This window comes from Scophthalmus maximus, chromosome 5 (assembly GCF_022379125.1).
Source record: "Scophthalmus maximus strain ysfricsl-2021 chromosome 5, ASM2237912v1, whole genome shotgun sequence".
NCBI classification, from domain to species: domain Eukaryota; kingdom Metazoa; phylum Chordata; class Actinopteri; order Pleuronectiformes; family Scophthalmidae; genus Scophthalmus; species Scophthalmus maximus.
The window spans coordinates 7,511,164-7,650,279 of NC_061519.1; the positions used below are offsets into that span (position 1 = coordinate 7,511,164).

Here is a 139,116-nt window from a genome sequence, read left to right on the forward strand (position 1 = left end):
GATTCCTCCCAGGTGGGAGGGAGATTCTCAGCAACATGCTGCTCAAGAATTCAGGATTACACTTGGTACACTTGGTCATTGTTTATTCTTTCCCACAAAATCTATTCTTTTCAACCTGGATTCCAGCAGTGGCAGTATGCAAATATTGTCATTGAAAAACCTGAAGACTGACACAGTTAGAGACTACGTGGATCAGATTTTAAATAGAAAGCAGTGGTGTTTTTGCAAATTACAAAGAAGCCATTTGGGTTTTACAAGTTGTCTTAGTAATGACCCACAAAGGTAAACTCTGTTTGCAAGTTCAGTGTCCAATCTGCAAACAGATTGAACCTATGGTGCTTTAAGTTAACACCTCCTATCTTCCCTCTGCTCTCCATATGTGGTGCCCAGGGGACAGTAGAGCAAGGAGCAAAGCTGAGGAATGTGGGACTGAAAATTATTGAAATACCAGCAGTGTGTTTTTTGGATTCTTCTGGGAATCGGCAATGCCTGTTGTTTCATCTTTTTATGGTTAAAATCAGAGAGCTGCAGTTAACATTTTGGGTCCATTTATATAATTATTTGGCATTGAGCAACTGTGTGGGAACATTGCAGCAATGTGTGTCATTTGGGGGAAACCTCCTGGTAGCAATTAGAAACCATCTGACTTCCCGGGGGGGGGACACACACTCAGAGAAACACACACATGCAGCACACACAGAGACAGTGTGACGCCTTATGTTTGTATCACTCACTGTACTTTAATAATATACAGCCTCTTTGTATATACAATATTCTTATATGTACATTCTGTGAGAACATAATGCAGCTGGGATCATGTTTATGCGAGGCAACATAGACACTGACAGCGAACAAACTGTTCGCTGCCATGGCCATTAATCCAATATCTGATTGTAGAAAATAATACATTTCCAGATTGGAAAATTGCTGCTACCCCTCCTCCTCGGTCTGTACTTCAGGGAATATGATTGTTACTGTGAGTGACGAGTGATGATTCATTTAAACTAACATATTCTTCTCTCTATATCCACCTATAAAAGGTACTACCTCTGTGTTGCTCTTTGCAAACATAGATCAAAGAAACCAAAGGCAAGTAAGGAGTACAAAAAGTCCACAATACAGTAATGCAGCACAAAAGCTGAATCATATTGAATGTCTAAATTATATTAAATTTCTTGTCTACTGTAGGTCTTACATGTCATACAAACACCTGCGGACTAGAACTTAAATGAATGAAACTTTATCAGAAAATGTCAGATTTTTACTTTATTTCAACAGGACATGTTTACAAAAATGTAAAAGGAACAGGTGCAGAGCAGCAGGGTTATATAAAATGATCTTGGCGGAAAAGAAAACAGTTAATGCTGTGATAAGCTTACTTGTCTTTATTTGGCTCATACTGTAACAAATGGCGCAAATGACGGTAAGGTAGAACTGGTTTATATTCATGACTGTATTTTGTGATTGAAAGAAGTTCTGGTGTTTGAGGGGAATATTAGCTTTTGCTTCAGCTCAAGTGTCTAATGTTTTGTTAGTGTTTGAGCATTTTGCCAACAAAATTTGTCATCTTTGGACAGTGCACTTCTGTTTCAGCCTGTGTTAACTGTTTTGAATAGTAAGTCAGAATTTGTATAAATGTGGTATGGAGACTATATTTATAAAAGCCTTTTGATGTGTTCACAGAAAGAAAGCTGAAATCCACTTAACTGGCGGAGGGCCACCTCCTGCAACATTGTCACTGTCAGCTTAGCTAGAATTATGAAAGACCGTAGTGTCAATAGGCTCTGACATTATCGGTGCTGCTAACAGTATTGAAGAAATTCATTCATTTGCCTATGATGAATTTTTGCTATTCCAAATCCTGTGCAGGGGCCATTGCCAGCTCTCACTGCGCGACACACGGAGCACAGACAGAGACACCCACCTGCTCCTTGTGACGCTGGCAGAGAGTGAACGTGTAGCTGTACTTGAAAAAAAATAAATGAATGGAGAAAACCCTTGTTTCCACAAGTGTAACAAATGTTTTGCAAGTAAATGCAGTAACACAAGCGATCTGTGAAATACAGTGTCAGTCCATCAAGAGGTTGTCTGTCTCTTCTGGGGTAAGTTTGGCCTGTGGTAAAGTCAGTCACTATCCCTTGGGTGGGGGCTGTATAAGTCCTGGTCTGGGGATGCCTGGTGTAGGCACCTCAACAGGTTTAGGTGTGTCTGGAACTGTGTCCCTTCCAAACACTCGCATCCGGGATCTTCTGGAAATGGAGGCATTTCCTGGTAGGGCTCCAGAGTTGGATCCATGGGGAATGACTGAGGTGAGTCATTACAAGAATCAGATGTTGGCCGTTATCACTAATAAGCTGCTTTGGTAAACAAAAACAGCTGTAGATAGAACTCAGCTCGTCAATGGTTCTCTCTGAGGAGGTGCTCTTCATGATGGCAACCTCAGGTCATTTGCTATGAGCGTCGACCACTACTAAAAACATGTAATTCTCCAGCGGTTCAGCAAAGTCAATATGTTCTTCAGGCCAGTCCCAGGTGTAATAGGGCCAGCTGTGGAAGGTTTCTCAATTATTGGCATTCAGAACATGACTTTGCTTTCTCCTCTATAGTTGCGTTCAGGCCTGGCCACCAGAAATAGCTGCTTGTGATTTCTTTCATTCGCACCACAACACAGTTTTCATGAAGCACTTTGTCTCTTAGTGGCAATGGAATGATAACACAATAGCCCCACAATAAGCATCCAGACTGGACTGAAAGCTCATCAGGTAAGGCCTCAAACTCTGTCATTTCTCCTCTCCTTCCACAGGTGACGATGTCCTTAACCTCAGACAGGACTGGATCAGCGTGTGTTTTTCTTCACATGAGTCGAAGTCACTGGAGCAGCAGGCACTTCCTTGAAGTAGAAGATCTCAGCTTGTGTTGGCTCAGCGTGTGTGACAGGCAAAGGGAGCCTGGAGAGCCCATCTAAACTCCTGTGCCAGTCTGCTTTTCTATACTTTATGTCATACTGGTGAGCAGACAATAACATAGCACATCTCCGCATGCGATTGGCTGCCATTGACGTAATGGCAGTATGGGGACCAAAGATAGAGGTGAGTGGTGGTTGGTCATTCAGTAGTGTAAATTTCCTGCCATAAAGATACGGATGGAATTTCTCCAATTATTATAGACAGTGCTTCATGCTCAATCTGTGTGTACCTGCTTTCTACCTGGCTCAAGGTCCCCGAAGCGAAGGCAATTGGTCTCTCTTCCCCAGATGGTAAGATGTGTGACACTACTGCACCCACACCATACGGCGAGGTGTCACAGGCCAAATGAAGTGTTGAAATGTGAGGGTCTCCAATTCAGAGAGGGCTAACTTGACTTCTCTGAAAGCTGCCTCACATTTGTCTGTCCACTTCCATATCTTGCTTTTGTTTAAAAGCTCATGCAGTGGCTTCAGCTTATTGGCTTAGTTAAGGACGAACTTTGCATAGTATGTCAGAAGACCAAGGAATGATCTCAGTTGATTCTTCAGGGACAGTGAATCCACAATAGCCTTCACCTTTGACGGTGCCTTATGGAGTCCGGTAATGTCAATTACATTGCCCAGGTACTCAACAGAAGATCTGAAACTCACATTTATCCTTCCTTACTCTCAGACCATAATCCTCAAGTATTTGTAGTGTTGCATCCAGGTTTCTTAAGTGGGACTGCTCATCTGGACCTGTGACAGCACACAGTTGATTACAAGAGCAAAGAGTTCTTCATAGATCTAGCCTCCTAAATTGCTGTCAAAGTTCATCAGATTGATGGATTTAAACATTTTCTTCTGGGGGAGCATGCCCCCAGACCCCCCTTCAGGGTCCAAGGTCTACCACCCATAGTCTTTCAAGATCCTATGAGAAACACTGAGGTATACAAGGGAAACATGAATCATATGCCCATTCCAAATCTGTTGCTAACCAATTATGGGATAATTTGCACAGGAACAGTTTGCCAGAAGATTTTCAGTCAGGATTTAGAAAACATCATAGTCCAGAAACAGCACTGCTGAAGGTCTTAGACAGTGGACATGTTTCTAATCTTAGTGCTACATTTGACAAGATTGATCACAAGATTTTATTACAGAGACTAGAACACATTAGAACACAGTGCGGCTGTGGCTCAGGAGGTAGAGTCGTTCATCACTTAACCCTAAATTGCCTCTAATGGCTCTTCCGACAGTGTATGAATGTGACAGAAAAATGCGTGGTAATAGCAGCGCTGTATGAATGTGTGTGAATTGGTGAATGTGACTTTCCTGTTAAGAGCTTTGATTGGTCTATATGACTAGAAATGCGCTACATATAAATACAGTCCATTTACAATGGGATTAAAGGAACAGCGTTAGAATGGTTTAGGTCTTACTTATCGGATAGTTTTAATTTTGTCAATGTTAACAACAAATTTTTCATTCATACAAAAGTAAGCATGGAGTTCCACAAGGTTCTGTGCTGGGACCGATAGTTTTCACTTTATATATGCTTACTTTAGGCAATATTATGAGAAAGCACCACATACTTTTCCATTGTTATGCAGATGATACTCAGCTGTTGTTATCGATAAAGCCAGATGAAATAGATCAGGTTGACAAACTTTAGAATTGTCTTAACGACATAAAGGCCTTGATGATGTGTAATTTTATACATCTAATTTCAAACAATACAGAGGTCATTGTACTTGGCTCCAAACACCTCAGAGAAAAATAATCTGAGCATATAGTTACCTTACATGGCATAAGGAACCTTGGAGTTAGTTTTGACCAGGACATGTCCTTTGAATCAAACATAAAATGAGTCTTTGGATAGCCTTTTTTCATCTTCACAATATTTAGAACATTAGAACATCCTATCTCAAAAGGAATGCTGAAAAACTAGTCTATGCATTTGTTATGTTGTGATTTGGCGCTATACGAATAAAATTGAATTGAATTGTATTACTTTTAGACTGGACTTATTGAGCATAGTGTTAGTTCAGGTAGGCCATCAAGTCAAGCGCAGCCACTGTGCAGCACATCAACAGACAATAGAAATCTTTTGGGAAAGCTCATATTGCGCGCTCTATTTAAGCTGTTTAACCTGCCCACTTTTCTTGCTTTGCTGCACACCACTTCGCGAGCTATCCAACAAGAGGACTATCAACCTGTTTCTGTCCGCATTTCAATTTACCCTACTGCTCACCGTCCATGATGAGAATCTTTGGTAGATCGACTACAATATGGATTATCAGCACGTGACCTGAAGCATAGAAATCCATTGACAGAGAGAGAGTCGTTCAATCTGACGCAGCTCCCCAAACTTATTAACACTATTGCCCAGGAAGTTGCCTAGAGGGGGACACACCGGCGCAGTCACAGCTGGGCACTGCTCCAATCTGCCCACTCCATCATCGTCCAGAACAGCTCACGTCTGCACACCAGTAGCAGCTCCACAGGCTTTGTCCAGCATCCAGTTGCTTAGGAGTTCGCTTTGGCAGCGACAGGTCTAGCGTCTTCAGCCTCTGCCTTGCGGGCCGAGGCCGACACCGTTTACCGATCGATGACATCACTCAAACAGCTGCAAGGGCACCTCAGCTGTGACTGCTACTTTCTCCTGCTGTGCAATCCCTCCAAATATGAGATACCAAATCCTCGCAGCTACTGTAGACATGGGCATCCAAAGTCAGTGTGCCGGAGTCAAACATGCCTTTTGAGAAGTAAAACAGAAATAATCTATCGCTGTCAAACTTTTTCCCTGACCTTAAAGTTTTTCACGTGTGCGCGTAGAAGGGCAGGGAGGTTTGCTGATAAGATAATCAAGTCAATCAAGTCAGTCTTTTGCTGAGTTCACGCTAGCCGATTTTAAGCCCAATTCTTTTTTTCTCCCAGACAAATTCTGTAGCTCGACGCAAATCAAAGGAAAACGGCATGAAATTGGGACTGGCAAATTGGCACTTGATCGATATGTGTGAAATACTAACAACAGAATCAAAATGACTCGCCAAGTCTTCTCCGACGTCTGCCAGATGTCTAGTAGGCTAAATATCTTGACTTGTCAGTGAGCCCAAATACTGTAGTGTGAGCTCTGTAATGACTGGCAGTGAGCATCGACCGGTAATCTGGGGGAGGAACTGTTCCATCAAAACACAACATTCTTCACCCATATTTTGTTGCGTCAACGTTTTCCTCTCCGTCCACACAACACAAAAACCCTCAGCTTAAACTACTACCTGTTTTCTGACCTTTCAACATTGAACTATTTTGCAATATATTGCAGAAATGAATGTGAATGTGACAAACAATTTTGTTTTGCACGTATCGTGCAATTTCTTCGTTGTTGTTGAGGATTTCTCCTTGTGAAAGAGGATTGCATTAAGTTCAGCTTGCCTGCAGTCCAATCTGAATCTGTCAGTTCATATGTGAAAAGGTCTTGCAGCCTCCTCTGATATGTTATGATTCTGCTGGGAATCTTTCACCTCGTTCTGTTTCTGTACACTCGCAAAAAATATTACAGTCAGTGCTACTGCAGTTCATTTTAATCGCATTGTCACATGGTTTAGCATCAGTACATTATAGATTGTGTTGCCAGTATCTAGTTAAAGGGGAGATGTTCTGACTCATTTTACCAGGCTATTTTCAATCCTACAATCAATGCTATTTAAAAGCTTTGCAAAAGTATCCCCCTCTAACATGGATAATTTACCTGTCTGTATCTGCATAAAACATCCAAAGTTTTGAGATAGGGACGTTTCTCCCCATATCGTATCAACCCTCTCCTGAGTAGTTCTTCCCACTAGCTTCTTGGGTTTTTCAAAAAATTATGAACTTACTTCTGCAAAAAGAATTAATGAAGTCTTGACAGCTTGTTGTAAACAATTGCAAAAAACTGGTGGTTGGTGGTGTCTCATTCATGTTTTAGTCACAGTTCTATCATTACTAATCGACAGGTCTCTGCTGCTGTTTCTTGGTAATACTCATTTCTGAAAATAAATAAACAAACAACAGGACATCTGCCCTTTTGACAGTTGGCCCTTTAACCAAAACCATCTACAGCTCATCCATTCAAGCGAGGCGTTGGCCTGACAGGTACTGGGAGGCCAAGAGGGCTGCGGCGTCTGCTGTCACAGAAGCAGAAACTCGGAAGTGGGAGAGTTTGGGGAGGCCATGGAGAAGGACTTCCGGCTGGCTTCAAAAAGGTTCTGGCAAACCATTCGACACAGTAAAAAGAACACTTTGTGGAGCTCCTGAACCCGTCCTACACTTCCTCTACGGAGGAGGAAGAGTCTGAGGACTTGGGAGAAGCCTCACCAATATCCCTGGCAGAGGTCACTGAAGTATTTAGGAAGCTCCCCAGTGCCAAAGCGCCAGGTGTGGATGAGATTCGCCCAGAGATACTGAAGGCTCTGCATTACTGCATGGCTCATGAGTCAGGTAGGACGATTTTATACCGTGGACGATCATATGAGCACATGATCTGCTTTATAGAGGAATCGTACAGATTACGGGGAAGTTGCTCTTGTTACAGAAAACTGTGCATGCATTGCAACTAGGGCGAGTAGTTGCAATGCTCTCCACGAAGGAAATGATCATCCGTTCGGAAACACAGTGAGCAGTAAATTGTTAGTTACATTGATTAAACGAAGCTTCGAGACAAAATTATTTGATTTTTAGTAATCAAATTATTCCAGTTACTCGAAGAATCATTTCAGCACTAATTGCAACAAACAGATATTAATTTTCTATTATATATTATCATATTCGGCGCTGCTAACTGTATTGAAGAAATGAACGCATCCATCTATTATGAATCTTCCCCAATCCTGAGCACTCCTGTGTGTGTGTGTGTGTGTGTGTGTGTCTCGGAGCTTGCCCGCTGCATGGGGCGTGTCCAGTTCTCACTGCTTGACCCAACACGCAGCATGGAGAGACACAAAGACAGACCGGCAGCTCTGTGTGGCATTAGCAGAGTGAACTAGTTGAAAGAGACAACGCTCATTGCCACAAGTGTAACAAATATTTTGCAAGTAAAGTCAGCAACATGAGCCTTCTGTTGAAGCATTTAGACAAAGTGAAAGTACCCTCTACTTATGCTGGTCCAAGCCTAGACTGGAATCTATTATTTTTAAAATACATGTTATTTTTATTTGTCTTTTTCTGACATAAGAAACTCACTTGTTTTTTTTTTGGTTTTTTTGCTCACTTGTGTTTTTTTGGGGATACCTTAGGTGGTGAGAAAAATCGATTGTGATTCTATTCGATGTATCCACTATGTACGAAACATTTCGCCTGATGTGTCACATATTCGATATTCCACACACGGACGCTGGCGTCAACATACTAGATAGCTTTACCATGATACTGGTCATCTGTGTCATCATCCTTGATAGCTTCAACATGATACTGGTCACAGCAAGGACACATCGGCGCCAGCATGATTATGTTTAGCACCAATGAGATATTGTTCACATTGCTTACAATCAGGACACATTCTACTACAACATAATCCCCCGCTTTTGAGGGTCTTCTAATCCTCAAAACACTGGATTATTAATCATCATTTCAAATACAAATACCTAAACGATCATGCATTAATCTTTTAAAAACATGTAAATACCTGAAAAATCATTCTGATATTACTTTAACGATGCTGATCAACAATGAGACAGTGTCAATGTTTTCAACCTTATCAAGATCCATGCAGATTTGAAACATATGAGGACGAAAAAACCTATAAACTGCATTTACAGGGAAAATGTCCTCATGGCCCCCTCCTGTGTAGAGCGCCCACCATCTTGGCATGAAGATGCAAATATAGTCACAAAATATAATTAAAACATGAACACTATGAAAATCAAGATATATGAAATTGTAATTACTACCCAAAACGCATATAATAATTATGTATGATCAATCAGCCTACACACAGAATATGAAAACAAATTGCTTAAACTCAAAACTAACTAAAAACATGTCTACTTTAAAAAACTAACTTATTTGTAACATGGATAGACAGATTGCTTTACATTGTAACGTGATTCATGGTGATTATTAGAACGAGTCCTCCGCTCCGACATGCTCCCCCCATTGAAACAGCCTCATGTTTCAGGTTGTTGTTCTGTTTAAACAACTTCCACCTCGTCTTTTTATTGTTCTGTTCAAACAATTTCCTCCTCTTCCAGACAACAAGAAATAGAGTCTTGAGTCTTGTCCATCTGCTCAGCTGCCATTACGTTCATCACATGGGCCAGTTGAATGTTGGGCATAATGCTCATCTGTCTGTCCATGGTCCTCTGATTTCCTCCTCAGTTGGTACAATGCAAAATGCAATTAGAAAAATTATAATTAGGACAGCCAATGCACTGAACAGTATCTTCATACACAGTCCTCCCCATTTTCCCAATTTTCTTTTCTAACCAATCCCATGTCCACTGGTCCTTGCCAGCATTCTCCTTAAGCTCCTGTCTCAGCCCCCTCATCTTAGCCATAGCTACAGAAAATGCTCCATAGTATGCAGTGTTATTGGGACTGTCATTCAACAATCATTCAACCGGTGAAAATTAGGAATGGTCATTTTATCGCAACTCTGGACTAATGGTTCTGGGTTTTCATACCACACTGGCGTTTCACTGACCTGTGGGCTCATATTTGAATGTGGTGCAATACAGTCATCAACAGATGTAAAATTGAATCTGTTTCATTCTTTAATCTCTGTCATGAGGAATGGTTACATGTAATCTAATGAACTTCAACAGTAATGTTGGATCTTCATAATGATAGTTTCAAAGTCGTATTGTAACTGTTTATAGTTTAGAAGGTTCATCTAAATTCTTGTATTCCAATTTCCTCCCACTGCTGACTGTGTGTGTACGTGTGTTTGTGTGCATGTGTGTGTGTGTGTTTTGTCAGCCTCCGTATCTTGGTCCAATTCCCAAGGTTGGGGAGCATTTGCCTCTGCAAGTGTTTTGTTATCTGGCATTTAAAGGAATGCAAACCGTCTGCTATTGAAGCATTCATAAATTCGAAATTTACAACTTAATCGTCATCATTATTCTGTAAGGGTATTGTCTATCATTGTTTTCAGGCTTGATAAGAATTGACAGTAATGAAACTTATTTACTGTATTATCGCTTTTCTTTACTTTAATAATTTTTTCCCATAAACTTCATCATTCTTTTACTTATTTGAAATCCTAGAGACTGTGCTTTACTGAGTTAAAAAAAGTGATCTTTCTCTCAGAGAGCATATGTAATGCCAAAACCATTGCTTCTAATTAAAAGCTTTTTTAACATTAACACTAGGCACTTTATCTTTATCTTTCACATCTCATTTGAAACTGCAATGTCACGTTTCTCAGTCTCACGCCTACATTTAATCATTCTTCAGGTTGCGCTTCTTATCTATGAGTGTGTTTCTACTTTGGGACCTGATGTGTTACCTATTGCACATGCAGGGATGATTTTATCAACCTTAGCTGTTGTTTGCATAGGTCTTTTCTGAGTTGGAAACATGAATGGCTGTTGTAGATTTAATCACAGTGTCTGTATTCAATATGGTGCAGTACTAATATTATCTTCACTTAACTTGGATCAGGGGATAATTGACATAACTGGAGCTACAATTGCTTTGCTCACTTCCTGATTGTTTTGTACTTTGTCAGGGATGGCCAACAGGACTTTATACTCTGCATAGTTCTCTTTTTACGTCTATTAGCATGAAACTGACTAGTAAAAGGGAAGGCCTGTTTGAGCTTAACAGGCAACACTGACATGGCCCTGGGCTAACATGGATTGGACTGTGTGTGTGTGTGCATCGTACTCATCTGAATTTGGGCTCCAGGCTCCTTTTGAGAAGGACAATGTCCGGACACTCCCTTTCAGATCATTCGGTGTCTCCACAGGCCCCACCATTCACAGTCTCTCCTGCCCCACACTTAATCCTCCATAATAAATAGTGCTGCTGCTTCATAAGGTATCCACTTTTAACCCTAACAAGCTTCCCTAATAAATTCTCTGTGGTGGGACTCAACAAATCTGGACACCTAGGTTTTACTCTACGCTATATCTGTTAGGATCTTAACGAAAAGAACAAAATAAAAAATAAAAAAACAGTTCCCGGGGCTTCCCGACCGTCGCAGGTCTCACCAAAGCTTTTGTCTGTGCCTACTTGCCCTATGTTAGACAACTGGAGACGTTTCCTCCAATGGACACAGCTGCACTGCCGGGTATTGACCTGCGCTGGACTCAGCTTTGGCTGTTCTCAATCTCAACTCTCACAGAGAGGCATTAACTACAGACGTGGACAAAATTGTTGGTACCCTTCCATTAAAGAAAGAAAAACCCACAGTGGTCACTGAACTAACTTGAAACTGATAAAAGTAATAATAAATCAAAATTTACTGAAAATTAACTAATGAAAATCAGAGATTGCTTTTGGAATGTGGTTCAACAGAATCGTTTGAAAAAACAAACTAATGAAACTGCCCTGGACAAAAATGATGGTACCTCTAGAAAAGATTGAAAATAATTTGACCATAGGGACATGTTAAACTAAGGTGTGTCCTGTAATTAGCATCACAGGTGTCTTCAGACATGTAATCAGTCAGTCTGTCTATTTAAAGGGTGACAAGTAGTCACTGTGCTGTTTGGTATCATGGTGTGTACCACACTGAACATGGACCACAGAAAGCTAAGGAGAGAGTTGTCTCAGGACATTAGAAAGAAAATTATAGACAAGCACGTTAAAGGTAAAGGCTATAGACCATCTCCAAGCAGCTTGATGTTCCTGTGACTACAGTTGCACATATTATTCAGAAGTTTAAGGTCCAAGGGACTGTGGCCAACCTCCCTGGACGCGGCCGCAAGAGTAAAATTGATGACAAATTGAAGAGACGGATAATACGAATGGTAACCAAAGAGCCCAGAACACCTTCCAAAGAGATTAGAGGTGAACTCCAACGTCAAGGTACATCAGTGTCAGATTGCTGTTTGAGCCAAAGGGGACTTAATGGAAGCAAAATCATAAAAAATTTTGCCAAAATGCATATTGACAAGCCACAAAGCTTCTGGGAGAATGTCCTTTGGACAGATGAGACAAAACTGGAGCTTTTTGGCAAGTCACATCAGCTCTATGTTCACAGATGCAAAAATGAAGCATACAAAGAAAAGAACACTGTACCTACTGTGAAACATGGAGGGGGCTCAGTTATGTTCTGGGGCTGCTTTGCTGCATCTGGCACAGGTTGTCTTGAATCTGTCCAGGGTATAATGAAATCTCAAGACTATCAAGGCATTCTGGAGCGAAATGTGCTGCCCAGTGTCAGAAAGCTTGGTCTCAGTCGCAGGTCATAGGTCCTCCAACAGGATAATGACCCAAAACACACAGCTAAAAACACTCAAGAATGGCTTAGAACAAACTATTGGACTATTCTGAAGTGGCCTTCTATGAGCCCTGATCTGAATCCTATTGAACATCTGTGGAAGGAGCTGAAACATGCAGTCTGGGGAAGGCACCCTTCAAACCTGAGACAGATGGAGCAGTTTGCTGACGAGGAGTTGGCCAAAATACCTGTCGACAGGTGCAGAAGTCTCATTGAGAGTTACAGAAATCGCTTGATTGCAGTGATTGCCTCAAAAGGTTGTGCAACAAAATATTAAGTTAAGGGTACCATCATTTTTGTCCAGGCCAGTTTCATTATTTTTTTTTTAAATGACTCAAAAGCAATGTCTGATTTTCATTAGTTAATTTTCAGTAAATTTTTATTTATTATTACTTTTGTCAATTTCAAGTTATTTCAGTGACCATTGTGGGTGTTTGCTTTCTTTAACAGAAGGGTACCAACAATTGTGTCCACGTCCGTATATCAGTGTCTGTAACACACACTTATTATTTATTTCAAACTCCTTTAAGTAACTTAGTTTATACTTCTTAATTTAATTGTCACGGGCCAATTCAGACATGGTTTAACTTTTAAAGCCATTTTTTTCGAAGGTAATTTATGATTCTGTCAAACACAGACTAGGCAAGGCAATTAAAGAATAAAACTTTAAATTTGCTAATACCCGTCTGGTTGTATTGGAATCCTGTTCAAGTGAAGCCAGTTGAAATGGAATAATTGATGGAGTTGATGCGGATTCAGGAAGACGGAAACCGTAGATGTCTTTAGCAGAAGTATTTATTATAACAGCTCAATATTGAGGAGAATTCTGGTCCACAGTCTATGGAGTCCCATGCCTATCTCCGGTATCTGTAGGTCTATTTAACTTAACTGTCAGAGTAATGTCATCATCTCAAAAACAGAAAAGCCATCTCCATAGTAACACTCTTTATTCACCACTGTGTCTTGCACAAATCCTGCGGCTATGACGCGCCGAGACAGCTTTCAGTTACCCACCAACTGCATTGGCATGCCATGGATTAGATGGCCTTGCTTGGTACGTGAGATAACTCATCTTGCAGTTTCTCAAGAGAGGACAGAAATTCCTCAACATGTTCAGGCCAATTATGAATCACAGTCATAGTGGTAACAGGAAGTTATAGGCTGTGTATTCTCTATAAGGTTACTCAGATCTTAAATTTAGTCAGATAACTCTTAAGACCTAGATCATGGAATATTGTGAAGCTCCTGAGTTTTTCCTCATTTGGTGCTGCCTCTTTTTTGTATATACACAGTGGACAAATGACAATTTCAACAGATAGGGGTAGAATAGTCCTAAGATCTTGATGACTCTTCGTTGGTGCCATAGCAACATATTATTTGCAATGAAACAGGAAGCTGTTTTTGAGGGGGCTGGCATGCTTGAAAGCTCTCCAAATTTGGCACACACTTCAGAAGGCCTAAAATGTTTCAACTGATGGGTTTCTTTGGCCTACAAATTTCAAGAGTAGCTCTAGTGGTATGTTTCTCCTACATTTATAACATTTGGTAGGCAGATATATCAATATATTTTATACAGTGCATGTGAGCAGTGGTTAATTATTCACTCTATCTTTGTCTCACACAAACAGATCAGCCACAGACTTGCAATGTACAAAATCTCTCTCTCTCTCTCTCTCTCTCTGTGCATGCCTGTATATGTGTGTTTGTATGAGAGAGAGAGAAAAATAACAAACATGAGATGACATGACTGCATCAGATAAACATGACCTCATTCAAGCCTGAACCCGCTAAACTTTAGATTGTAGTTTGGCAGGACATTCTGGGGTTTGCCAACAAATTTGGCTAAAATTGGCCAATAGGGGCCAATAAACACAATACTTGTATTTGTGGATTGATAACTCTGTGGTTTGGTGGGATTTGTCGAGGTGGATGCATTGCTTGTAACCGTGGTACAAAAGGATCTGCTTTAACAGTTAGTGTTTTCTTTTCCTGTTGTCCATGCTCAAAATATGACTTCATTCCATCAGATGCTTTAGACGAGTGAACATGAATGCCGGATCCCTTTGATGCTCCGAGTACCCTCATTTTGGCCATAGTAGCAAAAATGTTTGCTTCCAGCTCCAGCTGTCCTTTTTTCCTCTTCGGCTGCTCTTCCAAGGCATGTTTATCCTTAAGCAGTTTTTGTCGTACAATCAGAGCAGCCACTTCAGCTTCAGCCTTTATACATGCGGATGTAGTACTTGAAACTCTGGAGTTTGAACCACCAGAACGTTTGCTTCTCCTGCTTCCAACTTTTGAAACACTGTAATTTGGTTGTATTACATCCTGTATGTCAGTGTCACCTTCATGTGTGACTCAGAGGATGTTATAATTTTAAGCATACGTTTGGGATTTTTTCTTTAATTCAACAGTAGTTTCTTCAGGTGAAATGAGAGGTCTGAATTTGCAGCAATTGGCAAATCAGAAGTCACATGTTCAATTTGCTGAAAGGGCCTTCCTTCCTAACATCTTCAATAAAGTCTTAGTTGCATTTGGTTATTCATTTAAAGCAGACTTTTTCATTCAAAGTCCAGTGGCGCTGCTCGGCTGGCGACCCAGACTCGTGGTGCTTTTATTACTTTTGTATGGACTTCTTGTGTTTTATGTTACGTTATGTGCTGTGCTGCGTGATTGCAACAATTGTGTGCGGGTTCTCTCTCATATGAGCGGACAGTACTGAGCGGTCAGGGAAGCGCAGAGGGGGCGGAGTCTGTCTGTTTGTAAATAACAGCTGGTGTAGAAGCTACACTGTGAGGGAGACTGTATGCGCAGCACATGAGGGACTCCTATGTCTGTCTCTGAGACCCTTTTATTTGCCGATAGAGTTTTGGAATATTATAATCGGTGTGGTGTATGTTCCCCCCAGCTGAAAAATGCGGCAAGAGCTGCGACCCGAATAGGAGACTGTGTTCACTAGCAATTACAACGTTCACCCGGAGGCCCTATTTTAATGCTGGGTGATTTTACTCATTCATATACTGCCAAACCAAAGCCCCCTATGTCAAATTCGGACCATAATACTGTCCAGCTAATTCCAAGCTACAAGACTGTTTTTAAATGGGGTAAGCCACATACCAGGATGGTGTCTGTATGGGATAGAGACAGTAAAGAGACTCTTAAAGGATCCTTCCTCTGCACAGACTGGGATATATTTCACAACCAGGACATTGATGTGGCCACTGACACAATAACAGAATACATACGATTTTGTGTAGATAGTCTGGTTACCAAAAAGGACAATACTGTGTACCCCAACAACAAGCCCTACATAACTAAGAATGTTAAGGACTGTTTCAACAGAAAAATATAGATATTTCAAAAACTGACAGAGCAGGTGTGAAAGTATTTCAAAAGGAACTCAATCAGCTACTGAGGGATGCCAGGAAGCATCACAAGGATATTATAGAGCAGAACTTCATGTCTCTGGTCTCCATAGCTATGGGACTCCATCAAGGCGATCACTAATGTGAACACAACTAAGAAGCGCCTCATCACTGATGATGATCTGGGAAAAGCTAATGAACTGAATTAGTTTTTCCATAGGTTTGAAGCACAGGACTTGTGATGTAAGCAACAACATACTGGAAACCATTTCAACTGACTCATGCTGTGGGGTCATAGTTGACGCACTCAGGATTCAGTCCACTTTCAAACAGGTGTGTCCCAAAATATCCACTGGCCCAGATGTTATTTCTGCATTGCTCTTGAATGCTTGTGCAGAAGAGCTCACCCCAGCTTGGTGCACCATTTTCCAACAGCCGGTGGATACACATACTGTCCCTGCCCTCAAGAAACAAATATTATTGTTCCAAATGCTAAGAAACCGTGTCCGACTGTTGACAATGATTTTAGACCTGTGGCCCTGACTTTGATTGTTATAAAAATATTTTGAAAAATATATGGTGTCAGTGCTGAAAGTTTTAGTTGTTTGGTAGGTTATAAATGTCACTGTACATATATGCACTCATCATTTTAAATACTGTCTGTGGGACCCCTATTCTCAAGCTCTAGATAGCTTATCAGGGTGTCCCATTTCACATATCTCCAATATGTCCTTTGTTTTTGTATTTGTAATTGTATTTTAAAACAATTTTTTTTTTTTAAACTGAGCTGAATTAGATGAAATGTTCCAACGTTCCAATGTGTTTGCTGTTTCCATTGTATGTTTTTGGTGCTCTAAGGCATCAGTCAGTGATACAAATTTATGTTTTGGGACCTTGTAAGATCTTAGTTCATCTTAGTTTTCTGATACCAAGATGGCCTTATTTGGAGGAGCAATGAGCTGGGCTGATTGAGAGTTTTAGGCAGTTCAGCTTAGACATAACTTTCTTGACCAGGTGACTACATCGTTTTCTATATGCAGGTTGAACCACAGACTGTTGTGAGCAGTGGTTTTCAATTGCAACAAAATAAGATAATAATTTAATGTTCTTCAGGCAACATTCATTTTTATTTTGAGACTATACGTAACCATACACCAATCAGCATTTAGCATTTATTCAGCTATTATTGTCTTGATATTGACAGTGCGGGCTTTTTTTTTTCTTTTGGGGATGAGGATATTTTTTGTTTGTATATAGTATAAATAATCTCATGTTCACAGTTCATATGTTTTATTTGACATTTTAAATATGCAGAGGCAGGGGAAATTACATTCAAATACCACAGATCTTTACACTGCAATATATTGTTATTTTTTGGTTTATGAAAAAGATTGCAGCTATCAAAACTTATGCAAAAACAAACCTGTGTAGATACTGTAAATAGAGTTTAGTTCTTTTTACATTATAACGGGCTCAAAGCTATTATCCAAGGGTTTCCAGACACCCAAGAACACCTGTATTTCACACACTGATTCTAAACAAATTTAACAATGATCCTGCTGGACATTGCAGTTTTAGCTATTGATTGATTGATTGAATTGCATTTCCCCCAGGGATTTTAAGAACATAGCTATGTAAAAAAGCAGAGATATTCAGAGCTTCTTTTTCTTCTAAAAGAAAAGAGTCAGAGCCAGCCACAGCTACTTCCAGCAGCAATGAAAATGCCCAGTAAAGCCTAGGTACACCATTAGTGATGAAGAGCAGTCAGCTTCCCCTGCACAGCATTGTAGGTGATGTTCAGATAGAAGAACATACATTTATTTATCATGTACTCGCACTTTAGAGTTGTTGTCACTCCAGTTATACAAGTACGACAGTCGGAAATACTGTTATGGAAAAATATTAACATGAAAATAGTTTTAAAGACCAAGTACAGAACAATAACACACACACACACACATTATATCATAAATGTATGAGGTTGATCACCATCCTCCTGTCTACTTATGTGTCATTAACCTATTTTTTCTGTGTATTCAGATACTTCAATTTCAGCGGACCAGCACACCAAGAAGAGGAGGAGATAGTGAGAGATGAGTGTGATCTAGGAGTGTCTGGAGCTCCACCTGTTCATCATGGTATTTCAAGTTCTGTTACTTCCAGATGAGTCTTCCATGAACACTTAGCTGAAGTTGTTGTGTTCTCTCATATTTGATTGAATTTAAAAAAGATGGTCCACTTTTGCTCAAACAGTATAATATTAATTTGATAACAACGAGCAGAACCCACACTTAAGTAGACCAATCTTTTATATAGATCTCAATACAAAACCATAAAAAAGGATAAAGGAAAACATGAAACGCCTATGTTTTTGTGAGCAAACTATGAATGTGATGGTGATTATTTCCATTACTTAGGTACTTCACATGTCAATAGGTGATGCTGACACAGATGAGTGATCTACAGCGAGTGGTATAAACAGTATTCATCGTTTGACTATTCCCAAAGCCAATACTCCTGCCTACTTTTTTGCATGTCAACATTTTTGTCTGCCATTGCATTTCAATTGTATTGTAATTCAAAGAGATGTATTTTTTTATAATCATTTTATGATTATACAGTATACCTCATGTCCCATCCCTTTCGTGGAAATCAGTTCAGTAGGCAATTTTTTGGCATAATCCCCATGATAAATAAACAAAAACAAAACAACAAAACTGACAGGGGCCTTCTCTGCAGTGGTAACAAGGGCTTAAGGGATGCTGATGAAGCAAATAACCTAAACGTTTTATGTGATAGCTGTCTCTCCTCCAGCGATCAAAGAGGAAAGATTTGCCCTGCAATAATAATTGGGAAGCTGTGGCCGGGCAGCTGTCAACGACAAGACACGCACTGGCCCTTTAACAAATGGACCGCTCCATTCATATACATAGGGGAGAATTGACTGGCTACTAATCAGATGAACTCACATTTCATTAAAAATACTAAGAGTTGCGGGGATATACTGAAGGAGACCACACATATAGTCTGCCTGTGACAATGTCAATGAACAGAACTGCTGTCAAATGAAGTCAGAGAGCACTCAGCCGTGCTCTGCACTCCCGTTCAGGTTCGTCTGTGTCGGTGCAAAGTCTTAGCTGCTGGCAGCTGCGTCAAGGCAGACAGCGTAAGGACCACAAGGATCCGGAAAAAAGGACTTTCACAATAAAAGCAAAAGCAGGCGTCAACTATAAGTGGATAAGCATATCAAACTGCTCAATGTTATTATTCATTTTAAACATGTGCACTTCTAAACTAAAATTTATAAATCACTGCAGCTTTTTGCAGATTCTTCCATAACGGTCTATTTGGACTGCATTCATTGAAATTACACAATGCAACATTGTGTAGGTGCTTGACTTGAAACAGCGAAGAACTGGGGACACAATCCTATGTCCCCCTTTTGTTTGACATAGGATCGAACACTGTCAGGCGCTCTTTCTCTCATATGGAGCCAAATCTCTACAAACACCCGTACATACTTGGTCATCGTGAAAGAAGTCGCGGGCAACACTCGGCGCTTATTGTGGTAGGAAGGACCGGAACATGCAGCCTCGGTGCCTTGCGGAGGGACAGTGCTGCTGCTGCCAGTGGCTGGGAACAGGATGCTGTCAGGCCGAATAGACGCACCGACCTAACGGGGTGAAACCGCAGCAGCATCCTTTGTTTTCTGGAGCTGGAGATCCAGGTAAGGACGGCTAGCTAGCTCTGCTGTGATGCGTAACTGGCCGCCCGCTTAACTTTAGACGACCCCGACGCTGACGTGACGCCGGCGCCTGTGTTTTTTTTTTCTTCTTTTTTTCTTTTCTTCTTCTTCTTAATTTGCTTTCATGTGCGAAAATGTGGCCATTGTTCGGATTAGTGTGAGACGGGCAGCAGCCCGGACCTAGTGACTCCCCACGGCGTTCGCCCGCTGAGCGGACGGGTGATGCTGGCGGGGGCTGTGTGCTCGGCGGTTATGTAAGCATTGCGGCGAGCTTCGGCACGGCTCCCCGGCTCAGGAACACCACATTCCGGGCCGCGGTGCACCGACGGCTGTGTTGTGGCGGTGGGGGGGTGGGGGGGGGGGTTGGCATTGCATTGCGCCACGAGCGGCGCGCGCGCGCACGCACGCACAGACGCACGCACGCACAGACGCACGCGCGCACGCAGGCGGGCAGGTGTAGTTAGCGTCGGCCCGAACAGCTCGGGTCCCGCCTGACACCGCGAGCAACAGCTGCTGTGCTGGGGGGGGGGGCCGGCCCTCCAGCGTCGGCCCCTGGCCCGGTGCACGTCCTGCTGTGATCCCCCAGGTCCCAGTTCTCCGGCCGTGTTTGGTTGGGACTGAGGCTGGATGCGGTCCTGGGTGGCTTTGTCTTGTCACATCTAGGTTTCAATACCAACACCATTTCTTGTATTGATCCAGCCGTTTATCAAGTTCCCTCATACGTTGGTACTTGGGGCATAGGCACCCCAAACCCCCACTGTGGTACTTACCTGGGTTTTTTGTAATGTTTTTGATAAACCATATAACTATAGCATTAACTCTGAAAAATGTAAACATCTATTGGTGGCTAATGAGTTTTTTTACCCTAACCCTTAATTTACATACATGCTTTTGTAGTCTTATCGACGACGTAAAGCACTTCACAATGCAAGTCACATTAACCCATCAACTCACAGATTTATACAGTGCTTCTATACAGTACATACATTTTTTTCAAGCCTACTTCTGCCACGTATTACCACGCCAACTAGCGCCGGTGCAGATTAGCAGCACTGAGGTTACATTTATTTAAAATCATATTTTCTGTGCCTCTGAAGAGCTTCCGACATGGTTGGATATGTTAATGTTTGCTGACTTTGCTACTGCCTCTACTGGTGCATCCTCCTCTGGCTCATACTGGCAAAAGAGAGAGAGAGAGATTTCCGTTATCAAATATACACAATGACTAAGAAAACAGTGGGGGCTACAGGTACAGCACTAAGGCAGGCAAGCACACACACAGACAAATGCACACAGGCACAGACGCACACAGGCTCGCAAGCACACACACACACACCTTACGACATTTAAGTTCTGTCCGCCCTGGCGAGAGAGAAACCCACCAGCTCGATCAGTGAGTTTGGAATGTCCCTATGGAGCCAAGTCTATGTAAACACCACCATGCTCGATTCCTGGTCCTCAAAGCGTAGACTTGCGCAAAAGTAACCATGGTGCTCCTAACATACAACTATGTCAGACACACCAGTGAAGGTAAATTAAGAACAAATATAAAAAGAGGCAGAAAAGCAGCAGCACATGAGTCTAGGTCGCAAGCAATGTTTGTTTGATGAGTGGACGGAATAACTTATACGTTGGAGCTTATCGATTTAGCCCAGGGGTCAGTTTAATACCGGGTTTCGGTGCCCATTCCTAACTCTGCCCGATTAATTTTTCCCACCAACATTCAGCAAAGGAGAACACTGATTGGCTCTGACTCTAGTATTCTTTTTCTCTGGGGAAAAAACATAACTCTTTTTAATGTTCTAAAACTTCTAGTCGCACTTCACAGATATTTGGTTGCAACCCAAATGGTTGCACTCTACAGTTTCTACTGTACAGTCTTTCATAATTTAGCCCCAGGGCCCGTTTAATACCAGGTTTTCGGTTCCCCCCTACTAGATAAGACAGAGCCCAATCTCCTCTCGTAATGAATAAATAAATAATACAAATAATAATTCAGCAGTGACGGTCAAAATCCGGTAGGCCGCTGCTGAATGCATGAAGGAGGAAACACTGTAGCACCATATAACACCATAACAAAGCAACATTAACATTGAACAGGGAAGGTTTTAGCTAACTAAAGTAAGTAACAAAAGAAAACTTCCTGTAATGCAGGTTTGAATGAACAGAACCGAAAGCCGGGCATACACTGTACGATTTAAGGCTTCGTCAGTGGGGAGCGATCAGCGATTAATTGCTCCCGACCGGCCGTCGGACGGGGTGTCGGGTCAGCCGACTTCAGCCTCTCGCACAGTTGAAGAAGAGCCACGAGTCGATTCCTCAAACTGTGGGCCTTTTTCCTGACTGCGCCTGCGTGAAGTAGCAAACATGGTCAATTTGGCTTTTGGGATAAGAAATAAATGGTATAATAAATTTAATAAATAGTCAGTGTGCGTATCAATAGTATGGAGGGTCCCTCCGCTGCTGAACGGTTATTGTTTGTAATAAAATCAATTATGTTAATTGGACATACGAATAGTGCGTGCGTGACTCCTTATACACCAGCTCCTCTTTTTTTTGCCTCTTTTTTGAGGTTTTGGCCCACAGATATCGCACATTTCTGTCTTGTCAGCGTTCTTCTTCTATGGTAAACACAAACTTTTCTGCCTCAGAGGAGCTTTCCGCAGGAGCTGACAGGCATTTCACACGCAGTGTGAGCATTCAAGTCGTGGCTGACGGTTCAACCGTGCAGTGTGAGCACATCAATTCTGAGCTTTGGCTTCATATCGCAGACGATTTACTCAGACAGTTTGAGTTTGAAGTCCAGTTCTGTCAGAGATTTCTTCCTGTTTTTTCTCTCCAAGTGCTTTGCTCATTGTGGAATTTGATGGGTTTTCCCTGTAATATTGTAATATTGCCCTCACTATGTAAAGTGCCTTGAGACAATGTATGTTGTGATATGGCGCTATACAAATAAAATTGAATTGAATTGAATTTAATTAGCTGGGATTGGCTCCAGCCCCCCGTGACCCTTAAATGGATAAAGCGGTAGACGATGGATGGATGGATGGATGGATGGATGGAAGAAAACTTGTTTTCTGAACATCTACAGTGAGGGTACTGATGCTACAGAGAACATCAGCTCTTCTAAAGCTACACTTAGTCTTGGATGTCTCCAGGAGACAGAAATGGATGTTTCACCGGGTCTGGAAAAATGTAACTAATGCAGAACTGGCTGAAGCCTGTATTCTCTGGAATCACCAGCAGACGGGGGACTCACTGGTTGCAAAAAGAAGTCTGTTTCTATAGAAGTCTATGAGAAAATTACTCTACTTATCACATGATTTATAACGTAAGATTTTTTCTGAGGAGTTTATGGTCTCAATCAATAGTTTCAAGTCTTCTCAAAGACAGCATGATGTTTATTTTGTAAATGGTGGTCTTATTTAGAGTTAAATAGATGATAAAGCACTGTAAACGCTGGAGCATGGATACAGCGTGATTGACAGATGATCCGTCCAATCGTTGCATGGATGCAGGTGTAGGTGGGCACGCAGTAGACAAGATTCAGTCAGACCCACCCCCAATTTTATATCTTTTTGCAAAAAAAACAACAAGGCCCTGGTCAGAATGCGAAAGTCGATGCTTCAAAACTGCAGGTCACAAACCAACGGGTGAGGCCTCGTGGGTTACATGGTTACGTGGTTCAATTCAATTCAATTATATTTGTATAGCGCCAAATCACAACATAAATTGTCTCAAGGCATTTTACATAGTAAGGTCACTATTACAATATTACAGGGAAAACCCAACAAATCCCACAATCAGCAAGCACTTGGCGACTGTGGAGAGAAAAAACTCCCTTTAAACAGGAAGAAATCTTTGGCAGAACCAGACTCAGTTGTGTGTGGTCATCTGTCTCGACCGGTTGGGGTGAGGAGAAAAATGGGGAAGAGAGGAGAGGAGGGCAGAAAGAGGGGGAGAGGAGAGAGAGAGAGGACAGGGGTACACCCTGGACAGGTCGCCAGCCTATCACAGGGCCACATACAGATGGACAACCATTCACTCTCACATTCACACCTACAGTCAATTTAGAGTCTCCAATGAACCTAACCCCATTCTGCATGTCTTTGGACTGTGGGAGGAAGCCGGAGAACCCAGGCATACACGGGGAGAACATGCAAACTCCACACAGAAAGGCCCTGGTTGAACCCAGAACCTTCTTGATGTGAGGCGAAGGTGCTAACCACTACACCACCGTGCAGCCTTACAATTATGTTGTTGTTGTTATTATTAGTATTAATGAAATAATAATGACGGATTTGGGTCCTGCAGCTCTGGGGTTAGAGATACACTAGGAGAGAAAGAAAACACAGACAGGGTTAGTGACATGTAATGTAAACATATCGGGGGGGAGAGTTGCATAACAGTTGCTTTAATCTCTATCAGACTGATGCTTATAATTAAGGAAAACTGACACTTATAAATGCAATGATGTTATTAATATTAATAATAATAATAATACTTATAATAATAATGATGGGTTTGGATCATGCAGCTCTGGGGTCAGAGATACACTAGGAGAGAGACAAAACTGAGTTAGTGACATGTAATGTAAATACATGGGGGCAGAGAGAGAGAGGGATAGGGAGAGAGATGCTCATGATATAAGTTCCCCAAGCAGTCTATGCCTATATCAGCATAATAAAGAAATGATTTGGTACACATGATAGATGGAGGTCTTGCACATATGTTTAATGTGGGTGTCAAATGTAAGATGAGGACCCGCAGATCTCCAGCTGTCACCGCCTGAAACTCTTTCTACCACGTTTCTACTACACACAAAAAAGTGCAACAAATGAAAAAGTGCAATAAATACACAGTTATTATGACACTTTATGATCATCATAGGTAAGGCTCTTCTCCATTAGTAAGCCTGAAAGTCTGCTGTCAAATCACAGAGAAAGAGACGCACACAATGGAATTTGAATCCGCAGAAATTAACATTTTAAATTTAAAAGTAATCCACTGAGGACTGTAGGTCCCAAACTACAAACAACTGGCCAGAGATCTATGGAGAGTTAATATGGCAGAGAGTTGAGGAGATAAGTAGTAGGTTTTAAGGCAGCACCAGCTTAGACAATAATTAGGCTGTGTCCAAAATCGACTCGACCACATGCTGTGCTTCTTTGATAAGGCCATTTGGTGTAGGACAAAGATGCCAAGTTAAATACATGCCGCTGTCTAGGGGAGTAGGAGCACAACAGAATTAAAAGAAAACTGGTCCCTTCCTGGTCCCCAAACCACAACCAGAACACTGGAATTATCAACAGTGAACATTTTATTTACAGGTGAACAAACTATTGACAAACGTTCAGGGTGAACCCAGGCCAAAACAACAACCAAAATACTCTGTCTTTTACACAAAAGGAAACTTACTAGATGAAACAAACCAAATAAGACTAAAACTAAAAAACATTGACTACCATTAAGTGGTGCCCTTGAGCAAAGCACTGACACCATAACTGCTCAAATGGAGCAGCCTAATGAACACAGAATGGTTGAGTGTGCAGCTCCAAGTGGGATGTTCGTTACTTTATCCCACATGAGTAAGCACAATGAAATTAACAGTTTTGTGTATTTGTGTGTCCTTGACATTCTTGCTGGGGTTGTTAGGTGTATGATGTCACAGTATAACTTTAACCCCATTGCCTTTTTTCTCTCTTTTTTTCTGCTGATTTCAGATTGCGTGGCGAGCAGAAAAGAGAGTTCAAGCGGTGGTGAGGTGGGGCTTTCATTTCCCACCATCCTCCTGCTTTTCCTTGGGCCCTGTCACACCGCTGCCCTCAATACTCTTTTACTTCCTTTCCATTCTGTCACTGCACTCATTTGCTCTCTATCTATCGATCTCTCTGTCCATGTTTCTTAATGAATAATTCCAGACCTAAGAACCACAGACCATTAGAGACCTCTGAGTAAAGACCAGTGAAGTCAGAGCTGCTAAACAGTCCTACTCAAGCAATGAAGTAGAATATTTGACTGCAGTACCTAAGCAGCCCTCTGGCCTAGAGTCTGGCTCAGTCACAGGGTTTCACAGGCCATGAGGAGGGTCAGGGGCTTCATCTCATTCTAGACCTTCTCATCTCCACCTTGAGTCTTCATGTTTTGGGGGTCTTCTGGTTGCCCTGCCCTCTGTCGACCCCCCCGCACCTGCTGCCACCACGGCCGGCCACCCCAGTCGCCTCGTTGCAATGCCGACAGAGACACTGGCTTCAGACCTGCCAGATAGCAAGGCTGCCGGCCCCGCGGCGGCCTTCGGTTCTGCTGTACCCCTCCGCATCTTAAACAAGGGCCCCGACTACTTCAGGAGACAGGTACTGTTACATTACTCTGACATCTGTTGCGTGCGTGTGAGAGAGTGAGAGTGGTATGTGTCAGTATTACAACCTTTATACCTACACTGTACAACGACACACTGTGTACTCATTTAGGGATTAAAGTGAACTGAGATTTCTTTCCCTGATATTTGGGACCATCCCTTCTACGTTCTGGCCATAGACTGTATATAAAGATGGACGACAACGTCACCCCCTGGTGGCTGGCTGAAGTATAGGTCATAAACCCTCCCTCTTTGATGTTAGCAGATGGGACATGGACCAAACTAACACATTAAATACATTTTCTCAAAGATGTTTTCTGTCATTTCAGGTTATTCTTATCACACTGGTGTATGTTCAAGATATCATGTTTCTTTTAAGTTTGGTTTTAATTAGTTACACCGGAGGGCGCCCGGCACCAGAGCAACTTTTCATCCCATAAATCTTTAGATGACACACCAAATATGAAGTTGCTGACATGAAATCTATAGGAGGAGTTTGTTAAAGTATGACGTGTGAAATGGCCAAAAATGCCTAAAGTGGAGGTGCCCTTCAGTGGACACCGGGGGCACTGCACCTCCAGTGCTCTGGCCCTAATAACACATTGAATCTTGTATACACAGACATTAAAAATGCAAAAGTAGCCCCTCTACCCCACATTGGCAGCTCTGATCATCTAACTGTCATACTTATGCCTGCATATAGACCCAGAGTGAGACTGGAGACAACAGCACTGAAAGACATCAGAGTGTGGCCACAGGAGGCTGTCCCAGCCCTACAGGGCTGCTTTGAATGCACACAATGGCATTTTCAAGGATGCTGCTTCAACTGGGGACTATATGGACCTACAGAAGTACACAGAGGCGGCGATGGGATTCATCACTAAATTAATTGATGATGTGACTGTGGGTTAAACTGTGAGAATGCGTGCAACCAACAAGCCATGGCTGACAGGAGAGGTCCATTCACTGCTGAGGACCTGTGATGCTGCCTTCAGATATGGTGACACTGCAAGATATAGCGTGGTGAGGAACAACCTGAACAGATGGATCAGAGAGGCAAATCTGGCATGTCACTTCACTGACAACAAAGACACACAGCGCCTTTGAATTCCAGACAGTGACAGGCTGTTAGCCTACTGCAAGACCAGACTGTAATGATACCTCCCTTAAAGGTAACCTCAACACCCTTTACTCTCGGTTTCAGGTCACAACAGGAGGGCACAAAGGATCACACCATCACCAGGTGATGTCTGCCGACAGCTTCTGTCTTCTCTAGAATAAACCATCAAAATACTGCTGGACCAGACAAAATACCAGGCCGTGCTCTGAAAGACTGCGCAGGGCAACTGAAGGATGTCTTCACAGACATTTTTAACATCTCCCTCAGCCAAGCTGTAGTGAACACCTGCTTAAGAGCACCACCATAGTTCCTGTCCCCAAAAAACAAAACCCTGTATGTATGAATGACTATCGCCCTGTTGCCCTCACTCTAATAGCCATGGAATGCTTCCGAGTGGCTTGGTATGGAATATATCAAATCAAGCCTCCCTGCCAGCTTGGACCCCCTACAATTTGCATACAGGACAAACCGGTCTACAGAGGACGCTATATCCACCCTGCTCCACCTCACTCTGACTCATCTGGAAGATAAGAACACCTATGCCAGGATCTTGCTTAAAACGACTTCAGCTCGTCATTCAATACAATCTTCCCACAGCAGCTGGTGAATGTGGACACTGACACCTGCAATTAGATCCTGGACTTCCTCACACAGAGACTGCAGATTGTCAGAATTGGCGGCAATACATCAAACAGTGAATTGCTTACTACTACTACTACAGTAGTAGGCCTCATCAGCAACGAGGATGAGTCCGCCTACAGGTGTGAGGTGGAGCAGCTGACAACCTGGTGCAAATTTCACAACGTCACTCAACACAGAAAAAAACAAACTGATAATGATTATTGACTTCAGGAGGGCCAAATCAAACCACCACCCTCTGCTGATCACCTGTGGTTCTGTTGGTGAGAGAGTAAAATGCACCAAGTTTCTGGGGTTTCATCTGGCTGATGACATGACCTCCAGGGATAACACCACAGCTGTCGTTAAGAAGGCCCAACATCGCCCAACAGACTGAATGGGGCGGACCTCCCCACTTGAGCCATGACAGTCTTCTACCATGGCATCCTCACATACTGCGTCACATCCTGTTTTGGGAAAAGCAGATGAGAGACAGAGACTGGTCAGAATGGTGAGAACAGCAGAGAAGATCATTCACCTTGGTTTGTTTACACCTGCAAGTCGAGGGGGCGGTGTTGCAATACTCCAACAATGACAAGTGGAGAGTGTCTCTTGTCACTGTCCCTGCCTCTAACTCATTTGAAACAATAATCTTACAAATCAGTGGACCAGTCCCTACTATTTAAGCCACTATCTATCGCCCACCCAAGTCCAACAAATAATTTTTTTAATGATTTTTCTTCCTTTTTAACATCCATCTGCTCCATGTCCCCTAATGTATAATACTGTGTGATTTTCATATTCACATGGACAATACCAGCAGCAAGGGACTTTTCTTCAGCCCTAGACAGTTTTGAGTTACAGCAATATATTGACTTTCCCACACACAACAAAGGACACATCCTGGACCTCATCTGTTCTGGTTTAACCCCTTTTATCTGTACTCCATCTGATTTGCCCATCTCTGACCATAAGCTAATTTGCCATGTCAATTTGCCACCATCCAAAACAAATCCGCCTTGCTCCATCTCATTTCGAAACATCAAGAACATTGATATACCTGCTCTCTCTGTTGGAATTAGCAATTTCCCCATAAACAAATTAGCCAACACTGCTGATCTGGTTTCACATTACAATGATGGACTTCACAAACTTCTAGACACTCTTGCTCCTCTGAAAACCCAGACTCTTTCTTTTACTCACTCTGCCCCCTGGTATTCACCTGCTCTGTCAGTAAAAATAAAAGGACGTCGCCTGGAACGTCTCTACAAAAAAAACGGACTTACTGTACAGACAGGTAGAGTCGTTCGTCCACCAACCCACCAAGGCTGGCAGTTCGATCCGGACTTCTGTCAGTCCGTATGCCGTTGTGTCCTTAACCCTAAATTGCCGCTGACGGCTCTTCCGAAAGTGTATTAATGTGTATGAATACAATATTAAATTTCACTGCTATGCGGATGACACCCAGCTCTACCTGTCCACCAAACCCACTTCCAAGCTCCCCCCGTCTTCCCTGTCAGACTGCTTAGATGAAGTTAAAACCTGTTCTGCTCACAACTTCCTCAAACTTAACATTAACAAAACTGAAATACTACTTGTTGGCTCTAAATCCACCCAATCTAAATGTCCCAATTTCTCATTCACCATCGACAATTCCATAGTCCCTCCTTCCCCTCAGGTGAAGAGTCTGGGTGTCATCCTCGATAGCAGACTTATTTTTGAAAAACACATGAATAATCTCACCCAGTCTGCTTACTTTCACCTACGCACTATCCACCGTCTTTGTCCATCACTCACACCCTACAGCACTGCGACTCTCATCCACGCCCTCGTCACCTACCATATTGATTATTATAACTCCCTCTTCTCTGGTTTACCCCACATGTCCATCCATAAACTCCAATTGGTCCAGAACTCAGCTGCCCACACTACCACCAGAACCCCATCCACAGAACATATCACTCCTATCCTCAAACATCTAGACTGGCTCCCTGTCCAATACCGCATAGATTTTAAGATTCTTCTCCTCACTTTCAAAGCCCTCCATAATCTTGCTCCTCCATACAGCCTTAAACTCCATCCCGAACTGTCAGATCCTCTTCTTGCTTCCTGCTCTCCTATCCTTCGGCCCGCCTGTCCATGATGGGGCTCAGAGCCTTCAGTCATTCTACCCCTCGCCTCTGGAGCTCTCGCCCACTATCCATCTGTACCATAGAGTCTCTCCCTACCTTTAAAACCTCCCTCAAAACTCACCTATTCCTACCTATTTTCTATTATATTTTAAAATGTTTTAGTTTTTAACTATATTTGCCTGTTTTAAACTGTATTTTTGCTTGTTTTAACTGTAAGGTGCCCATAAATAAAATGTATAATTATTATTATTATTATCCTGAGGTGCATCCGCAGAGGAGACGGCATTATTAATGATCCTTCTCATCCCTCTCACAGTCTCCTCTCTCATGCCGTCAGGGAGAAGATACAGGAGCATCTGTGGGACATCATGTCTAAAAAACACTATCAATTGGTGATGAGACTCATACATAGTCATATGTCCAAACATTTAGTGAAAGTAGGGAAATTTAGTTTTCGACAGCCTAGCTCTCAGTTCGTTTCCCCTCCACCTCAAGTATATATTTAGCTAGCAGGAGTCCCACACAGAGTACATTTTTTTTTAATAAAATATATATATATTAATTCGAAACTCCTCACACAAATCCATCAACATAGTATTATCCATTTAAAACTTTTTTAAACTTAACTTGGGCAAGACACTGAACTTAAATTGTCCGACCAAAAATTTTCCTTGGTGCACCTAATATTAGGGATGGGGAACCGAAACCCTGTATTAAACGAGCCACAGGGTTAAATTATGAAAGACTGTCCTATTGATAAGCTCCGACGTTATCGGTGCTGCTAATGGTGTAAAGTGTTGCATTTGTTAACATATATTATGTTATATCTGTTTCTCAGGTGGAACCAAACCCAAAGCGCCTCAGTGCTGTTGAGAGACTAGAAGCTGACAAAGCCAAGTACGTCAAGAGCCAGGAAGTCATCAACGCAAAGCAGGAGCCAATCAAACCACCTGTGCTGGCCAAGCCTCCTGTCTGCCACCCCCTGCTCTCCAAGAGAGGCCCTTGTAGTGGAGGAGGAAATGGAGGCGGGATACCTTTCAAAGCATCCAATAACAATGCAAAGTCAGACACATGTGCAACAAGTAGTGGCAGCAGCAAAAGGGAGAATTTAAACCTGGAGATCCTAAAAAATCTGCTAAATTCGTCGTCCTCTTCAGGAGCTGGACCTGAAGGACTAGGAGCAGGAGCTAAGAGTGCTGTGCTGATGAGGTCATCAGGGGAAATGGCCAGGAGCTGGACACCATCAGGGTAAACTCATATGCTATGCCCACATATTGTGTATATTTCTTGGTTAAGATTCAAGCAATGATCATTAGCTGCTGTTTAAATGTGCAAACACATCAAGTAGGCCTGTCGTGATAATCACATTATCGACTTATCGTATGATACATGAAAATGAACTCGATCATTTCTATTGACCTCAATAATCGGCATTGTGGTGGTGGCAGGTAGGAACGCGGTTCAATCCTCTCCTCTGCTTTGTGTCTCAGGCGCAGCTCACAAACTGTGTCAACACTGTCAGATAACATTTTGCAAAAATACTGCCACTGCTGCTTCAGAATTGTATTAAATGTCGCAATTACATGACTCAACGAAGGCTTTTATTTTGACACTACAAGACTCAATGACAGCGCACTGTAGAATGTTTGGGCGACACGCCCTTGAGGAGAGACAGGGAGAGAGACAGTGAGGAGTAGGGTTAGGGTCTTTACCGGGTACCCGTGAGATGAAGTTGAATTTCGGTTCTGCTTATCTGTTATCTGTAAAAACATGACTCCCTGACAGGAGCTGACTGTCTGCGTCACACATCAACGTACGGGCGCCTGTGTTTTGAAATGAGCTAGGGCTTAGCATGCCTGCTACGGCCGACCAACGGAGTGTAGCTCCAAGTCTGGTCGCACTTCGACTCTTGACAAACAGCACAAAAGTGATGCGGAGCAATGCACAGTCTTTGATGTTCTGTGGGAGTATGACTGTGTCAGTCTGATCACCAGCACAAGCACCTGAAGTAAATCTCTTTAACATGCAGTACTTTAGTTCACATTTCGTGACACAAATCGTGTAGAAGAGAGCAGTGATTCACACACTCAATGACCGATAGGCCTTTAATAAAAACACACATGATTCAGTTGCAAAAAATGACAATAATATTGTTTTTCGCAATAATTCTGGCCTAATATACCGTCTGTCAAAAACAGGCCTAACATCAAGTGCAAATGTGAAACCTTAAACTAGATATGATCATATTGGATTTACCCAGGAAAACTGGGATTTATCTGCTCCCAACTCTCCTTGCTCTCTTTGTATTTTTCCAACCAGAAATACGTCTCGGATTAGGGCGACAACTAGACAAGCCTAACTCCGTGACATATTTCCAGATGGAAAAGTATATAAAAACTGAAGAGAATTCTGACTGGGGGGGGCAGATAAACACTCGAGGTTGAGGCAATAAATTTGCCTTAATGGCCAAGGTTGCGAGCATTTGAATTTTTGTGTTTGTTTGTTTTTATATTTCCCTGGCTAGTTGTTGGATTGTTACTTGGATAGTACACATTTTAACTAATTTGAGAATACTTGGGTTAATGACAGGTATATTTTTCACCTTATTGATGAACATGAAAATTAGATGGGAATTAAACCTGCAAAAGCTGAGTGTGAGCTGTCCTTTCTCATAATAACCACCAACCTATTGAGTAAAACTGGATGGGTCTTAATAATTTCTAGTTGGTGTTGGTGTATATTGCAGTCAGTTAGTTAATTCTAGATTAAAATACATTGTTATGGTTACAATGCTCTCACAGAAGGTTCCAGAGTACTTCACCTCAAATGTGCTCAGGTTAGAATGTTAAAGTACAGTGTGATTGCAAGCCATTGGGAAGGGAGGACAATGCGGTACAAGGCAAGCGGGCAAAACGCCCTAATCTTGAAGTAGCGTCAGTAATAATTTAGAAGGTATATGTACAGTATATGTCAAATTTATAAAGTTGAAACTCTGAGGTATATATCTTGGTTCTATGAAATCTGGGCAACCCTAAATGTATTACATAGGACTCAATACAGCTGAAACAATGTGTAAAACGTCAGTGAAAGTATCAAAGTATCAGAGCAACAATCTAACAGAGGTGTGAGGGTGGTGGCAGAGGTTGTGGGGTAACCCTGTGCATTTTTGGAAAATGTGAAGGGCATGTCCAAGCTTAAAGGTTGATAAGATACTCTCTATGCAAGTGTGAGGAAGTATAGTATTCTTCTCTGTCTAGAGTCTACAAATCAGCCCTAATTTTTACTACATTACCTCCCTTTATCATTACTATTATATTGCTTATATATTTCTGTTTTCTATTCCTAGGATGCCGTTAACATACCGATCTACAATGACACTTAATGAGCAACCACCAGACTCAGGTCCCAGTCCAAGCACTTCACATTCCCTCCGCTCCTTCTCCCATTCATTGAAGGTCCCCCCGATCAACGGTGGGGGACGTCACGGTCCACAGCAGGGAGGAAACCTCAACCTCAGCAGACGAGTCCTGGGTGAGAGAGGAGGTGAGGGAGTAGTTGTTGATCACTCTCGCTCTCCACTCCCACCCTTGCTTACCTCCCACTCCTCCTCTGACCTCTTACGACTGTGCAATGGCAAGCCACTCCGTACCGCTCGATCCAGCAGCTCCTCAGCTCCACCCCTCCCTCCGAAACCTAACCCTGCTTCCCTCCCTCCTCCAGCACTTTCCTTGTCGCTGCCTCCCCCTCGACCAACTCCATCCCCGTCACCCTTTGACAACACCACCCCTCAGTCGCTACCTTGTGATTTTGGAGACCCTTCCAACACTTCAATTGATCCCAACCTGGAGCTAGAGCTTGGCTCGTCTGTGGCTCGGCGCTCCTCGCTACACAGATCTAAATCAGACCTGTCAGACCGGTACGCCCGGGCGGGAGCTGATGTGGAACGTTTTTTTAACTACTGTGGCCTCGACCCCGAGGAGCTGGAGGGAGTTGGTCCAGAGAATTTTGCACGAGCCAACTCAGACATTGTCAGTCTGAACTTTCGATCAGCTTCTATGATCTCCTCCGAATGTGACCGGTCACGGCGATCTTCTAACAATGAGTTGTCAGACGGGGACGAGGGTGAGGACGAGGAGGAGGAAGAGGCCGGCGAGCGTGTTCCATATGGCATCTCGGCAGTGGAACGAAATGCAAGAGTCATTAAGTGGCTGTACAGTATCAAACAGGCAAGAGACACACAAAAAGTGTCACATGTTTAGGACAATCACCATAGACATGTTTCAGCATGGATCGATGGACAAGGTTTACAGACTTTGATCCATGGGTTGACCTGAAAATCTATGAAAATGAATAGATTGATGAATGAATGTTGGAAGAAAAAGTCTGGTAGGTCTAACCACACAAGTAGAGAAAATAGACAAAATATTGTTTAAAAATCATTGAAGAGATGAGGAAAAGGACTTTAATCTTCGTCGAGAATAAGACTAAGAACATGTAGAGCTGTTTCCCCAGTAAGAGAAATGGTCGTCCATTCAAGGTTTTTGAAGTGGGAATATGAATAGGGGCGTCATCTACCTAAATACATACATACATTTAGGAAGAATTCAGACTCCTTCACTTTCAATTGGACCTCTTTTCTATTGTTTTGTCAGTTCAGTTTTTAATGGCTAAAATGTCCTCTTTTTTTCAATGACGTGTCTGTTTTTTGGCCCCCTCATTTCTGACCAGTCTCCTGGTCCCTGTCAGCCACATGACCAACTGTTGTAAGTGTTCAGATGGTTCCAAATTTCTTCCTTCTTACAATTATTGAGGCCACTGTGCTCCAAGGAACACTCAAAGCTTTAGAAAGGGCTTTATATACTTGTCCTGATCTATTATCAGTGAAATGTAGACACTCCTGTACTTTGCAGAAAGCAAAGGGGTCTGAATACTTTTTTAAGGACCTATCCACTTCCCACTGTAAGCTGTCTTGTAGACATAATAACTCGGACTGGGAACCCACATTAAATGTGACATTTTAGCAGTGTTTAAGTGCTGTGAAAAATTCTGGCTGTTCTATACACACATACACCTAACCTTGATCAGTCATTACAGAAATTGTTAAAATGTATAAATAGCTGGAGATTTGTTTTATTTTTATTTTTTACAGATGTCTGTAGAGAGTAGATTTCACTGTACTACATTTGGTGCACCAGAAAAAGACTTTTGTGGTCCCGGGGTGAAACACATTGCATATGTGAAAAAAATTATGATGAAATGTATTATGGGTACCGGAACCCGGTATTAAACGGGCCCCGTCCGGTGCTAAATTATGAGAGACCATAGTATTGATAAGCTCCGACATTATCAGTACTGCTAACAGTATAAAAGAAATTAATGCATTCGTCGATGATGAATTTTCGCTATTGCTAATCCTGAGGAGAGAGGTGTGTGTCTGTTGGAGCCTGTCCTGTGCAGGGGGCGGGGCAAGCTCTGTCCAGAAAACGGTCCAAAGTCCGGTTATACTTCAAATCAATGGAGACAAAGCATGTTTCAACAAATGTTTTGCTAGTAAAGGCGGTAACACGAGCAATCTGTCAAAACACTTCAGGCAGAGAAATGTACAGTTTTCCTCAGCCTAGCTCACAGTCCATCTCCGTTTTCCTTCTACCTAAGTTCTGTTAAGCTAGCAGGAGCCCACACTGAGTTGATTAACTTGTGCAAACATAGGTTAATGGCATTAACCATTCATCGTATAGAGTTACATTTGTCATGTAGAATATATATATATGTGTATATATATATGTATATATATATATAAATTAATCAATTCGAAATTGAAATGAATGGTTAGATTAAGTTTATGAACACAAATCCATCCACATAATACAATCTATTCAAACATTTTCAACTTTTTTGTTATAGTTGCAGCTACATTGAACCATCCCACACATCCCTCTATTTCTGCTGGTCCAAGTCAAAGACAAGCCCGAAGCCCCTTCACAGTTGCAGCTAGTGGGAGGATGAATGAGGAGAGGGTAAACGAGCGCCACCTCGCTGTGACCCGGTATAATGATGAAAGGCCTACAACCCTTTACAACAGTAGAGTCCAAGGACTTTAGGTAACAGTCTGTCTCTATTGAGTTGTGTTACTTTTTTCCTTTGATGGGCTTTATGTTAGTCCCATCACTCAACACAGAACATCATGTACTTTATTTGTTCAAAGTAGTCCTGTTCAGTGTTCAAGGATATACTGTGTACAGTACGAGAGAAATAAAACATTTATCCATTCCATTATATTCTCATTTTATAAAATTTTTGAAGTCGCTTTTGTCCAAAGCTACTTAAAATAAGTGCATTCAACCATTAAGATATTATCGAAAAGTGCAACAATCAAGAGAGTACATTTATCAAATACGAAAAAAACAGCTTCAAGTGCCCTCCCTTTAAATTTTTTTTTATAAAAACGTAACCAACAAAAGTACCGTTAAAGTACCTCCCTGTAAACTAGATATAATAATTACTAAATGAAGGCCTTGAGTGATGAATGAATGTGTGGTGACTCAGTGGTTTGGACAGATAGACATGTACAGCATTAAGGTCATTGTGCTGATAGGCCATCAACCTAATCATGTTAACCAACATAACATCATACTGGAGAGTTTTATTGTCCTGTGATGGGATATGGTTATCCAGAGGCTGTTTTACACTAACCATATATTTATAATTCATTCACATTTAACCATATGACCAGGTAAAAGGGTATAATGATCAACGATGAGCCTCTAACCAAACTTTTGTGTGGTTTGTCTGTGGGGAAAAACTTGAATCACAGAATTATGCCATAGTTGATGTGTGATTTTTAAAGAAACTATAACAATAGTTTCTTCACCTATAAAGACAGATGTTGCTGACACGTTTGGTCAGCAGGAAATAGTTAACTTTTTATCTGTGAGATTGCCAAGCTGCTAAATGAAAATTATGGCTGCTGAGTGGTCACATTCTGCTGCTTTTATTTATGAAAGACAGTTTCCTAGAGGCAGAATAATCTCCCCATAATATAGATTTTTGATCAATAGAGAGCAGACTTAGACTTAGATGCTCTTCAAAAAAGGACTTTTGTTGTCTACATAAATTATGTAGATGATGGTATCATATCATTTCCAGACAATGATAAGTTTTCAAGTGGAGTTACATCTTTGTCATGGTCTAGTTGTGGTAATCAATAGTTGAGAACTCACAGAAATGAATTACTTTAGCCCTGATCATGTTATCGTCTCACTAATCCATGTCCTACAAAGTCGGACAGTCTCGCTCAGTGAAGTTCATTTGTGGGACCATGTCACTATGATGGTGGTGCAGGATGACATCTGCCCAAACGGCCCAATCCATGGATCACTGGTCAGTCCATATGGCTTTATGGTTACTCCTCCTAGTTCAATTGTAATAAGTCATTGATAAGTAATTTGGTGCAAACCAAATTAGTCAAACTACACGTGTTTAAGTGGCCTTAACAGTCAAACATTTACACATAACATATGCCATTACCTTACTTGTTATTCAGTGAAGCACCACATAATCATTGTGTGCATGGATTTTTACAAGCATAACTGCCAGCAACAGAGAAAATAATTGTGTAGGACACCAAAATTCTCCTTTCAAAACAATGTCAGTATAAGTCTGTGATTATGTAGACCACCAGGCACTATACACATACACTGAAATTAATATTTATAAAGCTGTCCTAACTGTACAGGTCATATTACAGAACATAATGGAAGATTGTGAGAAGCAAGAAGGTTCTGGGTTTGCAGATTATCTCCAGGTACTCTGGCTTCCTCCCACAGTCCAAAAACATGCAGATTGGGGCTAGGTAAACTTGACTCTAAATTGATCGTAGTTGTGAATGTTAGAGTGAATGGTTGTTTGTCTCTGTATGTTGGCCCTGTGATGTCAGCTGGGATCGGCTCTAGTCCCCCCGCGACCCTTAATGGATAAAGCTGAATGGATAATGGATTGCTTCCTACAAACACATACACAGAAGGAAATCCAGCAGAGCAGAGCTTCGGCATTATGCCATCATGAACAACTAGTTCATGTCCATGTCCTCAGCTCTGCTTTTCTCTCTATCTGTATCTGGAGTCCTCAAAGCCAGCCACAGGAAGAAACTTGCTTAAAAAAGCCCCTGTGTGTTCCCTGATAATGAAGGGGTTGTTACCAAGTTCAACTCCACCCTCACCTTTGTCATGTTTGTTTGTCTACCCCTCGACCTCCCTTCACCTCACCTCAAACAACAGAAACAACTCTGCTGGGTTTACCTCACTTCTCTCCTCAATATGGGAACTCAGACAAAACACTACAATGGTGATATTGGTGGTATGGAGGCATCAACATGTGATCTTTTAATTTTTGAGAGGTATATGGTTTGGAATACACATGGTGACAACATAGTGTGTAGGAGAAAGCAGGCTAAGATGTGCCAAATCTTATTAATAATAATAATGATAGTAATATTACTAATAATAATAATAATACATTTAGCACTTTTCATTGCTAAAAGCAATCTCAAAGTGCTAATTTAGATATAGTGGTAATGGGCAACAGCATTGAAATCCTATTTGTTTATTGAAAGTCATAATGCTGGGCCACATTTGACCCACTGGTTAGTGGATGACCAACTCTACCTCCTGAGCCACAGCCGCCCTATATAAAAGCGCAATATAAATACATTCCATTTTCCATTTATGCACCTCTGGCCCGCTGTCGTTGCTTTAGCAACACCAAGATCTGACCGAGCAACTGCTAAGCAACATCAAGGATTTTGTTATGAAAACTGAAAAATTTAAATCATTTTGATAATTTAATTATGGTTTCGAAAAATTATTATTTTCATTGACTTTTCGCAAATATTTATATAACAAAAAACCCAAGCTAGCATTTGACAAAATTAGCTCCAAGTTTAGCTGGTGCCCAGTGAAACATGCAGGCAACAGCTCGAAAATGGAAACGTTTCTCGTAAACAACCACAAAGTCGACAAAGCGACACCCCATCATCCCGGACTTGGTGCCAATCGTACACACACACATGTCCACATTTTGCTTTCTCCGCGAGCCCGCCTCTGTCCCCCGGGGTGACCACGGCCCGGGAGGCCACAGCCTCTTAGACCGCTGAACATCTCTGCAAATGGGAGCGTGCAATATGGCACCCATGTTTAAAAACATATTCTCATCAAATACTCCGGAAATTAAAGAGTCAAAACTACCCTCCTGTGCATGTTTTTAATCCATGCTCAGAAGCATTGACATATCTTGAATAGACAAGGATAATGACCTGCCACCAGAGTTGTAGGAAATCAGCATTAGTTTTTCTGTGGTACCTGATTAGTTTTCCTTTTCGTCTATGTGTTCATGCTGTAAGAAAATGTATATAAATCAATGTGTTGGATTTCAGTTTTTCTCTGTCTTAAGGTTCATGGTTAAATATTTTGGAAAAAGTCTGTTGTTTTGCTCTGCCTTCAGTGAAGACATGTCTGACCAAACTGATCGGCATGATTGTTTCGGAAACTCAGTGTTGACCGTGTTTTACAACATGGAAACTGTTACATTTTGCTGTGCTGAAAACAAAAATCAACAAAAAATAAATATTCATGTTCAGTTTATTTTGCATTATTTCAATAAATGTCTTTGTTTGCCATCTTTTGCAACCTATTTGTTTTTCGTGTATGTAGCGAACAACTCTGGCTTCAGCCATGGCTATTAAAGAATCATGACATCTGGATATGGGACTTGCAAACATTCCTCACCTCTGCTTGCCTCACCATCAAACCACATTGGATACAGGAAAGCAAAAGCAAAGAATGTGTTTCTCTAAACACACAGGCTTTCAACATGATACAAGTATATATGGCCAACCACTCTCTTCGAAGGGGGGATAGACCAAATGAAGATCTCTCTGCGATGGCCCTGAAGTGCAAATCACAACGCCCAAGAGTAAACACAACACCGAAAGACTAAACACTGCGCGAAAGTCGGGTAAAGTTGGAAAGATATTGACAGATTCGGACTTTCCGGTTAAATAACTTGTAAACGAAACGTTCTAAAAACACAAGCGTAGCCTCTTCCCAATCAGAATAGTGTACACAATGAGCTACAGTAATATTGTCATCCAAGTGACTTGAATTGCGTGCTGGAGGAATAACGAGATGGGTGTGAGGCGAGTGCCCAGGGACCGTCTGCAGAGTGCAACGCCAAAGAAGAGCTCCACAAAGAAATTAATAGGTTCACTGCTCTTAACTGTAGTGTTACCAAAATCACACCAGACAAAGATGAACTTCCCATGGTCACACTGCACCTCTTATTTTGGACAAAAAATGCTGCAGCCTAATCTTGGTGACTCTGCACTGTAAAGTAGCAAAGTTATTAAAAATTATTTTAAATAGAAATTCAACAAAATTATCTAAAAGCATTTGTGCAAAATAAGAGCTGTAGTGTGACCATGGGAAGTTCATCTTTGTGTGAGGTGATTTTGGTGACCCTGCACTGTACAGTAGTGAGGTTATTAAAAATGATTTCAAATAGAAATTCACCAAAATTTGGTAACTACAGTTAAGAGCAGTGAACCTAGTGATTTTTTTGTGGAGCTCGTCTTTGGCGTTGCACTTTGCAGACGGTCCCTGGGCACGCGCCTCACTCATCTCTAGGGGTCCAATAAAGTGCAGTGTGAGTGGTTGTCTCTAACTGGACATGATACGTTGAGTATTGACTTCAATAAACACCTGATCAGCGCTGTGAGTAAGTATGTCATGTAGTGTTGGACTTGCACTAGTCTGGTCCGGGTCTTGACTCGGTCTCCCACTGCCTTGGTCTTGGTCTTTACTTGGTCTCGACCTCTCAAAGTCTTGGTCTTGTCTTGGTCTTGGTACACTCCGGTCTTGGAATTGGCTTGGTCTTGGTTTAGGTGGTCTTGACTACCCGGGACCAACCCCCTTACTTTCCGTAACAGCGTGACTTCTCTTTTAACTTGACGCGCCACTGTTATGTGAAGACAGACCGGCACCGGCACAGCACATTCACTACTGCAGTCAATTCCGCTTCTCCCCCCTGTCGCTCGTTGTTTTGTGGTGCATGTGTAACGGTGGTCCAGCCAGTCCAGTGCTGTGCTGTGCAGTGTGTGTAGACCTCACTCGTTCTGCTAGAGATTTCTTCCTGTTAAAAGGGATTTTTTTGTGCTTGCTCATTTTGGAAACTGTTGGGTTTTCTCTGTAATATTGTGAGGTCTTGACTTTAAAGTGCCTTGAGAGATAACATGAAGACCCTATGCAGTGTTCATTATAACGAGAGAATGATAAAATAGTTAAATATACTAAAATACGTCAACATCTCAATACCTGAGTGTATCAGAGAGGAACAAAGAGTAGAGAGAGGGGTTAATGGCTAGGGAGAAGCATAGACTCAGATAAGAACACATTCACATGCGCACACACATAAGAGAAGTAACAAACTGACGAAACAAAAACAGAGAAGAACAAACCTCAGTCTGCTTATACATCAAGGGATAGAGCAATTGTGTAATTTAAGTTATTGTTTTATTGTTTCCAAAGTTTTAACACGATTTTCCAGCGCTGAGATATTGTCCATGTTGCCTCTGACAGATATGTTAATAATATTGAGGCACACCTGAATATGATCCAATTTTGAATCAAAATCAGAGAGCATATCAGATTTCAGTTGCTGTATGGCTTCCCAGATAGCCTGGTTGGAGACTGATGCATTGTTCATGGCGGCGAACAGGAAGTTTATTAATGATACGTGATAAAGCACAAGGCTACTTTCTGTTGTGAGGATTATGTCCACAAGTACTGATTTAACAGTAAGCGTAAAAATTGAAAGTGAGTCTTAGGGGCCAAACAAAACTAGATCATAATGTATACTGACGCTTTGACAAACGCTCACTCCACTGCCACTGCTGCCACCTTTTTAATCTTTTACATGGTAAATGGACTATATTTATATAGCGCTTTTGTAGTCTTAATGACCACTCAAAGCACTTTACAGTACAAGTCACATTAACCCATCCACACAGACATTCATACAGCCCTGCTATACTGTACGTCGCTTTATACAGTATATTTATATGCTTATATACTCTGGTGTGCAACGCCATTCCAGCAGTTTATATGGTATGACTAGGAAAAATACCCACCAATGAATACAAGTTTAGATTTATGCCATGCTAGAGGAAGGAATCATATATTTTACATAGGAAACGTTAGTAATAACACAGTACAAAAATAGTACAGTATAAGAAAAAACCCTCACCAAAGTAGTGACCACAATTTTTTCCTAAAGTAACATAATGAAAGTGCAATGTGATGCATTTCTGAGTGTCTATTACCGGTTTGTAATTATAGATGCATTAACATTTTAAATTTTAAAGCTGGAGGTGGTAAAGGGGATCAAAGTAATTACTGTATATACTTGCTGCTTTTCTGCCAAGTCAACATGTTTAATAAGCATCCGAGTCAGTTGATCACATAGATCACTCTAATTGGCTGTTCAGATTTGGTGAATCAGAGCATGAGAAGAAAAATGAAAGTACGAAAGAAAGGAAAAGAGGAGAATCAAGACCATTTAAAGAGATTGGCTCGCAGCCAGTTCATTGCCATCTCTTAATCTCGGTTGACATGGCTGTTTGGAACAAGGATGTGGAGGATCAAATGATCAACATGATCCAAGAGAGGCAGCCCCTGTACGACATTACAGAGAAACAACGATTTCTGGTTTACCTTTCTGAATGACGTATACAAACTACCGCCCCCTGCTTGTATGGAGAGTCTGTCTGGGTGGACCGACTCTCTGCTCCTACTCATGGAGTGTTATTCTGTGCCGTATTGAGCAATCAGTTACAACCAAGGGGGTTTCATATAAGATGTTGGAGAACGGTTTGCCAGGCGAACAGGTAGTGGATGTGTTTGCTGGCAGTGTTGCTCGGAAATAATCTAAATAAACCTTGAAGCTTTAGAAAATGTAAAAGAGGCATAAATTAATTTGAACAAAAATTTTGAGAACTTAATTAATAACAATTTCAGAGAAAACATGGTTTTCCAATTGAACTTGATATTTTCAAAGCGAAGTCATGACGGGTGTGAGGCGTGTGCCCAGGTACCGTAACCAGGGACCGTAAAATGAAGATATTGAGGAGATTGATAAAAAGTTGAAGTCAACATTACTAGAAGCTGCTCTCAGACACTTAACCCTAAATTGCCTCTGACGGCTCTTCCGACAGGGTGAATGAATGTGACAGAAAAATGTGCGGTAAATAGCAGCGCTGTATGTGTGAATGGGTGAATGAGACTTTCCTGTAAAGCGCTTGTGGTCTATATGACCAGAGAAGCGCTATATACTGTAAATACAGTCCATTGAATGACAAGATCAGTCCATCCTGCAATTCTTGACAAAAGGGAGGATACTTTCATTACAATGGATGCTCCATTTACCTTGGAAGACATGGAAAGAGCGATAATCAAGTCTGGGCATACATCTCCACTATACATCTAATTTATTTATTTATTCCTTCAATAGGTACATTTTAATGTTTTTATTTTAATTTTGTTTTGTTTGTTTTGTTTCTTGTTTGGGTAGACAACTCTGGCTCACACTCCAATATAGTAGGTTGCGGTAATACACCGTAACGCTGGTTGCCACCCGCCAAAAAAAAAGGTAAAAGAAGAAGAGGAACAGAGCTGTCGCTACCCTCGCTCTCTCTCAAGGGCTCCGGATTGGTTGCTCGAAATCCAGTCGACGCGAGTCTGTCGTCTCACTGACCAATGAAATCACCGGAAAAGTGTCGGCGGCGCTTACGCGATCTCACAACCCGGAAGAGAAACGGAGCTATTGGCCTGACGAGTGGTCGGGCGGAGTAAACAAGCACGACCGCGGCATCCTCTCGGGGCTCTGTGTCGCACCCGCCGGGCCTGGAGTGAAACGGCACGGTGACATGTCAGCAGACTCCGGAGACAACCGGAAGGCGAAGCTCGTCAAAAGTGACTCCCTCTCATCCACACCAGTAGAGGCAGTTAGAGGCGGGCTGAGCGACGAACGATCGTGACAGCGCTCGAAAAGTCCGCAAATGTCCCTTTCCTAACCATTGTTCCTTCACCCCGATGGAAAACGCCGCGGGGCGAAGGACAACCCGCAAGGAGGTAAGAAAAAGAAGCACCGTGCGAGGAAAATCCCACTGCACTTTAACGAGGCCGTTTTCAGCTGCATCCACTGTGTTGCATCACCGCCCCCCTCCTCAACCTCAACTCAGATCTGTGTCAAGTCCAGGAATCTTCTTGTTCATTGTCTCCCCATTGTCCTCTACCGTCCTATTTGTCCTGATTGTGCATGATATGAGGGTAAGTCCTACAGTCTCTACAGGCAATGATCACACAGTCCTATGGGATGTTTTCGCCATAATGAATAGTGCCCTGTTAAATTTGCTATGCTCAATTCTCAGTCTGCTTATTATCACTTGCTCTTTCCTTTCACTTCCCCAACTTCTTTACATATTAACTCTGTTCTGTGTTGAATGTAAATCCTTTTGTTGCCACATCCCTGTTTTGTTGCCACACTTGATTTACACTGTTTATTTACTTTCTGATCTTGATAATTTAATATTAGATTCCAACAACTTTTCAAACTACTACCTTTGCCAATTTGTATGCTGTCTCATTCCCCAAGATACCGACATGTGCTGGTACCTATAGGAACGTGATATTCCTCTCTTCACCTCACCATTCTTGTAAATGCAAGCAATATTCCATACAGCAAATCCTGATGGTTTCTGGCTGTGTCTGTATCAGTGCTTGTAAGGGCCGACACAGAATCGCTACATAACATAACCCTCCTGCAGCTCCTCTGCTCAACCCACTGTAATGCCATCCCCATGGCAAACAGCTCAACAGCATAGACATGGATGGCAGTGGCTCAGGAGATACAGAGGTTGTCCACTAACCGGAAGGCCGGTAGTTCGATCCCCACCTCCCCAGTCAGCATGCCAAAGTTAACCAAAGTTAATCAAAAGTCACAGCCCAAAATCGGCTGAGTAGGAGTAAGCAAGTTATTATCATACATTTTCAAATAACATTCCCTCCATTTTTTCTTGTGGAAAAACATAGCTCTTTTTTTTTCCCACTGAAAATTTTAAATCCCCATTTTCTTCTTCACTTTTTGACTTCACAATTTTTTTTTGCATTTTCTTGACAAAAAAAATCAACATTTCTTCCCTTTTCCCACTAAGCCCCATCATCAGCAAAGAGCGAACACCCCACATACTTTGGAATATTTACTGCTGATTTGTTTTACCCTTGTAAAACCATTGTCCCCCTGCAGAGATGAGCTGGTGTATGCTGGAGGAGACCTTCCACAGCTGCTGTCAGCTCCTCCTGCAGCAGTCAGAGCAGCTGAAAGACGGCTGGAGCTGGGAGTCAGTCCAGGTGAGGATGTCTGTGCTGTCATTTTTATTAGCGCGGACAGACCCGGTGTGCCTACTGCAGACCACAATGTGGTTAATGGGAGTGTCTGATCTGGGTATAGGATTCACAGGAGGGCTTCTTGAGGAAGACTGCTCTCAGGTCACTCGTCATTAATTCCAGCCCAGTGTGGGACCAAGTCGGATCCATCTCGGACTCAAGGTCACACACTTCCTGTCACTCCTGGCTTAATCAACCGCAACAGGAAAAAGAACAGGTGAACAACTTTCATTTTAAAAGTAACATTTGAAAATATTGGATAAAGGATCTGCATACACCTTCTCCTTTTTCATAATCAAAGCATTTCATTTACTAGATGAAAAATCTTTTCAGTTTTCCAGTTGGAATCAGTAACAGACATAGTCAACTCCCCTGTCTCTTCCCCAGTCTTTACCTGTTGCCTCAAATGATGCTGACAGCATTACAGTTGACATAGTTGATGATGATGATGAAGATGATGGGGTCTGTATGGTGTCTGAAGACAGCAGCCAGGTGCTGAAGTACGAGTATCACATCCTGTACTCCTGCAGTTACAGTACGCCTGTGCTCTACTTCAGAGCCTTCACTCTGGGTGAGTTACATGTGAGACAGTTTGCCAAGTAGCTGTGTGTGTGTGTGTGTGTGTGTGTGTGTGTGTGTGTGTGTGTGTGTGTGTGTGTGTGTGTGTGTGTGTGTGTGTGTGTGTGTGTGTGTGTGTGTGTGTGTGTGTGTGTGTGTGTGTGTGTGTGTGTGTGTGTGTGTGTGTGTGTGTGTGTGTGTGAGTGAGACTCACTGACTGTTTGATATATTGACAATCTACTGTACAGATGTTATTGTTTGTTGATAGTGATGGGGGTAGTTAGTGATAGTATAGATAGTGATTGTGAGGTAAGGTCTTTTGGGAGTGGTTAAGATATGTTTAACTCTGACTGCACCCCAGATTTTAGATCGGCCCCACACAGACAACCTTGTCTGTATGATACCTTTTAATTTATTACATCTATTACATCAATGAATTTTCTGCATCGCTTATTCTGTAAAATAAAAGTTTTCATATTGGAAAACAAAACACATGCTGATACCAGTATGTCTGTGAAAGGCTTATAACAGCCAATATTATCAGCCAACCAATACATCTGTTGGGCTGCAGTTATAAGGGCAGTCTTGAAACCAGCTTTGTTGTACAAAGGTTGCACCAAATGTTTACATTATACACAGTATCTGCATTGAGCAATCAAACTGGTAGATGGGTGGAAACCTGCCATTAGAGATAGGAGCAAGACTCAATAATCTGATAAAATAAAGGAGAAGTGAGGATGAAAGAACACACTCATAATGAAAGGTTAGGGGAAGGGGAAGTAAGCGATTCTAAAGCAATCCACGTTTTGTAAAAGTCTGTGAAAATTTCCTCACAGTCCAACGGTGTGCGGCGAAAAAAATCAGGACCAGGCTCTGTAAACCAAAAAATGGTGTCGACCCCACCACACAAAACGGCAAGTGCAGTTTGTACACATCACTCGTTGAACCTTAAGAGAAGTGCTAGCGCGTGGCGTTGCAACTCCAGGGTTTTGGCCTAGTGGTTAGCGTGTCAGTCTCCCATACCCGGGTTCGCGAATGATTTTCAGATCTGACAATCTGAGTTCTGACATCTTAATTATGTAATTTGGAATACCTCCTTGAAAATACTTGTGTAGCTCTGGACATTAAAAAAAACAATAGTATCAATAGTTGGAATTGTTCTCGAAGTTTGTGCAGTATTTGGAAGGGAAACCTTCACATCACATTTTCCATTTCACTCAGACAAATGTTCTCATGTATTTTTTTCTGAGGCATTGTTGCAGGAGCAGAGTATGTCTGCGTGATGTCAGTATTATATGAGGACACTGTGATATGTTACTGCTGCACTTTCCTTACATGTTACTTTGTCAGAGGGGAGGAGCCTGTCATTAGAGGAGGTGTGGAGCTCCATTCATCCAAACTTCAGACTTCGACTTCAGGACAGTCCTCTCCATACAATCAGTCAACAGGTAAAACCTGGGACGATGCAGCCATCAGTGTTGTTAATGTTATGTGCCTCCTTGAAGCTCCACTGACACCTGTTCTGTGTGTCAGGAGCATCCCCTGCTGGGTCAGCCTTTCTTCATGCTCCACCCCTGCAGAACTGAGGAGTTCATGAGGCCTGTAATGCAGGCAGCTCAGGACCAACACAGGTAGGATCACTTTTAGATTCACTAACTCTAAACTAGCTGGAGTCCATTGTTACACATTATCATGTTCAGTTTGATCCTCCTGCTTTTCTTTAGTGTGACACTGTACATCTCTGACAGGTTGCATTTAACTTAAAGCATTTGCATGAGATTTAAGCTATTGACGTTTTAACATCAAGGTTTGTCCAGCTTGAGTATCAGCATGCTGATATGATATGCTGGGTATTGTTTGGTACCTGTTATGTTCATAGTACTCACTTTTTGTGTGTGTCTGTGTGCATTTGTGGACAGGCCAGTGAACTACGTATTGACATGGCTCAGTGTGGTGGCTCCTCTGGTGGGTCTGGATGTCCCCCTGAAGTACTTCATCCAGCTCCACCCTGAAGTCTTAATCAGAAACACAGAGCCAAACTGATGCTGACGGCACTCTGCCCCTGTCTCTCGTCGTGGAGTCTTTGCATGGATTCTTGATTATCAACCAGGCAAGCATGGCAACTGCCCTGGTGCCCCAGACATTCAGGGGTCCGAAGATCCTAAGTTGTCAGAGTGGCAATAACTTTGTTTCAATTTCCAATTTCCTTCTGCATTTTACCTGATATTAGACTGTTTAAGAAGGTCCCTGTGTCATACTGCGTATGTGGTGCATATTCTGTGGTGCATCTGATACATTGCAATATCCTTAGGAAATAATCTGTTCATAATGGTATACAAATTGCTACTTTTAATAAAAATTCCTTCATGTACCAAGTTCACCATTTATGTTAATTTCACAGTTAATTGTTCTGTTATTGTTTTTATGCAAAGATAGATTTTTTTAAAGAAGCTACTTTTCCCTCATTTTTTGTAACAGTATGTGGGTGGGGGTCAGTGTCCATACAACACATAGGTTGTACGGATATTAATGGTGAGGATCATCAATTATATCCGTACAAACAATGTGTTAACTGCAAAAAGTGACCTGCAGTCATTGAGGCGCAGCGACAGAACCGGCTGTGGACTGAAGACCTGCAGGACACCCCCTCGCTGCTGCACTGTTCACCTGATTAAACACAGTTCGGTGCAGAACCCACGGCACTTTCTTGAGCCCTGAACAACACACATGCCAGTTGTCAGGCTGATAACATGAACAGCTGCTGCCCTTAAATATAACAAAAATAAATATGTCTGAAAATTAACTTCAATTCTTTGAAGAACTCAAAACGTATAATAGTGGAAATTGAATTAAAATCATAATACAGACATTATTATGGTCTTACAAAATAATGGGAATACTCATCTGATACATTGCAACATCCTCAGGAAATAATCTGTTTATAATATAAATATTGCTACTTTTAATAAAAATTCCTGTATGTTCCAAGTTCACCATTTATGTCCATTTTACAGTTAATTGTTCTGTTATTGTTTTTATGCAAAGAGATTTTTTTTTAAAGAAGCTACTTTTCCCTCTTTTTTTGTTACAGCACAACAACACATAGGTTGTAAGGATATGAATGCTGAGGATCATCATTCATATCCATACAAACAATGTGTTATGATTAAATTCTTTACTGCAGCAGAAAAATGTTTACAAGAGCCTAAAGTTCTTAAAGATCTAGCCTCCTAAATTGCTATCAAAGCTCACCAGATTGATGGATTTAACTGACGTCCACCTCTCAAGACTCTATAGGAAACACTGCATGCATTATCAAATTCAGTTGGTTAACAGCATAACGGCTATATTATTAGTAGTACTAGTTAACATTTGTTTACTTAGGTATTTCCACAATGGTGGAATAAGTAGAAACCCTACGAGCTTGCGGGTAAAACTTGAGTTTATGTCAGCACGTTGCGGCAGGAGATCCTGAATGAAAGAAAGGCTTCTTTTTTTTTTTAAAAGACATGAAATGTACCCAATGAGCAACAAAATATCTCAAAAGTAGACCTTGAGGATTACTGATCCAGGTCTGGGAGATCCCTCAGGACACCATCGGCTGTCTCAGTAACTGCATGGTCTCTGTATGGTCTTCTGAGACAAAGAAGCCGAACAAAGACAGGAGTGCCAAGACTCTTTGACTCCAGCAGTGACCCGAATCTCCCACCTAGGGGCGTGATTTGGACACAGCCCAACTCTCATCCCTCATTGGTAGAGACCCGCACGGCACCGCAAAGGGTCCCGTGATGTCACAAACACTATAAATAGTACAGATGCCAACCGCTCATCGCTCTCCAGGTACAAGACTCGCCCTGATCAGGCCATTTCTCTCTCCTACGAAGGAGGCAACCACTTCTAAAAAAAAAAATGTGTCCACCCCGACGATTACTCTAGAAACCTCTACAAGTAACCGTGCGCGCAGCCGAACCAGGCCTCGAGATTTCCGACTTCGCTGCACGAACTGAAATCCGCTTTTTTTTCTTCTTTCTCTCTGAATGTGTGGGAAACACAGCGCCGGTACCAAAACAGAATCGCTGCGACGGAACACCGGCAACTGATCCCTGCAGAAGGAAAGACCTGAACCCCCAGGCTTTCTACCGAGTCGACTGCCATCCAATCCGAACCAGGAGGACCGCGCGTTGTGTCCGACCACGTCGGTGTGTTGCCCTGCCATCATGTCTGAGCCCAGCACGCTGTTGTCGGTTTTAAAGATCGAAGACGCGCCGGCTCATCAGCTGAGCCGCACGTCCCTGTGTGACACAGACCAGGCGCTGGATCTCAGCCGTCATCGCAAGAGCCTTACTGCTGCTTTGATTGTCTTCCCTTTGCTTTCTTAAAAAACGCACATTTTGGTCCTCTCCCTGGATCAGGTGGAAAAGGTGAACAGAGTCGGCCCCGTCCACTCCGCTCTGCTACTGGCAAACAGCCTGCTACTCCCTCACTGCAAGGGGTGGGCTGCCACCGCTCATCTAAATTCCGTCTGCTTTCTGTCCTGGTTCCTCAATTGTGGAACCAGCTCCTCATCGACAGCAGGACAGCAGAAACCCTTCAATCCTTCCGTCACAGACTGAAAACTCCCCTGTTCAGACCTTACTCCCTGAATTTATTATTATTTTATTAATTACATATCTAAAATGAGCAGAGTGGGAGTGGAGACATGCTTCTTTTTGGATTCTTGCTGTGTGTTTCCTGTTCTGAGAGTGGAGATTGCACTGGAAGTGTACTTACAGTGGAGGCCTGCAGGCAGACTGTCTTGGCTCACATGGGCTCACGCTGACATTTTCTGAAAATGTCACCAGGGCTGTGACAGGAAAAGTTGCCAAGAAAGGTCAGGAGCAGCATGACCCAGCTGAGAGGATATTCCTGCATCAGCAGATTTCTCTCTACAGGATGCTGGCAGATGATGGAAAACGTCCTTCAAATGACTGAACAACACAGATGGGCCAGATTCCATCTCAGCATCCTCCATCCTGCCATATCTCCCCAGCTCATTTCTCTCATCTGCCCTCTCTGTCCACTATGCACTTTGCTCATCTGTCAGAGTAACTAAAGAATAAAAATAATTATCATTTATGTCAGGCAATTTCATTTTTATTTGTGCAGTGCCAAATCATAACATTCATTATCTCAAGGCACTTTACATTGCGAAGTTGAGACCAGCAGAGAAACCCAACAGTTCCCACAATGAGCAAGCATTTACCTCCATATTAAGACAGCGTCTTCAAGCAGCAAACAGTTTTGCAGTTGAGGAAGGACTTTTATTCTCAATGGGAGTAGTGATCGAGTATTCAATGTGTTATAATTTACACTTAGAAACAGGGTCATCGTTCATCATTCATCATTTTCCTAGTGGTGTTTCATGAACAACAATACAACACAGCAAAAATATGTTACATACGTATATATAGGCATGGAATATATAACAATAACATTTAATTAACCGGATACCTGCTATAGTACAACACAATTGACGTGCCTTGTATTTTGAACCTGCATGACATGTCAGTGAGGAAACAAAGCTTTGTTTCCATCGGTCACGTGACAGCGTAATTTCAAGCGAGGGTCCGGAGCACTGCTTCGAAGCACCAGTGCTTCATAAACTCGAGGACGTGCGTCGACACTGGGTATCGAGGGACCCACCCCTAATTATAGGGGCTATGAATAAGGTGGATAGAGGTCTCAAAGTATTGTTCCAGTATAGCACTCTCTTAGTACTGATACACTACAGTGGTCTGTCAGTACCTTGACCCTAAAGCAAGTCTGCATGGCTGTAACGAATACTGTCTGATGTGTTGAGTGAATAAAAACTACTCACTACTGCCTCCAAATCTGCTGAGGACCCCCCTGGAGCAGCTCAGTAAAACTGTACACATGTACAAGTAAAAAAAAGGCTTCAGGCTCTCGTCTTTGTCGGGGATTGAAACAATGCATTGTTATTGAGTCTCCTTTTACCAAAAGCGTATTGAGATAGCCCAGTCTAATTATTAGTTACTAATTGTATGCTAATTAGTTAGTATGTAAATTGAAGGGCCACAAGAATCCCAGTGCCAGTCTAATTAGTCTGTAATTCCTACAGAAAAGTTGGCAGGCCACAAGAGTGTCTGATGCAACACAGAGTTGGACAGGGGACTAATTAGAAATATGTAACATCAAGCATTAATTACATTTATTAATTACAACAGTTTCTATGTCTCCACTCCTGGGCTGTGTCAAGGGAGGATATTGCAAACCAACAAGGAGCCCGACTGCTGCTTAATCAAAGATGAAGTGTCATTATGGAGTAGGAATAATGTAGGAGTACATGGGCAACACGGAGAAAGCAGGACATCTGAAGCTGGATCAGCTCCTTTTCACAGCCACAACTGGAGCCAAACAAATGTTGGCTGATATCATACAATATATCATATAGCTGTTTTGTTTTTTTGTTTGTCTTTTATATATACATATTTACATGTTTATTTTTTTTTCTTTAAAAATAATCCTGATTTAGCAGGTTAAACACAAAATGTTGCTACAAGCACAGAACACATACTGCAAAATCAAAACTTTAGATTGCATTTTACTTTTTATTTTTGATAAAAAGTGAGAAACTGCACATGCAAAATAACTGCATATTAAACAAGTAAAAATGTTCTATCCAAATCCAAATCTTATATTACTCACCACAAGGTTCTTGTAAGTAAGTAAGTTCATGCCAATGGCAGATGACTTCTGGTAACCTTGGTAGCCTTCTGACTGAGTGAGTTAGAGAGAAAGATCGTGGGGGTTTCATGTTTCATCTATAAATTTTAAACCAGACAAAGGTGTGTTCATCAAATGTCCCCAATCTCTGGAGAATGTTTCCCTGTCTCACAGGTAGAGAGAACCGTCTCAGGTTTTAACTGACAACGAGTACCACCTCAAAGGTCAAAGGTCGAGCATATATGTGGTCAGGCGAAGAGGCCCAGGACGACATTATTATAACTGTCATAACTGTGTTGGAGTGATTTTCTTGTGATGATGAGTCGTAGAGGAGCAATTAGAGATAACCAATATAGTAATTCATATGACCAATTAAAATGCAATTTCTGCTATCCATTTTGCTGTTTTTTTAACACCCAGATTCCCCCAACAGGAATATTTTGAACAACTTAACTTGTTTTCATTTCATATATTTTTATCATTATCATTTGATATTTTATTAACACTTAATCTCCTTTTAAGCTCTGTCCTCCAGGCACAAGCTGATCAGTGTAAAAACAGATAAACAGGCTAACTCTTCCCTCCTAGCGATTAACTTTTGGTACTTTGTGCCATTGACACAAACAACCACTCCTCAACTGTCTAAAAAGATGTTGAGGATATTTGCATTAAACCTACAACAGTCATACCACTGCAATATAACCTAGTCTGTGGTCACAGCTTATTTGAATCTATCCTTAGCCCACTGCTATTCTTGATAAATAGGTGCCGCTCAAAAGATTAGAATATCATGGAATAGCAAGGTTTTCTTCAACACAATTTAATTGAAATAAGTTAAACTTATATATAAACTAATATATTCTAGATTCATTACACGTGAAGTGAAATATTTCATTTATTGTTTAATTTTGATAAAAACAGCTTTCAGCTCATGACAATCAAAAATCCAGGACCTGAAAATAATAAAATATTTACTGAAATCTATCAAAAAAGGATTTTCAATACAGAAATGTCCAACTTCAGGTTCATGTTACTTTATTAATACTCGTAGGTAGATTTGTAAGGACGCCAAGCTCTCTCACAGCCGGTCGCTGCGTGCGCATGCGCCCAGTTCTGAACAGGATGTTCATTAATGCACTCAAAAGTTGGGTGAGCTCCTTCAGAACAAATTACTGCATCAATGCAGTCTGCCAGTGGCACTGCTGAGGCGTTATCGAAGCACAGGTTGCTTTGATAGCTGCCTTCTGCTCGTCTTCTTTTTTTGGGACAGATGTTTCATATCTTGCTCTTGACAATAGTAAGGAAGTAAGTCAAATTTTATTTATATAGCACTTTTTAAAGCAAAGTTGTTACAGTAAAATAGACTCAACCGATCTACAACTACAAATTTAACTGATCTAACATACAAGGCCCCTAATGGGGCCCTCCTTTGCCAAAAGGAGTCAAAGTTGTTGATGAAATCATAGACTGCTCACAGCTGGACAGCCGGAGGCCGAGGGGACGGTGGTGTGGAGTTGGCTGGCCCAACTCGTGGACGCTTGGTCTTTGGTGCGTTGAATTGGGAGTATGTCGATTCGGGAGAAGCATGACGTTTCCTGTGATAAGCATTATCTTGAAGTACTTTATGGGGAGCCGATGGAGGTGTGCAAGGATTGGTGTAATGTGCTATCTGCGGTTGGATTTAGTTAACAGCCTGGCTGCAGTGTTTTGCACTAGTTGCAAGCGAGACGGGGCTGTTTGACTGAGGCAGGAGAATAGGGAATTGCAGTAGTCAAGGCATGAGAAGATGAAGGTATGGATTAATGATTCTAGATCTCTGGTGGCAGCTGCCCTGGATGTGCTGATTGTTCTCAGCTCCTCCCACCAGGTATCACCTGCTTAGACAGAGGGAAGAGAGAGCACACAAAACCACAATGACAGCCAGAGGGCCGTCACAGTCACGGATTGGGATTTATTGAAAATAATGTTCGCATTCAATTACTTCAAGGAGCTGCTCTGCTCTGATTTTGGAAATGAATGGCAGTGAATTACAGTAGTCAAGTCTAGAAGTAACAAATGCATGGACAAGGTTTTCAGCATCCTTTTCCAATTTTATTAATATTGCGCAGGTGAAAAAAGCCTGTCCTAGAGACTTGTTTTGTGTGAGTCAAAGGACATGTCCTGGTCAACTCCAGATCAGCGGTCTTCCCCATGATTGTGGTTGCGTGAACTGAACTAGACTGAAAGATACACTGTCTATAGTTTATGAATAGTCATTTAATCAAACTTGGAATGAAATATTCAAATATTTTGAGATCCTTTATTTATTTATTTTTTGTTTTTGTGCTGTAGGCTGTAATTATCGGGATTACAATAACAGTTTAGGTGTAATGAGTCTAGGATATGTTAAATTTTCACTTTCTTAAATAACTGTTGAAAAATGTTGAACTTTTCCACATTACTGTAATCTTTTGAGCTGCACCTCTACATGCATCCTCTGAGACAGATTTTACAGGTTATCTTCTACAACAAATGCGGATGACAACTCCTCATGTTCCATTTCAAACGAACAACCCAAAGAGCCTCAATAATCCATTAGCCTTCCTCAGTGATGATTCATGTTGGCTATCCCAAAACTTCATCAAATTCAATGGTGGTAAGTCCAACGTGATAATCATTGGTCTCATAAACTTTAATGGCCCACTTCATAATAAATGTCTTCCCCTTGATCAAAAATGTGGACAAGAAGTCTGCAAGAAGCTGTGATTTTTGATTCAGACCTTTTGTTTTGGTGCTCAAGTGACGTGTTTCTTTCAGATTTTTGTTGTTTCTTAGGGCGCTTTCACACCTACCTTGTCGGGTCCAGACCTTCAACCTTTTCAGTTTGGTCAGAACCAAAATTGCAGGTGTGAAAGGAGCCTCCTGAAAGTAACACAATTATAAGAGGCTGCTGTACAAGGCAAGAAAAGCGTTGCAAATGAAGCATCAGTTTAGTGATGTCAGTGCGTCACAGGCTTGATGCAGTTGAATGTAAAGGTTAGCCAATATTCAGTATTGCTCACCTAATAATGGTGCAGTCTGACACAGGTGGCACATCCTGAGTTGTTTGTCATATCTAGATGAAAGTAAAAGGAAATAAAGGATGAAATTCAGAACTCATCTCACATCCATCTTTTGATCTTAAACCCAAATGTCTTCAATAGCCCCCCCCCAAAAGAATTGGCCTTGCTAATCCAATAGTTCTGGAGGGGGCTCACATTTGAGGATCACCTCATGTCGGCACCTGGACATGAATCGGATTGCCACACTGGAGCTAAATAAAGAGCTGTTCCCTGTAGTATGAATGGATTCCTGGAAGGGTATTCCAAAGGAAGCACATCTATACAGGTACAGCCATGTCACCTCTCTCATGCTCGTGTAAACATACGCAGATGAGTGCTGGCAGTTGAGACATGGAATATATAGCACATGACCTTGGCTCCGGCTGTCTAATTGAGTCTGGTGTAGTTTTGAGGGCAGCACCCCAGGCGCTGCACATCCTTTCCCACCCAGCCCCTTCCCCACACATAACCACAGGCTATCAGTCTGACATCCACCAATTAGGACTTAACCAGTAACTACCCAAGACCCTCATTAACAGTTAATTAAATCAAATCTATCTGGAATTATCTGTTGAAACCTGGGAGGAATACCTTCAGGAAAGCAAGAAGCTGAGAAGAGCTTTTGTTCTCTAATGTGCCATTTTGTCCAACAATTAATGGGGAAGATAATTGTTTGTCTTGTGGAAAATGCTCAGCTACTGATTCCCAAAACTTCTGCTTATACATGTTCTTACACAAGGCTTAATTTCACAGGCGGGAGACACCACAATGCAGGAGACCCCAACAAGATCACACAGCAAAAGGATTTTTCACAAACAAATGTCGTCTTTATTACAAAAAAGCAGAGCTCATGAGCTGAATTACATTCTTTCAGAAAACCAAAAAGGTTAAAATTCTTTTCAACTTAAATATTCATTTCATAAAAATAACATCAACAATTTATTCTCAAACTGGTAACAAAAAGGCTATGAAATTACTGGAAATCTATGGACAGAATTAAACACAGGCAGTGTGACTACACAGGTAGCTTCCTGATCTGATTCCTCCTCCTCTTCATGCCATCAGGTGAACTTATATGTGAGACTGTCAAGGAATGCAATTGATTTCCACAACACACAACACTGCAGTCCCACTGACGGTACAGCTCCAGCTATTTACTAAAGATGATAGCCGCGACCTTATTTTATGTCCACCCAGCTACAAAGGCTGGGACACACAACACGATACCTTTCACGCTATACAAGGTACTGTCTTGTCACAGGGTTTCAGTCCTTGGGCTGTTCACACTGTACTCATCCACAAAACGCACGAGAAATGACACTGGAAAATGACGCGCGAAACAGGAATTGTTTGTAACTTTCACGATGGACGTGAAAACTAAACTGTGTTTAATACATTGCAGGATTCTCTCTTATGTTGACAGGTCAGAAAACAGGAAGTAGTTTGAGCAGACGCACAGCACGACAGAAAAAAGCCCCGCATATAGTCCCCGCTTTGATTTTTTTTTCAGAACCACGGAAAAGGCAGAAAATATGGGTGAAGAGTGTTGTTGTGCTACAGTGCCTCCCCCGAGTTTCCAGGCTGAAGCACTCACTGCCTGTCACATCACAGCTCACGCTGCAGGAGGCGGGTTCCCCGCTGGTTCCCTGAAGCATCCAGATACTTAACATGCTAGATATCTGAAAAATGTCGGCAAGGCCTCGCTGAGTAACTTTGATCCCGTCGTTGGTGGTTTACACATAGCCATTGAGTGCCAATTTGCGAGTCCCTATTTCACGCTGATTTTCCTCTGACTTGCTGCAACTGCAGGGTTTGTCAGCGAGCTGAGCATCGGTTTTAAAATCGTATAGTGAACTCAGCATCATGCAGCATCTTTAGACTAGATTAGCCTTTATTGTCTCCCTTTGGTGAAATTTGTCTTGGACATCAGGAGAGCACAGAGTACTTAAGACGTCATCACTCAAATTGACAAAGCTGAAAGATAGCAAAGGGGGGGAGCAAACTGTTTAATTATATGAAGCCTTGCTAATATTGTTGGTATTAAATAATATTATTGTTTATATAAACTTGTAATTTTTGGCAGACTGGTAACGTTGTAGAAGTGGAACGTGGAATAACAGGTAGCTGATGCTAATGGTGCAGTAGTAGGCACTGTCACATAACAGCAACAAGGTTCTTGGTTCAAATCCCAGTTTGAACCAACCAACCAACCAACCAGGGCCATTCTGTGTGGAGTTTGCATGTTTTCTTCAGGTACTCCAGACTAAAGGCAGAAAGAGCCCACAACAAGCTAGGCATGTGCCGATATGAGATTTTGATGGCATGATAATCTTGGGCAAAAATACCGCGGTTTCATGGTATCGCGCACCTCTAAAATGTGCTATTGTAAAATCTCTGGGTAAAAAAAAAAAATATGTCAGTGCACATACTTTTAAAGCCTTAAAATTTGGGCATGGTAAAAGGGGCATATCTTCCATGTAGTTCTCTATATAATGATGTAGATCTATTCAGATTAAAGCTGACACGTGGCACTGATGTGGTATTAATTATTTTATGTCCAACTGTTAAAGCAAAAAGCCTGAAATGAGAAACTGTGGAACTCTCCAAATGCCTTTTACTGTATATGAAGGTCTTTATGTAGATATCATATCTTGGGAAGAATTGTATTCAGAAAAAACTGTTCAATAAGAAACCCTTTGTCCTGAGCTGTCATTGGCTGCAAAGGATATGAGTCATAGTCGAGTTTCTGGGTGAGAACTCCTGTCAGGATGAACTCAGCATTGTGGACATCTGGACAACAGAAACAAAAGACAACATCAGAGATACACTTCAACCGGACAGCACAATTTCTACTGGAAAATCATTGTTTACATACACAGAGCATGGAAATGTGTGAACAACGGCAGAGAAGAGGAAGACTGCAAGTTAGTGAGTTCTGATGCGAAATGGTGATTGTACACTTGGGATGTACATTTTGAAATATTTTTCCTCATTGAAAGATACTAGAATTCAACTGTGAATGACCACATCAAGCCACTAGTCCCCTAGAGTAGGATTCCTTTAATACTGGGGGTCTGGGCTGATCTGATTACTATCCAGCAGCAGAAGATACACAATGTTGATTTAATATGTAGGGTTCATTAAAATACCAGTTGTAGCCCACAGATGATGGGACACGATGATGGTCCTTTGCACCACCTATACAGGTACAAGTTACTCAGAGAATTAAATAATTTGTGAGTTGAGTTTATGAGCAGGATTCTGAATTAACACCAAATACAAGCAGATTTTTTCTAATGTCTAATTTGTCCCATCCGTTTCAGAAAAAAAAAAGTATTTCACGCACTCATAATAAGATATAGGATCTCCAACTTTGTATTTTTTGCCATTGCTTCATTATCAAGCTATGCGCAACGCCCTTTGCCTCGCTCTCACTCTTTCACTTGGTCGCTCTCTCTCACTCGCTCTCCATCTGTCTCTCTCCCTCCTTCTCCAGGAAAAATCCTGATTCGATGGGCCATCGAAACATCCATACCTTTTTTTTTAAACTTGAGTCTCTAACATATGAAAAGTGAACTGTGTGCTCTTTTAGCCAGTAAAAATATGCTTTGTCGAAGGATTTTTTTCATCTTTATTTTTCCATTACCGTTAAAGTTCACTTCGAACCCTGTTTTAAAGTTTTCAATTTGAAACAAAGAAATCCCTGCTTTGTTCATTTTATAGTATTATCTGCAACAAAGGAACAAACTGCAAAGTAGCTTCCAATTTCTACTGATATATGCATTACCAGTGCACTACCAGTGAATGTGAATGGTCTTGTGAATTGCCTTTTTAGGTGTTTGTATGGACGGACATTATTTTTGATAGGAGTTAAAAGGGACAGTGGTCCGTTTTTCTTAAAAACAGCATTTTAAAATGCAAATTTATTTGTTTGGTCATAGCAATAGTGAGTGTCTTACCAATGTTCTTCAAAAAGTATTCTCTACAGAGGTGGAGGTCATTGTCACAGGAAATTAAAATGATCTCTGGAAGGTTCTGCAACACAAGACGAAAATGTAGTAAGACATCTGTAGACTAATGATAAAGTCAGACATAATAATAATAATCCCAAATTATCCATCTATATATACAGTACCAGTCAGAAGTTTGAAAACGCTTTCTTATTCATTGAAAGGGAAAGCGTGTCCAAACTTTTGACTGGTAATGTATGTATATATATATATACAGTATATATATATATATCATTATATTACACCATCAGCAGTGAGGACTAAAATTAATGTTTTTTGTTGGTCACTGGATGAAAGTGGGATGCTGTTGAGAGTAGGACAATCACATGGGCAGAGCTGTGGAGCATGGAGTCCAACATGTTGCGCTTCCTCATAAGAGCTACATATGACGTTCTGCCCTCTCCAGTCAATCTAAACTCCTGGCTGATCCAGCCTGTCCTGTGTGCTCAGTGCCGGCAACCCTTAAGCATTTCTTGGTAGGATGTAAGACCAGCCTGACACAAGGCATATACACCTGGTGACCCAACCAGGTACTGAGGTGCCTCTAAAAATCCAGGATAAGTTCCCACGGATGCAATCCTTCGCCTTCGAGAAAAGGGGGGCTAGCCTCTTGCCTCCTAGATCAAGTACTGACCAAAGGGGCCAGGGACTGGGAAATGCGTGATACTCATATTTCCACCTGAGCTTGCAGCAACCAATTTACGACCAGACCTGAAACCTTAGGGATGCTAAAACCAATTGGTTATTGCCAAGAATAACTACATTCTAGTAATTAAAGTGCTGACTTCAGGGATTGTAACATCAAGTCCTAGTTAATGAATGAATGCTGCATATAAGAAGGTTTTCCGTGAGGAGTCAGTGATTTGCAGGACATTAACTTTACAGGTTCATTGAAGATTTTTTGGTGAGTTTAAGGACCTTGTTCTGTTTGTGCTCCATAATCTTTCTGTAAGAGGGCTGTTTGGCCAGCAGCTTTCCTCCTGCACTCTCTAGGATGGACTTCAGGGTGCTGAGACTGGGGCAGATCCCTGGGGTGAGGTAGAAGTACTTCCCCTACAACAACCATCACAAAAAACAGGCAGAGAGATGTTCAGTGAGGGACAGGCACAATATATTTTCAAATCTACATTGATCATCAAAATATTCAGCTGTTAGTGCTTGTTACAGAGTGGGTAGCCTTATCCTTCCGTTTTCACTAAGCAGAAAAAAAGCTATTAATCTATATTCTGCCGGTGCTGACGATGGTCAATGTGTGTGTGTGTGTGTGTGTATTGTGTGGGTTTGAAGCTTGTCTGACCTTGAAGAGTGGTGCACTGTGGGCTCTCTTTAGTGATTCCTCCAGACTAAAGCCAAACAACACCTCCGCCTCTGCATCCCTCAGAATGTGAATCTGCTCATCTGCAACAAACACAGAGTCACTACTGTGAGAAATATAGTGTTAAATATCTAAATAGAAATGTTTGTTATTTTTTCAGGAGTGAAGAGTTTAATTTGAAAAAAAAGTCAGTTTTAATTCAATTATATGGCAATTATATGTCTGTGCTCTCTGCATGGATACACACCAACAAACTTCTGACTCCTCCAGCTCTCCTCCAGCCACTCTGGGCTGACGATGTGTTTGACCACAGACATGGCGGTAAGGAACTTGACTGTGCGAGTAACCTTACTGGCCACCAGGTGAGTGACCTTCTGACTGATGTCTGCTAATTCACCACCTAAAGCATGTAACCTCTGCAGGGGGAGAACGAGTTGAAGACAGAGAACATCAATCACATAAAACAATTAGAAACAGGACACCATTGTTGAAGCTACCCAATTCATGTAATCAAGTACAGCAATGGTTATTGAGATGGCACATTAGCATTGTCAGATAGTTGGTCATCTGACCCATTTAAAGGAGGTGAAACGGGTTTTAATCTATATATACACAAATTAGATGAAGAGAAAATAATGTAACTGCTGTCTGATTGAGTGATCAGGCCAATTTTACCTTTGTGTACAGTTGTACTTGTGCAGGCTCAAAGCCTGTAAACATGATTCGAGGAGTGGACTCTGGAGGAAGCGCCTTACTGGGGGACTGGATCTCCTCCAGTCTGCGCACACACAAAGTAACACATTTAGTCACAGTAGTCATCTTGACATTTCTTATCTGTAAGGTTTATGTGCAGTGTCAGAGCGACAAACAGCCTTTACACAGATCTGTTGTACTGACCTGGGTTTCTTGATTGCAGGCTGGTTGGTGGAGTCAGTGATCTTTTGCTTCTGCAACAGCTGGAGGTTCTAAACACCAAACAAACAATAAAAATAATTAAATGAGGCAGCCACACAGCCAAGGTCCAAAATTAGTACTCGCCAGTCGCCAAATGCGGGTAAATTTTGTCTTTGGTGAGTAAATTATGGAGACCACACCCCATTCTGGCGGATGAAATTTTTTTTTCCTATGCGCGAGAGAAAGCTGCTGGTTGCTGTCACTCAGTCTGTTTAAAAGTAGCTGTCACTTCAATCTGCTGCATCCGCCACACTGCACGTGATGTGCGTAGGAGGTAATTGCGTCAGTCATCAAACCCCGCGAATTTGGGATACAGTAGCAGCTACAAACAAAGACGTGGCGTGGGGGTGTGCCACCGGGCAGAAGTGGGGTTTACTAGCGTGTGCGGTGTCCGTTGCGGAAGGCACGGCGATACTGGCGGCATCAACTCTGGACGCGTCGGGCCCTTTTTGCCGATCTTCCAAGCTACGAGGCACGGCGGGGGCAATGTGTAAATTCAGTAAATCCTGCTTTTATCTGAAATTTTACATTAGGGTAAAACAATATTTTACATTAGATTCTATCCATTTCAATTTAAAAATAAAATTTTATAAATAAAAAAAACCAAAAAAAAATGTAAATAGTTAAATAGTACTGTTAGGTCACGGGTTTGAGGGAGCAGGACCCAAATTAAAGTAAGAAGGGAAAAGGAGTATTTAATAACTAAGGTAACAGAAAACAGACTTAAATAAACAAAATCCAACTCTCCAAACCTAAAATCCAAATGTCCAAAATTTACAACAATGGCATAATAGAATTCCTGAAATTCAGTCATAGCTTTTGGTTTGGTGTGCCAACCCGAGATTTTCAATCGCCCGATCTGGCCACTCCTATGAAAGATTTCTGGGAGCGCCACTGCAGACACTATCTCCTTATTTTTCATTGTCCAAAATGCAGGATTACCATGTTCTCTCAGAATTTCTATCCTTTTTTGTTCTCCATCATAACAAAATTTTGATCGCTGGTGACTTTAATAACCATATAGAATATATTTCTGACAGCTTTGCTACCACCTAAAACAATATGGAGCCCTTGAATTTCACTCAACAAACGTTAATGGAAATGGTAAATGGACTGCATTTATGTAGCAGGATTAGGGTTACCGACCACCTCAAGTGTAAGCCACATTCACCCATTCACACACATAAATAAGGCACTGCTATATACAGCACTTTTTCTATCACATCATTCATTCATTGTCAGGGTCAATTTAGTAAAAGTGTCTTGCCCAGTGACACTTTGGCACATGGACTGGAGGAGTCGGAATCATCGGTCTTCTGGTAAATGAACAACCAGCTCTATCACCTGAGCCACAGTCACCCATATTGTAAATGGTAAACGGACTGAATTGATGTAGCACTTTTCTTGTAGTCGGGAGTAGACCATACAATAGCCATAGATGTCCCGTTACGCATTACTCATAAATGTGGCCCTACATTGGGCTAAATTTTTACTTTGGGTCTGGATTCATCACCTTTTATCTCTGACCATCTAAGCCTTGTGTTTAACTCAATTATGTGAGCAGGAATCTTATCAATCAGACCTTATTTGTATTGCGATTGTCATACAAACAATGTAACACAAAGTGCTTTATAGAATGTGAAAAATTTGCTAACGCACCTTTGATGACACTATCGCCTTCAAATATTCTTCAATAATCATATAGTCTAGTGAATCCTTAGGCTATATCCACATTCAAATGTTTTCGTTTAGATATCCATCTGTCAGACATAATTTCCATTCATACTAACACACCTGAAAGTGTATATCACATGACTATTCACATACACTGGTAGTATGAATGCTTTTCTAAACATGAAGCAGTCTATTAGCAGTTGGTTGCTTAGTTGCAGAAAATACTACGAACAAGGACTAGTAATGGTGAAGTAAAACCAGAGATTTCTTTGCTTGATCCACAAACGAAATGGAACTGTTATTGAGAGTGTTAGTGTTAGCAACACTGCATTTGCCGATGCCAATTGTGACTGAAAAGACCCAATCACGATGGGAATCTGGGAAAGTGATGAGTCCTAAAACTGAAATGTATTAGATTGGCTGTAGCCTTAGTCTTGCTCTCAAACACAAAAGATTTAAGAACTGTTTCAACGATATGTGCTAAACTGTATCACGCTTGGATTACTGAAAAAATCTGAAATTCTGAATTAAAACTAACAGATATTTAGGGAGCCTTTAGATTAAGATGCAGAGTAAGGCAGTAGGTCCCAGAATGAAGAAACTTAAAACCTCAAAGGAAATTAAGTTAGACTTGTTAAAATAACAGCTAGACCACCCCCTCAACCAGCGGGCCTGGGAGCATGACAAAAATCCCAATTCTGGGGGCCTAACTTACCTGAGGGACAACCAGGCTACAGTGATAAATAAACAGTCTGCTGAGACCCTCAAGTCTTCAGACAACTCTATTGTAAAATGCACAGTGTAAATAAAGATAATTCCTTAATTCGGTCATTAATTAAATCCATAAAATCTGCAACCTAGACAGACTTCTTAATGCTTGCTGTGCAGTTACTGCCACCAGTGTTTTCTGAAGAAGCCTGTCTAGGGGTGTGTCCCGTCTGTGGACACCCCCCTAATGTGTGTTATTTCGGTGATATGACTGAAGATGACTCTCCACTCTTCTCTGTACGACGAATGTACATGCATAGTGAATTGCATTGCAACTTGTTAATCAAAAGTATATTTGATATAATTAAGTAGCCAGCATAATTTAAAATGATAGTTGTCTATTTGGCCTGCAGCTAGCACTCATGGAAAGCTCTGGAAACAGAAAAAAGAAAGTGAAGCTCAATGTGGCATATGGATGTTCCAATAGCATTTTCCCTTTCCGATACAGATTCAGACACCTAGATTTGCGTATCTGCCGGTTCCCGAGTACCGACCCGATAACAACTTATTTTTAACGTATTGTAACAGCTGTTTGTTACTAACCCTGTAGTGAAGTGATGATTGCTATCATTGTTGTATGGCCTGGCTCAGGTTAAACCCTTTGAAAAACATACATACAGAGAATGAATGCCATAGAATGTCTTTTATTATCTAGTTTGACAGTCATAACTGAAAAATAATACAAAATAAATAAATCTAGGAATAAACAACAATTACTTACTTTAAATAGCTGTTTAAGTGCAGCCACAGCTTATAAAAATAAGAGGCCTTTAAAGTTTTAAACAGTAAAGTAACGGTATAAAACTGCAACTGCAACTTCAAAATAAATAAATCTACGGATTAATAACAATTCCTTTAACTCTTAAAGTGCAGCCACACTTTAGAAAAACAACAACCTTTAGTCTGTATCTTCACAGTATAAGTACAAAACAACACTATGGTACAGATCCCTGTTTTACTTGTGGGACTTTACACCGTGACATTGCTGACATTTTCACTAGCTCTGGCTAATGCGACACAACTGGAAATCACTTCTTGGCCGCTCAATACTGTTTTGGAGTGACAAAGAACAAGTGATTTCAGGTGGAGTAGCATTAGCCAAAGCCATATTGAAAATGTCAGCATTTTGGCAATATTTCACGCTGGAAAGTCCCACAATTAAACACTGACGTAGTGTACTGTTACTGTGAAAGATGCAGACTAGACCCAGAAAAAAAACGACATTTTGGGGCTTAAAATATTGCCAAATTGCTGACATTTTCACTAGCTCTGGCTAATTCTACACTCCTGAAAATCACATATTCTTCGTCACTCCAAAGCAGCAGTTGCGCTGTACTGTCATGATAAGTACTGTTTATAGAGCAGCGGAGAAGAAGTGATTTCCGGTAATGTAGGATTAGCAAAAGCTAGCAAAAATGCATTTAGCCAATAATTCATGCTGGAAAGTGCTGGGTGGAACTACATCAAAAACATGGTATGTGATCGGTACATTGATTCACCCAATCACCAATGCCCAATCTGGCATTTTTGGCAGTACGGGGGGCATTTCCAATACCGGTATCGGAATCAGAACATCTCTAATGTGGCATTCATCTCATGAAACAGCACTTCAACAAACTCACCGCCAAAGCTTCAGGAGATACTTTGATCGCCGTTCTCCAAGCAGCTATAGAGAAAGAAAGACAATGTCATTTAGACCCACATGAAGGCATTCAAGGACACACACACACACACACACACACACACACACACACACACACACACACACACACACACACACACACACACACACACACACACACACACACACACACACACACACACACACACAAACACACACACACACAAACACACACACACACACACACACACACACACACACACCTCGAAAATATGTTTAAAATCCAACCGAAAATGTAAGTAAAAACTTTCAAGGCTGATCCAACCTGCATGAATTTTGTCACAGCAACTCATAATGTTACTCAGTAGACTGTATAGCCCCTGCCCTGCCTGGGTGCATTCCCAACAACCTCTGGGCATGCTCCTGATGAGTTGGTGGATAGTGTCCTGAAGGATCTCTTCCCAGACCTGGATCAGGGCATCAGTGAACTACGGGATAGTCTTAGGCCCTGTCCCAATACACCCCCTCCCCCTAGATTTGAGCCCTAGCCATAGAATTTGCACGTTCCCGCAGAGGGGTAGGGTGTTCCAATACTTAGGGAGCAAGACGGAGTGCCTATTTCCCCTTCAAATCATCCCTCGGCAGCTAGCCAGCTCGGTACCGGACTTCCAGCCAAGGGAGTATCATGAATTACCCAGGATACCTTGCGAACTCAGCAAGCGACGATTCTTCTGGTTTGTGTATTTCTTCTCCGTTGATTCATCAAACGGAGATAAATCAACATAGCCCACGCAAACGGCAGCACAACCGCTGGGACCGGCATTTTAAAACGGAATGAAAAATAGTACCTTTACTTCTTCTTCTGTAAGGTTTGATGGCAGTTTACAGGCAAAGTGTATTACCGCCATCTACTGGACTGGGGTTCAATCGGCACGTCGATGCTGCGTGTGACGTAGGAAAGCACGTTCGCTACGCTAATTTGCATAATATTAATGATAGTGGTGTCCCATTTCATAGGCCAATACCTTCACTCTCACTTCCCTCTTTGAGGGGACTCTTCTGTGGAGGGAACTCAAAGCAAGTGTTCTCGTTAAGGGGAGAGGATTGGGACAGGGCCTTAGTCTTACTTGGTGGCGTTGGATGCACCAATTACAGACCTGACAATTCTAGTGTTCTCTCACCAATGGCAATCGAACTGCATGGTGCTAAGGTGTGAACACAGGTCTCACTAGAGGACATTGGGTCCTCATGCCACCCTCATGGAGTCCGTTTTTGACAGTTTGGTCAGAAACTTGCACACAAGTAGTCTGCTGGAAGTAATTTTGTAGGGCTTGGGCAGTGGGCCCTCCTGTTCCTCCTCGCACAAAGGAGCAGATACAGGTCTTGCTGCTGGTTTCATGCCCTTTTAGGGACCTGCCCAGCTCTCTTCGTGTAACAGCCGGTCTCCTGTTATCTCCTCAATGCTTTTAAGACTGCTGGTAGACACAGCAAACTTTATTACAACCACACGTATGGATGTGCCATCCTGGAGGAGTTGGACTACCTGTGCAACCTGATTGGGCTGCATGTACCGCCTCATGCTACCAGTTGCTAGCAGAACCTAAAACTAGGGAATAATTAATCAGGAAGGATAAGGAAAGCAATTGTCCGTGGCCACCACATGCAAAACCATTCCCTTTTCGGGGGGTCTTGCTTTTGCTTCTCCATTGCACCTGTTGTCACTTAAATTTGCAACAAAGCAGGTGAAATTGCTTCCCAATCCGATTCCTAAATGAGAAGATTGATACACTGCTTAGAAGGCATTGATGCCATTGACTGGCCCTCTCGTTCTCCTGACCTAAATCCAATTGAGCACCTATGGGACATTATGTATCATGCATGCATCTGATGGCGCCAAGTACCAACACACTGTGTTGTCCAGGAGCTCACTGATGCCATGATCCAGGTCTGGAAGAAGAACCCCCAGGACACCATCTGCGGACTCATCAGGAGCATGTACAGATGTTGTTGAGAGTGCATACAGGAATGCGGGGACCACATAATGAATCATAATGAGTTGCCGTAATAGAACTCACACAAGTTGGATCAGTGTGTTTACATTTTTTTACTTCGATTTTTGGTTTGATTTTGAATCCATCACATTTTATGACCAATTAATTCAGAAAACCAGTTAATTTCTTGCCACTGTATTGATTTGACTGTTTTCACTTGACTGCACTTTGGATAAACTTTAATTAAAGGTAATGGCCAATGTAAAATAAAGGTCTGTTTTCATGGGGGTATATTCAGCTGTACATACCCAGGAGGTTTTGGACCAGCTGTGGGTCGGGCATCAATGGTTCAGGTTGTGTAAAGATGGAGTATCTGCTGTGCTGAGTCTGTCTCAGTGCTTCAAAATTGCCCAGCAGTATATGACACAGCCACTGGGCATTCACACATGGGATCTTCCACTCTTTAGCCTTCTCATATTTAAGGCCATTAGGTCTGAAGAGAGATCATCAAGACAACCACATCATCAACATGTTAACAGCTCCAGCTCAAGTCAATATGGCGGTTTGGAAGACAATATTTAAAACTGATGGTGCAAAGTCAGATTTTTGATACACATCACATATATTTAGTGCTTTATGGCACAGGGACAGGCACTCATATTGAGTACATCGTGGCTGTCTGCTGTTCAAGTGTGGATAGAGTAACTGCAACCCTGACTTGCTTCCCTTAGGGTTGATTTTTAGAAATTATAGAATCTCATTCCACTGTTATGCAGTTGACACTCAATTTCATGAGCAAAGACGAGCGTGAGCACATTTCCCTCATACTGTCCTCCCTTCACTGGCTCCCTTTACGTTATAGGATTGATTTAAAGATTTAATATTTTGCTTACAAGTCATTACATGCGCTAGCTCCAACCTATCTGTCTGACATCTTACAAACCCACGCCCCATCAAGGTCACTTAGATCCGCTGACCTGATGCTTCTGGTTATCACCAGGAAGAGCTTGAAGCAAAGGGGAGATCGTGCCTTTGCGCCTGTAGCACCATCTTAAAACACATTCTTACTCCTTGGCTTTCAACATAGTACAACGATTGTTCTTCCCTGTCTTTTGTCTGTAAAACTAGTCCTTGTGTTTTAGCGTTCAAAACTTTGTTTTGTATGTTCTTGGGTTTTGGGATTTTAATGTACAGCTCTTTGGTCAACTGTTGTTTTAAAATGTGCTCTTTAAATACATTTGATGTCTATCCAGTGGAGTATTTGTTTACAATTTTTTGTTTATCATTCTCTTTCAAGTTTCCAAAAACTGAGAGTTTATAATTTATTTTAATATTTATTTTATATTATAACCAGCTTCTGCTTCAATCTTGATTGCAGCTTTAAAATGTACTGCATTTTATGAACGACCCTCAGTACTTCAGTTAAAGGAGTATTCGACAGAGGTACATTTAAACACAAGACCCCTGTATTTATCTTTTTAAAGTGCAAAAACTTAGATACTCCCAAGAAAGCCCTGCCAATCTTACTCTTTACAGATGAGGACTGTGTTACTGCGACACAGATATCCAGTGTATCTGGCACCAGCCAGGTAGGCCATCAGCTTTAGGTCATCTCTGTCAGCATCCACAAAACCTGTCACTGATATAATCTGAGAAGAATGATAAGGGGGTGAGAAGAAAGAGATGAGGCAGATGTAAGAAACACCATTTTGTTTTGTTTTTTGTCTGTTAGGGATTTTCCTGGATTGGAGTGTTTCCACTTTGGCAATGGTAAATGGACTGTACTGTATATATATTGAGCTGTTCTTATAGACCACTCAAAGCGCTTTACAGCCCAAGTCACATTCACACAGCGCTGCTATTCACCGCACTGTATTATTTATCCAATTCATACACTCTCGGAAGAGTCACCAGAGGCAATTCTAGGGTTAAGTGTCTTGCCCAAGGACACATCGGCATGCAGACTGGGGGAAGCTCGGATCGACCGACTCCACCTCCTGAGCCACAGCCGCCCAATCTGTCACCAGAGAAGTAACTTTGCTGGCTCCATCAGCCTGAAAGTTTCAGCTTACACTGAGGTAGCACTGGCTAAAATATGGCAGATTGCAAATGATGCCCCACAGGAAGGAAAATATGTGTCTCTTTTCCACAAAAGAAAATAATAAGGTGGTGCAATATGGAGTTATGTTCCTTTTACATTTCATGGTGAGGTGGTTCATGTTTATGGTCAGTGTGCCTCCCTGTGAAGGGGCGCCACTCTTTAAGTATAGGAGGTCGCTCTTTAAGTTTCCATCTCATTTTGACTTTTGCCTGGTTACATGGAAATGGGTGGATACGTAAATAAAGAAAACAATTGCTAAATAACAATTCACTGATATTTAAATCACATATTTAAATCAGAGCCTTTATAAAGTAAACCAACAGCCCAGGCGGGTAACAAAGGTGACTGTGGAGAAAAGCAACTGTTTGTGGGGTTGGACGTACGTGCTGAGAGCAGGGTTTGGCTCCTGGAGGGAAGGCGAAGGGCAGATGTAACGTCCGAAGAGGAGGAACCATCCTCTTTCTTTTCAGTACAGTGTTGAGCCAATGCGCTGTTACACAGCGCTTCCCCTCTCTTAGTGCCTAACAAAAGCAAAGATTACACATTTTTATTAAACCATAGAGCAGGATAGCTTGACATTTATTTTGCAGATCAGAAAAAAATAAGAATTAATTTGTATATCTCTAGTGCTTAATCACAACATAAACAATGTTTCCCATTAATTACCTAGACTGTCAGTTTCATATTGAACCAAAAAATTACATATCTCCAACTTTGTGCTTTTGCGCTCTCTGCCTCACTCTCTTGCACTATGCTGCTCACCCTCTCTTCTTCTCCTTCACGGTCTCTCTCCCTCCCTCGCTGGGTAAAATCCTGTGTAGGTGGGCCGTCAAACATCTGTAACGTTTTTACAGTCCTTGCAGGCAGCCAGCCCTTGTTTTAGTTTTAGCTGCATGTTCCCGCGAGGGTCATGAAGTTATGAAATTCTCTGCAGGGAGGGAGATGGCACTCTGACCTATCAATGAATGACTGAACAGCGTGCTCTGGTTTGCACCGAACCAGACCCCTGGTGAGCAGCTTTTGTCTTCGAAAGCTGCAAATTCAGTTTTCAGACAAACCCTTTTCCTGTCAACATGTTCCTTCTACCTCTTAATCTTCTATAATGACTCTATCTGTTCTATGACACCTGCTTTTTGTGTCAAAGTATGTACATGACAGTATGAAATATATAAAGTACTTATTTTTGTATGTTCTGACAGCACATATCCTTACCTGTACATACATGTTACTGACTTGGCTCTCACACAGCAAGTGTGTGCTGCGGCAGGTCAAGGTAGGGTCAACAGTACCTCCACATGCCTGGATGACCTAAGGGAACAGATTAGCAAAAATAAAGTTATCCACATCAATCTGTTACATTTCACTGTCTTTTTTAAAAAACATGTTTAATATATCTTTAATTAGACCCTACAACACACACATGCGTCATGATTAATATTACTGCTCATAACATTAGCTGCTGCTCATTTATCCCAGGCTGTGGTAAAGGGAGACTCTCCTCTTCTTCTATGCGAGTATCTTACCCTCTTCCATGTGGCTAGGAGTTGTTTGTCAGCCATCTGTTCTGGGTAGTCAGCAATAGCAAACACACAGCCTAACAGGAAGCCATCTTGGGGAACTAAAATTTATAATAAAAAAGAAGTTACACAAGTGAATGGACCGAATCACAACACAGATGTCGGTCCCCAAGCTATTTACTAAAATAGTTGCCCTACTTACAGGTATGGCGTTTATTAAGTCTCAAAATCAGCTGGCACTGTGGGCATAAGGTTGAAGCTGGAGTTTGGAGCTGGTATATTTTGCCGTATAAAGCACTGACTCTGTTACTTAGAGTTAAATTATTGTAGCTGGGTTATTGCACAATGGACGCCTCCTTAACCTGCAACAAATACCTTCGTATTTCCCTCTTTCTTGGCCAGAGCTCCCATGGTAAGACCTTAATAGGCTTGATGTTACACAGCAGTGAGGTCTGAAGTAACAGGAGTTCATCACTGCTGTAGATTAGTAGCCTGCGGGTAATTGGACCGGAGTGGGAGGCTTTTGAAATTCAACCATGGAATTGCAGTTAGTGTGATGAACGCTTTGGAAAGTGTTCATGTTCTATCAGCCGAGAAGACCTTACAACTTAGTACATGAATACAGGACAGGACAAGATGTGGCCTGAAGCCGGATTGCAGAGTGTGCACAAAGACTGTTCACCTGTTTATTTAAAGTTGGGTGAAGCCCGACTCAGTACACAGAACCCTGAACCAGAGAATTTTGTCACTGTTTTTGAGGTGTAACAGACTGAGTACAGGTTATTTTCTTCACGTCACAGTTGGTTTAAGTTGTTGGTTAGTCGGTCTCGTTTGTTAACGTTACTGCATTTCGCAGCCCACAGACTCCATTAGTGCCCTCTTGGCTCCTGTTGTTTGTTGTATTATTATTTTTTTCCAATTAATATAGGGAAACAAATTTTTAACTCGTTGCCGAGTGGACATAGTACTCTCACTCAGAATACAGACACTAAGTCGGTGTTTTAATTTGTTGACTCATGGTTTTCTGTTTTTATGATATCTAAAGTGACTAAATGCACAGTGTAATAAACTTCGGCAGAATAGCTGAATAACAACATAGATTTATGATTAGATTCTTTACTACGGCACACAATTGTTTAAAAGAGCATACATTTCTTCATTGATCTAGCCTCCTAAATTGCTATCAAAGAGCACCAGATTGACGAATTTAACTTTAAAATGTACAAAAGTGGACAGGAGTAATTTATCTTTAAATAGTTATAAAACACAGTACGGCCAAGTTACCATGGCCCCCACCACACTGACTGGTTGAACTCACTTTCTTGTCCCGGCTCGTGTCCAAACAGCTGGGTGATGTGAGGAGGCTGCTGGAGCTGAGGCTGCAGCGTTGTTGTCGTCTGCTGCTGGTGCAGGGCCTGCTGCTGCTGGTTCTGCAGGTGCTGCTGCTGCTGCTGGATTTGCTGCATGTGATGCTGTTGTAGGAAATGCTGTTGCTGCTGTTGTAGATGCTGTTGGTGTAAGTGCTGTTGATTCTGCTGTTGCTGTAACATCTGCATACGTTGCTGCTGTTGGAACTGTTGCAGCTGTTGCTGCAGAGCTTGTTGCTGCTGTAGCTGCTGTAAACCAGGCCGGGGGAGCTGCTGGGGCCGAAGCTGCTGCTGGGGGAACGCATGCTGCTGCTGCTGCTGCTGCTGCTGCTGCTGCTGCTGCTGCTGCTGGGAAAGCATCTGTTGGTGCATTTGCTGCTGTTGCTGCAGAAACTGTTGCTGCTGCTGGGGCAACTGTGGGATACCTTGTTGCTGTGCAACCTGTGACTGCTGCTGTTGATGTTGTTGCTGATGGTGATGTAGCTGCATCATCTGATGCTGCTGCTGGAGGTGCATCATGGGATGCTGCGGTTGCTGTGGTAACTGTTGATGTTGCTGTTGGGTAGCCTGGTGTGACTGTTGCAGCAAGTGTTGCTGCTGCTGTTGTTGTTGTTGCTGCTGCTGCTGCTGCTGCTGTTGTTGTTGTTGTTGTTGCTGCTGCTGCTGCTGCTGCTGCTGCTGCTGCTGCTGCTGCTGCTGCTGCTGCTGCTGCTCTGCTGTGAAGGGTTGGCCAGCCAGTTTGGAGTGACTGAACAGAAGAGGGTTTGTACTGTTGGGGGTTTGAGCATGGCTCTGATTAGACTGCTGCTCCAGTGGCTTTGACTGACTGGCTGTCAGATTATGGATGATCTGGACAAACAAAAGGAAGTTATAATGTTGAGAAAATAAAGACAAACAGTATATATTATTAGCAATTTCATGCTGGACTAGAACAATAGTTATGATATAGTGATGATAGGTATGACATATTGTCCTGCTCTTGTTGCCTCAGTGACAGCAGATGGGGAAAAACTGAGCCAACACATAGTTGATCTGAGTATTATGTAGGGAAAAAAATTCTTACATGCACCATGTTGGCAGGTCGACTGGCTGGCTGCATGTCAGAACTGTTAGTAATGTTGCGGAGGGTTCTAGCAGCTGGACTCCACCCAGGGATGCCCTCTGAAACTGATGCATCTAAAAAAAGAGGAAAGGTGGTGAAACCAGCGGAAGGATAGAAGATACAAATAAGAAACAACTAACACTTGCAAACTGAGAACTGCACATAAAAAAATATTTTTTAAAAATGTGCCAATTTTCTACAGATTCCCAACCTGCAGAATACCCCCCTTGTTGCTTAATAACATCAGTGCTATTTTGTCCCGCCACAGTTTAATAATGAATATACAGAAAAAAATGTCAACGTGAGGTGAGAAGCGCGAGGCTGAATGGGAGACTGAGAGCTCCTCTGCTGATGCAACGGTGCAAAACACACACATTTGCATCTAGTCGCGTCTTTGCATTGACTTTGCATGTAATCTTTACTCGCGCAAATAATCTGTCGAGTTCTGTGTGAAAACACCTTGAGAGAACGATGTTTCGCCTAGGATTGAATTTTTCTCACAAAAATTGTGAGTCGGTACTCTTATCGATCCGGTACTTTAACAGTACTCTTATCGGTTCTTGTTTCCTTTTTAGAAAAATTTTATTCTCATTTTAACCAAATGAGAATAAAATGGAATGGACAAATGTTTTGTTTCTTACAATGTACTCTGTAAATTGTTGAACACTGAACAGCACTATTTTGAAAAAATAATTAATGTAAAGAACATGATATTGTGTGCTGAGATATGTGACTAACTTTAAGCCTGTCAAAGCCCTTGGACTCTAGAACTGTTGTAAAGGGTTATAGGTTTTTCACTATGAACCGGGTCACTCCTCAGTCATCCTCCAACACTGGCTGCAGCTGTTGTCTCTGACTGGGACCAGCAGAAGTAGAATTTACTTTCACTTACACTAAATATTTCACAAATCGCTCATGTTACCGCATTTACTTACAAAACATTTGTAACACTTGTGGCAACGAGGTTTTTTCTCCATTAATTTTTTCCCGAAGTACTACGAGACGTTCACTCTCTGCCACCGTCACACAGGGAAGGTGAGTGTCTGTCTGTGCTCCGTGTGTCGTGCAGTGAGACCTGGCCATGCCCCCTGCACAGCGCAGGCCGCAACAGACTAAGGATTTGGAACAGCGAAAATTCATCATAGACAAATGAATGAATTTCTTCAATACTGTTAGCAGCACCGATAACGTCGGAGCTTATTGATACCACGGTCTTTGATAATTCAGCCCTAGGGCCATTTAATCACAGGTTTCTGTTCCCACCCCTAGACAAGGCCTATCTCCTCTCGTTAATTTGTTTTATAAATAATAATTCGGGAGTGGCAGTCAAAATCCAGTAGTGGCGGACCGCCGCTCTTGAATGCATTTAGGGGAAACACTGGAGAACGTTTATGTTACTAGGAGAAGTGCGGGCCGCAATAGTCTAGTCAATGTATGGGAAACCCTGAAGCAACACCTAGTCCGAAATATACACTGTCTGAGTTTAGGCTGGCTTGAATTTGGTCATTGCCCCAAATGGTGGCCTTAAATCTCACTGTGAAACACATCCACTAACAGCACATATAATGTTTAAGATCAAACACAGTCTGCGTCAAGATTTAGGAATAAACTGCTTCAACCCACTGGTACAAAACAGCCTAACGGAATACTTTATTGTATCGCTACGACTTAATGTGACGACATCTAAACTGAGCTCAATATATTGATAGACATCTGACAGACTAAACTTGAGAACTTGTCAGGTCACTGTTCCCACATACTGACCCTGCTGTGCACTTTGACTGATAGCAGCAGCAGCAGCAGCAGCAGCAGCAGCAGCAGCAGAGCGAGCCTCTGCAGGCGATGCTCCTGCACAGCCAGGTACAGGAGGCACAGTGGCACAAAGGTTGATCAGCCCACTGCCTGTAGATGACACTGGGTGTTTGCTGCTGGACTGCCCACCCCGTCGTCTGGCTGTGCCAGTGAGAATAGGGGGTGTTGGCGTGACAACTTCAGCTGGTGTCCAGTTGAGGTTGGTGCCCTCCTTCTCTGTGGAAAAATCGTCATCGGAGTCGTCAAACATGCGCTCACTGCGGCGCTCATGTTTTGTGGGGGACGACGGAGACACCGATTTCAATTTTTTGGGTCCTGGTCTTCTGCGGGGACTCGACTCTTCCCCAGAGGAGCCACCACTGGATAGCTGGGTTCGTCGGGGGCTGTAGCTTCCGTCCGAATGAGAGTGCTGTTCATATGATTCTTCTTCACTCTCCTCCTCGTCCTCAGGATCAATGTATGTGAGTCTGGGGTGATAGAGAGCCTCATCCTTCCTGCTTTTGTCTGTAAAAGAGGGAACAAATCACAGATGTTTTGTATCCATTGTCGACTGATTTGTGTGAAAAGAATTATTTTTGTTGGAAATATGTATGTATATATTGTTGTTTTACTTTTGCTTAATTGTGCACTGTTAAAATGAAGGATTTAAATCTAACTGAAGGTTAGAAGTTTTTCTTCTTTGACAAATTTTGTGCTATACATATGGCTAATAGAGAATGAAGATAACAGCTGATATATAGACACTTTCTTTGTCCAAATTGTCCCCATATGGGAAATTGATTTGCAGCACAGTCACAGGGCATAAAAAGTAAAGAACTGAATTCCTTTTTACAGTCTTTGCCTGATCTGCCTACCAAATTTCATAAATCCTAAACATGACTACTCTGTTGAAATTTGTAGGGGTGTGCTAGCGAGGAATTTTGCCAGACCCAAATGCAAAACAACCCCATCAAAATGGCCAATTCAAAAGCATAACTCAAGTGCATCATCAAGGTCTTGGAACTATTCTGACCAGATTTGAGGAAGATCTGTTGAAAGCACTAGAAAAATAGGTCAAAGAACGAAACTGACATTTCCTTTTCGGAGTAGGTGGCGCTATGACTATGAATATTGGCCTTTCTTGGTCTTCAAAGCGGGACTTTTATTAAACGTGTGACATTTGATAAATAATCTAATTAAAAATACTTCAAATTTACATGGCGAATGATTAAAATTTGCTCCACGACATCATTTGGTGAAAATTCCAATTTTTACGATAAAGCATCATCAAGGTCTTAAGGGTGTTCTGACAAATGGTCCACATGCTAGGGGGGATGGCCATTAAGTATAAAAGCTGTCTTTTATGCAATTACTTACTTTGGAAAGGGGGCTATGCTTGCTAAAAACAGTGTTCTGCAATATTAAAAACTGCCAGTTTAAGCCACTGCTACTGGACGAGATGATGTATCCTAACTCTTCTGTGCTTCTGTCAGCTTTGTGTTGCGCAGCTCCGTGCTGCCTTCACGGGAACGGGACATCAGAGTTTCATTTTATGTGAACTTCATACTGCAGCGTTCTAAATTAGTCTTGTTGTGAACTTGGAAGTCTTCATTAAACATTGATGTCATATAGGGCTGAATGATTAATCGTTTTCAAATCAAAATCGCGTTTTGAAACAGCGCGAAATGCAAATAGCGAAAGGCTGCGATTTACAATACATTATAATGCAGCGCATCTGACCAGGGTGACAGTCATGCCCACCAATCAGAAATGCCGTGCTGCGCACCTACTAGTCATTCTGACCAATAAGAAGTTGCCTAGGGTAACTGCGTATCTGCTCACCAACAACACACGAGTGTGTTTGTGTGCTAATTATAATCACAAATTAAATCGCAATCGCAATATCTGGTCAATTAAAAATCAAATCAAATTAGATATTTTCCCCAAATCGTTCAGCTCTGTCATGTGAAGCCCACTGCTCTCTGTCAGCTAACTTCATTCATTCTTCATTTTCTCTTCTCGCTGGGTGCGCTTGTTTATGTCACCTTGCTGGAGACTGAATAAAAGTTGGGGTAAGTGTCCTGGATAATGGATAAGGGGGAAATGGCTGACTGGGGGAAAAACTTTAGGGTTGGTGGATGACCAATACTACCTCCTGAGCCACAAACGCCCTGCAAAAGACTGCAAAGATATTCAATAGGCTATGCACTGTAGTGTTACCAAAATCACATTGTGTGTGAGAGGTGATTTTGGCATCTGAAATTTTGAACACCGAATTTGGGGATGATTTGAATTTCATAAATTGAATTTTTGTGATTATGAATTTGTGAACATTGAAAAAGAAAAGTGAAAAATAGTCATCGAAAGTTTGAAGCGTTGAATTCAGGCAAAAAATTCACATACATAACTTCAACGCAGATAATGTCAGTGCTCCAAATGTGACAATGGTTAGAGAAATAAATATTCACATTCAATGTTGAAAAATAAAGTGCTTCAAATGTGAAGGGGCTAAATTTGGAGACAAAAAATCCATCATTTCAAAGCTGAAAATTTCACTAGTAGAAATTCAATGCCTTTTAAATTTCAAAGTCTGGTGAGATAGATAGATAGATTCACAACTCAGTTGTCACAACATCAGACTACATCTGAAAAACACAACAAAGGGATGCAAGCTAAGAAGTAAATGGATGCATAAATACATCATATTTATACCTTTAACAGAATCTGTTATCCAGTCCGGGGTAACAATCTTGATACCAGGGTGTTTCAGGGCACACTCAAACTTGGCCTGGGGGGGTTGACCAAAAACAAAAATTGCATAATTAAGTGTACCCATTAAGATGAACTTGTTTTGGTGGTGCATAAAAAAAAAAATTTAAATCACTTTTTTTATGAGGTGTCTGCCTGCAACTCCGGTGAAGGCTCCATTCTCAGTACAGGAAATAACAGACTCTTTTTACAGCTTGCAGAAGAAGTAGAAGAAGATTTTGTGAGATTTTAAGTGATTTACAGTACTCTAAAAAGTTTGAATGCATGGGTCTTGCGAATGTTCACTGTCTAAATAGCTGCCACTATCAATGTTTAAATATAAATCACGCAAATTATCAAATGTTATACATGTGGGTAGTTAGAAGTCCACAGGGAAATTCCATTACATTTAAAGGTCATTATTCATATGTATGTGTGTGTTCGTGTGTCTTGTTAGTCATTGGCTAATTTAATATTTTTTTCTTGACTTGCTTTTAGACAAGTTGATCTGCAAATGCAATTTAAACTGCAGGGATGGGGGACATTTTCATTACACAATTTGTCACAATCCATAAAATCATAACTTTCTGACATGCTAGGGATTTCCAAGGCAACCATACAGGATTGACTTTGACATCTTCATGTTGATGGTATGAGACACTTTTGATCTCATCAAAACTCTGATCTTACTCTTTTCCAGTATGGACAGCTTTGGAAGGAGGAAAGTAGTGAGTGCCTGAGTGAAGACAAGAGAGTTGATCGTAGAACCATCAAATTCAATTTCCAGCAAAGAAATTTTTCTGCAAAGAAATTATTGATGGCCGACAATATTTGGCAAACTTTGAATGCCAAACGGATGATATTTCTGTTAGTTTGAATGGTTTTTCTTTGATATTTTATGAAGCACTTATTAATTCACTTTGATTATATCATGAAGACCTTTTTACAATTTTTTTTTATTTTTACAATTAAGACGAAATAAGAGATGAATGGTGATTTACATTAGAAAAAAGTACACAAGGAAAACTAAGATTAAAATAATTAAAAAATTTGGCAACACATTAACTTCAGCGCAAAGTTCAATACAGTTCAGTGTTTCCCATAGGATTTTGAGAGACTATGGGGGTTGACCTCAGACCCTGAAGGGGGTTCCGGAGGCATGCTCCCCCGGAAGAAAATTTACATTTTAAAGTAAAATCCATCAATCTGGTGAACTTTGATAGCAATTTAGGAGGCTAGATCTGGAAGAACTTTGTGCTCCTGTAAACAACTGTGTGCTGTAGCCTTACAACATATGTTTGTTGTATGGATACTGACCCCCACATATGTTTTTGTGTTCTTCAAAGAAATAAAAAATTGGTTTTCAGCATCCATACATTTTGAATAAACAGCTGATCAGTGCTCTGGAGCTGGGACACGTCAACTTAAGATACGTTGTCAATACAACAACGGCACGTTCACAACAACGGCACGTTCACAACAACAGCGCGTTCAGGGTTCTGAACCAAGCTTTGATTAAACACGTGAAAAGTTGTTTGTGCAGTAGTGCGGCGTCAGTCACCGCAGCTCAATTAGCCTACTGCAGGTAATTTATTGCCGTTTCAAAAAGAAAACTGCAACCAGCTACACCCTGGGCCAAACATACATGTTGAGAACGACCACTACACTAGTAACGTTAATAACAACACCGCGGGGCACTCCGCCTCTCCCAACATGAGTGCACGTACACTCAGAGCAGTGCGCAAATGGGTGACAGACCGAGAGCTGCTCTGCTGAAGTATCCTGCAAAACACAAAACCACGTGTCTAGACACGTCTTTGCATTGACTTTATATGTAATCTATATTCGCCGAATAATTTGCATCGCATTCGGTGTTCACGCACCTTTAGAGATCTTTTATTTATCTATGAGAAGTGTAAAAATATGTTTGTTATGAGTCTATGGCGCACAAATTAGACTATGGTGGGGCGCCACTGTCTTGTCAATGTATGGGAAACACTGCAGTTAATGAGTAAGTGAGTACAGTAGCAGCAAAGCATAGTTTATGTAGGAGTTAGGCGGAATTGAATCTACTGTTATAGCACACAACAGATTATGACATGATGAATATTATACATAAGACAATGAAGGTCATGACATATATAAATGAATTATTTTAGGAATATATGGTTTTAAAGCAAAAACATTCTTAGTAGGCCATGTTGCCGACATTGCTCGAATAATCAAGATATATGTATTTATATGTATATCTCTCCTAAAGATCTTCAGGTTTAAAGTGCGAGTAGACATCAGGTTTGTTTTTGTCATCTAGTACCAGTCGATTGTTTTTCATATAAATTCAGCTGATTGCATCAAAAGGCTGTCGTATATTCTTCAAAGGCAATCGTTTTTTCTAAGAAGAATGGATGCCCCTCGCTACACGGGTTGAGTTTATACCCCATTTGAACACAATAAATTGTGTGTGAATATGAAGATACTGTTATTTTAGAATTAATTAATCGTTTTACTCTACACTGGCACGTAGATAAAAAAAGGCTATATTAATATGTATGCTACGTTTAGGGAAATAATAGTTTTCACATTACTATAAATCAACGACAAAAAACATAGCTTAAACCATAAGTGTCTACATGCTATTATTTTGTATTCTTGGTGTGCATTTCTTGTACTGAGAGCAGAGACAGGCTTTTATTTTGTATTCTTAGTGTGCGATTCCTGCACTGAGAGTGGAGCCTGCACCAGAGAAGTACTCACAGTGGAGGCCTGCAGGCAGCCCCTCTTGTGAGTTTCTGTAAATTAAATGTGAGAGCAGCACATATTTCATCAAAAATTCTGACAGAATTCTGATTAGATACAGATCATGCACTTACCCCATTTGGTTCCTTAACCACTAAGTGGGTGACCTTCTTGTTGAGGTTAAGCTGACATTCTCCTCCATAAAAGGTTATGTAAGCCCACAAGGCATTAAGATCATCTGGAATCTGTGTACAAACAATACTACATATTAGGTTTAGGATGTTGTACTAGTCAAGAGAAATAACATGGCAGGAATGCAGTTACTGCAGAGTAATTCAACTGACCTCAACTGTTAAGTATTGCCATATCTCTTAAAATCCAATATCCCAGTTCTAATGTAGAACATGTAGAAATCTTGAAAATACTTAATAAAATTCTCAACACACACACACACACACACACACACACACACACACACACACACACACACACACACACACACACACACACACACACACACACACACACACACACACACACACACTTACCCTGGGAAGACAAGCTGTCACACCAAAGAATATCTGTCCTGATTCTGGAGAGAATCCATTAACTCTGTGGTGTTCAGGGTTATGGAAAAACACAGCAAGAAGAAATGCCACTCTGATGTATTCCACACACTCTATAATGCTTTGGGCTAATATAGTTATAGTTTGAGCTCGTCAGGTGAGTCCTGAACCATCTCTTAGTAATGCTGCTTTGGGCCTTGACTTCTGGGGGGACTCCATCATGCACTCTCTCTCTATCTCCATGGCATTACATGTCACTAATTTTGTTTTCTCTCTCCCTTAGTGCAGGTATCTCCAGAGCTGCAGGATCCAAATCCTAAACTATTATTATTGTTGTTGAGTGATGGGACTAACATATAGCCCAGTCATTGGAAAAAAGTAACACAACTCAATATACATCGAAAAAAGTCTAAATAAAACATTTGATGCCACTTCAAAGTTGTAAAATGAATCGTGATATTAAATCGTTCTCCCGGTGTCGCTCAATAGCGAAGGGAGACAAACACGGCAGCGGAGAAGCCAACGTAAGATCGGCTGCCGTCTGTGCTGCTGGATGATCTGGAGTTTTTATCCCGGTGAAGTTTAACTTCATGTGGCAGTGTCTTTGCCTTGTGTCTTCCATTTGCGGTGGTTTCCTAACTGCTTCTTTCCTTCTCCTCCTCTGACACACTCCCGCTGTCTTCCTCTGATATATGGCTGGTGCCGTTACAGACCGGCCATAATGTATGTAAAACCAAAACCAAAGCCGGTCACGCAGGGCAGGTAGATGCAGGCGCTAGGAGAAGAGAGTTTAGCGGGCAACACAAACGAAACATGTTTCCATTTCTATTTTAGGTATTTATTTCTATGTATTTTATATTTGCGTCTGGATGGTCACCAGTGATAACTGGCAGAAAAAGAAAATCTAAAAGTTAGTCACACTGGCGACCGTTTTAGTTGCCATCTGGAGCCCTGTAAATGCCTGCTCTGTTTTATCTACCTCGTCTGTTTTTCTTTTCCTTGGACAGTACCTAACTAAGCTCATTTTTCGTAGTTTTGCAAACAACTAAATGACAATGATATACATCCTATTCCCGTTAATGAATTCCATAGCGCATGCATGGGGTGGGGACGGGAGTCATTAAAGCATTGGATTAGATGATGGTTCAGTTGGATTGATTTTTTTTTTGCCATGGCGGCAATTTTTTCCGGGCCGAACCACCACGATTATCCTGTTATTTATCATCAGCTTTACATTTATTATTATTATTATTACTAGTCTAAGTGTCAGTATTATTATTGTCATTATGAGACCCAGTCTGACAGAGCAGAGCTTAAGTTAATTAAGAAATGTAATTATATTACAGTTAATGCAAATGTTCCTGGTCTCTCTCTCTCTCTCTCCTCCACTCTCTTCTCTCCCACATTTCTCTCCTCTCACCCCAACCAGTCGCGGCAGATGGCCACCCACAACTTGAGATAAAGCATGTTGTGATTTGGCTCACAAATAAAATTGAAAACTGAAAGAAAAAAAATCTGCAATTGCAAGCATTAGTATTCTTTCTTTTTTTACTACTACTATTGTGTTTTTTCCTGATTTGTACATGACATACATGACATGTATTTTTGAATAGATGGTTGAAAGATACGGTAACAGGTCTCCACATCGGACTGAGAGGATCACCCAGGATGGCTGGAAAACATGAAGGAGGTTTTCACTGAGGTCAAGAATGAACATTTGGAAAATTCATGACGAGCATGTCACATTTACATTAGGAATGTCCCGATCAAGTTTTTTTGGGGTCAGCCCAGCACGCGCGGAGCAGAAATGCTTTCTAGTGAGTGTAGTTTTACAATCATGGATACTCTTCTGTGCATTTGCTTAGTGGAAATGCTCTCTTGTGAGTATGTTTTACACTCGCTGTGTTGATCTTCTCTCTCGTATTAACGCGCGCGAGTTGTAAAACTAAACAAACACCATAGTCACGTGTTTCTCTGTCTAGTCTGAAGCTCCACAGCTGCAGTGGTCTGCAACCACAACCTCTTGCAGCTGACATGAAACAAAGGATCCGTCCTACGTTCGTGCTCATTAAAGCGAATCCCAATCAGTTAAAAATGCCTTGATCGGCGCAATACCGATCGTTAAGATCGGATCGGGACATCCCTAATTCACCTTTTCAGCCGTTCTATACACAGTGCTTTTTTTAATCACACATCATTCATGACTAATTTACTAAAATCCTTCATCTGGTTTAAATTTGCACTTAAAAACTACAACAATCTAAAAGGTGGATCATAAAAAAGTGGCTTAAAACCAACAAAACCAAAAAAACTATTTTGACCACTTCTATCCAACAACCCAAACGCTGACACATGCATGAAGGAGATATGATGCCAAAGACAGGCAATTAAAGGAAATGATTGAGATTAAATCACCTGAGACACATGTTAATACCTGGTTTGAACAGGGGCTAAGCCAAATGTGGTTTAACATGAGCCTACTGTGGCACAACCCTTACCTTGACAACTGGAAGATCGAATACCTCTCTGGACTCGCCCACTTCTGGGTTGTCTCCATCCTCTGCAATGATGTGAGTGGCCAGAGCATTGTAGGACACCTCCTTTCCTTTTCCTGCTTTTAGAAGGTGCACAACCTGAAGCAACAGCAGATGATTCAGTCAAATTCCACTTCAGTCCAGAGTGGCTTAAACAACAACACTGACAGACACATTACAAGCATATTCAAACTTTTAAAGCTTATTCACTGAATTAAAGAAAACAGACTAATATGACAGCCAGAATATGTCTGTCAAAGCTTGGTATGTGGTAGACCTGATCTGTTTTCTTCATCTTTGTCCTGAATGTAGCAAGTGCTTTTTCAAAGCCTCACATGCTCCACACATCCTCAAATGGTTCCAGTATGGCTTAATGAAGACATTTATTTGTTAGCAAAAGTCTTATTTGTCCCTTATGTCCATTTTATTAGACTGTTGATATATCTGATTAAAAGTTCTATACTGTTCGTTTTCATGTTCTGCTTTTTCTTGGACAGTAACCTGATAGCCTGCTGTATCACCTGACAACGATATGGTGTTCCACCTATTGTAAAAGTAATAATGGTTAATGACAGAATGGCTTCATGAGTCTCTGCAAAAACAAGCTCTAACTGGCAATAGGAGCCACTATTTGGCAGGAAGTACAGCTCCGTACCACAGGTTTCCTGTACCAAAGACTGAAACAGTGATCACAAATGTGCATTATAGGTCACACTTTTCAGCAGGATGTTAACAGTGACAGATTGATGCAGTCTGATATTAACTTTTTGGGGGCCTGGGGTACGGTCGAATTGTCAAATTGGCTTAAGTTTCCTAAATCTTGAAGTGACCAAGAAGTATTTGATCGTATTTGAGCCATGATAAGAGCTGTTCTGATTCTCTAAATGTATATGAAAAGAGCTTTGATGCTTCCTTTCCTATCTCCTTTAGCATAGGGTACACTGGACCTTCATATGCGAAAGGAGATATAGACGCCCCATAATTCATTGCGGCAGTGATATTTAACGTGGAGCGCCATGCATGAATGTAAAAGATTAAATCCGAAATAGAAGTAGAAGAAGAAGAAGAGTATGAATATGACCCAGAAGAGACGCACGTCATCATGTAAGTTACCGTTGCATATGAATAATTTACATCTGATGTCACACAGTGGTAAAACACACTGAAGATATCTGGATGGAGCTGCGGCGTTTTTTGTGGTCCACCTTCGGAAATTTGTAGTTTAACCACTGCAGACGCAGGTCAACAACATCCGCCATCACATAATGAATGACGTAGTATAGTGAAAGTCGAGGCTGGGTCTCTGAGCAGAGCTGTTGGCTTTTCCTAAGTCCTATGAGTCCTCCTTTACACCTTTCCTTGACCTCATGACGTTTTCCACTGAGGTCAAGGAAGAGTAGATAGGAAGGACAATTCGACCACCCTGTACTATGAAGCAGAATTTGAGGTTATCGAGGTAACTTCAGGTTTAACTCTGGGTTATCAGACCTATGAAGCTGGTTCATTTCTTCTCAGGGTAAATCCCCATGGCAACTTATGCTCTTATACTCATGAGCAGGTTAAGTTTATCCTTCCAGATCAAAACATGTCAACAACCCAACTAGTGACAAGCCAGATCGCTGGAAAACCTTGATCTGCATGATTCTGACAGGACCAAAATAGTTTACAGCACAGTGACAAATAATAAAGGGCAATAGAGTTCTTCTCTATTCCAATTATCATATTAATTACAATTACAATTTACTTTTAATTAATGTCACTGAAACCAAATTTACCGGCAGGTATCAGTGTTTCTTCACGTATCACATTACGCACTGTATTTTTGGTTCTTACCATGTTGCTTATGATTAAAAACTCTGCCTCTTTCACATAAATTAGTTGGATAGGAAAACCCATAGCCATTTAATGAGACTCGCGACCTTTTCCCCCCCAGCAATAGCAGATCATGGAAGCTCTCAATAGTTCCCGGAAGTGAGCAGCAGCACATTAGATTAGCAGCACAATGGAGTCAACCGCCTGTGTTGCACTTATGAAGGGTAAGACGTTTAAATAATCAGATTGTATATTATCAGCACATCTGAATCAATTCAAAATGCACATTAAAGCATTTTAGAAAAACATTGACAACTACATTGAGTAACTACATAGGCATGTCGGTCTGCTATATTGTAAAGTGATGCATTTATTGACTACTAAATACCAAAAATCGCAGTTCTGTCGCTCTGAATAATGGATTCTAGTCGCGCCAAGAACTTCCGGAAACTATATGAAGTCTACATGGGTCACGTGACGTGCAAGCATTTTCGACTTCCATCGTCGCGAATCTCATTAAACGCCACCGGGAAAACCCAGAGTAAACTGTCAGTTGATAACCCGCGTCAATTACATTTAATCAGGACGGTCAATGTTCTTCTCCCAAAGCGAAAAGAAATCCTGGGTATGATGATCTTGCTTCATAGCACAGGCCCCGGGCGTGTATTTATATTCAGGTTTCAGAGCGCGTCACATTTAGCACGCAAGCAATCGCTCTAATTGACAAGCGACGATTGAGCGTTCACAGTTTAGCAGAAACAATCCAATAAACACAAGTTTGTATACTGGCTAGCCAAGACACACCGCAGCCTGTGAGCTAGCACGTCAACATTTGCGCTAGCGCTAAAGTGCAGTGCTACGTAGGTTCTAAATAACATTCAGTCCACAGAATATCATAAATATGAAACTGTAGCGTACACAACACATTGACCACTTCTATGTTTACGAATACAATACTAGCATGTCAGACAGTTAACTGGCTAGTTAGCTAGCTTCTTCCCCAGTACATCATTCACACTGAACGGTGCTAGCTAGTTAGCATGCTACACAGCTAGAAGAAGCTAACTTCCAAGGGCTCGCCTTTTGGTGAATGTCTCCAACCACGTAGAATTTGACATCTCTGAAAAGTTCCTGGGAAATCGTATTTTCTTCTTGAGACATGGCTGCCCATGAACGTCTCAGGAGTCTGTCATTAACAAGCAGTCCAAGAGCGAAGGAGGAAGAATGTCGGTCCTTCTGTAGCCGGTAAACCGTAAGCCGAGCACTCCGTAGCGCGGCAGTGGGTGCCAACCCGCTGAGCGCGCTCAGGACGACGTCATTCTCTTCTTCTTCTTCTGTTTTTTTTAGGGGGGGGGGGTGGCAAACAACCAATTGGTACACTACCGCCACCAACTGGTATGGAGTGTGGCTCAGCATCGCTATTATTTACTATATAAAATACTAAACTAATCTAAACAAACTAAACAAAAAAACGTAGATCTTCCCAATTACATTTCTTAGTCTAAGATACTGATATATGACTTGATAACACTCCTTTGTGTTCTTTTGTAGTATATATACTAGCTTAAACAGTACTTTTTTCTTTCTGAGGTTTTGAATAAGATGCCTTCTTTCTTGCTCATATTTTTGACAGTATCCTTGGATGAGTCACTGAGATGGTTTATCATCATGTAACAAATCTGATCTTTTCCTGGTGCTGACTTCTCGGTTTTCTTAAGAGAGCGGTGTAGTCCAGTCTTTGTAAATGGCGTGTTTAGTAGGTCACTTGTATCTTCTTCATTCTGTAATAGTTCTTCATTCTCTGCTACGGTAGTTTCCCTTCCTCTTTTCCATTCTTCACTAATATCGAATGAACTGTAAATTTTAACAAAGGTCTTTGCCAGCCTCTCTGCTTTGAGTTGGAGGACTTGCTTTACTGCTTCTGCATAGCTGATGTCAACTGCTTTTACCTGCTCGATTTCCACAGCCCTCTTCCTGACTTCACAGCTTCCAAATGTTCCCCTTTGCCGACCACCACAATTGCAACATTTATCCTGCACATTTTATCTCTACATTCTTCAATTCTGTGATTGCCCCCACATTTGGGACATCTCTGCTTTCCTCTGCAAACCGCTGCTATGTGTCCATACCTGTGGCACTTGTATCAGTGAAGCGACGGAGGAATAAAGGGCCGAATGGGAAAGCTCATACATCCGACTCTGACTTTTTCTGGTAGTACAGAACCCTGAAACTTCAGCAGAACAGACCAGCTATCAACCCTTTTCCATCAACTGTTCTCAACAGTCTCTTTATTTTGCTCTTTCTAAATCTTCATCCTGTAATCACTTCACTTTTCACTCAACTTTCCCCACAAATCCTCCTTTCACTTTTTTTTTGTAAATACTTTCAACATGCAAAACTTAATTTTTTTGTTTTTCCGTTTTGCATGCTACCAACAACATTGATATTGACATTGACATTGTTTGTATTCGCTTATCTATAATGACATTTATTATATATTGTATGTGTTCTAATGGAGGGGCGACAAGCTATTCTGTCTATTTCAATACGTCTTTCCCACTTTGAAATCATGCATTCACCGAAAGCCCACATTACCCAGTTTCCCACCAGCACTTAAACCCTGCACACATTTGTGAATCTTTTCGCAGCTGCCTGCGGAAAAAAACAGTCTCAGAAGTCCGCATGAGCGTGTAAGCTTATTCGTGTGTATCAGGACACCCGTGCACAGGCTTTTAACAATCTGTAAGTGAATACAAACGATGTCACACATGTTTTTAGACATTTGTACTCACAGGAAGCTTTTGGAAAGCAAACATTATTAGATCTGTAAAGTTACGTGTGCACAGACTGCTCTGTATTTGTGTGCGGATTTAACCACGCATCTGCGAGTATCCAAAGTTATGAACAAATCATTGTACGCATTTGTAACGGTTATATTTTTCTTGTAGATCATGTGATACACATTTGTGACCTTTCTGAGACAATTTTCTCTCAATATATAACATCTGGATGACGCAGTTGATGTAGGACTTTTTATTGACCACCAGATGGCGTACGGGAGCAAAATGTCTTCGAAGCAGCAAACCAGTTTGCTTGTAGAAGCGTCACTGTGTCCAAAGCCTCGTCCGGCACATCCCTACAGATCATTTGTAAACACAGGCAAACAAATAAATGGAGTACCGAGCAGAAACTGCTCTCCTACCTGCGACAACTAAGGAAGTCAGGGGATCCAGAAACAGGGCGCGCATTCGGCCTCAAAAGAGGTGCTCTGGCATCAACTATTATAGGATGCCAACCTACACTGATTGACCCATGGTCGCCCATTCATCAAAAAAAAAGAAGCAAAATACACCAGCCTGTTTAGACCGCACAGAAGTGCCCACGATCTTCATTCTGCTGCAGTCGCACACTTTAACAGTTAATGATCTTTACCCGAACTCCTGGCGAACCCAGCTACCCTCTCGTAGCCCTCTGTCAGAGGAACGCTGCGGTGTGCCGCCGTGCACTGTGCAGGCCGCCAGGAGGGACCACACAGGCACAGACTCGCTCGCTCGCTGACGACCAAGCTCAAGTCTTCACGACGAGGAGCCAGCAGCAGAAGCGGAGTCAGTTTGAAAGCACCGTGGCAGAGAAACGCCAGGCATCGAAAAAAAGACTGCATATACGACAAAGACCACGAGCAAAAACGAGCTGAAAAGAAGGGAGCAGATCGAGCAGATGTCAAGATCGGAGCGTGTTCCACAGATGACAGAGCAGCGAGACCTGAGGGGTTCACAGACGATGCATTCTGCTTGACCAGTAATTATCCCTGTTTCATTTATCTTTTATTTTCCATGTTATTGTCGCACTCTGTGACCGTGTGCTACTTTGCTGTTGTAATCAGACTGCTAGTTGCTAGGTCCACACTGCTATGGCTAGTGGTTAGCGGCATGTATAGCATAGTGGCTGAAATATGTTTGTGTCCAGGCGGTCTAATCGGTTTTGAGAGTTTTCCAGACACGCGTGAGCGTTTGCCTGTGCTCTCGATGTGAAGCTCCCGTGTGTGTCCACTTCATCAAGGGGAAAAGTAAAATGCACATCGCCCCTGCGCTGAAACCAAGCAGTAGAAGGCGAACAGCACGTAAGTACATATTTTGTTAGACAATGCTAATTATGACTACAGAGTATGTACTCAAATGATTTATTCCTCTCATAGTATTATGACTTGTGATGAATTTGTAAGGAAGAATATTTTTTCCGGGATCAGTTTCAAATACTCATGTTGCTTTTCTACACAGATGCTGACTTTGCTGGGGTAACAGCTGAGGAAGGAATATTCAACACACCTACTGTAATTTATTATTGTGCAAAATAAAGCTTGACAGTATTCCATCATTGTCTACTTTGATACATTTGTTATGCTTTCCTTTGAGATATTGCATCAGTAGTACTGAACATGTGAATCTGATGACCCCAAATTAATATATTTGTAATGCCTTGAACTGATTCAAAAAATATATTGATAAAAAAATGAGGCAATCATTACATTGTTGTATATTTATGAAATGAGAAAGCAATAACTTTCAAAAATACACTTCATTGCTAGGCAAATACTGAGGTTGCATTAATATTAAAATATGACTGTGAAATAAATAATTGAAATGAAAAAAAAGTGTATTGCACAGGACACTGTTTACATATAGCAAACTGAAGCTACACCATCTTGGGATGAAACCAGTGCAAGCAGCAGGTACCAACTGGAACCGGAGTCCAGTGTACCAGTCTCAAAGCTCTAATAATGTTATAAAATATAGATAAAAAGCATCAGTCATCCTGCAAAGCAACAAATGATGTATGTGAAGATGAGCTGTGAATTTACAGGCCTACCATGTAACACTCTGTAGTAGCTAACATTAGGTACGTAAACAAACTAATATAAACTGATTTACTCACCTTTGCTTTTTGTGTGTTTTTTCATATTGTGGCAGTTGACATTGCATTGTATTATTTTGTACTTTTTTAAAGTATGTATAAATGGTCAGGCCATATTTTAACAGATTCAGTGTCTTTTAAATTAATCCACTATTATCAACAAATTTCATCAATAAACCATGTTTTCGGGTTAGACACATATTTGGTTTACAATTTTTCCACAATCATTACTCAAATGCTCTGTCTAACACCAAATGGTTGAAGCAATATTGTGCCATAAAATGCCAGAGAATAATTTATGATATTGATAGAACCATGCAGTGCCTGTTGTAAACATGGCTGCTTGGAATGGGTCATTTGCTTGGTCCGTGGTCATACTGGTGACAGCTAGAGCTGCTCAGGTATTTACTGAACCATCTCTTACAGTAGTTATGCTGCTATAAGCCTACACTGCTGGGGGAACTCCCATCATGAGCATCTCTCTCTCTCTCTCTCTCTCTGGCCCCATGTATTTACACTACATGTCACTAACTGTGTCGTCGCCGGTTCTGCTAGAGATTTCTTTCTGTTGAAAGGGAGTTTTTCTCCTCCACAGTCGCCAAGTGCTTGGTCATTGTGGGAACTGTTACTGTTAACTTAAGCCTGCATTTTCTGGAATCACCAGCAGAGGTTGATGGTTGCAAACAGATTTTGAGAAAATGACCCTACTTCTCACTTGATTTATAACACCAGTAAACATTTTCCTGAGGAGTTGATGGTCTCAATCGCTAGTTTCAAGTCTTCTCCAATATAGCATGATGTTCATTTTCAAATTTGTGGTCTCATTTAAAGTAAAATAGATCATAAAGTACTGTAGACATTGGAGCGGTGATACAGCATGATAAACTTCTGGTATTTGTGCATGGTTGCAGGAGTAGGTGGGCATACAGTGGATGAGCTCACAGTCAGAACCATTTCCCGCTCCTACGTCTGGTTTAAAAAAACAAACAAGATGCCGCTGGTTGAAATGCTGAACTCGAGGCTACAAAACTACTCAGCAGCAGTGCATAAATACACGTGGGGGGCAGCAGAGAGGAGCTGAATCGACTGAGGCCAGAGAATGTCGAGTGGCTTATTCCACAGAGCGAGTGTGAATGGGAGTGAAAGTTGCTGAGGCATGAAGGCCTGAATAATGATCACTGAAGATGAGGCCGGAGCTTTCTCCATGGTTTTGATGCAAGTGATGATAGTGTGCAAAGAGTCAGCCAGGGACTGCGAGTGTCATCTGAGTGTGGACTGTGGTGAAAAGGTCTGGAGTGGAGGCCGAAGTGTGTGCAGGGGAGCGAGTCAATTGGACTGTATTTATATCTGTCTTGCTGTCTTATTGACCACTCAAAGCGATTTACAGCACAAGTCACATGCACACACATTCATACAGTGCTGCTCTTTAGAGGCGATTTAGGGTTAAGTGTCTTGCCCAAGGAGACATCGGCATGCAAACTGGGGGAAGCTGGGATCAAACCACTCTAACTTCGGGTTAGTAGACGACTGACTCTTCCTCCTGAGCCACAGACGCCCCGGGAGTTAGAAGGGATCTCCTGCTAACAGATCTGTCCTGGGCTACAAACGTCCAGCAGATGACTGTGGTCAGAGGCTACATCCATTCTTTAATGTTTTCTTTTGAAAACACTGTGTTAAAAAGAGTCAGACATAGTGGTGGGTGAGTAAAATGTACGCCATTCAAAAAAACAATGACAAATGACAACGAGAGAAGAACAGATATTAACTTTGACAGCAATTTGAATGCTCTAGTCTGTGCTAAATGCAATGAGCTTTTTAGATTCAGATTGTATAGGTAAATCTGAATCTAAACAATTGTAATAGGTAAAAGTATACTAGGAAAAATCTATACGGTAATACACAGAACATACATTTTGCAGACATATGTAAACAGTAAATTATTTGTAACAGCACTGTAAACGGAAAATTCACCTTCGATCTTTTATATACCTTGAACAGAAAATTTGCCACAAATGAAAATACCCAGGGTAGTCCAGAAAAAAAAAGGAAATATAAATAAATTATAAGTAAATTGTAAATTCTCATTGGATATCCTGTCGCTCTTGTTGGTCCGGCCAGAGATTTTCATTAACGTCACATATAATGCCTTTGTTCATTCAGGAAAACTCATTCACAATCCTTTCTCTCTCCCTCTCTCTCGGTCTCCCAGCCTGTTCCAATCAGACGATTCTGTGTGTTTTCTGTAATCCAACGAGATTTTGTTGATGTTAATGAACCAATCTTGCAATAACAGTCTTGCATAGTACAGTAAGCATTGAATGTCAACAAAAATGTAGAAGTTTAGTTTACAGTTTAGAGATTGTGAAGACTGTTTCAACAAATTAGGCAAACAAAGATTTGAAAGAACCCACTGTCAGCTTCCCTGAGGTTCATTTTTGTTTGATGCCATTTTTGTCCGCTGCTGAGGGTCTTCTCTCAAATTCTTTGTGACTAATTATTGAACCACTTAGAAGTCACACATGAAGTAAGACAGGAATATGGATTCTGTACATCAGATAGCAACCTGGACCTAAAAATCCTTGCATCAAAATACATGCAGAAATCGCTTATCAAATATAACATTAAACAACCCTGCAGCCAAGAGAATGCAAATGCTGAGAAGCCATTACATTCATACTTAGCAGCATAAAAGGTTCTGCTGTTCCTAAAGAACCTGTTCATTATCCTTTAGGCCACATTGGGACCAAACTAAAAGTTTGCAGCTCAGTTTTGGCCTTTCTAACAAGCATATCTTAGACTTCCAAAACAACAGCCCGATTTGACCTGCCACAGAATCCTGTGTCTGCTGCATCCTTTTCTTCTTAAGAGGAGAGAGTCCGGAAGGCCTTTTCCAAATTAAAAAAGCAACGGTGCAAAACCTCCCTTTGTCAGCTAGCTCTGCTGTTAACTCATGCAGGGCCAAGAGATACAAGCTCCGTTAGAGCCAGGGAGGCCAGTCAGTCTGACCTATGGGCTGCTTTCACATCAGGTTTATCCACGGCACAACAATCAGGAGGATTAAAGCTGTAAGTGATCGCAACACGCCTGCTCACTGCCTTTCAACATGATATCAGAGGCCTGGAGAGACGGCACACAGTTGAGTGGAGCTGGAAGAACAGACAGAAGAACAAGGGCTTAGGAAGTAGGATTCATTAGGAATACATGTACATACATTTACAAACAATACAAAAACCAAAGATGAACATTTGCTCTAGCATTGTTGCACATGCTTATTTCCACAGCCAAGGAGGACTGAGGGGGGGGGGGGGGGGGGGGGGAAGCAAAATGAGGGAACTGAACACTGCTAAAAAACATTTCACGGAAGATGACCTTCAAAGTGGAGTTGGATTTCAACGGGTCTTTTCCTCCAAAGCCTTCTCTGCTGTGACTCATTTTTAAACCAACCTTCCCCATAAAACTATGAATACTGCTGTTCCTTCAACATATCACAGCTTCAAACATTCAAAAGCTCCTGTTGACCTGGAAGGCCTATGAGGTACAAAAAATAATTGGACTGTTCCTTTTTTTAAATTCCCACACCACACTCCACGGTTTTAAATCAGCATGATCACCCAGATATTTAAGAGAGAAAATAGTGGCTGATTTTTGGGGATGGTGCCTTTTCTGTTTTATACTATCTGTACTAATATTAAAGTTCAATCTTTTTTTTTTGCCATTTAGCATGAAACTTACATGCAGTGATGTCCTTCACTTTCCCAATCTTCATTCAAATAAGTGTTAAGGGCTGAATATGAAACTAAAGGATGAACCATCTGGGACAGTTTTGTAATCAAATAGTCGTATAAATGTGTCAGAGAATGACAATTTAACTACTGTACATGCTGGACTGAAAGTGGAGGTTTCTGCACCTCGTGGTCTTCCTCACCATCTGGAGGTCATAGTTCAATCAGCTTTTTCATTTCCCATGTCCCTGCACTAATTCCCTCATCTCTGCATAAACAGAGCAGACAGAGCGGCAGATGAAGTGTACCCTATAACCTCGACCCCCCAAACACACACACACACACGCACACACGCACACACACACACACACACACACACACACACACACACGCACACACGCGCACACACACACTTCTGCAGGAGGTTTTGTAAAGTGGAAGGGAAGCTGATGGTCCGGACTGACCTCTGCTTTGTCTCAAGGATCCTCTCACTTCTGGGCATCAAGACAATGTAGGAGATTGCGACAGTGTCACAGAGCCTGCCTCTCATCATCAGGGTGCACACTCACCACAGGCCGCGTTCTCTACATACAAGTAGTTCAGATGATCTTTTTTATCAAATAATGATCTCAGATTAAAAAAACCAGAGTGTTTCTTAAACGGTTCTTGCTGCTCTCGTGTGATCAAAAGGATACTATCAGACACTTTAAAGGAGCAAAGCTGAAGCATGTGTGAATGGTGCTGTAGAGAAAATTCTCCTTTAACAGCATAAATTCTTTAATGCAACCCAGCAGGCTGCCACATTTATATGATTACCAAATCATTTTCACTAAAAAAAGAACAGGGTCATTACTGGACCATGTAGAGATAATAATTCCACAAGACTGACAGAACCTTTGAAAAAATATATTATTATTACTTTAATTCTTGTTATAATTATCCTTATTGCTGTTGTTATTATTACTATGACTACTACTATTATTATTATTATTAACAATAATAATAATATTCTTGTTAATAGTATTATTATTATTATTATTATTATTGTTATTATTATTATTATTATTATTATTATTATTGTTATTATTATTATTATTATTATTATAGGGTTAATCCTAGCCCTCCAATGGGTCTCATTAAATATACTAGTGTGTTCCTTGTAATGAGCCGGGTGAGAGGCGTTAGAGCCAAACAGTGAGTGAAACATTTCATATTTTTATGCCCGGTTCGTCCTGTCAGAAACAAAGCAGAGCATAATGACGGATCTGTCATTATCCACTCTTCAATTGGTACCGCCCGATTCTTCCGTGTTGTTGTCGTTTTTGAGATCTTGTGAGTAATGAATTGACTCATTCGCTTCATCAGCTGCTTGGCACAATACGTATAATAAGTATTTGCGAGAAATGTTGCCAAATATTTACATGAAAATAAGAGTGTAGTTTCGATATGGAGGTAAAGGCACTAATACATTGATTATGATATCAGGCCTTTGTCTCGAATGTGAATTGCCTCGTGCTTGCTCTCGCGTGGATGATGATTTGATCATAAACACAACTCTGATCATGCTTGTGCACGTGTGACGTCACCCCCACCTGCATTTATAAATATTTCCAAAGCTGCCGGTTGGCTCAAAAGCCAGGTGGGAGATTTTTTAGGAAAAGTGCATCAGGAATATGAGAGGTGAAATGAAAGCTACATTCTGTCCGAAACAGAAGCAGAAACAGGGGAAGGGGTCGACGTGGGTCAGTGCCTGTAGTCGATGTGTTCGGACCTCCTTTGTGTTCAACGTCTTCCCCACCTATCTCCAATTGGACCTTCTTTTTTGGTCACTTGGATGGTTGAGCTATTCTTACCGGGGCTGGGGAATGAATGACCTTTTCAGTTCATCTGATGAGCTACTTTCTGCATTTAACAGCGAATATTGCTTTTTTTTTTTTTCCAGCTCGGTGCTTTTCAGAAAATAATTTTCACCGTAGTCTTTTTTTTTCTTTTTCTTTTTTTTTTGGAACCTGTATTTCAAATTGTCTGACAACTTCTTCACCACCACCATCTCTTTTCAGAAATCCCGGGTCTCCATCCCCCAGCAGTGAGGGGTCCGTCCTGTGGGCGATGGAGCACACAGCCAAGACGACATGTTGCATTTCAAAAAGAGATCAAACACATACATCAAAATGATGAGACTTGAAATGTTTCATTTATTTGATACAAAAAAACATATTGTATTCATTTTCTAATATAGTTTCTCGACGAAAGTGCAGGTGTAAAGGTGAAGTGACGCGTGTGTTTCATTTGTATTTGGTGTTGTGATACGAATGCAGTGGAATGACGGTTACACAAGTTAAATCAATAATAAACAGTCTACATATAATATTATCTGAGTGCCGGACTGACTTTGTTTCTTTCCCGCAGGACACGCCGACGTACAAACAGCTTACCGAGAACTTTCCTGAAAAGTGTTCGGCAACGTGTCCCAACTCTCTCAGTGAAATAACTCTTTTTAAAACATGGATCTTGTGATCTCCACATGTGTGGCATACACTCCTTCCTTATTATAACACGGAGAATCCCTGTGCACGAGCAGGTGATGTGGCTTTAATCCATCATATCAAATAATCACTCGGCCCCTTGTCTTGGAATTGGTTTAAAGAAATAGCCAACAATTTCTGTCTTATTGATTCTGCTTGTGATTGGTTTGATGTGCCCGTGGAAAAAGCAACAGAAGTTGCAATTTAGGTTTTAGATCACTGTCTGTGGCTCAACACACAGTCTCCAGTCAAGCTCCAAGCTGAGTTCAGGAACCACGTCGTTCGCCTCGGAGGGAAGAGTCAGTGATGCGCGCTACTATGAAAAAAATAAACACAAATGGAATATGGATGGAGCTAAGAAGTGACACGACTAGTGAGATGACAAACATGCACCAGGTTGTAGAGAAGTGGCAATGAGCCAATACATCGCAATAAGCTCACTTGAGTTGACAACACGAATTCATTCAAAGATGAAAATACCCACTCACCCACCAACCCCTGCCACCTTATGGATATTGCATTAAATCAACTATGTTTGTCGAAGCAGCTGCGAGGGAGAACGATGGGCTGCCTCGTCGACGTGTCCCATAACGGCACAGTGCTCACGAAGTTCCCACCTGGAAGATGGCGCTTTTTTTACGACGAGTAATGACACGTTTTTGCTGTACCCTGAATGCATCACACGCCGAGTGGATTGGGTTAATCTGCGTCTCTTGGGAATGACTGGAACCTCACATGACACCAGCCCGTCAGCTCCATTGGCTCGAGGCACGTGTCTGGAGAGATCCGTAGTATAACGTCATCACAGCGTCCCGCGGCCAATCAGAAATGAGAACCAAAATCCATAGTGAAAGTATTTGAACAGCATCCTCATAATAGCTCGTCGGCACTGTTGGAAGACTCATTAATTTTGCACAGGAAGCCGCAAAAACAATCGACTTTTCTCTCGGTTTAGTCTGCAGTTCTTAAATCCAATATCTGAAACAGCAGGTCAGGTCATTCGGAGGAGGCTTTCGCCACAAGCTGAAGCATGATTTTTCTTTGTTTAGGATCATAAGAGGCGCCCTTTTCAAAACTAAAACAAATATAAACTATTCTGCCGAAGAGGATTTAAATCAGATTTTTTTTATATATATATATATATATATATATATATATATATATATATAATTAATCGATGAGAACGTGAACAGGGCACATCAGGAATTGGAATTGCTGCTTGACTACAGAAAAGGGGTTCTGGCTGTGTCCAGGCTTCATCACTATGGAAGAGAACACTCGCCGAGACCCCGGGCGCCCGGAGGACTCCAGGCGGGGCGACGAGTCCAACCGGGCCATCCTGCCTCTCCTCCAGCCACCTGGCAACCAGCAGGCCAACAGGGTCAGCAACTTTTACATCGACAACATCTTGCGACCGGACTTCGGCCGGAGGAGGAAGGTGGGCACCTCGGCTGGGGAAGAAGACAGTCTGGCAGTAATCACACGCAGAGAGGAGCTGCCGCGGAGAAAGGCTCCCCAAACTGGCAACTCGCAGCAGCGGGACGCAGGAGACAAGGAGGAGGAGGAGGAGGAGGACACGGGAGCATCCGAGGACCAGCATCCGGACAGTGAGGCCGACAGGCCCGATGTGACAGTCGGGTATGAAGATCGGGGCAGCCACAAGCCCAAGGCCAGCTCGGCCCCTGCCGCCAATCCGACGGTGTGGCCCGCCTGGGTTTATTGTACCCGCTACTCAGACCGTCCATCATCAGGTTGGTGGGGGGGAAAAAGCTGCACACAACATATTCCTCGGCCGCTTCTCCTTATCTCAACGAAATAATAATATTTCATGAAAAGCTAAATTACGATTCTTCATTTCAAAGTCAATAAAAACGGAAAACGCGCCACCTCTTATTTGTGTGCGTCAAAGAAAGTTATGTTGGCAAATTCTTCAGAAAGAAAATTAAATAAATGACCCTTTCTTCGTTCAGTGGTGCATTTCCCAACTCCGCTTAATAGACTTTTAACAATTACCAAACCAATTATTGCACCATCGTAACTAATATTGTCTTAACAATTTCATACATGTAGTATTTCATTAAAATGATATTAATATTGTTAAAAAAGACTCCGACCAATTTTACAAAAAACAAACTATTTAAAATGTGAATTACAAAACTAATTCGTTCTATTGTGGATGGATTTCGATCTGGATTTTGTTTTTCAAAAACAGAATGAAGTCGACGAGATTTTTATGGTTCCGTCAAAAAGTGTTATAAAAAGAAAGGTGAAATGAAATACCAATCTAAAGTAGATTCTAAATGTGGAAAAGTGAAATATGACCAAGTTTGACGCCATTGTTCCCCTGTCTTCTTTGTTAATATTACATTTGCATATTTTTTTTGACAATGGGGGTGGGGTGTGTGTGTGTGTGTGTGGGGGGGGGGGGGTCTAAAAAGTGAGGGCCGTCTCCCAAAACAGATGGATTCGATGTGAAATGCTAAACAATGCAGTTTTAAAGCCTTTTCTTCTGTCGAGCCAATTCATAAATAAACAAGTTATCGGGACCACATCTCCACGTTCAGCTTCCAAACCATCTCCAGCATCTGAAATTCACAGCCAGAGTCTTTTGCTGCCGCCGAGCTGCGTTTTGAAACTCGGCGCCTTCATCTCACCACTGACAGAAATATGACTTGCTTTTTATTTCATGTGGTGAGAAGTTGGTAAGAGGCAGGGCTCATTACACCTGGGGACACATGGTGCACTCGGGCTTTTGTCACAGAGTAGAAGGATTACCGGTTGAAAATCATAATGTAATGATTCGTTTTCAACAGCCGATCGGAATGTTTTGCTCTTCGTCGAAACGGTGTCAGCCGCAAATTTAAAAGACGCGAAAGAGTTTAGAAAAAGGGGGTCGTTTTAAAGAAGTTTTCATTGAGCCAGAGCCGAGCTCATGGAAATGGCCACAAAGGCCCTTCGGAGAGTTCAGGGAGGCTGCAGCTCGGCTCCGCATTGTTAGGCCTATTACACAAACCGCAACTTTGAAGAAATGTGGAGAGAAAAAAAATACAATCTTTACACATGCCATGTGTGACGGTTCATTTCTATCGAAGTTGAGGCAGAGGCAGTTGTGTATACACTTCTAGTGATACGGGGTGGATGACACAATTGATTGAGGCCTGTTGTGCACTTTATTAGCAAAGTTCGGACTGATTTGTCTCCCGTATTTTCCTCCCGACGACAGATAATTTATCTAAATGTTGCAATGGGAAGAAAGAGTTATTGCTCTTTTTTCAGTTCGACGTTTCAAAAGGAGTTTCTATAATAACAGAGGGAAAGAGCTCGAGGCGCCCAAACGCCCTTCCGTGTCGGGACCCCACCCCCACCTCCCCATCCTCACTGAAGTCGGCCGCAGCGCTGGATCCGCTGGACACTGACGTGCTGTTGCTCCCCTGCAGATTGAAAAAGTTCCCGTGCAAGGGAGAATATTCGTTGTCAGATTAAAATAACGTCTGGCCACACCATCCTCTTTCAAACGTTCAACCCACAGCAAAGGGCGCTCACGGTGACGAGACGGATCGTATCCGCGAGGAGAAAGACATGTTAGATGGAATCCGAGATTGGTTTGACCACAATCACACCGAAAGGGAGTTTGTCGATGTACAACTTTCGAAATTCTTATAAAGATATTCCACATTCCCGAAAGGAGTTTTATTTAAATGTATTCAAATTAAACAAAAAAAATGTAATTGAAGATACTGAAAGAACCTGACAATCCAGTGATTCTTCAGCCATTATGACCCCCCCCCCACGACACACACACAGACACAAATAAATAAATAAATAAATAAATAAATAAATAAATAAATAAATAAATAAATAAATAAATAAATAAATAAATAAATAAATGCCGCTTGTGCTTCCTGTACCACGTTTATAAAATAAACAGAGCCGCGCTGTTGACGCACCCCTTGTTAACTGTTGGCCACTGGACCCTTCGTATAACCCGCCTGTGATTGGTGGGCTACTTGCCCTAACCGCTGGTTGTCATTTTCTGTCTTCACCCCCGCCCCTGCTGAAGGGCCCAGATCGCGCAAACCAAAGAAGACGCAGAGCCCGAGCAAAGAGGACAAGAGGCCCCGCACGGCCTTCACCACGGATCAGCTTCACCGGCTGAAAATCGAGTTCCAGAACAACCGGTATCTGACCGAGCAGCGGAGACAGAGCCTGGCGCGGGACCTTGGCCTCAACGAGTCTCAAATCAAAATCTGGTTTCAGAACAAACGGGCCAAAATCAAGAAAGCCGCCGGGAATAAAAACTCTCTGGCGCAACATCTCACGGAACAGGGACTGTACAACCACTCGACGTCCAAGGACGCCAAGTCTGACAGCGACTAGAGGGGAGGGGGACCCAGACATGCAATTAACCACTTCAGTACCAGCACTCGTATTCTTGAAACCCGACTGGAGACATTGTGTGTGTGTGTGTGTGCGAGAGAGAGAGAGGGGGGGGGGGGGGGGGGGGGGGCTACGTGTCCTGAGGGCTGTAGTCACGATGACATCAAATCCAAGTCGAGGCTTCACGTCACAGTCACACGTTGGGAATGTGCCTGGTGTGCACATGTACCAACAACACACCAATCCGTGAACACTTACCGTTGCCCAGGAAACGTGTGACATCTCTGGCGAAGCTATAAACATCTATTACTGTCTCTTAGTTCTAATTTCACGTTCATTTCATATGATGTTTGTTTTGTAATTAGCCTAAGATGATGCCTATGCATGAACCCACCAAATAAACAAACAAATGAATGAATAAATACATACATACATACATACATACATACTTATAGTCCCGTAGTCCCGACAGCAAACACAGGGAGCTGTATGCTCCTGTGAAGTCCAGGTCAAAGATGGACCTTGGACGAATGTTTACAGAGTTTAGGGCGATCTTTTACGAGGCAAGTCGGTGGACAGCATCCACTAGGTGGTGAATGAAACGATGATGAGCCCGAGGGAAGAGAGAGGTGGAGTGTTGTGGCATGCACTACAGCCCTGTGTGCTGAAGTGTAGATGAGGGGGCGTGGTGTGATGAGAGAATATGCTGGAATCCAAAGAGTTTTCGGTAAGAGAAGTGCCCACTCCCTGACCTTACTGGCTGTTTCCTGATCCGTCCTTCTGGCTTCAAGATTGTTGTGTCTGTGCATGGTGAATTTTATTCGGTGTGCCACGGATCTGTGAACGCAATACTGCAATGTCTGGTGAACATGTACATTGATCTTCAACAAACCCACATTAGTAACAAGTACATTATGCGACACAATAACTCAGACCAACATTGGTTTGAATGTCGTTGCCACTTTCAGGAGTGGATGAAAAAAAGAAAGGTATCTCCAGTTCTCCACGTCAAATAAAAAGCAGTTGTTTTTGTGTTAAGCCATAAGACAACACTTTGAATAACTGTACATTTTTTAGCCCTAACCCCTTCAAACAATTCCCCCTGAATCCCAAAGTCAGGCCCTCAATCTATAGGGCCATGTTTCATCCACCTGACTTGGCCAGATCAAGGGTTTGCTGCCGCCTGTATTGTCTGCTCAAGAAAATAAGCAAGGTTCAAATTTTTGTATAAGATCATTATGTTGTTTTGTTTTTTTGTGTTTTTTTTAAACGATGAACATCTGGCCATGTGGGGACGGGGCTCTGGACTGTTTACATAACTTATTTTTTCTACAATAACTTTTCTGTTTGAATGAACATTTTAGCTGGGTCTAATTCATGCGGATCCAAACCAAATTGTGATCTTAAAATGTTGTGACTGTGTGTTTGGGTTTTTGTTATGTTGTATTTTTTACTGTTTACAGCAAGTGCAGGTTTCTTGCATTCAGTTCAAAATCTGGACAAACTTCTGCCTTAAAAATAATGTAAATACAAGGGAAAATTATCAACAGTCTTACTGAGAGAAGCAGCAGGCTCCTCTATATCACAAATGGGATTTTGATTTCACGATTTTTAAAGATTAAATAACAGATTGAGTTTTTTTTCATTCTCAGATGAAGTTCCTTTTTATATCCTACATGTAAATAATTTATATGACAATGGTGTGAGGGGAAATAAACAACAACAATGCAAATTTGACTTTGTAAAATATTGTTTTTATTCTATAACCTGAAACAAACATGTGAAAATAATAATAATTGAGAAAAAAAAAATCAAATGGCTGAAACAGTGATTTGAGGAGTTTACCTGTGGTTTTATTGAAATATCTTGGTAATGACTACACAATGACAGTGACGAAGACAGCGGACACGACGGGGAGGACACCTGTAGTCTGCACAGTACCTACATTCTTCGTCCTCAACAAATTAAACTCTCACTAAACAGCGCCTCAGATTTTACTTTTGAGACATACACATAACGGAGGGGTGAAAACAGCTTCTCAGTCAACACACTGATTTCAACTACACTCATAATGAATCATGTTATTACAGGAGCACTATTTATTATATAGTTACATGAGTACTCTGTATTACTATAATCCGTATTCTTTATATTATTATATCAGTACTCTGTATTTATTATTATTACATGAGTATTGAATATTCATTACTATATTATTACATGCATTCTCAGTGTTCAGTACTATATTATTATATGAGTACTCCTTTGCTATATTATAATGAGTACTCAGTATTTATCACTTTCATTACATGGGTACCCATTATTCATTATATTATAACATGAGTACTCAGTAATCTTTACTATCTAATAACATGAGTAATTCTCAAGTCAAGTCAAGTCAAATTTATTGTCAATTCCTGCAGTATTGTTCCAGACATACAGAGGAATTGAAAAATCGTTTGTCTCGGACCCACGGTGCAATAGTACAAAACAAAAACAAAAAAACCCTACTATTCATTACTAAATTATTACATGAGTACTCGGTATTTCAACACTATGTTATGGTAAATGGTATGTGTTAGTATAGCGGTTTTTCGACTAATTAAAGCACTCACCCATTCAATTTTGCCTTTTTCTTAAAATACAAACAAACAAATGAACAAAAAACAGTTACGATATCTTTACTGTTCAGTGTTTTTCATGTTTGGTCGAGAGTCAAATGACAAGAAAAATGCATAGGTTCATAAAATGATTTTAAAAGCTACGTCACTCTGATGTTGTTTGCTTGTTACTTTCCTTATTCTATATATATTCTATGTACTATAGCCTAGAAGTCACAGATCCCACATAAACATGAACATAGTTACTCAGAACTGAGCAGCTGAGCTGAGAGAGGTCCAATACCCACTCACCTTAATGGGTGCAGAGACCTGTTACCCAAACCACTTAAACACACCAGGTTTTAGTAGTTAAGAGCATTAAATATTATTTTAGATCACCACAGTTTATGTAGAAGATTTTACAAAACCACCTCACAATACTGAAAACACTCTCTCCTGTCTGTTCTTTATTGGCCCAACACATTTGGACAAACCGCATTGTGCTTTATAATTGTAAAGTATTGAATTTAGTAGTGAAGCACTCAGCAGTCTTGAATGAAGAATAGCCCTGCCGGGAATTTCATGATCACTCCAAACTTGAGTCAATTGATTATCTGCATCAACATGATTTGTCTTACTTTTTTATTTCTATTTTCCATTAATGTGTAATTCACAATTGTTTTCTATCCATGAACACCCTATCATTACATGTTACAAACCACAATTTTAAACAACCCTGTCAGTCTAAAGGGATATGCAATCCTTCAGCTGCCACACAAACCTAAACATGACCTAGAATGGACAGTTTATGGACTGGTCACTGAGAATTTATACATGATTGAGAAAAAAAACAAATGCACTGCATCTTAATCTGACACATTAACTCCTGAGATGAATTGATTTAAGGTCACCATGACTGTCAGACAGTACACCTACAGGATCTCCCAAGTCCGACTCTGTGAAACCAATACAAAACAATGTGATCTTTCAGAACAAGTTGGGATTTTTTGGTCATTCATATGATTTTCGGGAAACTGTTTCAAGAGGTTAATTAGATTGCCTCGTACAATTGACACAAAATATTGGTTATTGGGATAGTGGTAAAAAGGTCGATGAAATTTAGTTTCAACAAAACACTCCAATTAATAATGTAGTTCCAAAACACATATGACCCGGGACCAACTCATGAAAAATGTCAACCAACAGCATCAATGCAAATCGTGTGCTGTTTAGCTAAACATCTGAGTGAGGTGGAGAAACAGCAGAGAAAAGGCACTGGAGAGGAAGAAAGAAATAAGGAGAGCAGCGAGAGATCCATGAACAAATACCCAGAGAGTTATCTGGGACTCGCCCATTGGAAGTGGCAGCAGCACTGACCTGGACTCTGTGAATGGCTGCAGAAGCCTCATCTGCATTTCTTTTATTAGCTGGCTTGTATGCGGAAGTTACGCCCAACAGTCACTGACTTAAAGAGCTGAGCAATTCGTGACTTGGATGAGGAAAGCTGGGTTTCTATGCACAGTCTGGGGCTGTCATTTGAAAACAGAGGGTGGGAAGGTGGGTGGGGGTATGGATGAAGGTCAAAATGCTTTGGGTGTTGTTGCAAAAATCAGCATGTGACACTACACTGCAGCCAAGAAATGTTGAGAAGTGGACATATTTTCTGTCTCTGGTTTCCACTGTGAAGATCAGAGGAAATTCCAAATGCCCAGCACTAAAATGAGATGACCTTTAATTGTGACTATGGCTCTGATTTCAAATAATTCACATTTGACTCAAATGTAAACACTTTTGAGACATAAAAATCTATCTGGATCTGATTCAAAAGATTTTTTAATAATCAATATTTTTTTTTCCCTGCTCTAATCTCCTGCACAAAGGTGGGATTCGCTCATTTCCATCTATCTCTACATTTAAAAGATCACATACACACACACACACACAGAAAACAAATGAGTGTGGGTGTGCTTGCCCTTGTGTCTGTACTACGTTAATATCAAATGTCGATGCATTCACGTATGTATATAGGCCTCTACAGCCTGTGAGTATAAAGGGCAGATGACAAAATTTACATCACACAAACCCTTATGGCTGTGCAAACATTGAAGGTATAAAGGGTTCATTGTGTTTGAAATTTAAAAAAAAAGTTTTTGTGGTGTTTTTTTCTGCCTTACATACATGGAACACTTTTGACTGATCATTGGCATTGTACATCAGAACTGCAGAAACGTACACTATAAGCTTAAACCATATAATTCTAGGATTTGGTTTTCAATTTGAAACTCCAGTGGCCTTAAATGATATAATTCAAAAGATATGTTTTACATTTTGCAGCATCTATTTTACTGAAGCTGTGTGTATGAAAGTATGCTCAGTTATCACCTCAGATTGTTTCAGAATGAGTATGCTGTCGTCAGTGTTTCCTTTCTCTTTTTGATGTTCTTTCCAGGCAAAAATCCAGATGCACAATAATTCTACAAAATTATTATTAGAATTCTACAATTAAACTTGCAGCTCTGGATCTTTGCATCATTGGAAAAATGCGGCAACAACATTCAATAAACTACAAGTATGTAAAAAAATGAAGCACCAAGTGCAAATGACATGGGGCTAAAAATCTACAGCCAGTAACACAATCAATCTGCATGCACTTGCCATGCTCTATTTTTTTTTGAGTTTGAGAGAGCAGTTACAAAAATGTCCCAAAGTTCACCCATCCCCTTGTCATAAACTTAACCTCTCGAACAGGCAAAGGCAAAGGGCAGACGAGCAGAGAAAAGAAAAGTACATATCACAAAGTATTGATGTCCCATGTGTCTCTGTCAGACAAAGGAGTGCCCAGGCAGTCCCCCTTCCCCCACTGAGTAATTTAGCCATAGTTCTCTAAACTCTTCCTAGTCAAACTTGGGATATGGAACGAAGGGGATGGGGGCTTTGTGGCGGAAATAAAATTACGGTGGCTAAAAGCTGGTGAAGGTGAAGAATGGGAGATGACATCAGACCAATTTCACACCCAGGCCTTGGATGGCCAGGCCAAGCCTGGGCCTCGCTGTGCTACACTGATCAAAGCCTGCTATTGCCGCCACAAAAGCCAAAAAAGGGGGACACTTAACTATGCTAATCTCCAGGACAAATATATTTTAATCTCGTTAGAATACAAGTTAATGCCACAGCTCACTGAACAAACTTTGTGATTTAAGAGTATAAGGATACGAGAATAAAAATAAAAAGGTTTCCTATTCAACATGTGAATGCTGAGTCTAAGGAAAACAACAGTAAAAGAATTAAGCAGTCATACTTGTGTCATATATTAAATTATTGAACTGGGTTTATTGAACTAGTCCGCATGCCGATGTGTCCTTGGGCAAGACACTTAAACTCTAAATTTCCTCTGACGGCCTCTGAAAGTGAATGAATGTGACATTAAAGCGCGGTAAATAGCAGCGTTGAATGAATGCGTGTGAATGGCTGAATGTGACTTGTCCTGTAAAGCGCTTTGAGTGGTCAATAAGACTAGAAAAGCAATATATATTCTCATTTACCACTTAATCAATCGTAACTCAATATGAAACAGACGCAACTGAAAATTACTTCTTGAAAAAGAGAAAGTGACCAGTTAAGCAAAAAACAAGAACTTAACTAGTAAATATAACTAAACAGACCAACAAACACCCCGCCCTCTACAAGGGAGTTAAGTTACCAAACCCTGGTACTACACAAATCTATAGAATAGCCCAGTCAAACTTCCTGAACGCTGCCAACTGGGGCCGTCTGCTCGCCTCTCCTGGCCTTTATTGTGAGCACTGGCCGTGCTCATCAGCTGCTGCTCAGCGATGAGCGGAGGGCAGTGCCTGGGCGCGCAGACACAGCAGAAAGCAGTGACAGGGAAAACTGCACTACACAGCAGCTGCAACATGCACAAAATTGGCTTCACCAAAATGGCTTTCATCACATGCCAGAGTGAAAAACTGGAAAGTTCTTGTGGTGCCCATTAATGAAGCAACGTTTGCTACTTTTGCTGGTAGTTTATTCCTCAACACAGGCTTCTGTATTAGCCAGAGCCGACACCAAAACACAAACATGTCTGGTCATGACGTATTCTCCGCATTCAAATCCCCCTCAACTCACACTAACGCTCACGCTTCTCCCTCAACTAGCAGGAACAATAACACCTGCCTTCAATGGCTCTTTCTGCTAATGAAAAGTTACACAGACTCACACAACTCACTGTCATAGGCAGATGAAATGACTGACTAACATGCTCACTGACATTCAGTAAAACTCATGTAACTGTTTTAACAGTCTATTTATTCCTTAACTGAACACAACAGTCTCAACACAGAATCTATGACAACATTAACATCAACATTATTGATCAATTTAAATTGTTGATGGTCATGGTTCATGGTTAACTATTGTTAAATGTTGACTGTCAATTTAAAATGCAAACAGCGGACTCCTCCTTAGTTTATTTTGTGGACTCATCCCTCCACAGCCGTCACCCGACTCTCTCCTTTGCTCCCGTCACAATTACAATCACCACTAGTGGGCACTGTCACTTGAATGGAAACATGTTTTAGAGCTTTCGCGAAAATTACTTATCTGTTCTCACGTACCCAATATGTGTTTGTTCGCAAATAAATAACAAGTTGTTGCACAATGGACCAATGGGTTTTTTTCTTTTATGGGAGGTTGTGTTTGGAAAAAAATGCATATCTCCATGACAGATATTCAAATTAGAATTAGTTAATTTATTGGAGTATTATTTTAAATTTAATTAATTTAGATTTCATGTGAACAAAGAATGCTAATTTTAGTCAGGACTCTTTTTTATAGGCAGGCTTAATCTTGCAGTTTTGTGAGCATTGGTTTTCTTCATGGATGCCGCATAGAACCCGACATTGTAAACATTTGGGGCTTAGACCAAACCTAATGGGGACCAGGGGCATACATCCCATCCCCATGGATCCAAATTCAGGGCAGCTATATGCTCTATTTTTTAAGCTATTTTAATTCATTTATTTTTATTGAAGATTCTGGCACTAATCAAATAAATTTCCAAATATGTACAGAACCACTCTTTACAATGTTTGAACTTCCTTTAACAAAACATAAAAACAGCAGAAGACAAGACATCAAAAACAAAATACAAAACAAAAGAAAAAAGGGAAAACAAAAAAACACATACTCTACCATATGGACTTAAGTACATTCAAATTACATTAATTTCCAATTGTACAGCAAAAAGGCCAGTCCAGAGGGGTCTACCACGTCCAAGACAGTTTGCTATATGTCAATAAATCCCTCGACATTGTCATGAGGGGTGTAAGTCAGTTTCTCCAGATGGAGTACTCTCAACACCTTTTTAATATCAGCCGTCCAGTCCAAAATGTTTGCATCTTTGTACATTTCCAAAACATATGAATATATGTTCCAACATCTGATTTGCATTTAATACATTCAGGAGAGCCTTGACCAAGTCTGCTCCTTAACAATGTTGTACAATGCAGTATGTGTAAAAGTTTAATTTGTGTCTCTTCGTCAGTATTGCAGCTCAGAGTAGTACGTGTGTTTTTTTATATAACTGATGCCCAGCTATCTTTGTCTATTTCACATTCTATATCAATCTGCCACTGGTTTCAGATGTGATCATTACAATTTAAACTAAAAGCATCATAAACACAAGAAGTAAATTGTTTCTGTATGGGCTGTTTCTTCCAAGAAAGATAAATTTGGAAGCATGTAAGCTTTTTGGTATATAATGTCTGACTTGTAAATAGCGAAAAAAATTTGAGTGTTGTAAGGAATATTTACTTTTCAAGCCCTCAAATGACTATTGTATTTCCCTCATATAGTTTTGCAAGCTAGTCGAGGCCCCTTTCATGACATATCTGAAACACTTCTGAGACACATCTGAATCTTGGCATAAGGGGGGGAAATGTGGGTTCTCCAAATGGGAGCTAGAAGTGAAAAATTATACTTAAGTTTGAAGCAGATCTGAGTTTGAAGCAGATCTCGCCTTTCTATAATTCAGTAGACCACAATTTCTAGACTTCATATCAATCCATGTATTTGTAACATCTACGATGACCAATTCATATGTGTGTATATATATATATATATATCGCATTTGTGCTGTCCAATAGTATAGCTGCATGTTTGGGACCCTGAGACCCCCTTGATCTCTGCCTCTCTGTAGTTTACTTATTTTCATTCTAACCTTTTTACCCTACCAGATGAACTGTGTAAACATTCTATCTAGATCTATAAAACACTGTTGGGAATTGATGTTGGTAACTTCTGCAGGGGGTACAATAACTTAGGTAGTATATTCATTTTAAGCAAATTTATCCTGCCAAACCAGGAAAATGGGTAGGGTTTCCCATCTATTCAAGTTCACCTTAAAATTTGATATATGTCCAAATTGTTGTAGACATTCCAGCAGAAAAGGAATAGCAGTATCCACCTCGGATGAGTACAGCAGGACGTTGTCTGCATAGTGAGATTTTATGATCTTTGCCTTTCACCTTAAACCCCTTAATCGTTGAGGTGGATCTAATAAGCTCTGCTAAGGGGGCTCAAGGTGGAACACCTGGGGGATTCCACGCTCTAATGGAAAATTATCTGAGCAGTATGAATTAGTAACAAAAACCGCTTTAGGGGACAGATATAATCATCCCCCCAATCAATAAAGTTGCGTAAACCTGAAATCTTTCCATAGCATAAAAAAAGGAAGGGCCATTCAACCCTATCAACGGCCTTTAATGAGCCCAGAGATACAACTAAACCCTGTGCATCATCACCAGCTAATTGTATTATGTTATCCTAATGTTATTAAAGGAGCTCCTCCCCTTAATAAAGCCTGTTTGATCAGGTTTTATTAGTAATGGTATTTCTGATTCGAGCGTCAATGTCAAAACCTCAGCCAGGATCTTTGCATCTACATTGATGAGTGAGATGGGCCTGTAAGATGCTGGATCTTCAGTTTAAGTTGGTTTGGATTTATGAACATGCTCTTTCTAAAATCTGAAGTTTTAGTATATTTTGAATGAGATTTGAATGTCATTTTTAAGTGCACTTATTCTATCAATCATAATTAAACTTTTAATAAATTAAACATAATGATACTATAGTATACTTGTATAACAGGACTTAACGTCAAGTGGTGTAATAACTTAAGTGTGCCATTTCAACTTTTTTGTTGAATATTTTTTTGTATATTTTAAAATGTATGCTCAAAATTATAAACATTAAATTACACATTTTAATATCCTAGTTTTTGTATATTTAAAGACACATATGAGCACTTTTTCATGCTTGCCCGCTTGTAAATTTCTTTAGGAAAGCGTAAAAATTGTGAAAAATATTACTGTGATAATAAACCCATTTATGTTGATGCCAGGATGATTTTGAATTTGTCTGGTATTGCCAGAGTCAGATCTCTCAGTCCAGTCCACAGCACTCCGAACTGGAGACGCTTTTAATAGATCAGCGCAAAGTCACTGACCAATCTGGCGCCGGAGATTTGTTGTTCACTTTCGCCAATCAAAGCTGCGGACAGACGTTGAGGGATCGTTACACACGGTGTCGGTGACGGTACGCACAGTTGCTCACTGACGTGATGCAGGTCTGCAGGTGACGAGCCGAGTCAAGGATGCCGTTTTAATTCACCGGAAAAGACAGTGGCTGCTAAAGTCCTGCTTTTTGGAAGTTAGTTTGGGTTTTGGCTATTATTCCCCAAATTAATTTCAATCAGATTTGTACTAATTTCAAAGAGGAATCTATTTATTCTGGGAGAAGATACATGTGCCGAGGAGGAGAGCAGGGGAGTGTGCATGTAAACAAAAAGTGGGAGACAGATGTGGCAAAGACTAAAAAAACACTTGCTGGTGAGTAGATATACTAGTAGATAGTCTTGAAAACTGTATGTTTCAAACTAACAGATGGATTTTAGCTTTAATTTCAAATGAGCCCCATAATGTACAGCTGCTGTCGTCCATGGTAGGACTTCACATAATACAACAGCGGTGGAAGTTATTCAAATCCTTCACTAAGTAAAGATAACAATACAATGCAAAAGTACTATATTACCATTTCTATCATCCAACTCAATGTTAATCATAACTGCATGGAGGCTCTGCAGAGCCTCTGGTGCAGCAGCCCTGTCACCCGGCTGTGAGCACAGTGATTTTATTATTACATAATATTTTCCTACATTGTTCCTACAGTTTTAGATTCAAAGAAAGAGCTTTTAACAGCAGATAAGGAGGCAGAGAAAGAGGAAAGAAGAGATTTTTAGGCAAGAAGATCTTTGGGGCACTTGGAATTGTGCAATTATCTTTCAGAAGCTTGCAGGGAGGTTCTGTGAGACCAACCACAGAGCTGGATGGGATAGGCAAGCCTGCCGAGAGGTAGAGAGAAACTAGATATACTCAGCTAATACTAGCAGTGCTGGAGGTAAGATATCCCAGTAGTCAACTGCACAATAAATCCGGCTTGTGAAACTGGAAATAAATCTAATTTAGGAGTGCTTATCACAACAGAACCTATCTTAGAATGAGACTTCAAAGACAATAAAATAAAACAAAGCTTCTAAAACTAGATAATAAATAAATCTAACTCAAGGTACTAAAAAAGGTTAAGAAGTGATGCAGTCACCCCCATTTAAAAAAAATCTATGATATTAGTATTGATTTTTCTTTTGAAGAATCAATACCAAATGAGTAGCTTGTGAGTATCAAAGTCTCGATCGCCCATCCCTATTTTTGTCCCTCTTCTTCTTGTCTCTTCCATCTTCTACCCAGTGCAATATTTTTAAAACTCTTAAACATTCAACACAGAAACACACTCAAAACTAAAGAAACATTCAAAGCTGGAACAAACGCTATAACAACAGAAGATGGAGCAGAAGTCATTCTATGACAAAAACAGCCAAGGAGCTTCCACTACTGTTGGGCGGCGACACTGTCAGGGTTAAAGATCCTGATGGATGGAAGACAAAAGCCACTGTTCTTCAAGAGGTAGCTCCACGGTCATATAATGTGAGGACAGAGGAAGGACAGATCTTCCGGCGCAACCGCCGCAGTCTTTTAAAGACACAAGAGACTATTCAGGATCTCAATGAAGCCTACATTGAGTGTGAGTCCAGTACTCCACCTCTAACGGACTGCAATGGCACCAACCCACTGACTCCATGTGAACCGGTGCTAAGAAGATCCACAAGGGAAACAAGAGAGCCTGATACACTGAACTTGTAATCAACAGTAATGTTTGACAGGAACTACTTGGGAAATGTTTTGGTTTTGTTTTTGTTTTTTTGTTGTTGATCTATTTGTCTATAAGAAAGGAGGATGTAATGATTGGGAGTTATTATACTGTTTAGTCACACGGTGTCACTAGACCAGGCATGGGCAAACTACGGCCCGTGGGCCACATCCGGCCCGTTAGGCTTTTTAATCCGGCCCGCCGAACTTGTCCAAATTATAGGAAAATTTCTCATTAATTTTGATTTCTATTTTAATTTTGTGTTCACATTCCTCTGCTGGAGGAGGAGATTTCTGTGCACCCTTCTGAAATTTCAAATCCAAACGAATCCCGGGCAGGCTAGATGTGGTACGTCACTAATACGACAACCAATTGCTGTTGAATATGGAAATGTAGGCAACAGGGCTCCAGAATGCAAGACTTTTTTTTTTCCTCCGAGGGAGCGAGTCTGCCAGTGTACGACAATGTGTGTGAGAGGGGCAAGAGTCTGGCAGTGATGAGTCAACTGCGGGTGTCACGTCAAAGTTCTCAGTCGCTACGATTTCCAGTCTCCACCACCTCCTCTGCCGCGCGTGCAGGTCTCTATGGAGAGAAAATAGTCTCATAGAGGTCACAAATGTATAACACATGATCTACAAGCAAAAGTTAAGAGTTACAAATGCGTACAACGATTTGTGCGTAACTTTGGGTACTCGCAAATGCATGTTCAAATCCACACGCATACAAAGGAATCTGTGAACACCTAACTTTACAGATCTAATAAAGTTCACTTTACAACAGCTTCCTGTGACTACAAATGTCTAAAAACACGTGTGACATTGGGTTTTTTCACTTTTTCACATTAAATGCTTGTGCACAGATCGCCGGATATATATGCTACTGCTGGGCGATGCACTTCTTCTGGGGAAACAGCCAGTCCAGGCAAAAGGCAGATGCCGGTGTGTCTGCTAGAGAACGGCATGGAAACCGGTGGTTTGTCCTCTGGAGTGAGTATATGCCATATGATTATAGTTAATGTTAAACGATCAATATTTCAGGTAACAGTTCGGATAACGTTGTTATCTTACCATCCTCTGACAACAGCTAACTAAAAGGTATATTTTGGTATGTTGACGTCCAACGTGTGTTGGTACCTTTTTTGTACATATGTTGTTTATGCTAATATTATAATATATATATTTGTGCGTAAGCATTTAACAATCTGTAAGTGAAAACAACCAATGTCACAAGTGTTTTTAGACATTTGTAGTCACAGGAAGCTGTTGGAAAACGAACATTATTAGATCCGGAAAGTTACGTGTGCACAGATTGCTTCGTATGCGTGTGTGGATTTGAACATGCATTTGTGAGTAACAAAAAGTTACGCACAAATCGCTGCAGCATTTGTAACTCTTATCTTTCGCTTGTAGATCATGTGTTACACATTTGTGACCTTTATGAGACTATTTTCTCTCCATTGGGTCCCGTCTCCCGACTCGCCTTCCGTGTTTCTCTTGCACCCGTGGTCGGCTTGCGCTGGTGCGGTTTAACCGGAACGGCGCGCTCTTTTAACCCTTTTACCGCGGCTCCATCCAGACCGGACGTGCCGGTGTTGCCCCTCTCCTCTCCTCCAGTCCAAGCGTCGCACCTCTCCGGCCGCGATCACACTGGCCAGCGACGTCAAGCCGCTCTGCGAAGGGGCACAGCACAGCAGCAGCTGTGGTAGGCGGGGCGCGCGGCCTGTATTCTCATGAATATTAATAGTTTCAGAATAAGAATGAGCTTAGAGCTGCGGAGTCCATGTGGTAGGAGGAGAAGGGGATACAAAGTGGGATTGTAGGGGAGGGGAAGAGAAGAGGTAATACGTGTTGTAGCTATAGTTGGTATTTTTTTAACAATCATAATGAACAGAAAAATAGACTCAACATTGTCCATGAAGGTCAGGGATCTGTTTAGGCTTAACAAAGTGTGTCCTGAAGGCCAAATTCAATAGCAGTGACACAGCCAACTGTGAGCCGTTATAGGTCACCCTCAGGTGAGAGAAGTCACGAGGTGCTGGAGGTGAGTCTGTTGCAGGTTGTCTTCATGTTGACCGGCCTGATGCTACTGATGTCCTCATGTCATCACCACAGTGGATGATGAGGACATCAGTTGCTGCTCTTCCTCCCAGGGAGTGGGAGCAGAGTGGAAGAAGACTTTTCCACCACAGTCCACCAGCCAAACCAACCAGACATGAACTGCACGCCAAGGTCTGCAGCTGTCTGGACACCTCGTCGGACAAACTAATCACCACGTTCACATTGTGACTGTAGGATTGAAATGAATAAATGAGCGTGATCAGTGCTTCAAATAATGAAAAATATCAAGTCCACTACAAAGTGTAGCTCACTTTTTTATGTTGACAACACTTTTATGTCACATCCGTAAAATAAAATGAAAAGAGAGCTCGGCTCAGAACAGTCTCTAATACTTTTTTTTGAAGACAGACTAACTGTAAATTCAAGCAGCCACGACTGGTACTTACAGTCATATTCAAAGTGGTAATCTCGCACAGGAATGTTTAAAGCAGTACAGGTAAGGTTAAGACTACCGCGGACCTCTGTCAGGGTGGAAACTTGATGTCATGATCTCGTGTTTTATATTTCCTGTTTTATTTTGAATTTGTTTTTTTACTTCCTGTTTCCCTGTCTCATGTCTGTTCACTTTGTTTTTCCTGTGTCTCCTGCCCCTGTGATTGTCTGCACCTGTTCCTAATGTGTCTCACCTGTGTTCTATTGGCCCCGCCCACCTTGTGTATTTAGTCTCTGTGCTTCCCTTTGTCTGTGTCAGATCGTCTGTTGTTTTCCCCCCAGTCTGTCTTGAGTCGTCTGTTCCTGTGGTTTTCCCTGGTCGGTTTTATGCTTTTTACCCCAAGTCTGTTACTATGTTTGTCTCCCGGTCTGTCTTAGTGATTTTTGTTCCAGTCTGTTCACTGTGATTTTTTTCCCCTGGCTCCAGTGTTTCAGTTTTCCTTTTTTACTACGTAGTGTGGACACCCTCGTTTGGATTTTGAGTTGTTTTATTATTAAATATCCTTTTTTGCCACATCCTGCATTTCGGTCCAGCTTCCTGCTCACCTTCCTGACAATATGTGCACTGTTTAAGACAGGGGTGTGGGGAATTGTAGTTTTTCTAATTTCTTGTTGGTGTAATTTCCCCAATAGGCAAAAAAAAATATTAATAAGCAAGACTACAAGCCAGTGTCAATAAAACATTGACCCTATGCCAAGACCACTGACCATCACATGTAACTTCTGTTGAGGTAATGTTTATTTAGTTTAATTGATTTGAATTCAAATATACTGGTGCTGACTACCACAATTACAAATAAAAAGAGTAAAAATGTTGATGTATAGTTAGTACTACTACACTCCACCTGTTTGTCCATTTTTGGATTAGCTGGGCAAAGGAGGAGTTGGACCCTGCCAACATGGCGACGGCTGAGCCATTGCTGAACCGCCCACTTTGGGCTTCAAAACTGGTCTTTAGAAACCTATGGGTGACGTCATGGAGGCTACGTCCATCTTTATATACAATGTATGATTTATACCCACTCAGATAATTAATACCCACAACAGAAAAATAAATAAATAAACATCATAGAATCAAACCAGATGTACAGGAAACAGCAGCTGGTTTTCCCTCACAGAGCAGAGGGCATCTCCATAAGTCCACTTCCTGCTGAACTCATCTATGTCCACCATCACTCTGTAGTAGTTAAAATCTATCATCACTCTCGCCTTGATCATTCTGATCAACAATAGTTTAGGATCAATGTCCACCGAATCATTGATTTTTCTTCTGTTCACATAAATTGCCATTTTGGCTTGTCCCAGAAAATTGATGAGCTGAGTGGGTGGAGGCCTGTACAAGCTGCTCCAGGCCGGTGTGACCTCAGCTCCCAGGTGCAGGTGACCACGCCAAGGTGCCTCTACCCGCTCATTCAGTTCAGCCTTATTCAGACACACAACCATCATCCTGTACATCAATTTACCTTTGGCCTCGTCGAGATTAAAAACACGACTGTTGTGGACTGGGATAAACCCTTCAGTATCATTAAAACCAGGGCGAACAGCCAAACAGGGAAAAGGGTCATTTACGTTCGGTACAATAAAACCATCACTGTAATCTTTCAACATTAAAAGTTCGTGAGCAGTCAGACTGGGTTTCCATATTTCCAGCAGTCTTCTGACGATGCGGACTGATCTCACGTTCAGTTTAGCTGCCAGAGCAGCTGTATTGTCTAGCGCAGGACCGGTATATTCCACAACAGAACCAAGGGTCAGGATCCGTGCTCTGCAGAACATCTGAGTGACTGCTACTCCTGCCCAGCAGGGGGCGTCCAGACGTCCTCCGTACACCACAAGACAGATAGGGAATGAGCCACTTCCACTTTTGTAATTTCTCCTCAATTTTTTTCTAAAACATTGTCCCAGTTCTTTTTTTCCTCAGACTCATTCCCTAAACACAAGCCCAGGTAATAAGACCAGTATCAACGCCCAATGAGTCAGAGACGTCCAAAACATGTCAAATAAACATTAACCTGCCGGGCACACAGTAGGTCTGATCCACGTGAACGACTTCATCTAGCACCTGTCGAAGTCTCGTGGCGAGTATTTTATAGTCCCCACACAGCAGAGACACAGGTCTCCAGTTCTTTAACTCCTGCAAGTCTCCTTTCTTAGGCAGCAAAGTGATGACTGCCCTCCTGCAGCTCAGCGGCAGCCGACCTGTACGGAGGCTGTCACCGCAACCTCCAGCAGATCCTCACCAGCAACTGACCAAAGAGACTTGTAAAAATCGATTATGCCAGGATCTTTATTTGCCAGACTCATTGCTGCCTCATGCAGCTCATCTTTGGTCAGTTCTGCATCCAATAGTGAATCGGAGGCAGCGTCTACTTGAGGAAGTCCATTGAAAAAGGATCCAGCCACGTCTGAATCCTCTACATACTCCTTCTTGTATAGTTCCTTGTAAAAGGATGTGGCGTATCTCTGGATCTCTGTCGTTTCTCTTATATTGGATCCGTTTTCAGCACGCAGGGAGTGAATGATTTTATTTTGACCATTCTTCCTTTCCAGGCCAAAGAAGTGCTGTGTGGGGGCATCCATCTGTGAAGCGTTCATAAATCTGGATCTGACCAGAGTGCCCTGTGCTGTAACGGGCTTCAACATGCCATGAATCTCTCCCACACACACACACACACACACACACACACACACACACACACACACAACCAAGAACCTCTTGGGGGTTAAAGGACTTGTGTTAAAATGCCAATATGGGCTTTGTAGCTTGACATTCTGAAAATAATAGGAGCACTGAACAAGGCACGGGTACGACAACCCAACAGGAGATATCTGACAAGATCTAAAAATACCAAACTGATGTTTAAAACAATAAAAATGGTAGAGTCTGGCTAATGAAGGGAGGTTATCTCTGAAGTGACCCCAGGTGTATCACATCACTCAAAACATCGACAAATCTCAATCTGTCAGGACTAAAAACTGGTGCCTAAATATTCCTAAAAAACATTTTCACATTTTCGTATTGTACTTAAATTTTTTGTATGTGGCCGCACGTAACTTCCTCCACCTCCACTGAACAGAGCGTGAAGTTCTCAGAGAAGAGAACAGCCACTCCACCACTTTTGGACCGTTTGTCAAACAGTTTAAAAAGAAAAAAGCTCTTTTATCCAGAGGATACAAAGTCATTCACTCACACTCCACATGGTTATCTGACATCTCCTCCAGAGCTTTCCTCGCTTTAGCAGCGTTCTGACCTTTGTCACTGCTGTTTTTTTCCCCCTTGTTTTTGTTGGATGTATTCACCAGACTTTTCTCAAATTCAGAAATCTGTTAAGTCATCATCGCAACCTCATTCACACTCTCACTCTGCCCACTGCAGCTTCCTTTATCTCTATCACCTGATATCTTTGCCCCTGTTTTGTCACTTCTCCTGCGCCTTTCCCTTTAACCGTTTTTCCACCCTCCTCTTGTGCCATTTCTACCTCCTGCTCACAGTTCCGACCTGTAGCATGTCCTGTCTCCGCAGACCGCTGTGCTACGGTCAAGTCGGCGTCTTCTCGGCGCGTCAGGTGACACCGACCCACCTGTCTTTTCTTGGCACGACAGGATACAAGTGTCACTCCTCCCCACAACCAAAACATTTCATGGATTCAGAGGTGACAAACCCCGCCAAACTGAAGCCCTCCACCTAGAAACTAAACGTCGGGTTAATGTCACCAGTACTGTCTCTGGGGATCATATAAACTTGTCACCTGTGACACACGACATGTTTTAGTTTCGGAGACTTGCTCCCCAGCAGAACCAGTTTGAACGGAGACACCAGCTGCCCGTGGCGCGACAGCTCTTTGGCCGGGTGTTCATTCTTAATAAACCACGATACCGCTTTCTACCACCTGCTCCACTTTAGCCACATCGTCAAGAAAGATTTCACACTGTGCAACCCGACCAGCTCTTCCACAGCGCGGCTGGCCTCCTCCACTGAGCAGCCGACCACAGGTGAGATCCTCACCGCGTGTCAGCCTCTCCAGCTCTGCATGGCCGCAGACAACGGGCATGAAGCCCGACTGCCTTCAGACACCAAGCAGATTCAAACACCCAAAGCCACAACACCAACACTGACAACAGCAAACTAACAAACTCCCAAAACTACAAACATGAAACACATAGAAAGACGCAATTTTTTTGTCGATGCTTCAGCCACGTACGACAGAACACAATGTGACAAAAATACTTTTAAACTGTAACGATCAGACAAAACACATAATTGCCAACTCTGAACCACAGGAAGAGTAAAATACAAGAGGAAATGATTAATAGTATTTTTTTTCTAATACCTTTTCTTGCAATAAATGAATGACCACTGATGTTTGGTCGCTTAGTTCCGTATACAGTTGATTTAGGTGAACCCAGATCAAAACGTTACCTCAATGATGACATAATCTATCAATATGTGACAGATACCAGCACATGAATGAGTAGGCGTGGCTCACGGAGATATGGGGAGATTTTCAGTTTTAAGACTTTTGCTGTGGTGGAACTAATCCAGCTCCCTAAGATCTTGCAATAATGATATTTTCTTCAATATTTTTTTGTAGGTGGCTGTGAACTAGTGGTAACTTTCACAATGAATGTGAATGAGACGCCCAGGAAGGTACAGATTTACTGCTGCTGGTGTACGAACAACAATCAGACAGAAGGAACATAGGAAGGTAGAAAAACGATGCTCACCAGCGTCCTTTTCCTGTTTGATTTCAAACTGTTCTTCAGCAGATCTCTGGTTAACACTGTATTCAATGAGCAGGGGCAGCGCAGTGCTCTTGGCTGAATGGCGGGTGGCTTAGAACCACTGATTACAGTATGGGTTTGCAGTATGGCTTAAAACTAGAGCAGTTGTCCAGTGGTCACAAGGAGAACTGGTCACACTGTATAGTCAGCATAAATCAATCTTTGAGAGATTGACAGGTTTCTCTTTGTGGTAGTGTAATAGGTGTGTACTGAGGAAGCATGGCAGGCACAATTATAAGAAAGCCCCACATACATTTCCATTGAGAACAAGTCTCTAGGACAGCCTTCTTTCACCTGCACAATATCAAGAACATGAGAAACATCCTATCTCAAAAGGATGCTGAGAAACTAGCCCATGCATTTGTCACTTCAAGACTGGACTACTGTAATTCATTAATGTTAAGATGCCCTAATAAGTCTTTGTAAAGCCTCCAGTTAATCCACAATGCTTCAGCACGAGTTCTGACAGGAACTAAAAAAAGAGATCTTATTAATCCAGTGGTAGAATCTCTGCATTGGCTTTCTTTTAAGATTCAGACTAAAATTTTAAATCCTGCTCCTCACCTACAAAGCCCTTAATAATCAAGCTACATCTTATCTTACAGAGCTCCTAGTTCAATATTATCCCAATAGATCACTACTCGTGGTTCCCATGGCCCTCTGCGGAGAGAGGGGCCGGCAGTGTGGTGCAGTCTTTAATAAGGGGCAAAATACTATCTGCTGATAAACCTTGTTGATCAATTTGATCTGCTAAGGATAGCATTTTATCTTCAGGTTTCAGGTTGCACATGGAGGGCATACAGTCACTCATGCTGCTGCAAACCCCATCCAGGAGCTTGGTGAGGTGAGCCTCTGAACGAGTGTGGGATTCCTGGCCACACAACCCAGAGAGCAGACGATTAACTTTTCAGTGGCTCGAGTGTACTGGTCTCCAGTCTTTCCTCTTATTTTCCCCCAGTGTTTCCTATAACAACTCAGAAAGACGGGTAGGCACACATGAACCAAACTGGAGATATGGTAAAATAATGATATTGATTTTAAGGACCTAACCTAAAATATTAATAATACACTTCCAAATTTGCAATGGCAGCTCCATTGGCAACCAAACATCACAAAGGGTTTGTTTATGGTGAGGGGGAAAAAAAAATCTGATGCTGTCAGTCCTTCTCAGAGTCAGTATGGTGTCTCTTTGTGAGTCAGCAGGGTAACCTCGTTTCCACTGGGTTTTCTCCATACTCACTAACAAACCTCACCCTCCAACACTGACTTTTAACCTCTATGAATACACCCCCGCCCCTGTCCATTCTAAGACAAAAAAGCGAAGTGGTGGTGTCTAGACGGGATAAGACAGGTGCCTGCCCACCATCCTAGGAAAGGAAATTGGGTGACAGGGTTATGCCCAAGGTTTACAGGGCGAGGACAGGGCAGTGAAAAGGGTGAAAGGGGGAGTGCTCTTTCCACCTCTGACCGGGCTGGAAAAAGCCAAAGGGAGGACTTGGTTTGGTGAGAAGGGGTGGGTAAGGTGGAGGAGATGGGAAAAACAGAAGGCCTTAACAGAAGCCAAGTGCAGTATAAAACAGCTCCTCTTCTTTGCTCCCACACTGCCTCCGCGGCTCCTACTAGCCCATTCATCCCCCCTCCACCCTCCGGTGATCAAAGGAGGAAAACTTCCCCTTGTATTCTTTGGTAAAAAGGTGCCAGGGTGGGGGTGAGAGGAGGATTTTTTTTTTTGGGGGGGGGGGGGGGGGGTCACATGCTCTCCATGCCCCATTACCTTAGCTTACTTAAATGGGACCATAATTTAACATGAACATCATGCCATATTAAAGACTTGAAACTATAGATTGAGACCATAAACTCCAAAAGAAAATGTTTACTGATGTTATAAATCAAGTGAGGGGTAGGACAATTTTCTCATAGTCTTCTGTAGACTGCTTCTTGCAACCAGTGGAGTCGCCATCTGCTGGTCATTTGAGAGAACACAGGTTTTAGGCACTTCCGCATTGGCTTCACTTGCCGATCATTGTGACAATGTCCATTGTTATTTATAGTCTATGGTGACCTCTCAACCGTCCTTTCCGCCATCTGTTTTCGAGCAAATCCTTGCGTTCTCCAATTTTCCCTCTTCCACTGCTTCTGCATAGTAAAAAAAAAATCAAATCAATCACTAATCCCTTTATTTTTAAGGTCGACCCCATCTCTTTAGCTTCTGCTCTATTCATTAGAAGATCCCTTGAGCTTGACAACATTGTGCTGAAGCGGAAGGAAGGAAGTTGGCCAGTCAAGGCAGCTGTGTTACAGCAGGGGGCCAAAGGTTGGAGGGCAAGCACCAAAGGATGTAGGTCATGCTGGCCAATGACGTTGAGGTGCACCTATCAATCAAAATCTGCTTGTGACGACTTTGACACCAGTGGTAATAGTTCATCTACTGAATGAGTGAAATTTGTGATTATACCTCGTCTAGTATATAAGTGTCACTGATTATTTTAATTTTCATGAGCACATTACTGTATCTATTGGGCCATTCACTGTTTAGAGGATAAAACAAGGGGATAGATCTTAAATACAGCAAAACCTGTTTCTTATTATGGTGTGTATGCCTACACCCTGAAAAATAAAGTATTTGGAAAATAGTGAAAGGTATTTGTAACTGTTTAGAACTACAAAAATGGACAGGCATACTTGTTTAGATATTTCAATGCTAAGAATCACAGAATGTGATAGCTTTTTATTTAATTTTTCTATTGACAAAGTGAAAAAAGTGGGTAAAAGTGAACACAGGCAAATTTGCCCTTTTCAGGCATTTGTTACATTTAGAAAAAAATTATATTACATGGTTATAATTGCGTTTGAATAAGCATTTACATTTTGCAGCTGGTCAAGCTTAAGCCAATTTTAGAGTTTAAAATCATGATCATGGAACACTCAAAATAGTGGGGTATCAAACACACGGCATCATATATACGTACAAATTTAAGAAAACTGACATTTAAAACCATCACCGCGTGGTACACGCACACACTCACACACACGCATGCACACACACACGCACACACACATGCACACACACACACAAAACCCACAATAAAACCACATTGGTCCATCTCAGCCCATTGGCTTGGGTCTGAGTCATTATCATGCCATGCTACAAAATGGTTTGGAATTAAACCCCTTCCTTGCCAGTCGGAACGTTGTGAAAGGGAGCTGTCAGTCACAGTGTTGTCTGAAGAATGGGGTGGGGGGGGGGTAGATGGCGGTGGTGTGTGACCCGTTACTCCAGAGAATAGGCTTCTCAGGGATGCTATCCTCCATTCAATTCCCATTGGACAAGGAGCCATTATTGAACCACTGTGGACAGAGGCCTTTAAATTTCATTGTCCTCGTGATATGGGCCAATGAAGACCCATAAATTGATATTATTAATAATATTGTTATAAAAGTGTGGAGTGGAATGGGAAGCTAAGTGTCATTTTGACCATCATGTCAATGAAAACATCAATAAATGTAATAGGGTTTGACTTCATTATCATGAGAAATATTGAGGCTTCTAATTCTTGAGGTTTCTAATTAACTGACAGTTCTGAGTCTATCTTATTATATTTTGAGGAATTTCTGTCTGTATATTTATGTATGTTTTTATCTTATATGCCTATCTCAAGAATCGTTCATCCCATCTACTTTAAAATTGGTAGATGGGGCCCAGAGAAGTTCACTGGTGGATTTGGTGCAATTTATGCATGTGCCATGTTCAATATTAGAGAAGATATATCATGCTTTTTCAGGTTTCCCTCTTCCCTACTGTGTTTTATAGGTTTTATATGTATGTAAAAGGTCTGCAAAATTAAAAAGCCCAAAGTCTGTGGTAAAGGCAGCTTCCCTGACATAAAACACAGAAATGGCTCGTCAGTAGTCTGGCCAATACTTGGTGACATCACCATCTTACGGACGTGCATAAAGCATGTCTAGTGACTAGTCTGTCAGGCCCCCAACGAAGCCAGGTAAAGTGAGAGTGTGTGTGTGTGTGTGTGTGTGTGTGTCTGTGTGTGAGAGAGAGAGAGAGAGAGCGAGAGAGAGACATATAACTACAACATGCTGGATAAAGTTATTACTGGGGATTCAGAAAATAAGTTCTTAACCTGTTTATATTGAACAGTATATTTGTATGAAATGTCGTGTAATGCTGATATGTTTCATGGTTCTCCACAGCTTCCTGCTGCAGTCAGGGCTGAGCTGATCCATGAGCTGAGTTCATGATGTATCATAAGATCTTACTCCATGGATGATCTCCGAGAGAGACTTCTCTTCAGTGCAACACCATCTCCTTCAATAGTCACGTGACCTGTCAGGACTTCATTAACCATTTACCTACTTTATGGTTTATATATATATTTATTTATGTTGCATCATATCAGATGCAATGTGTTGATTTGAACCATTGATACAATGATTTTTGTCTTTGATTATTTGTGTCTTTTCAGAATCTCACCACTTTGATCCACCTCAGCGTTTTGATTTCACTTATACTTATAATCATCTTTATTTTCACTAACGTCACTGTGAAACACCAAACTGTATTTAATATTGTAAAGAAAAAATAAAGGTGAAGAGCCACATGTAGTTTGTCCAATAGACAAGCTGTTGAGCATGTACATGTATGTTTACTGTATGTGGACTAAAGTACAGCAAATATGATCTGTGTTTATAATGGATTTAAGTTAAAATAAATCTTTTATGACGTGAGATTCATTTGTGTTTTTTAAGTTAAATTCAACTCATTAACGGTAATGAATAATTGGTATTTTGGATGTTTATAGTTAATTCGAAATCACAACATCAGACTTTCATCTGTGAATTTTTAATTTTTTAATTTTTTAATTAAAGTAATAAAGCATGTTACTGAACATTTAGATTATTAAGATGAACAAAAACATTTTACATAACACATAACAGCACGATAACAAACTATCATGTCGGACCAAAGCTTCACCGTGTCACTCTTTTTTTTGAATGTCGTTTGTCAAGGTGGTGAAATGAACACCATCGCACAAAAATACAGCAGGACTGTCAAACTATCTGCAGATGAATTACTACATACCCAAGCTGCCTGAGCAGCTCAGCCTGTTGTTGTTGGCTTAGCCTGTTAGCTCAGAGCAACACCGCAACCTGCTCCTCGGTTATCTTGTCACGCAGACGCAGCCACAAGCTGACGAGCGGATCACAACCCTTCCACGAAGATGTATTTTAATTCTGTTCAGCCTGACATCCAGTCTTCAGTGCCAGACTGATTTCCACATATACGTACTACGTTTTCCATAGCTGAGCAAGAATCCTCGTTCCAGGGACGGGACGTGACCGCGCATTACCAGCTTGCATCTCGGCCGCATTGGATTTTTCACTGCAGTACCACAAGTAGCCAGCTTTTTTTTTTTTTGCTTCAAGGCTGAGCGAAACACCTGGGGCTTGAGTCAAAGTGAGAGAACTTCCTACAGGCGCTGGAATAGGTTGACCAATCACAACAAAGAGGACCTGCTGGCCAATCAGAGCAGATTGCGCTTCATTGGGAGGGGGCCCTTAAAGAGACAGGAGCTAAAACCAAGTGTTTCAGACAGAGGCTGAAAATAGGAGCTGCAGGAATGGACAGTATGGGGAAACTGATGAGTTTTCTGAAAATTAGAGCGTGTACACATTTTCAAGTAATAACCCAAATTAAAGTTATGAACATAAATATGAGCATAAATGTCTCCTTTAAATTATAGCTTAGAGCTGAGTAATGTTTGCAGCACAGAAGAGGATGCAGGACAGGTGAGGTGGTTGAAAGGGGGAAAAAGGGGACACCCCTTAGCTATCCATCTGTCTGTCAATAAAGGCTAAAAAATGCCCCCCAAAAATATGATGAAAAAATAAAGCATGCCTAGTTAAAGGCAGGGTAGGCAATTTCGAAAATCGCCCGCAGAGTCCCACTCGCTTCCTTCAGACCTCTGTCCAAAGCCCCTCCCCCCACAACACATGAACGCTCACTGCTGCCGGAGTCGGACTGCATCGGAGGAGGAAGACACGAGCGGAGCACAACATCGCAAACTGAGCAGTAGAAGTAAGAACATCAACATGGTTAGCTGGACTACACAGACGTTTGTTTTGAGTTTATATTTTTAAACTTCAGCGCATTTCAGCCATATTGTGACGATGAAACAGCTGCAGCACCTTCGTAGCTTTCTGCCCTTTTTGTCTGGTACTGTTTGACACAATGAAGGTGAATTTTGTACAGGACTCATCACGTTGTTTAGCACGTCAGAGCTTTCACAATGAGAGTGTTGTTAGCTCAGACTGAGTTTACTCCGGACTGATGTAATCATGTGTTACTGTACAGGTCAGAACTCGAGGACTGAGCTTGGCGCAGTGACGTGACACGAGCCTGCTGCTTCACTTACACCTCACATCAGCAGATGCTGCTCCACCGGGCCGTCCCGTTGCAGGTCAACCTACTTGTGTCTGCCAGAACTGCCCACAGACGTGGAAAGAAAGTGCTGTGGGCAACTTCATGACTCCCGTGTCCAGGCGGCCACAAATGGCGCTTTACATTTTGCACATGCAGTATTTTGTGCAATACCAATGTTTATTTATGTTCTGCATAACCTGCTCTATATTGTTGGAATAAAAATGTTTTAAATATTCAAGGCCTTTTCCTTATACAGCATAAACAATCCAACCATTACATTTACCTCTTTACAAGCTGCACAAATAATGAGAACACAATGTGTCATGACACCTGTTTATTTTTTTGGAACATCATACAATATACCAAATATATATATCAGAATATTAGAATAAACAACATATGTACAAAAATGAAAAAAACTGTCTGCACAGGGTTTCCTAGTTCTTCAGTGTCAAAGCAGGTCTGTCGGGTCAGGCTGTGCTGTCATCGACTGTTTAGGCAGTGGTCATGTAGAAAGAATATCACAATGATAGATCAACATTAATGTAAAAGACTGACAACACTACAGCAGCATTATCTGCAGTGACAAACACCGTTTTCTGTGTCACCTTTTGTGGGAACTAAGTATAATTGATTTAGTGATTTGTTCAGATTCAGATTCAGATTTAGATTCAGCTTTATTGTCATTTGGCAGAGTACAAGTACAGAACCAATGAAATGCAGTTGACATCCAACCAGAAGTGCAAAAGAAGCATTAAATACCAAAGTGCAGGGTTACAGTGACAGATAAGGAGTATGGTGGTTTTTGTACAGAGAGTATAAATATACATTCTATATAAATAATATACACGTAATATATATGTATATATTGCACAGGGCATATAGAGGGTTATGTACAGAGAGTAAAAATAGACATTCTATATAAATAATATATATATACAAGAAATATATATATATATATATATATATATATATATATATATATATATATATATATATATATATATATATATATATATATATATATATATGTGTGTATATTGCACAGGTTTTTGGACATATTACAGTGAATGTAAACAAGTTAACAGTGCAGAAGTAAAAAGTAACAGGTAATCAGTAAGCAGCTACAGTGCAGATGCTATACAGGAGGTGGGGGATTGTTCAGTAGTGTTACAGTGTGCCTGAGCCTGCGGGTACGGGAGCGCAGGCTCCTGTATCGCCTGCCAGATGGGAGCAGGGTGAAAAGGCCATGGTTTGGTAGGGTGGCATCCTTGACAATGGATTTGGATTTATTTATACAGCGTTTATGATATGTGTTGTGGATGGAGGGGAGTTGTGAGCCAATAGTCCTTTGGGCAGATTTCACTACCCTTTCTAGTGCCTTGCGGTCGGCAGCATTGCAGTTGCCATACTATACAGAGATGCCGTTTGTGAGTATGCTCTCAATGGTACAGCGGTAGAAGTCTGATAGAATCTTAGGACAACCACTCTTTCATATGGATGTGTTATGACTTTGTTTAGATAAATATTGAAGATCATAACAAGTAGTTGTGAGGTTCAGAATCTGTAAAAAAAAAATTGAAAACAGCCCATCTGGCATAAATGTTTACACTTTGGAATGTTTTACAACATTGCCATATGGATTTTAAAGTAGCTTTTGTACACAAGTATGTTACCACTTCATGCTCAACCTACAATATCATGAGCCGACTCTCCTGGTCTTCTTCTGACCTGCTTCTCTAGCTGTTGACGGGATCGTCTGGTCTCAGTGCTCTGCTCCCTGGCAGAAAAACCTCCAGGTCCTGGACTTCTTCATGTACAACTTGCTGTACCTGGTATAAGAGAAAGGAGGTGAAATGTTCATATTACCTTAGATTGAACAGTATTTTTCATTTCATTTCCTGCCCATCGTCCGGACCGTAGTCTGGGGGCAGGGAGACGGTTTCTCTAGGGCCGAAGCTCTGCATCGCTCCGGGACCATCTCCCCGGGACCTGCCCCTCATGCCCGGCAGCGTGATGAAAACACACGGAGACTTCTTGATAGACCTTGATAGAGCTTATTGCACGGAGACTGCAACATGCACATCAACTGCTACTACAAGCCTCTAGCCACGCACACCGGGCATTCTCACTACGCCTGCTCCCCACACCCCCACACACACGTCACGCTACGTCCCGTTCAGAGCGGATATAGATAAACAATCAAACGACATTGCTCATAACTACAGTGAAGACACCCGGCGAACACACAGGCAGCGTCAGCTGTAGATACACACATGCTAACGTAGCATTAGCTGACTTACCCAGTGTCCTCCAGCGAAGCTAACTTGTTTGCCAACGCCGTGCAGGAGACTGGTCACGCGCCCCGATGTGTGGTGAACGAGAGGAGTGCGCGCAGGCAGGGAGAAAACCGGTTCATCCAATCACTTTCTTCGGACCAAACTTTCTGATTTATCGTGGTTTTTACAGTCCTGCCGCGGACACAGATGAGGGATTGTTTTCGTTTCAGTGTCGGATCATTCAATGTATTCATCGCTATCGGTATGTTACGAGAGTTTCAAGTAATATGACAGAAAGTGCTTCTCACCTGAAAAAAAGCCTATCCCACCTTTAACTTATTTCTGCGAGCCTGATGAAAGCATTGATATCAATTTAGTCAGGACATTAGCTTAGTGAAAATGAAAACGTGAAGCAGGGGGAAACTCTTAGCCTGCCTCTTTCAAGCGCAAAATAAAATTACATTTATGTGTATTTTTGTGCAGGGTCCATTTCTCAGTGGGTCAATGAGAAATTAAGGGATTCACCAATTTTTTCATAGTTAGAATTATCTCTTAGGTTTGAACGGAATTCATGAGCGGGGGAGACCTGTCATACGAGTTTGATCAGAAAGACTGTCTTTTTACAGGGGAAAAACAGTTGCTTGAACTATACTAGATGAATCTCAATGAATCTGGAGGAGAAATATAATGCTGAAATTTGTTTAATTAAAAAATATACAGTATAAGAATTTTAAAAAACCATCATGGCTGCCAATTTAAATGGTAAATAGAAAGTAATTATGTAGTGCTTTTGTAGTTGTAACACCCATCAGAGCACTTTACAATATGGGTCACATCCACCCACATACACGCACACACACACACGCACACACTATTACTCATACATTGTATTCATACACTGACAACACAGCCATTAGACGTGTGGTGCCAGGAAGAGCCAGCGATCAAACTGAATTGACTGATCCAATCTACTTCCGCAGTCGCAGCCGCCGTTACTGATATGTAATTCTGATTATTGTTATTATTCTGATCATGTAATTGACCGATTTCATCACAATAGCTCTCTCCAGGGTCCTGCTGCCACCGGGTCTTAATCCAGTATCATCCTGTGTTATATAACCCCTGACAGTGCAACATAACCTGCTGTAGGATGTAATATCCTGTATTCTGATGTCAGCAAATGTCGTCCCTTTGACCTCCTCACCATAGACCACTTTGCTCTAGAAAGAGGTGTCTTAGCTAACTTCCGCTCTAATTTCAAGTCTTGAATGTGCACCTCCACATGAACAGCTGGTGTACATCCGGCTGAAACAAGCAATTTATAAAAAAATTGACAAGTTAAAAGAGTTTGGTTAATCTGACACTACAGCACTTGTGAACATGCCTTGCAGAAAAAAGTGAGACGTTTCGGGCAGAAATGCAAAAATATTGTTGCTTCAGGCCTAATGCCCCTCAGATAACAATCCCCAGGAACAAGGACATGGTCCCTCACAGGACACACGGTTCAAGGACATAACTTTTTCCAGGGGGCTGTTGCATGTCTGTCCCTCCCCTTGTTTCCAGAGCTCATAGCTCCGTACTATCCCAATAGATCACTTGACTCTGTAAACTCAGGATTACTTGTGGTTCCGAGCTCCCCAGCTCAGGTGTTTACTGAACCATCATAGTTATGCTGAGTCTCTCTCTCTCTCTGCCTCATGTACAGTACAGCCAACTGCCATCTGAAGAAGTTCTCCGACACTGCCATCGTCAGCCTCATCACAGATGACGATGACAAGGAATACAGAGAAATGACCAAGACTTTGTGGACTGGAGCCAGTGGAACCGAATTTCTTCCTGTTAAAGTTGCCAGGTGGTTGCTCATTGTGCGAACTGTTCGGTTTCTCTGTAATAATGTGAGGTCTCAACCTCATTATGTTAAGTCTTAAGCCTTAAGATTTGCCTTAAGTTGTGATTTGGCGCTATACAAATAAAATTTAACTGTCTCTACCCTAAATTATGACCAATAATGCGGCTGTTGCTCAGGAGGTAAAGTCGATCTTCCACCAACCCGAAGGTCAGCAGTTTAATCCCAGCTTCCCCCAGTCTGCTTGTCGATGTGTCCTCGGGCAAGTCATTTAACCCTCAATCGCCTCTGGCGACTCTTCTGTCAGTGTATGAATGTGAAGGAAAAAGCAGCGCTGCGACTTGTGCTGTAAAGAGCAAGATTTCAACATCATCAACATGTTATTTGTTAAAACAGCAATTTACTGTTAATACAAAACACAATCTCTAAAACCTCACTTTGTTGCTGTGTTTTTAACAGCAGAATGCTGTATCACTAAAATACAGCACTTTACTGCAGAGTAACTTAAATAAAAGTGTAATACAGTATCTATTGCTTTCTAGGAAGAGAAAATTCACAGGCATATGTGGAGCTGGGATCCATTCTTTTTTTTTTCATCTATGCCCATCTGTCTAATTATATGGTTAGAATCAATTTTATTCAATCCATAAATCAGTGAAACATCTATCAGTGATGTTTCCAGGTTGTTTGCATTATGTGCATGTGTCATAATAGATGGATTGAGCAACTAGCTAGAATTTCATAGATGAGTCAGATAACTTCAGTAGCTAATATTTATGTCTGAGTTACCATGTGGACACATATTTTGCCAGTGAATTCATAAAGCAAAACAGTCTTGACAGTGTAAACCAATGGAAATCACAACATCAGTTGAAGTAACATGAAGCCTTCCATTCATGCTGGTTAATCAGTGGTGATTCAGCTGTATGGATTCAAAATTGAAGACAAATAATTTTTGGTTCAGAAATGAAGTGCTGAAGAAGGTTTGCACAACACGAAACACTATCACTTTTCAGGCACTTCATTGGAATAAACCCTGAGAGAGGTGTCAAGGCTGGTACATGTTGAGTCAATCCACATGACCACTCTGCTAAGGAAACTCATGGATTTTGATTGTGACCTCATCTAAGATGGTGAGGTACTTCAGCCCCATAACCCACTTACATTTGTGAAAACACCAGATTGTCTTATTTTTCTAATTCTTTGAACTCATTTCTTTGTTGCGCTCTCTTACACAAGGTTGGATTGTCTGGTTCGAGAGGAGCAGAAATCAGTCACTCCTCTACCATCGTCAACTCTTGGACTTCTGTATTACACTGAAGTACCTTGTTAAACCCTGAATGTACAGTTCATATTTGGAAATGATATAACGTGGTGGGGGTGTTTGTCAAATTTATTTTGAATTTGATTGTTTTGAAACAGCATTATATTGACCAATGTTTCTTCCTAGGTTAAATATGCAATTGTTCTACACATGCAGTTTCCAACTTTTTATTAAAATAAAAAGTAAAATGCAATAAGAGGTTGTGATTTCTTTTCTCTCAAGTTGTTATTATATGATTGAAAAATCTATGATTTAGCTCTCCTTTTGACTTTCAAAGAACCTTTTGTGGTTTGTGTGCTGTGATTGTAGCCAGATTTTGGGAGGATTTACTACCAGTTATATTAGTCTACCAGTCTTTTTCTTAACAAAAGTTGCTTTACTCATTTAGTGTGACTATTCCTATGTATTTGACATGCTAAATCTGGATTAATTCAGGTAAAAAAATAAATTATATGTAAAAAAGTAAATGGTCAGTCAGTCAACTGTAAGGTACTGTAAAATAAAAAAAACAGCGAGCCAGTCAGTTGACTGTAAAATACTGTTAAAATTATCCTAGAAGTCACAGCGCTGCTATTTCATAAATACAGTCCATTACAGTCCATTTAAAGGCAAAACTGCCAAAAATAAAAGCAAGGCCAACTTTTTCCCCCTGCTTCCAGTCTTAATGCTTAGCACATACTGTTTGAACTCTATACTGAACACACCAATATAAAATTGATGTACACCTTCTCATCTCTCACTCAGTTAAGAGTATTTTTCTCAGAATGTTCAACTATTCCTTTAAGAACCCAACAGAGAGAAAACAAATACTTTCTGACTCAAAAAGACACTGCATGTCACCTCACTCAGTCACATTTCTGTGCTATGATAGTATGTCTCACTGTGTCAGCGTGCAATTGTGCATCCCCTCATTCTCAATGCATGACTTCCCACCGGTCACTATGAGATCAGCTTGTCGCTCCAACTAAGTTCAATGTCTTTGGGAGTCTTAAATGTGTCATTGTTGCAGCAGGCAGGTTTAACTTTTGTGCCAGAGAGCAGCCCCATGCCCCCAGGAAGTCCTACTGTGAGGAGGCCAAAGAGCAGAGACTTAAAACCTGCAAATCCCCCTCACTGATGGTATTTAAGCTGTGACATCCCTCCCTCTCTGAATCACGCTAGGTCAAAAACAGCTGAAAAGGAAAGAGCTAGGAGGGCATGGGATCAAGGTTTGGCTTCTTCTGATTTCGGTAGTTTGACTGACCAAACAATGCAACAGGTGGAGGTTAGTGTCAGCTAAGAGCGGGAGCTCATCTGTAGAGGAGCCACACTATCCCAAACCATTTTCTTCTTGTCTGTCCATTAGAAAGCTGGAGAATACGTTTCCAAGACCAAATTCTGTAAGGGGATATCATGGAACTTTCAGGCGCCATGCTGCACACAGAGGCATTGTTAGTTTCTTGAAACATTGAGGGCTCGGCCCAACACAGAAATCTTCAGATTTTCGCAAAATTTGTGTGATTATGTGAAATTATCATGAGGTGATTCATTGAGCTCCTTTCGAACTGTGATAAACAGTCTGTTATTTGCCTGATTCTCTCCCCTATTTAAACTCTCCAGTAGCTCTCTCTTTTGATGTCTCATCTGTCTGTCACACTCCTCTCTCCTGCTGTTTTCTTCTTCTCTCTCCTGTCCTAATTAGCATTTTCCAACCAAATCATTGTTGATCTGATGATTTGATCATAAGCATGAGTTATTTGAACACATCAACCAATATAAGATAATAGGAGTAAACCAATTAATGCACTTTTGCATACAATTAGATTGTTATTTATGACTCACTGCAGTGTAATCAATCTATCTTGCATAACATCATCCAGCCTCGTCCTTTAAAGGGGCAGTAAGTGATTTTGGAGAAATTAGTTGCGTTGTTGTTGTTGATGATTTTACTGTACTGACCGGACCTCAAAGCCTCAGATATGGGGGACCGACGTGCTAACCACGAGGCCAAAAACCCTGAGGTGGCTAGCACGTCTCGGCCAGGCCTGGGCCTGAAAACCTGTTTCTTTTGGGGGGCGTATACACTGAACCGACAGCTAGTGGGCCATGAGGAAATATTTGCGTTCATTTTTACAAGACGCGTATTGGATTGAAATCGCTTGCTGCCTCTCTGAGTCAATCTCTTCCCCTCTCTTATATCCCTGAACAGTGTTGGTCTCTCTCTTCCCCAACCTGAGTTCGCTGTCACGTCCTTCACCAACACCTCCTCTAGCGTCACTCGCACCTGTTGCCTCCATCCCTGATTTTTACAAACCTCATATCCACAGACTTCAAGTCTTCAGTGAATGAGATGCCAGCTGCCTGCAGATGCTAACAATAGCAAGCCATTTGTTTGGCCGTGTAACAGGCCCCCGGACGTGAGGCCTGTCGCCAGATTAAAAGAGGGTTCTGTAAAGAACGGGAAAAGGGAACAGGTGACGTGCATCCGTCTCTCGCTTCGGTCATTTCCATAGCATGTATGCACATTAACTGCATTGTTCTCTCAGCATTTCTTCTCTTAAACAATCAACGGGTTGCTTCATCACCACATATCCAAATTCAGCTCAAATCAAATAATAATTCCCACTATATATGCGTTTTCAGATTCTTCATATGCAAATGACGACAAAATACATTTTTCTCCAAACTTCTTTGGTGTACTGCTCACAGTTCAAATAACTGGGCTACACTTTGCAGACAATATTCCGGTGAAACCACTTGGCAAGTGCATATCGGCAACGTGCTGTTAATCCCAATAATAAAATGGCCGTGTGCTGCAGGTAAGGCTAGCTAGCACAAAGTTAGCCTCGGCGCTAGCCTCCGTGTTAGCCTCAACGTGAGCACCACGGTACTCTCGTCACAACATTGTACCGAACTACTGAGACCGCGTGTGTGTGGTGGCACCCGTTCACTGACCCGTACCGAACAGGAACAAGACGGGGCCGACAACAGGTGACGAGCATCCGCCTCTGGCTTCGGTCACACTGACGACGAGAGCTGGCCACAGACACACAATGTCGCCTCGCCGGGGAGGAGATGCCCCCTGGTGGCGAAAAATGGGACAAAGCTCCAAACATGGATTTACACCCAAATAAATACATATGTAGCTCAACATTTAAAGCAATGGGAAAAAAGAAAAATATTCAAATGGTGGCTCTATAGAGGCTGTAATTAAGGGCATTTGGCTCCAGAGGTGTTACATATGCTACCTTTGCAACAAATACCTTATTTTGTGTACAGCAGAGGTAAGAAAGCTAAGGCTGAACACCACGGGGCAGTATACTGTAAATGTAACCTCCATGCTGGGCTCAAGATTAAGGTTTGTCCGCTTGTCTGGGACAAGTAGAAGAGAATTTAGAAGTTAGAAGTCATACCCCCACCCCTCATCCCCCCATTATAATAACATATTTTGTCACATTGTGACATTTATGAGGTCAACAAGGTCAAGACCTTGTTATTATTTCTTAAGTGGATATGATACATCGATTAAAGCAAAATATAAAACATTGATCAGAGACTACGTTTGAATCACAACGAATAGAACATCATGAACAACAAATATACAACAACATGCTGGTAAATTGTGAGGTGGGTTATAATTATGCAAAAAATGTATTAATTTAATTGTTTAAGGCTGCAGGTTCTGATTATCGGGAGTGACAGCTACTACTACTCTTGGTAAGGAGTTACCAAGAGTAGATGATCTAAGACAATCTATGGTACAAAATCTTCAAATAGATATTATTGCAGTCACTTAAAGGGGCAGTAAGCGCTTCTGGAGAAAACTTGTTTCTCTCTTTGTTGTTGTTGTGAATTTACCGCTCTAACCAGGCCGCGGAGATGCAACGTCACCCGCCAGCCCGCTCTTAAGGTTTCCAGTGATGTTTACAAACTGCGCTCACAGTGTTGTGTGGTGCGGTCCGCACCATTTCTTTTTTCGATTTACGAAGCCCAGGCTCACAAAAGCGACAGCTAATGGATGGTGAGGAAATATTCGCTGATTTTTACTAAACATCTAATGCATTAGAATCACTTACTGCCCCTTTAAGAGCCCACAAAAGAATTAAAAGAGCAATAAGTAGTTTAAAAAAAATACCAATTGTCAAACGTGACTTTAAAATTACTAAATAAAAAAATAAAAAGTCCATAAAATCAAAGGGGATCTAAAAGTCCATAAAATCAAAGGGTGACCCTTGAGTTTATGAACCACGAGCGCTTTGAAACTGTGCTCCGGAGACTCGCTTTGTGACCACGTGACCTATGCAGGTTTAAAAAAACAAGGCACGTCAATGCACTGTCCCATTTTTAGTCAGTTATTATCAATTATTCTGTTAATGCAATTTTAAGGTTATACAGCCCATGCTTAAACATACGTAGGTCAAGTATTTTCCTGTGTTGTGTTTTGTTGTTCATGAAACACTGACAAACACAATGATGACACTGTCTTGAAGACTCACTTCTCCCATTGTAAAAGTCCTTCCTCAACCCGCAAAACTGTTTGCTGCGTAAAGACGGTGTCTAAATAGCTCGCACTATCACTTGATTCTTTAAAAAAATGTATATGAACGCAAGAGACCCCGTTTTTATGTTTAGGAATTATCATATACGATCAAAGCTTGTGTTATTCGAACAACACATCATCAGTGCTATGCCATCTACGTTCAAAGCACCCACATGTTAATAAAGAGGAAACAGAATACAATGTATACAAATCAATGCTAAAAAGTTATGAAAATGTAGAAATCATGGATGACGCAGTTGGTGTAGGAATTTCATTTACCACCAGATGGCGTAAGGGAGCAAAGTGTTAAAAACTTCGAAGCACCAAACCAGTTTGGTTGGAGACAGTCACTGTTTCAAAAGCCTGATTCAGCACATCCCTACTGTCTGCTTTCTCCCCGTCCGGGTTCTCTCTCTCAGTCCTCCCTCCCTCCTGCTACTCTCTCTACTGTCTCCATTCCACCGGCAGCAGTTCCAAGCTTTTTGCCGGCCCAACGGGGGCCTCCACTCCCTGCTGTCCGCATTCTTCCTGTCTGCGTTGCTTGCATGGATCTGTTAAAGATCCATTCCTGCGGTGAAATTGTCAATTTTGTGAGTGAAATGACCTGGAAGTATTTCATTGGCAGCCATGAAAAGAGCTGTTTGAAGTCTTTAAATGCTTAGGAAAGGTGCTTCAATGCTTCCTGTCCTGTCTCCTTTAGCATAGGGTTCACACTGGAGCTTCCTATGTGAGAGGAAAGGAGAAAAAGACACCCCACAATTCATTGCGCTAGCAATATTTAATGTGACGTGTCATGCACGAACTTAAAAGTTTAAATCAATAAAGTAGAAGAAGAGTATGAATATGACCAAGAAAGGACACAAGGCATCATGACCAAGAAAGGACACAAGGCACAGATGATCTGTGTGGAGTTTCCATCTCATGCCATAAGTGGTCATGTAGATAAATATGAGTGGACAGGGGCTTGATTAAACATTCTTAGTGTGACATTCTTAGTGTGACAACCTCAGCTTCTAATTTCAGCCTATATTACTATTGTTTTTTATTTCAATTCGAACCTTGGTTATGAATAACTATTTTCACCGTGTTGTTCATGTTGAGCCTGCATGAATCAACCCGCTAAGAACGCACAGGGCGAAGAAGCCTAGAAGTTAGTTAATGTGTAGTTTCACCATGGCAGACGCACGTCACTAACACCCACCGTAGCATAATTACGTAGTATTATACCGTAAGTGGAGTCAGAATCTCTAAGCACGGCTGTTGTCCTTTACACCTTTTCTTGACCTCATGACGTTTTCCACTGAGGTGAAGGAAAAGCTGATGGTAAGGACTTTCTGAATCCACCCTATGGTTTCTTGTTGCGATCCTGTTGTCCCTCCTTCGAGCCGCCCATTGGCTATTTGCGGCATAGGCTCACAGAAGCAGTGTCTTTCAAAGGGCAGCGCTTGCTCAGGTGCAGGTCATTTGATGTAATAAATCACATGGCAGGAAGTCATAGCACAAAACACATTTCAAAGTAAAAGCATGCAGTAAAAACAATATTCATAAACCCAACTATCCATCCAGCCATCCATCGTCTACCGCTTAATCTACTTAAGGGTCGCCGAGCTGACATTGGGCGAGAGGCGGGGTACGCCCTGGACAGGTCGCCAGCCTATCACAGGGCCACATACAGAGACAAACAACCAATCACTCTCTCATTCACACCTACGGTCAATTTAGAGTCTTCGATTAACCTAACCCCATTCTGCATGTCTTTGGACTGTGGGAGGAAGCCGGAGAACCCGGAGAGAACCCACGCATACACGGGGAGA

At 41.5% G+C, this 139,116-nt stretch overlaps 4 protein-coding genes across 9 annotated transcripts; 3 read left to right on the top strand and 1 right to left on the bottom strand.

Moving 5' to 3' along the window:
* The first annotated feature begins 19,189 nt into the window (after window positions 1-19,189).
* fam110b (family with sequence similarity 110 member B) lies at window positions 19,190-39,339 on the top strand. 4 transcript variants are annotated; one of them, XM_035634721.2, is made up of 5 exons: window positions 19,190-19,460; window positions 25,202-25,831; window positions 30,545-30,954; window positions 33,053-33,932; window positions 35,611-39,339. In XM_035634721.2, the coding sequence occupies exons 2-5, from the start codon at window positions 25,709-25,711 to the stop codon at window positions 35,623-35,625; spliced, it is 1,428 nt and encodes a 475-aa protein (XP_035490614.1). In that variant the 5' UTR covers window positions 19,190-19,460; window positions 25,202-25,708; the 3' UTR covers window positions 35,626-39,339. The 4 variants fall into 4 exon arrangements, with proteins under 4 accessions (XP_035490614.1, XP_035490613.1, XP_047188086.1 ...); XM_047332130.1 differs by lacking the exon at window positions 19,190-19,460 and adding exons at window positions 26,540-26,859; window positions 27,041-28,085 and having other exon boundaries at window positions 25,695-25,831; window positions 33,053-39,339; XM_035634720.2 differs by having other exon boundaries at window positions 19,192-19,460; window positions 33,053-39,339.
* A 4,224-nt stretch (window positions 39,340-43,563) lies between these two features.
* atg10 (ATG10 autophagy related 10 homolog (S. cerevisiae)) lies at window positions 43,564-48,129 on the top strand. 3 transcript variants are annotated; one of them, XM_035635105.2, is made up of 7 exons: window positions 43,564-43,886; window positions 45,060-45,164; window positions 45,265-45,417; window positions 45,588-45,771; window positions 47,109-47,206; window positions 47,292-47,389; window positions 47,678-48,129. In XM_035635105.2, exons 1-7 carry the CDS (start codon window positions 43,848-43,850, stop codon window positions 47,799-47,801), a joined length of 801 nt encoding a protein of 266 aa, XP_035490998.2. In that variant the 5' UTR covers window positions 43,564-43,847; the 3' UTR covers window positions 47,802-48,129. The 3 variants fall into 3 exon arrangements, with proteins under 3 accessions (XP_035490998.2, XP_035491000.2, XP_035491001.2); XM_035635107.2 differs by having other exon boundaries at window positions 45,063-45,164; XM_035635108.2 differs by lacking the exon at window positions 43,564-43,886 and adding an exon at window positions 43,893-44,084 and having other exon boundaries at window positions 45,061-45,164.
* Window positions 48,130-56,366: 8,237 nt separating this feature from the next.
* paxip1 (PAX interacting (with transcription-activation domain) protein 1) lies at window positions 56,367-87,471 on the bottom strand. Its single transcript, XM_047332030.1, has 23 exons — window positions 87,249-87,471; window positions 84,321-84,455; window positions 83,451-83,494; window positions 81,805-81,868; window positions 81,391-81,501; window positions 78,485-78,560; window positions 75,746-76,297; window positions 73,943-74,055; window positions 72,831-73,728; window positions 71,519-71,613; window positions 71,208-71,303; window positions 70,379-70,516; window positions 69,422-69,543; window positions 68,203-68,387; window positions 65,905-65,948; window positions 61,784-61,851; window positions 61,562-61,664; window positions 61,134-61,302; window positions 60,869-60,969; window positions 60,490-60,624; window positions 59,521-59,596; window positions 58,291-58,351; window positions 56,367-56,638 (listed from the first exon to the last, which is right to left on the bottom strand). The coding sequence occupies exons 1-23, from the start codon at window positions 87,327-87,329 to the stop codon at window positions 56,623-56,625; spliced, it is 3,483 nt and encodes a 1,160-aa protein (XP_047187986.1). The 5' UTR covers window positions 87,330-87,471; the 3' UTR covers window positions 56,367-56,622.
* An 11,040-nt stretch (window positions 87,472-98,511) lies between these two features.
* On the top strand, window positions 98,512-101,799 carry LOC118311681 (homeobox protein engrailed-2b-like). The gene is made up of 2 exons (XM_035635703.2): window positions 98,512-99,077; window positions 101,387-101,799. The coding sequence occupies exons 1-2, from the start codon at window positions 98,591-98,593 to the stop codon at window positions 101,701-101,703; spliced, it is 804 nt and encodes a 267-aa protein (XP_035491596.1). The 5' UTR covers window positions 98,512-98,590; the 3' UTR covers window positions 101,704-101,799.
* The last annotated feature ends 37,317 nt before the right edge of the window (window positions 101,800-139,116 follow it).

What these genes read in the sequence shown, in the direction of transcription:
- fam110b (XM_035634720.2), top strand. Translation starts at nt 25,709, where the DNA reads ATGCCGACAGAGACACTGGCTTCAGACCTGCCAGATAGCAAGGCTGCC. An exon ending in CCGACTACTTCAGGAGACAG is followed by an intron (nt 25,832 to 30,544) that starts GTACTGTTACAT and finishes TCTGTTTCTCAG; the next exon opens with GTGGAACCAAACCCAAAGCG. An exon ending in AGGAGCTGGACACCATCAGG is followed by an intron (nt 30,955 to 33,052) that starts GTAAACTCATAT and finishes TTCTATTCCTAG; the next exon opens with GATGCCGTTAACATACCGAT.
- atg10 (XM_035635105.2), top strand. Translation starts at nt 43,848, where the DNA reads ATGGAAAACGCCGCGGGGCGAAGGACAACCCGCAAGGAG. An exon ending in TCCATACAATCAGTCAACAG is followed by an intron (nt 47,207 to 47,291) that starts GTAAAACCTGGG and finishes TCTGTGTGTCAG; the next exon opens with GAGCATCCCCTGCTGGGTCA. An exon ending in GCAGCTCAGGACCAACACAG is followed by an intron (nt 47,390 to 47,677) that starts GTAGGATCACTT and finishes ATTTGTGGACAG; the next exon opens with GCCAGTGAACTACGTATTGA.
- paxip1 (XM_047332030.1), bottom strand. Translation starts at nt 87,329, where the DNA reads ATGTCTCAAGAAGAAAATACGATTTCCCAGGAACTTTTCAGAGATGTC. An exon ending in GATAACAGATTCTGTTAAAG is followed by an intron (nt 76,298 to 78,484) that starts GTATAAATATGA and finishes CCTCTTTTACAG; the next exon opens with ACAAAAGCAGGAAGGATGAG. An exon ending in GACCTGCCAACATGGTGCAT is followed by an intron (nt 73,729 to 73,942) that starts GTAAGAATTTTT and finishes TTGTTTGTCCAG; the next exon opens with ATCATCCATAATCTGACAGC.
- LOC118311681 (XM_035635703.2), top strand. Translation starts at nt 98,591, where the DNA reads ATGGAAGAGAACACTCGCCGAGACCCCGGGCGCCCGGAGGACTCCAGG. An exon ending in CTCAGACCGTCCATCATCAG is followed by an intron (nt 99,078 to 101,386) that starts GTTGGTGGGGGG and finishes CCCCTGCTGAAG; the next exon opens with GGCCCAGATCGCGCAAACCA.